The 121,896-nt window shown below is 37.8% G+C and overlaps 1 protein-coding gene across 2 annotated transcripts; it reads left to right on the plus strand.

The window, feature by feature from the left end:
• The first annotated feature begins 42,243 nt into the window (after positions 1-42,243).
• On the plus strand, positions 42,244-121,442 carry ARHGAP29 (Rho GTPase activating protein 29). 2 transcript variants are annotated; one of them, XM_030868713.3, is made up of 23 exons: positions 42,244-42,388; positions 59,357-59,593; positions 73,355-73,489; positions 83,045-83,141; positions 83,507-83,579; positions 85,726-85,774; positions 86,204-86,341; positions 87,238-87,302; positions 87,729-87,839; positions 87,944-88,024; positions 88,228-88,416; positions 89,152-89,289; positions 101,138-101,295; positions 101,839-101,978; positions 102,259-102,363; positions 104,811-104,909; positions 106,230-106,369; positions 106,658-106,846; positions 107,116-107,253; positions 111,377-111,609; positions 112,832-113,162; positions 113,295-113,403; positions 115,875-121,442. In XM_030868713.3, the coding sequence occupies exons 2-23, from the start codon at positions 59,389-59,391 to the stop codon at positions 116,756-116,758; spliced, it is 3,807 nt and encodes a 1,268-aa protein (XP_030724573.2). In that variant the 5' UTR covers positions 42,244-42,388; positions 59,357-59,388; the 3' UTR covers positions 116,759-121,442. The 2 variants fall into 2 exon arrangements, with proteins under 2 accessions (XP_030724573.2, XP_030724574.2); XM_030868714.2 differs by lacking the exon at positions 42,244-42,388 and adding an exon at positions 53,960-54,094.
• Positions 121,443-121,896: the final 454 nt, after the last annotated feature.

Genomic DNA, 121,896 nt, shown 5'->3' on the forward strand with positions numbered 1-121,896 from the left:
AAATTATAAATCCTTGTTTTAGAAAGTAAGTTTAAATGTGTATGCATATATACCTACATAAATATTTTGTAAATGCATGTGTTTGGACACGTGTGTGTATGGGTGTGTATATGTGTGCTATACAGTGCATGCGTACACTAATATACTATAAGACTCAAATTTTCTACTGTTTCTTGTCTCTCAGGGAGCAATATTATAGCTAACTCTATAGCTAATAATCATAACAGGGCACAGCTGTCAACTGTGGCAATATGATTAACCTTTGAAGGGAGTTGAAATGTTTCTATGTCACTGCAAGTCATTATTCAAAGTTGGGAAGTGATGCCTAGAAACCCAGGATTGATGGAGGATGTGACACAGGAGAATGGAAGGGAGGACATCAGCTTTCTCTACTTATCCTGCCATTATTCCATCTTTTAGGTAATTTGACAAATCCATCCCATCCTCCTGGTTACAACAGCTGGAGACTCGATTGCAGTTTACAGAAGAGTCGGGATAAGCTCTAGACTTTCTTTCTCTCCTTCCCAAAACAACTCTCCTTCCTGCTAGTGCCCTCCAAGTGTCTTTTATTCTTTATTTCCTTAACTCAAGGGCAAAACATTTCTTGTTTTTATTGGGATAAAATATAAATAACATGATGTTTATCATTGTAACCATTCGTAAGTATACAAATTCAGTGGCATTAAATTTCTGTACTTAATGGTGAAATGCATGCATCAACTGTGCTCATTGTGACCAATTTATGTGGCCCGTGGGAGAGGTTAGCAAGGGTATACATGCAAGAACTGTGGAAGCCTCCAACCTTCCAATCTTCCTCTATAGGTTTCTTAATGGTTTGTTAATTTTTCAATTCAAGAGATTTTTTACTGTGGGAAGGTTATCTATAGAAGACTATGCCAGGCTGGGGACTTCCCTGGTGGCACAGTGGTTAAGAATCCGCCTGCCAATGCAGGGAACACGGGTTCGAGCCCTGGTCTGGGAAGATCCCACATGCCATGGAGCAACTAAGCCCATGCGCCACAACTACTGAGCCTGCACTCTAGAGCCCGCGAGTCACAACTACTGAGCCCGTGTGCCACAACTAATGAAGCCCATGTGCCTAGAGACTGTGCTCGACAACATAAGAAGCCACCCCAACGAGAAGCCCAAGCACCGCAAAGAAGACTAGCCCCCACTCATCGGAACTAGAGAAAGCCCGTGCACAGCAACAAAGACCCAACACCGCCAAAAATAAATAAATAAAAATAGGGCTTCCCTGGTGGCGCAGTGGTTGAGAGTCCGCCTGCCGATGCAGGGGACACGGGTTCGTGCCCCGGTCCGGGAAGATCCCACATGCCGCGGAGCGGCTGGGCCCGTGAGCCATGGCCGCTGAGCCTGTGCGTCCGGAGCCTGTGCTCCGCAACGGGAGAAGCCACAACAGTGAGAGGCCCACGTACCGCAAAAAACAAAAAAACAAAAAACAGAAAAACAACTATGCCAGGCTGCCTGGGAAATACAACTTTGCAGACCATTTCCTGTCCTCCAAGAGCTCCTCATTTGCTGGAGAAAAAAGCCAAACCAAAAAACTAACCATCAAACAAAATACAATTAAAAACAAACAAACAAAAAAAGACCTCCAGAAAACAAGTGCTAAGAGTGAGAAGGAGAAGGAAAAATTAGGTCTAAGTAGGGATGATCAGGAGATGAACAGAATTCCTAAAGGAGGAGAAGGGTGATCTTGGTAGAACACAGTAAACAACAGTGCTTGGCATATGGTAAGTGCTCTTTTTGAATGAATAAATGAAATGTAAATATGTGTAATGAATAATGTGAATGAATAAATGAATGAGGTCCAAATCTGAGCCAAGGCTGGGAACTGTGAAAGTGTAAGGGAACTGTGATGAATGGTGTATAATAGCTGGATGTGGTCAAGATGTATGGTGGAAGGTGGTATCAAGAGGCTATGAGACAAAGTTAGAATCAGATTAGGGAAACCTTGGCCAATGCTCACGAAATTTCCATTAGAATAAATGGAAGGAAAGACCCTGAAGGAAAAACAATAGGTACAGTGAAAGTTCAAGTCAACAGTACCCTTTCATGTGCTCTCAGGACACTGGGGTGGGAATGAGGGTGGAAGTGGGGCCCAAGAATTAAGACAGAAATTTAGACCAGAGAAGAGATTCCATGAACACATCTATTGAGTGAGCCATAAACAGTGAAGCAAAGGCATGCATTTGACAAGCATGGACTAAAGGCCCACACAGGCCAACCCTGTGGCAACAGAGCTAAGCAAGACAGTCACTGTCTCCAAGGCCTCCATTCTACTTTTAAAGATAGGAAGGTAAATTAGCGATTTTGATAAGATCTGAAAGGTGCTGTAACAAGCTTATGTGTTAAAAGAAATGACGTAGAGTGGAAGGAGAGATTTGTACCACCCCTCGAGGTCAGGCAAACCTTTTAGACAGATGACATTTAACCCTAGTCTTTGAAGTATAATGTAGAAGCTCATGAGTCAGAGAAGAGGGCAGGGCTCTTCAGACAGAGGGTACAGCACAGACAAAAAGGGGCATGAAATTTCATGGCAAGCAAAGCATTGCTTCATACCATAAGCAGCTGCCCACTAATCTATGAAGAAATACTGAGACTGCTGGAGATTAACCATCTGGAGGACCCTCACAGCTGCTCTTTGAGAGCCATGGTGTTAACGGAAAAAAGGAAACCATGAGAAATACCGAACCTGGCCAAAACAATCAAAGAAGCTAGAAAGTAGGATACTATTGTCTGACACTCATACGAATGTAGCTGGATTAATTACAAGTTGCTCGTCACCTTGATTTCTTACAAAGGCACACTGTAATTCGTCTTCTTTGACTCTTTAACAAATATAAATTGATCAATATCACTACCATCTTATTCTCCTACACATCATAAGTTAGTATTTTTCCTAATGGTCACATCTGTGCATTTACCCAATAAGCCTGACTACAGTCCTTATCACTCCTCTTCCTCTGAAGCAGCCACAGGAGCTCTCCCAGGCAGCTGGCCTCGTGCTGTGGAGCTGCTAAGCATTTGCTCCTGTCTATTAACAGGTTGATCCAAAACCCATCTTTCCAGGCTGGCATGTCTACCGAGTAATTAAAGTGAGGCTTTTATATGGCTTAAAATATTTTAATATGACTGTGCCCTGAGCGTCCTCAGCAAAGGGTTTGGCTTAATAAATTTAATAACTAATTAAGACACCCTCAGGGCTTCCCTGGTGGCGCAGTGGTTGAGAGTCCGCCTGCCGATGCAGGGGACACGGGTTCGTGCCCCGGTCCGGGAAGATCCCACATGCTGTGGAGCGGCTGGGCCCGTGAGCCATGGCCACTGAGCCTGTGTGTCCGGAGCCTGTGCTCCGCAACGGGAGAGGCCACAACAGTGAGAGGCCCACGTACCGCAAAAAAAAAAAGACACCCTCAATTTCAGCCTCTATTAGGTTAACTTTTTAATGAGTTTCAGAATGTCTCTCAGGGTATTTCTTCCCTGGATGTGGTGAGAAACACATGCATGCGCACATACCAGGCATGGATTTTAGCCTTTGATGAATCTGGTACTAGCTGTGTAACTTTGGGAAGAATCACTGAACTTCTCTGGGCTGCTCTTTCCTTATCTATAGAGAAAAAAGTTTGGACAAGGTATTCAAAATCCCTTCCAATTCTTACCTTTTATTAAGGCAACAGTTGAATGGCTGTTCTCAGTACTTCCCCTTTAGGGAGGCAGAGGGTCCTAAACTGTACTATATACATATAGTGTGTGTGTGTGTGTGTGTGTGTGTGTTTGCACATGCACACTTAAATGAATAGCAAACATTCTGATGGCTTTGTGCAAGTCGTAGAATTAGGACTGGGTGTATTATCAGTGCACAGAAGGATACCTTGAAAGATTTTATTAACTGGCCGATGTACAAATAAAATTTGGAGACAATCTGGAGTTACCAAGATGTATTTATTTTTCTCAAACTACTTAACCCTTCCACTCCTGAGGGCTTGAATTGCTTTCCTTCCAGGAGCTGCTTCTTGGAGGAGGACCCATCAGCAATTGATGGAGAAGAAAAGCTCTAAGCAACCTGCCTCCCTCCAGTAGGGATCTGAGGCTAAAAGCAAATCACCAGCCTATCCTTTTCACTTCCTTTGGCCTATCACCATGTCAGGAAGATCATACTGTGGGATATTTACCTTGATGGGGTAAGGAGGAGACAATTTCAGAGAAAGGGGAAGGGGAAAATTAAAATATCAACTATTTCACTGCTACAATGGAATTATCATTTCTCCTAGGTTGGGGAGTATAATCCCTTATTTTTTCTTCTTCCATTCTAAGACAAAACACACACACACACACACACACACACACACACACAAGATAGAATCAAATACTGAATTTGATCCATCTAGTGCCTATAAAAATAATTGGTCCTTTAAAAAAATAATTAAATTGTTTAAAATCATAGTCAAAATGAGCATTTTCTTTCACTTGGAGCAGTAATTTAGGAGAGCATGATCTGAAGAAAAACAAGGTCTGAATTATCTCATTCAGTACAGCCAAATGTTGATTATCCAAATCCATGACAAATCTGCCTTTCAGTTTCATTGTGACATTATTCCTTCCCCCTGCATATTTAACTCATCTTTAAGAACGACAAGTTGGCTTGTTCTCCAATTTCTTCAGAGCTGGATCTTCCCAGAATGGCAACATTATTTTATTTAAAGTCCATTGAATTCCCAGAATTCTAGAAACATTCCTGTTCAAATGTTAGAATAAAAAGACATTCCAGAGCAAGAGGAAAAACTGCACTCTGCTCCAAAGCATGGAAAATTAAGAGTTGACTTTTGGGGAAAGTTTCTGCTGTGTCAAAACCTGTTGAAAGCATGTCTATTTTCATTTTTAGTATTCAAAAAGGCCTCAATAACAATTTGGGGGGTCATAGCTAAGACTCTTAAGACATAATTATTCATTAAAGTTAGCTGGCTCTTTACAGTGCTCAGGAGCAGGGTGACAAATATTACAAAAAAGAAATTGAAAAACATACAGGTGGACTATTTTTTCCCAATACACCAATATATCAGTAATAGGAACTACAATGACAGTGGAGAACTGGGACTCATGAATTTCTAATACCTATGTTATATGTTTTAAAATCTCTAAAATCAACACTACACATGAACAATTAGAGATTAATGTGATCATTTGCTGCCTTTATAAGATTGTCCCTATGAGATCATCTTCTTTACATTTCTAGAGTCTAACAAGATGCTCCCTTCCCTATACCCTCTGAAGAGACAAATGCAATCATTTAATATCCAGGATGGCTTCCAGAAATTTTTTAGGTTCAAAATCCTCCTGCTAGGTGTGTGGCTTTGCTTCTACCCAAATGCTCTAATTTAAAATAGAAGCTGACACAAAAGGGGAAATTGACAGTAACACAATTATAGTAGGGGACTTTAACACCACACTTCCATCAATGGACAGATCATACAAAATGAAAATAAATAAGGGAACACAAGCTTTAAATGATACATTAAGCAAGATGGACTTAATTGATATTTATAGGACATTCCATCCAAAAACAACAGAATACACTTTCTTCTCAAGTGCTCATGGAACATTCTGCAGGATACATCATATCCTGGGTCACAAATCAAGCCTTGGTAAATTTAAGAAAATTGAAATCATATCAAGTATCTTTTCTGACCACAACGCTATGAGACTAGATATCAATTACAGAAAAAAAATCTGTAAAAAATACAAGCACATGGAAGCTAAACAATACACTACTAAATAACCAAGAGATCAATGAAGAAATCAAAGAGGAAATAAAAAAATACTTAGAAACAAATGGCAATGAAAACACGACAAATCCAAACCTATGGGATGCAGCAAAAGCAGTTATAAGAGGGGAGTTTATAGCAATACAATCCTACCTCAAGAAACAAGAAACATCTCAAATAAACAATCTAACCTTATACCTAAAGCAACTAGAGAAAGAAGAACAAAAAACCTCCAAAGTTAGCAGAAGGAAAGAACTCATAAAGATCAGATCAGAAATAAATGAAAAAGAAATGAAGGAAACAATAGCAAAGATCAATAAAACTATAAACTGGTTCTTTGAGAAGATAAACAAAATTGATAAACCGTTAGCCAAACTCATCAAGAAAAAAATTCAAATCAACAGAATTAGAAATGAAAAAGGAAAAGTAACAACTGACAAGGCAGAAATACAAAGGATCATGAGAGATTACTACAAGCAACTATATGCCAATAAAATGGACAACCTGGAAGAAATGGACACATTCTTAGAAATGCACAACATGCCAAGACTGAACCAGGAAGAAATAGAAAATATGAACAGACCAATCACAAGCACTGAAATTGAAACTGTGATTAAAAATCTTCCAACAAACAAAAGCCCAGGACCAGATGGCTTCACAGGCAAATTCTATCAAACATTCAGAGAAGAGCTAACACTTACCCTTCACAAACTCTTCCAAAATATAGCACAAGGAGGAACATTCCCAAACTCATTCTACAAGGCCACCATCACCCTGATACCAAAACCAGACAAAGATGTCACAAAGAAAGAAGACTTCAGGCCAATATCACTGATGAACATAAATGCAAAAATGTTCAACAAAATACTAGCAAACAGAATCCAACAGCACATTAAACGGATCATACACCATGATCAAGTGGGGTTTATTCCAGGAATGCAAAGATTCTTCAATATATGCAAATCAATCAATGTGATAAACCATATTAACAAATTGAAGGAGAAAAACCATATGATCATCTCAATAGATGCAGAGAAAGCTTTTGACAAAATTCAACACCCATTTACAATAAAAACCATCCAGAAAGTAGGCATAGAGGGAACTTACCTCAACATAATAAAGGCCATATATGACAAACCCCCAGCCAACATCGTTCTCAATGGTGAAAAACTGAAACCATTTCCTCTAAGATCAGGAACAAGACAAGGTTGTCCACTCTCACCACTATTATTCAACATAGTTTTGGAAGTCCTAGCCACGGCAATCAGAGAAGAAAAAGAAATAAAAGGAATCCAAATCAGAAAAGAAGAAGTAAAGCTGTCACTGTATGTATATGACACGATACTATACATAGAGAATCCTCAAGAGGCTACCAGAAAACTACTAGAGCTAATCAATGAATTTGGTAAAGTAGCAGGATACTAAATTAATGCACAGAAATCTGTTGCATTCCTATACACTAATGATGAAAAATCTGAAAGAGAAATTAAGGAAACACTCCCATTTACCACTGCAACCAAAAGGATAAAATACCTAGGAATAAACCTATCTAAGGAGACAAAAGACCTGTTTGCAGAAAACTATAAGACACTGATGAAAGAAATTAAAAATAATACAAACAGATAGAGAGATATACCATGTTCTTGGAATCGAAGGATCAATATGTGAAAATGACTATACTACCCAAAGTAATCTACAGATTCAATGCAATCCCTATCAAACTACCAATGTCATTTTTCACAGAACTAGAACAAAAAATTTCACACTTTGTATGGAAACACAGAAGATCCCAAATAGCCAAAGCAATCTTGAGAAAGAAAAATGGAGCTGGAGGAATCAGGCTCCCAGACTTCACACTATACTACAAAGCTACAGTGATCAAGACAGTATGGTACTGGTACAAAACCAGAAATATAGATCAGTGGAACAGGATAGGAAGCCCAGAAATAAACCCACGCACATATGGTCACCCACCTTACTTTTTGATAAAGGAGGCAAGAATATACAATGGAGAAAAGACAGCCTCTTCAATAAGTGGTGCTGGGAAAACTGGACAGCTACATGTAAAAGAATGAAATTAGAACACTCCCTAACACCATACATAAAAATAAACTCAAAATGGATTAAAGACCTAAATGTAAGGCCAGAGACTATAAAACTCTCAGAGGAAAACATAGGCAGAACACTCTATGACATAAATCACAGCAAGATCCGTTCTGACCCACCTCTTAGAGAAATGGAAATAAAAACAAAAATAAACAAATGGGACCTAATGCAACTTCAAAGCTTTTGCACAGCCAAGCAAAACATAAACAAGATGAAAAGACAACCCTCAGAATGGGAGATAATATTTGCAAATGAAGCAACTGACAAAGGATTAATCTCCAAAATTTACAAGCAGCTCATGCAGCTCAATATCAAAAAAACAAACAACCCAATCCAAAAATGGGCAGAAGACCTAAATAGACATTTCTCCAAAGAAGATATACAGATTGCCAACAAACATATGAAAGGATGCTCAACATCGCTAATCATTAGAGAAATGCAAATCAAAACTACAATGAGGTATCACCTCACACCAGTCAGAATGGCCATCATCAAAAAATCTAGAAACAATAAATGCTGGAGAGGGTGTGGAGAAAAGGGAACCCTCTTGCACTGTTGGTGGGAATGTAAATTGATACAGCCACTATGGAGAACAGTATGGAGGTTCCTTAAAAAACTAAAAATAGAACTCCCATATGACCCAGCAATCCCATTACTGGTCATATACCCTGAGAAAACCATAATTCAAAAAGAGTCATGTACCGCAATGTTCATTGCAGCTCTATTTACAATAGCCAGGACATGGAAGCAACCTAAGTGTCCATCGACAGATGAATGGATAAAGAAGATGTGGCACATATATACAATGGAATATTACTCAGCCATAAAAAGAAATGAAATTGAGTTATTTGTATTGAGGTGGATGGACCTAGATTCTGTCATACAGAGTGAAGTAAGTCAGAAAGAGAAAAACAAATACCGTATGGTAACACGTATATATGGAACTAAAAAAAAACATGGTTCTGAAAAACCTAGGGGCAGGACAGGGATAAAGATGCAGATGTAGAGCATGGACTTGAGGACACAGGGAGGGGGAAGGGCAAGCTGGGATGAAATGAGAGAGTGGCATGGACATATGTACACTACCAAATGTAAAATAGATAGTTAGTGGGAAGCAGCTGCATAGCACAGGGAGATCAGCTTGGTGCTTTGTGACCACCTAGAGGGGTGGGATAGGGAGGGTGGGAGGGAGACGCAAGAGGGAGGGGATATGGGAATATATGTGTATGTATAGCTGATTCACTTTGTTAGAAAGCAGAAACTAACACACCATTGTAAAGCAGTTATACTCCAATAGAGATTTTTAAATAAATAAATAAATAAATAAATTTGATTAAGTACCAGGGTGCAGGGGGGAGGGGAATAGAAGCTGAAAATTCCAGGTCTTTGGAGTACCAGAGAACTCAAAACTCAATAATTGGATGAATGTTTAAAGCAGAATCAGGAAACAGGAGACTATCTGCCACTCTAACATTGCTTTTCTTTCTCATTGCCTTCTAACACTCCCTCTCTTGTGTGTTCCTCATCCGTTACCCTTTTCCTTCCCCTGCGTATAGCTTTTGCCAACTGGCACTCAGTGACCCTGTGGGACAGTAAACCAATTTGGGTGCCAAGAAGACCTCCAAACCCCAGCCTGTCCAGAACCTGGGGCAGAAAACGTCTTGCTCGTGCTTTGCCAGACTTGATTTATACACAGGCGCTGCTCTTTTGCTATGTAAAACACACCTGAAGTAAGCACACAGGAATTCTCCATCCAAGATTCACATTTTTGTTCTGTTACCTACCGAGGAGGAACTCCTGACCCTTCTTCAGCATATTAGGGCAACAAATTTGACTCCTCCACCACAGCCTATCACACAAATCATTGTCCCTATATGGCAGTGATGGGAAGGTAGAAACGGTGGTAAACATCCCAAAAACCAGTCAGATTTTTCCTTCCTTCTTGGTAGGATGTTTGTAAATGTAGTCATGGCAATAAACACAGAATAGCTGGCTGGAAAGGTTAAAAGCAACTTTAGAAATCCTCCTGACCAGCAGTTTCCAAACATAGCTCAAGCACATCAGAATCACTTGTGACACTTGTTAAAAGACTGGATTCTCAGACACTAAACCAAGAACTTCTAAATCACAGTCTCTAGGATTAGGGCCCTAGAACTTTATTTCAAGTAAGTATCTCATAGACAGTCAAGTTTCAGAACCACTGGCAGGCCAATCCACAGTTACTCATTTGTCCTACATGCTATTCTTTGGGGGAGTGAACAACAAATGAGAGTGAGCACGATGGCTTCTCAGAGAGGGTCGGGGTTCAAGGCAATGTTACTAAGATCCTTAAAAATTAACTGGGGATTTCTTTTACCTTCAGGTGACAATGTCAAGCCCTGGTGCCTGGGACATTTACACTCTAAACAGCCTGAGACTACAGCAAGCTAAAGCTATGCTCCAGTTGTTTTATTCAAATAACCTTTGCTCCTGGAGAATGGAGTTGAGTGGTGGGAGCATAGAGTTGGCATTGGATCGTCGGCCCATTCTGCCAGAAAGCCCCGATTCCCCAGGCCAGGTTAGTTGCCCTTCCTCTATGTTCCCTTGGGGACCTAATCCCTGCCCCTATCATGCAGCACTCGTCACAGTCTATTAAAACAATAGTTGTCTATTTACTTGTCTTTTTTCCCACTGTAAATTCCATCTAAGTTATCTGTTATCACTGTATTGCCAACATCCCAGCAGTAAGCACTCAGCTAGTATTTGCTGAATTAATGACTTTGTATTTTAGATAGTTCCAACTTGATTAGAATTTTCTCTACAGGACTCCAATACATTTATTTTGAAAAACAAGCTGTATGCCTCACAATTTAAAACACTTTCACCTGAGAACAGGGAAAAAGATTCACAGAGATTAGACCCACTTGTCAAATCCAGATGACCTGTTTTTGTAAATAAAGTCTTATTGAAACACAGACATGCCCATTCATTTACATTATCATTTATAGTTGCTTTCATGATGCAACAACAGAGCTGAGTAGTTGCAACAGAGACTATATGGCCCATAAAGCCCAAAATATTTACCATCTGACCCTTCACAGAAGGGTATGCCAACTTCTGCCCTAGAGTTGTATAGATCTGATTGTGTGACATTGGACACATTGCTTAATCTCTCTTGGTTTTCTCATCTGGGTACTGGGGATAATAATGACATTCTATCTTATAGGGTTCTTTTTCGGAATAAATGGGTTAATCCTTGTAAACCTGCATATAGTAGGTGTTCAGTAAATATTAGCTGTTATTTTTACAACTTTAAAAGACTTGCCTATATTCTTTCTTGTCCTTTTTCTGCTATTCCTCATCTGCTTTAAAAAGTTGTTTAATAAAAATAGAGCCAGAGCATCCTCTAGCTTTAATAGAGGCATTGCCATTTGAAAGAACTTTGGGTTCAACCACATTTTTAGTAATAAACTGCTCAGCTCCTGAGAACAAAGACTAAAAAATTTATTAATTCTATAAAAAAAATCTAAGGCAAAATCTTTGGGTATTTAATAAATATGTTTTGATATAAGAGGTTTGTTTTACATACCTTTCTATCATAACAAACAAAAATGGGGCTTGGCTTTTCACATGTTTATCCCCTGATTTGGGATCTGTCCAACATATTACTCCATCGTCTCTAAAACCAAACACCCACAGCACTCCTATTAAATTTCTTGAAAGTGTGGAGGCAGGGGTGGAGCACTACATATATAAAAGGATTTTTCTTTTTCTAGCAAGAAATGTCTGAATGATAAATAAAAGACCAAGCCAAGAATCCCCAAAGGCATCTGTTATTTAACTTGTAACCCTCATAGCTGGAAAGCCTGCTGACCACTCTTGTTAAAATAAATTGCATAAGTCCTTTAATCAGACAAATGTCCTGCAGAGTGGATTGTAGCTCTCGCAAAGGAGGACAGCTCTCTGACTCACCTAACATGTTATTTATTAGTTTCTCTTTCTGATCATGAAGCTTGAATGGAATTTCAGTTTTTCCTTTAGCATTCAAGATTTCCAAAGTCTTGGCATTGACCAAGACTCTGCCCTACAGGAGTTGAGAGCAGTCGGCCACTCCTACCTTGACTCCAGTCAGTAGTCATCTACCCATCTGAGGAGTCACCTGCTTGGGCACTGTGTCTAATTGCCCATAGCAACAGGAATTGTACAGTTTTTGTTAATGTACAAATCTGTGCTCTGAAAGTTGGACTGCAGTGTGGATTTGTATCTGGGATGCTCACGCATTGGATTAAAATCTATCTAGATTAAGAAATCTATTTTGGAATTTTCCCCTGAACTCCGAGGGATAAGCTCACTGCTTTGTGTCAGTCCTGGTAAGGACGTAGAAGCAGTCACTGAGAGGGAATTAGACATGCCCAAGATCTACTGGGGGCAAAGCCCATGAAGGATACAAGGGGCAAGAAAGCAGGAATAGACAGGAAGAGCCTTCAGACGGTGATGCAGGTCTAACATAGGTGAAAGGAGAAAAGAGGGGGGAGAATTGGGTAGGGGGAACCTCCAACTATAATACAACTCTGAGGAAGTTGCAGCCAGGCCAGTGGAGAGCTCCAGAGCTAAGACTGCTCATCAGAGGAGAGCAGAAACAGCCCAGCTCCAGTACCCCCTCATCTCAGTCATTGGCTGGGGAACTGTGGGCTCAGAGTGAACACTAGAGTGCATCCAAAGGCTGGAGGCTGCTCTACACTCCTTGCATCTGGTTCTCTTGAAGGGAGATCTGACAACCCACTTTCATGGTCACCACAGTCACCCCATGTGCCTCACAGACCCACTTCTTCACACAAGATCAAAGAGCAGCTCCTCTGTGGTTCCCATAGTCCTCTCTTCCTCAGGAAAAACTTAGAAAAGGAGGTTAGTGGGACAAACTATAGTCCCATATCTGCAGTTAGTCTTAGAGTCAAAACCGGTACTCATCCTTTCCTACTTCTACTATCCATTCTAAATCTCCCTCATCCTCAGCCTTCACTTTGGCAGGTACTGGTGGCTCTCCTGGTGGTTGAATTCAAACTCCCATCCTTGAAGGGTATTCATATTCTTTCTGCACCAGGGCTGCTGTATGTGACTGTTCATAGTTACAGTTGGGTAGCAGATTACCAAGAGGTGGCCAAGTAGATAATCTACATGTGTTCATCCCTGACCCCATCATATAAAAGCATCCCTATTTCTCTCACTGATCAGGGTCAATTATTCCTGATTTTACTTTTTGTCTGCTGGTCTCTGGATACAAATGTTCCAAAGTGCCAAGGTGGGAACTATACTTTGTAATTCAATGGGACTCCTTGCTCTGTCCCCTGGCTAGAGGGCACTTCCTTGGAGGACCAGTACTTTTAACCCTGCAGAGCCCAGAATTAGCAGGATAAGTCATTGGGAGTAACGGTAAGTGAGATTATGCCTGCTTCTACTCTTTGTATTTTTTGTAGAGGGGATATAGTCTCATGAGAGGCCTCTAAAAGCTATGTCCCAAAGAATGGCACTGCATCCATCCTGTACGGTATTGCCGCCAAATTGGCACTGCAGCTGGACCTTCAGGACGCCATTCTAATGCTCTAATGGGCAGTCACTACTGGCCATTGCCCAGGAATCTATTGTGGAAAGCAGTTTCTGAGGTGGCTCCTGATGGTCTCCACCCACGGTATTCATGCCCTTATATAATCCCCTTCTTTTGAGTGTGGGCAGAACCTAGTGACTTACTTTTAACAAACAGAACACAGTAAAAGTAATGGGATATCATTTCTAAGATTAGTTTCAAAAATGCTGACTTCCATCTTGCTTGCCTTCTCTTGTTCTCTTACTTGCTCATTCTTATAGAAGCCAGCTGCCGTGTTGTGATTTATCCCATAAAGAGGTCCACGCAGCAAGGAACTGAGGAAGTATTTTGGCTAACAGGCCCTAACCAGGACCCCAGGCCCTCTGTCTAACAGCCTGTGAGAACCTGAGTCCTGTGAACAAGCACATGAGTGAGCATGGTTGCAGATCCTTCCTCAGTTGAGCCTGGAGAGACCCCAGCTTGGCTGAAATATTGGTTGCAGCCTTGTGAGAGACCCTAAGCCAGAGGACCCAGCCAAGCCACACCCGATTTCTAACCCACAGAAACTGTGAGATATGTGTTGTTTTAAGCTGCTAAGTTTTAAGGTAATTTGTAATGTAGCAATAGATAACAAATATACATTCTTACCTTGGGCCATTTCTCCTTCTTCACAAAGTAGATATTCAGGTGTGCTGCTTGCAACTCTGCCTGTTGGGGAGATTTTCTTTCTTCATTCTCTTTCAAGTCCATCCCTGAGGGTGGCTGTAATGTAGCTGCTGTCCATTTCTGGCTTGCTCCTATAAGCAAAGTCAACTCATCCGTAATTCAAGCTCAAGCTTTTCCACTCTGGTTAAGCTAGTCATACAGGGATCCCCCTCCGTCTCTTAAGCCATAGGCAGGTGCAAGTTAAGGGAGAGATGCTGGTATAACTGTGGTGGGTGACATGGAACTCTGGACTATCTGCTCAGGAAGCTTACTTGTACCCTGTGTTGCTGCTTGACTTCAATCCTGGTTGTACAAGTTCCTTCTCTTCATGGACTACTGCTGCATCTGTCTGATTTTATGACTTGGTGGGCCCCAAATAACCCAACTTATAGATAGTTCTGGATACTTGGTGACCCAGGGTCAAGCATTCTGTCTACCAGGGCTCAGTAACACATCAAGAACTATTTTTCAAAAGGTGCATAATGTTTAGCTACAGATGGCACAACCATCTACATAACTCCAGGGGCCTGTATTGTGATTCTCCCACTGGGACTTACCATAAACCCCATTTTTCCACCACTGACAACTTGACCAGTATAGGTTTGTTGGAGCTTATGGCCCAAGCAGCCCAGCTGCTTGCATTGGACCTGCTGCAGAGCGCTTTTCTGCTTTGGGCTCCACTCACAGCTGGCAATCTTTTGTGACACTGATATATGACCTGGAACAATATTCCTAGGTGTAGAATATGTTGCTTCCAGAACCCAAAAGGCTTATCAGGCACAGTGCTTCCTTCTTTGTAGTAGAGAATGTAAGATGCAGTAATGTGTCTCTTACTTTGGAGGCATATTTCAGCACACTCTTGACCACTGGACCCCGAAAACTAAATCTTATTAGGTTTTATTTCTCACCCTCTGGTGAGCATGTATCTAAACAAGGTCTCCAGCATGCTAACTATCTCTTGTTTTTTTTTGCCTGATCAGAATGATGTTATCAAGGTAATCATGTTCTGAGAGAAGTCCAGCTCTCTTTTTCAGATCATATTATGACAAGCAGGGTAGTTAATAAAGCCCTGGAGCAAAACTGTAACATTGTTGTTCATCCCCTTGACTTTCTCTATCTCCAACTTCCATGTTTGTCAATCTCAGTTATACACTTGAGGACAAGAGAAATGACCCCATTTGGATCCATGGGCCCAGTGGACCCACCGTAAACTGGGCTTCAGCTGGGACTCTAATTACAGGCACCTACATATTATTTGTTTATTTTATGTCTCTGCTGTATTTCTTGCTGTTTATTCCAAAAAGAATATAAGCTCTTTGAGAGCCATGACTTTTCAGGCTTTAGTCTCTGCTCCACCTCCAGCACCTTCAACAGGCCTGACACACAGTAAGCAAGTGCTCAATAATTGCATAAATCTATTGTATTCTTATTTTAATATTATTTTAATTTGCATTGCTTTAATTATGAGTAAGATTATAGTTCTCATTCTGTAAACTGCCTTTTCTTCGTGATCATCATTATCATTAAAAAGATAATATTACTAGTAGTAATAATAATAATAAAGTTTGCTCCCTCTATTCCTGGCCACAAACAACTGCCAATTCAGAGCAGACAGAACGGCTGATCCAATCTCAAAAATTTGATTGCCTAAAGGTGAACTTGGTAGTGGTCTGGATTACTTAGAGATTGTGAGTATATCCTAGCCTCTTGTCTTCCTTTAGCATTCTGTTGTCAGCTGTACAGAGGCACTTATACTGCATTATAATTGCCTTTTTACTTGTCTATTACTTCTCCTATATTATATTCCTTAAAGGAATGAACTTTGTCCTTTCATCATATATAACATCATATATAACCAGGACTTAGCACAGTGCCTGACAAACAACAGGAATGAATAAGTTAATTAAAATGAATGTTCATGAATAAATGAATCAAGTCAGTCTGCCAAGGCTAAAGAGCTAGAAACAAATTTATTTTAGATAAAAACAGATTCCTTCTGAGCTTCACTCTAAAATGATGCTCCATATTCGAGCACCAACATGGTAAATGATTCCGTTGTCTAACTGGATCTTAGCTAAAACTGGACTCAACTCTGGGAGTTTTGAAAAGGAAGTTTTTCTGGACTTTCACCCCAGGACATTCATTGCTCTGTGGGATATGTGAAGAAATAGCTATGTTTTTAGAAATAAACATTGCCTCAAAATAGAAAAAAAGAAAAAACAATTATACTCTTTTGACAGACTTAAAAGTTATTGCAACAAAAGTTATCTTTTTACATATGTGGATATATGTGCACTTATATGTGTATGATACATGTATATGTGTGTACATGTATATATATACATGCATACATATGTAAAAAGCCATTACTAAAGTCTAGTTTGGTTTAGTAGGAAAATATGGAAAGACAAATAGAAGTTAATGGCTCAGACAAGACATGGAAGTAATCTAAATTGTCCATCAACACATAAATGGATAAAGATGTGGTACATATATACAATGGAGTACTACTCAGCCACAAAAAAGAATGAAATAATGCCATTTGTAGCAACATGCATGGACCTAGAGATTATCATATTAAGTGAAGTAAGTCAGAAAGAAAAAGACAAATACCATATGATATCACTTATGTGCGGAGTCTAAAATATGACACAAATGAACTTATCTACAAAACAGAAACAGACTCACAGACATAGAGAACAGACCTGTGGTTGCCAAGGGGGAGGAGGGTGGGGAGGGATGGATTGGGAGTTTGGGATTAGCAAATGCAAACTCTTATATATATGTACAACTGAATCACTTTGCTGTACACCAGAAACTAACACAACTTTGTAAATCAACTGTATTTCAATAAAAATTTTTTAAAAAGTTAATGGCTCAGAGATTTGTCTATATTTCTACTATAGAAGATAATCATTTGATAGTTTAAGCAGACCTACTTTAATTAAATGTGCAAGTATATTTATTTAGCAAACATTCACCTGATATTTACTGTATTTACGGAACATCTACTATATCTCAGGCACTATTCTAGGCACTTGCGATATATTAATGAAAGAGAGAGAGAGAGAGAGAGAGAGGGAAACCCCGTCCGTGTGGAAACATACAATAAACAGTAAAATTACATGGTATGTTAGATGGTGATAAGTGCTATGGAAAAAAAATTGAGCAAGATAAGGTTGTTCAGGGGTGCCAGTGTTTGTGTTGGTGGGGGGCTGGCAGGAGTGAGTGAAAGTGAAAGCTTGCAGAATTCAACGGGATGATCAGAGTAAACCCCATTAATAAGGTGAGATTTGACCAAAAACTTAAAGAACGGGAGGGAATTAGTAAAGTGGATATCTTTGAAATTAATGTATCAAATGTTGCCTGTAGGTCTTGCCACTTAATACAGATATTTTAATTAAACTAAGAGTTTCAATGATCATATTCAAAATGAATATCTGAACTGACAGACATAATTTAAAAATCAAAGTATTAAACAGAACTATAATTAGTGCAATTTACTAATCATTCTTTCTGTTTGTTGGAAGAGGCCCATGTTTAATTGAGGTAAATTATTTTTACACAGTGTAAAAATAATTAAAAGAGCTAGAGAGAGATGGACAAGGTACCAGAACAAATATTAGCACTGCCAGTATATCAGAAAAATGCAATTATTTCATCTAGCAGCTTGAGTATTCAGGCTCTTATTATATAGTGAAGACTGAGGTAGTTCAAAGGAATGCAATAATAATAAATCATTATTTGGGGGGCATTTGCTATTGGCCACACCCAGGGTTAATCCCTTTTCATGGATTATTTTTATAATTATTTCAACTAATACTCATTTTATGAACAAGAAAATCAGATCCTGGAAATGTTATGTAAGTTACCCAAGGTCACACAGTTAGCAGGTGGCCAGGTCAGGATATGACCCCAGATTTGTTTGACTTCAGAATCCACCATCTTACTCTTTATGCTGGACCACCTTTCTACTACATTTTACTATTACATTCATGTCTGTGATGGGAGATAAAATATAGGTGAGTTAAGGGCTTCCCTGGTGGCGCAGTGGTTGAGAGTCCGCCTGCCGATGCAGGGGACACGGGTTCGTGCCCCGGTCCGGGAAGATCCCACATGCCGCGGAGCGCCTGGGCCCGTGAACCATGGCCGCTGAGCCTGCGCGTCCGGAGCCTATGCTCCGCAACGGGGGAGGCCACAACAGTGAGAGGCCCGTGTACAGCAAAAAAAAAAAAAATGTTAAAAAAAAATATATAGGTGAGTTAAATCTTCACAAGAACAGAGCAGAAATGTACATAAGATTTGATAATCGTACTGTATTTTTACCTGGTCCCAGAATTTTAAAAAGGGTTACTCAAGGACATCATAGCCATAATCCACATTCAAGCACTGTGACACTACAGCCTTTGGAAATCAAGGCTGTAGAAATACATCTTAAGTGAGAACACACCAACAAGAACTTTCCAGATTTAGGATTATGAACACACCTGTTCAGGATCTAAGATAGTCCCATGATACTTCAGTTCCATACTTTAGCAGATCAGAGTATTCTGAGGCTCCATTGCAGAAAGCCAGAAAGAAAATGCTAAACAGGCAACTGGCCTATTTCTAAGCTATGGAAGTAATTTCAACTCAAGAGAGTGTTGCATAAACCAAAGATGAACAAAGCTCTGAGGAAGGCATGATAGTGTAATGAAAAGATTCCTGAACTGAAGATAGGCGATCTGAGTTCTTGTCCTGGCTCTACCATTAACTCATGTGACCTTGGGCAAGTCACATCACCTCTGAGTCTTGGTTTCCTCATACATTTGATGCCCAATGCTGTAAAGCTTAAAGAATGCCAGTGAGTGTACTTCCTCCAAGAGTTGATGATTGGTTGCCACAAATAATTTATTTGTATATGTGTCTCTGGAACCACAAAGTTTGATTCAAAAAGCTTAGAATGGGAAACTCCAGGGCAGGGATGCTATGAATACTAAGTGATAAGTTTTTATGAATTTAGGAACTAAATGGCCAACAGGTACTCCATTGACCCTGAAGAGTCCTCTTTAGAACTAGAGTTATTTAATGGGAATGAGTTGGTTCTCCCAGACTCTCTCTGTGTTCTACACCCTCAACCCCACCATGATGCAGATGAAAAGAAGCAAAGCCCACAGCACTGAGGGGCCCAGTCCATGAAATGGGGAGGAGAGAAGAATAGAGGGGAAACGAGAAGAGAGGCAAGGAGACATTGTTAGCTCTTAGGTGGGCACAGTAAGCGCAATATTCAGGAAGGGAGAGAGACTCAGAATCCTGTTAGAAGCTCTGATAATTCCTCAACATGGTTTGGAGGGGAGAGAATATAGACTCTGTTGAGAGCAGTTTCTGGAGTAGCATGGGCTTCAGGAGTTCCTAGTCTTTGTGTAGGCAGGAGGGATAAGCATGCGGCAGAAGGGGAGGAATGACAGTGACCAGTGTCCATTTAGTGCCTGGCATTTGAGCTTGGCTGACTTGCTTCCCTGGACATGTCAGTCAATTTGCCTATCAACCCCACTGCCCTGCTAGTTTGCCTTAGAAGGGCCAGCTCCTCCTCTCATTCCATTTGCCTGAACTCTGAATAGTTTTTGGTTTCTTTTAATCAAAAGCAATTTGACCAGAGACAATGAGCCTTGAGTCAAGCCTTGAGCCTTGAGCCTTGAGCCTTGAGTCACCATGAGCCTTGCCTGCTGGATCATAAAATAGGCCAGAAACAAGGACAATGATTCTCCCCAGTATCCCTACATCCACATTCCTGGTTCTGTGCCAAGTCTGTAACAGCTGCTAGAGTGGATAGAGAGGACCAGACTCTCCCCATGGATTTGAACTTTGGCTTTACAAATCAAAAGATAGCTCCTCACCTTCTTGGTTTTGGTATTCCTCATTACCTCTGGTAAAATAGCCCCTGGCCCTGGTGCACTTACTAAGGCAACCAGCCCCCCCACCCTTGAAGCAGTGGAATTCAGAGCGTCAGCAGCAGGTCTAAGGAAATAGTCACTGGAACTTAGGGAACAGGCAGCAATAGCAAGGAGAGGAGACCCTAACTATGTGGTGAAGGCACTGTTGTAGCTCCCAGTAACTGATGATGTGGACTTGGGTAAGAATATCCCATAGGGTCATGATCGGGGAATTCTAGGCAATGATTGATGGCTTGTTTCTTAGAATTTCTTCAGATCTGAGTGGCTGCCCCTATTTTCCACATTCCTTCCCAAGGCATGTCCCTGGAAAGGGTTTTCTGGAAAGGGATGGTCTGAGTCTGAGCTGCCCACGTTCAAGTATTAAGCCTTAACTTTTCAGGAGAAAACTGAACGTGGAGGGGTTAAAATATCCTATCCACACAGCTTCTGGAGCAGGGCCAGAGCCTGGAAGGAGGCAGGGCCCTCAAGAATGCCAGGTCATCCTTGCCAGGGCAGCTTATGGATACAGCTCATAGGGAAGCCAGACCAGGCCAGTAATGCCAAGGCAGGAGGGGAGAGCCAAGTAATGAACGAGAATATTATATGGTGGGCCAGGGGCCAGAGGGGAAGGTCAACCAAGATGCCAATGCCAGAGACGAACCTTAAACAAATGGGAGGCAGGAAGGACCAAATGGAAGTTGAGCAGGGAGGGGATAAGTCTGGGGAATGAAATAGGGTTTATTAAGATGAAACTGGAAAACTGCCACAGCCCTTTGGTGCACACTTAGTACACTCCCTTAATATCCTGAAGCAAGGCCTTGAAGTGTCAGTGTCTCACTGGACTTGCAGTGCAAGGGCCAGGGCATGCTGGAAACAGAGAAGAAGCCCTGAGCCAAAGTGACAGGAACTTACCAGAGTCAGGGGCAAAGGTAGGACAGAGGTGGCAACCCAGAGGAGAAGATGGCAATAAGAGACCAAGAAGGTATAGAAAATACCGCCCCTTTTCATAGATGTCAAAGTCAAAGGGACAACTAACATAGAGGAGCTAAGACCAGGAGTAAGATGGTCTGGAGGATTGTTGGGAAGGAGGAATGTGAGATGTAAAGTTAAATCTTTTAGGGAAGTCTCTCCAATAGAGGTGGAGAAGAGCGTGAGTGGCCCAGCCCCGGGAAATGGGGCAGGAAGGGTAATGCAGGGGAAGCAGATCCCAGCTTGATGGTGGGGTATAGCATGGGACTCCCCTGAGTAAACTCAAAAACCTAAGTGAAGCAAGTGCAAGGAGCTACAGAGGGGCATCCAGGGGCATTCAGGGAGTATCGTTGCCCAAAGACCCTGAAGTCCCTGGGTCTTATGTTTCAGTCAGTAAACCAAAGACCATTCCAGAACTCCACTGACTAGTCCAGCAAGGGCCATCGATGTTCTTCCCAAATGGAGCCTTCTCAGTCTTGAGATAGACGGGGTAGCTTTGGATGTCTGGGTACCAATTACAAATGGTGGAGATGAGATGAGGATTAGCATAGAACCTAACAAAGAAAGACTCTGAGAGGACCCAGCAAGAACTCCTGAGGCTCAGTGGGACTCATGCTAACACATGGGAGAAAGAAATCAAGGGCTGCTGAGGTGAGTTGGAAATTCTGATATGCTACTGCCAAGATTATGAAGAGGTATATTCTTTCTGGAGACAATTTGGCAATATGTAGAAAGATCCATAAAAATACGCCTACGCTTTGACCCAAAACTCCACTTCTAGGGATTTAATCTAAGGAAATAAGGATTGGTGTGGACTCAGCTTTACGTACAAGGAGGCTCACCATTGTGTTATTCATACTCAAGGAAAATCGGAAGCAATACAAACATTAAAAGGTAGAGAACTGACCTGGCAAAAGTAAGGAACTTCTGGAACATGAACTATTATGTAGTCACACTAAATCATGCTTTTGAAGAATCCTAAACGGCATGGGAAAATGCGTATATTATAAAATGCTAGTGGAAAAAAGCAAAAAACAAAACAAGCAAACAGAAGTAGAAAGTGACATACATAGAAAAATTTCAATTTTGCTAAAATATTTAAATATATCAACACAAAAAAGAAGACTGAAAGGAGGAGTACTAAGGCATTAATAATCACTATCTTGGGTAGTGATATTATAGATTATTTTAAAATTCTCACAAATTTTCTAAAATGAACTTGTGTTATTATATGCAGAAAGCATAAACATATTGTGTAACACCCAAGGGGAATTAGAGGATGGGGTGAAATTTATTACATTGAGGGGTTCTGCCTCCCTATGGGACCCTTCATAACTGTATCTCAAAACTACACATGTACATAGGGTCTGCAAGTCCTCTAACATCTTTTGACATTACCATTTCTGATGGCAGATAAGCCAGACACAAAATAACACAAATCTCTTACTTCTAAATTACTGAAACTTTAAATTCTATTGAGATGTAGTTATACTTGACCCACATGCCTAACACTGTAAAGACAAATGAGACCCCACCTTGTTGAAGCAAACACAAGAGTTTATTACTTCATTATTAAATGGTATCAGTGTTATCAAAATCCATGTGCCTTGATTTACAAGGCATGTCAGAGCTTTTGCAGCAAGAGAATTGGGAAAGGAGAAGCAGCAGAGCTGGGGGTAAGAAGGACTAGCCAAGCTAGAGTAATGAGCAGTCCAAGTGTCAATGTCTAACAGGAGACTGGATACTCAGGCTCACTGGGCTGCTATCCAAGAATTCTAATCTAATGGAATTCAGCAGTGGCAGTTGGTTGTTTCATGGCATGGTTTTTAACATTTCAAGAATAGAGACCCATTTACCTCAGTTAATGGTGGGGGAGACGGGGATAAGAAGATGGTGTGTAGGGAGGTAGAATATAAGAAAGTCAGGGAACACTCTTAACAGCTGCACAGCTGTGCTTCAGAGGCCAGACCATCATTTAAGAACTAGAAGCCACTTTAGAATACAATGCAGTTTGGGTTATCCTCTGCACCCCTGGGCATCTGCCAGCCTGACTCTAATGCTCTGCAAGTTTTACAATGATGCAGCTACTCTTGGTCTTTGTTTCTACGGCTCTTGCCACTTACTTCCAACTTCCTGTTTTCCTCCTTTTATCTCTTGATTTCTGCTCACTGATGGCATTTTCTACCTCATGGTTTCTGCTTTCTGTGTCTGTTTTTTCTGTGTGTCTTTTCAACTTCTGTCCATATTACCAACAGCAGGGGCTCTCCAAAGGCCTCTTATTTAAACTCTCCAACACAGAAGGTCCTATTGGTGCTGTTGCTTATCTTTTCCCTCATTGGGTAGAGCTCACTTGCCAGACTGCTTCATAGAACACTGATAGGCCTATGGATGGGCTGGCCTTGGATAAGACATCCAAATTTGGTTGAATCAGCTGAGGTCAGAATGCAGGAGCTGTGACTAGCCTTCCTCAAAAGGGGCAATGGGCATTTCAGGAATTGAGAGTATAAGAGATTTTCCCCCAATACAGAGAGTCCATCCAGTTTGAGGCAGACCCCAGCCAGAGGCTAGAGTAAGGCAGGGATTTGCCCTCAGAGAAATAAAAGCTGGTGATGTTGTCAGAATCATAGTCCCAGGAGAGAAACTGAGTCAGATACCAGTCAGATAAACGGGGTAAATATGGCAGAGAATGGGAAAAGACTACCACATAATGCACACCCCAGTGCCTATGACTCACCCCAGTTCTATCAGATTTCAAGCTTAGGGCAGGATGACTAACGGTGGTAGATTGGTAGAGGAATTCCCTAACACAGCCAGTCTTGGTCAGAATTAGCACAGAACTGAGCCATATTGAATCAGCATACTGGATGCCTTTTGTCTTCTGTAGAAATTCCACAGATGCTTTTGAATTATATAGGGAGAGAACTTTTCCTCTCTGAAGAGTTTGTTCTTTAACTAATAGTGGGTCATGAAATACTTCTTGAACTTTTGACTTGTGAACTCTGAAGTTAAATATTCAATACAGATTCCTCTGCTGCATCCTGAAAGGGCGTTACAGCATTAGCATTTTTTTTTTTTTTTTTTTTTTTGCGGTACGCGGGCCTCTCACTGTTGTGGCCTCTCCCGTTGCGGAGCACAGGCTCCGGACGCGCAGGCTCAGCGGCCATGGCTCACGGGCCCAGCCGCTCCGCGACTTGTGGGATCTTCCCGGACCGGGGCACGAACCCGTGTCCTCTGCATCGGCAGGCGGACTCTGAACCACTGCGCCACCAGGGAAGCCCAACATTCACATTTCTTTTTTTTTCTTTACATGCACAAGTTTCTTGTGGCTGCTGTAACAAATTACCACAAACTTAGATAGTTTAAAACAATAGAAACTTATTCTGTCACAGTTCTGGAAGCCAGGAGTCCAAATCAAAGCATTGGCGGGACCGTGCTCCCTCTGAAATCTCTAGAGAATAATCCTCTACCTCTTGCAGCATCTGATGATTGCCTGAAGTCATTGGTATTTCTTGGCTTACAGCTGCATTGCTCTAATTTCTACTTATCTTTATATGGCCACCTTCCCTCTGTGTAGGTCTCTGTGTCTCTATCTCATCTTATGAGGATTCCAGTCATCAGATTAGGATTATGGTCCACCCTAATCCAGTATGACCTCATCTTCATTAATTACTGGCTGCAAAGAACTTATTTCCAAATAAGGTCGCATTCTGAAGTTCCAAGCAGAAATGAATTTGGCCAGTGGCAGGGGGTGGCAGGGTGGGGATTATTCAACCCAGTATAACATGTTAAACATTTCCCAATCTTTGGTCAAATTAATAATGGAAAAAAAATCCTATGCTTTTTCTTAGTCCCCATTAGATGAGGTCTATTTGTTACTTGTATCTCTAAAATGGATATGGGATACAGAGATGACTGCGGTTAGGAAACCTTAAATCTATGACCAGCTGCCTAGCATCACTATAGATTCTCAAAGTGTCTGAGTAGAAGGGGACACTTGGTAAATGAACACTGCTTATGACTAAGTGGGACTTTGGCTTTAAACTCCCTTGGGGTCCCCCATTCCCAGAGATGTGAGCTGAACCACTGGACCTCTGACTTAAAGCCCTCAATAAAAGCGAGAAAATGTCTTCTTGTAGACCCAGAGTCAAGACTATAATTTTCCCTAGTGACAAGAGGTCAAAAAGGATTTACTCAAATGAAAAATGTCCCAAGGGAAAGAGAGAGTTGATCTCTCTACCTTGGGAAGCAGCAGACACAGAGGAAAAAGGCGTGGGCTTTGGAGTTAAGTTTGTCAGGAGTTCAGATCCTGGTTTCGCCACTTACGAGCTGAGTGACTTTGTTCAAACTAATTAGTCACTTAAGTCTCAGTTTCCTCATTAGAACAATGGAGATAGTAATATCTTCCTCACAGACCTATTGTGAGGAGTAAATGAGATAGACTATGCATGGGAAGTGCTAGCTACAATCATTACGAAGGCCTAGAACAATAGGCTTAAGCTGCTCATATTATATGTCCTGACTCCACACTGATTTCTACTGGAACTTCATAGAGCAAGAAGGCCCTCCCATGCAGGAGGCATCTGAAGACCCTTTGTCACCAGCTACAAGAGAGAAATGTTCTCCAAAAAGGCAAACCAAAGAGCACTCTCATATCAGCCAGAGGTTTTAACCTAGAGGTTGCAAACAGTCAACTCCAGGCCACATCCTGCTCCTTATGAGTTTTCCCTGGCCTGAACAAAATTTTTAAAAATTTGGAATTTGGGCTTCCCTGGTGGCGCAGTGGTTGAGAGTCTGCCTGCCGATGCAGGGGACACGGGTTCGTGCCCTGGTCCGGGAAGATCCCACATGCCGCGGAGCGGCTGGGCCCATGAGCCATGGCCGCTGAGCCTGCGCGTCTGGAGCCTGTGCTCCGCAACGGGAGAGGCCACAACAGTGAGAGGCCCGCATACCGCAAAAAACAAAAAAACAAAACAAAAAACTGGAATTTGTTGGCCACATTAAAAAAATCCAAAGATGTTCTTTAAAACCCAAATTTCTGGCTTGAAAAACCAAAAGACCAGGCAATAATATACCTAAATTTTCCTATAACTAGAGTGCCCGTATACTGTATTGTACAAATTGGCACACTTCTGAGAGTAAGAAGAGGCTCTATTAATAATTACGCCTGAACAACAGGCATTAACTGAATCTGCCTGAGGCAAATCAGAATATGTGGTTGGTTACCCTACCCGTGACCTCAGTGATCTGGAGCTAAGTAAGAGTGAATACCTCCTGCAGGGGATCTAGCTCTCTCAGTTTGCCCCTACTTCTAGGATTTTGAATTTTAAATCTGTATTTTAACTAATCTTTGTATATCACATGGAATAATTGGTCCTCCATCATTTGGAATTCAACATCTCTGAACTGGGCTTCTATCATCTTCCTTCTCTTAGAAGGAAAGAGTGTGGGGTGAGTCATCAATCAGTGCATATGCTGGACTTCATTCAGTGCTATCATGGTTTCTGATAGAATTTCCTATAGCATAGCAACGCCTATGTAATATCATTAACACTTTATCATCATCTGGTGTCTTATTAGTTAGTCTTTCTCTGAATCTAGAGAGCATTTATCATTGGGCGATGTCACATGTGTCGTAATAATCATTTGTAGACAATACAAGATTCTTGAAGTGCCTTCTGAATCATATAAGGATTGGTTTAAGGGGAATATAAACAAATTCTCTGAAAATTCTTAATTTTCAAGGAGTTCCCATCCAATGAATGGACTGTATTCCAAAAGTTTGCTTGTAAGTCTAGCATAAAGAATCAAAAGGCATATTCCTATAGGAACAATGTTGTTGCCTCCCCATCTCACACACATATACACACCCCAAATAAAATACTCTATATGTATTATAAAATAAATACACTATAGAATATCTAAAGATTAGTACTAGATCTTAATTGATCCCTGGGTATCAGTAGATGGAACTCTGTGTTTATATAAGGAAAAGTATCTTCTAAGTATTCTTTTTTTAAAAAACATTTATTCTTTAGGAATTCTGGACCAAGGCCAATGGTGTGAGAAGCAACTCACTAGGAGGTTTTGGGGACAGTCTCCTCTTCTGCCCATTTGCATGTGCAAAGTATTTATTCATGTAGTATTTATAGGATAGGTACAATTTGTATAATAAATATTGAATCTCTTTCCTACCTGGAATACTTGATGAATACAGAATATGTCATTTTTTGATTAAAGTGGATTGTTTTAAACTTACAGTGGATTATTTGAAACTTACAGCTCTAAACTTATTTAGAGCTGGTGGGGGTATTGGAAAGAGTCCTGCTTGAGGAGACAGTGACCTTGCTTTGAGTTCAATCTCTGATATTAGTTCATTGTGCAATTTTGGGTAAAGAACTTACCCTCATTAAGATACAGCTTTCTGGGCTTCCCTGGTGGCGCAGTGGTTGAGAGTCCACCTGCCGATGCAGGGGACGCGGGTTCGTGCCCCGGTCCGGGAAGATCCCACATGCTGTGGAGCGGCTGGGCCCGTGAGCCATGGCCACTGAGCTTGCGCGTCCGGAGCCTGTGCTCCGCGACGGGAGAGGTCACAACAGTGAGAGATCTGCATACTGCAAAAAGGAAGATAAAAATAAATAAAAAGATACAACTTTCTTATGAGAAATCTGAATAAAAATGATCACAATAACTCATATTTCACTGACTTATTTTGAAGATAAGTTGAGATAATGTAGCTTTGTACACTGTGAAATGCCATAGAACCAAAAATAATAGAAAAGTAAATTAACACTTATCAAGCTCTTATTATGAACCAAGCACTGTGATGAAATTATTACTGTTAACTAGCCGTTAATACTGCTTGCAGTGGCTTAAAATTGTACCCTTAAAATTGCCACTCTCAAATCTTCCTCTACTGGATACAAATGAAGAGACCAGGGCATCCCTTCCACTCTGAGTAGAAACCAATCAGCCTCCTCCCACTGAAAATACTCACAGAACACCAGGCTTGTAAACATCCTGCCTTCTGATTTTAATGATACTATTACAATGGATATGATGCTCCCTCCTGGCCTACACCCCAGAGTAGGAGTGATACTGACTTATTGCATCTCGTGAATATTATGAAGAAGAAATGGTCCACTTAAAGAGTTGGATTACGGCAACTTTCAGCCAGACTTGGACTTAATATTTCTATGGGGTAGAGGAAGGAAATTATCTTGGGTCCAACTAGAACCCATTAATGGTATTATTATTTGATTCCTAGAACTTAAGTGGTGTTGTCTTATATGTTTGTTATGGCTGCCATAACAAAGTACCACAAACTGGGTGGCTTAACAGAAATATATTTTCTCATAATTCTGCAAGCTAAAAGTCTGAGATCAAGGTGTTGGCATGGTTGGTTTCTTCTGAGGTGTCTCTCAGCTTATAGATGGCTGTCTTCTCTGTGTTTTTGCATGGTGTAGAACTGATCTCCCTGTATTTTATGTGGTCTGTGTGCGTCTGTGTTGTAATCTTCTCTTCTTACAAGGATACCCGTCATATAGGATTAGGGCCTACACTAATAGCTTCATTTTGACTTAAATACCTCTTTGAAGACCCTATCTCCAAATACAGTCACATTCTGAAGTACTGGGGTTAAGACTCCAACATATGAATTTTGAGGGGATAAAATTCAGCCTACAGCACTTTGTCTGATAAATCAGTGATCCACTTTGTTCTTAAGAAATTTTCCCAGTAATCACTATCTCCGTCATGTTTTCCTCTTCCCCATAGCCCTGCCCCATCCCCACTACCAAACCACCTACCACCTACAAAACTACAAAAAGCCCCTTCAGATTTCATTGCACTTCAAACATTGGTTCGAAAATACAACAATGCCATTGGCATTGGCAGCTCCATTTCACTGACTTGTTGGTATTCAAGAAAAGCTTGTGTAAATTAAATACCAGTTCTCTGTGAAACACGTTTAAAGAGTCCTTTTAGAATCCACTGTTCCTTGATCCACATCCTATGCTTCTAATTTTTTAGTCCCTAAGTAACTCCAAGGTTTATATCAAGACCTCTTGTCTACTGGTCTATTCATTTCCTTAGATTCTGGCTTCTTGGTAAGCTTGTTTTATCTTTCAATAACTTTTCCAGAATGAAACTCTTTTTTTTCCTCTTCGTTCTTAGTTATTACCCAGAAGGAAGATATTAGAAGTCAGCTTGATATTGTTCATTCTAACCATGAGGATTGTCTTCATCTATTCATAGGAAAGATCTAAAGCATTTCACCTTGCAACCCAGCTTGAGCTAACTCCGAAGCAAGGCAACTGACTGTCTTAATAGCTTGTTTGTCATTCCATCTGTTCTCCACCTTGCGTATACTAAGCTGATGGTTTCAGTGATATTACATAACAGGTATTTCATCAGCTTTTTGGTTAATAAGATATACGTTATGCTTGTGACCTCCGATAGTCTAATACCATGCAGCTCCCAGGAAAATTTAATTACACTGATGAACATCCTAAACTGAATATGTCATCAAGCACAGTAAGTATGTCAAATCCATCAGCAGCAAAGAATGTCAATCCATCAATGATTCTCAGTTACTATTTTTCAAGGTCTTTGACACAAGTTTACAGATATTTCGAGATGCCAATATTATAGGATTATTAAGTCACATAATACTCTTTTTCCTGTATTTTATTTCTTCTAATTTAAATCATACATTGTCAGCTACTGAGTTAATTGCAATATTCATTTAATTAATAATACTGAGTTTCAAAATAAAATCATTTAAATCCAGACATCTAAATGATTGAGTAATAATAGTTCTTCTGTTGCTATGGAATGTAATGTCTTCTTGAATGAACGTAAAAGGAGATGTCGCTGAAACAGGTTCATATAACTAAATATTTTCAGCTTTTACAAGCAGTCCCTTCCCAATCCACTGGCAAGCGTGCCACAGGCAGCCACCCCTATATAAATACGCAGTTAGAAAGATAAACACTCATTAAAGTCCCTAGTGGTTGCATTGTTTCTCAGGGTTCAGCAATATTTGCTCAGTGTGTAGATAAAGAAAGAGATTAGCAATGTTTCCATTGGGCTCTACTCCTTCCTGAAGCCAGCCAGCCTTCTCCCTAGGAGAGAGGCGGTAATCTGTGCCTGTGTTCCAGAATGCCTCAGGACAACTTTCTACTTCAAGAGCAAACCAAGCTCCTCATTGGCTCCATGCTAACCCACCCATTTTTTAAGGGCCATCATTTTTTTAGTAACTTAATAAGTCAGAACTCTGAAATAATAGGAGTAAATATGCAGAACAAATTCACATTTAAACATGTTAGTATAGCTTAAATATTTACACATAAATTAAGAACGATTCAGGTAGGGGCTTTGATCTCATTTCATAGACTTACGTACAATTTAAAAGCTTAATTTATTAGTTGGTATAGAAAGAGCCCTGGTCTTGGTTCCAGTCTACTTAGGCCAATGACTAACCGTGAGATCTCTGGGAAAACTGACCTGGACTTTTTCTTTTTTTTTTTAATAAAATAAAGGAGAATGTAGTAGAGGAGCTCTAACATCCCCTGACTCTGAAAGTTACAATATTCTTTTGGGGAAAACAGATTTCATATTCCCATCTCATAAAGGTTTTATATATATATATATATATATATATATATATATATATATTTTACAACTTTATTGGAGTCTAATTGCTTTACAATGGTGTGTCAGTTTCTGCTTTATAACAAAGTGAATCAGTTATACATATACATATGTTCCCATATCTCTTCCCTCTTGCGTCTCCCTCCCTCCCTCCTACCCTCCCTATCCCACCCCTCCAGGCGGTCACAAAGCACCGAGCTGATCTCCCTGTACTATGCGGCTGCTTCCCAATAGCTATCTACCTTACGTTTGGTAGTGTATATATGTCCATGCCTCTCTCTCGATTTGTCACAGCTTACCCTTCCCCCGCCCCATATCCTCAAGTCCATTCTCTAGTAGGTCTGTGTCTTTATTCCTGTCTTACCCCTAGGTTCTTCATGACATTTTTTTTTCTTAAATTCCATATATATGTGTTAGCATACGGTATTTGTCTTTCTCTTTCTGACTTACTTCACTCTTTATGACAGACTCTAAGTCTATCCACCTCATTACAAATAGCTCAATTTCGTTTCTTTTTATGGCTGAGTAATATTCCATTGTATCTATGTGCCACATCTTCTTTATCCATTCATCCGATGAGGGACACTTGTTTCCATCTCCGGGCTATTGTAAATAGAGCTGCAATGAACATTTTGGTACATGACTCTTTTTGAATTTTGGTTTTCTCAGGGTATATGCCCAGTAGTGGGATTGCTGGGTCATATGGTAGTTCTATTTGTAGTTTTTTAAGGAAACTCCATACTGTTCTCCACAGTGGTTGCATCACTTTACATTCCCACCAGCAGTGCAAGAGGGTTCCCTTTTCTCCACACCCTCTCCAGCATTTATTGTTTCTAGATTTTTTGATGATGGCCATTCTGACTGGTGTGAGATGATATCTCATTGTAGTTTTGATTTGCATTTCTCTAATGATTAATGATGTTGAGCATTCTTTCATGTGTTTGTTGGCAGTCTGTATATCTTCTTTGGAGAAATGTCTATTTAGGTCTTCTGCCCATTTTTGGATTCAGTTGTTTGGTTTTTTGTTATTGAGCTGCATGAGCTGCTTGTAAATTTGGGAGATGAATCCTTTGTCAGTTGCTTCATTTGCAAATATTATCTCCCATTCTGAGGGTTGTCTTTTGGTCTTGTTTATGGTTTCCTTTGCTGTGCAAAAGCTTTGAAGTTTCATTAGGTCCCATTTGTTTATTTTTGTTTTTATTTCCATTTCTCTAGGAGGTGGGTCAGAAAGGATCTTGCTGTGATTTATGTCATAGAGTGTTCTGCCTATGTTTTCCTCTAAGAGTTTGATAGTTTGTGGCCTTACATTTCAGTCTTTAATCCATTTTGAGCTTATTTTTGTGTATGCTGTTAGGCAGTGTTCTAATCTCATACTTTTACATGTAGCTGTCCAGTTTTCCCAGCACCACTTATTGAAGAGGCTGTCCTTTCTCCACTGTACATTCCTGCCTCCTTTATCAAAGATAAGGTGACCATATGTGCGTGGGTTTATCTCTGGGTTTTCTATCCTGTTCCATTGATCTATATTTCTGTTTTTGTGTCAGTACCCTACTGTCTTGATTACTGTAGCTTTGTTGTATAGTCTGAAGTCAGGGAGCCTGATTCCTCCAGCTCCATTTTTCATTCTCAAGATTGCTTTGGCTATTCGGGGTCTTCTGTGTTTCCATACAAATTGTGAAAGTTTTTGCTCTAGTTCTGTGAAAAATGCCAGTGGTAGCTTGATAGGGATTGCATTGAAACTGTACATTGCTTTGGGTAGTGGAGTCATTTTCACAATGTTGATTCTTCCAATCCAAGAACATGGTATATCTCCCCATCTATTTGTATCATCTTTAATTTCTTTCATCAGTGTCTTATAATTTTCTGCATAGAGGTCTTTTGTCTCCTTAGGTAGGTTTATGCCTAGATATTTTATTCTTTTGTTGCAATAGTAAATGGGAGTGTGTTCTTGATTTCACTTTCAGATTTTTCATCATTAGTGTATAGGAATGCCAGAGATTTCTGTGCATTAATTTTGTATCCTGCTACTTTACCAAATTCATTGATTAGTAGTTTTCTGGTAGCCTCTTTAGGATTCTCTATGTATAGTATCATGTCATTTGCAAACAGTGACAACTTTACTTCTCCTTTTCCGATCTGGATTCCTTTTATTTCTTTTTCTTCTCTGATTGCTGTGGCTAAAACTTCCAAAACTATGTTGAATAAGAGTGGTGAGAGTGGGCAACCTTGTCTTGCTCCTGATCTTAGTGGAAATGCTTTCAGTTTTTCACCATTGAGGACGATGTTGGCTGTGGGTTTGTCATATATGGCCTTTATTATGTTGAGGAAAGTTCCCTCTACGCCTACTTTCTGCAGGGTTTTTATCATAAATGGGTGTTGAATTTTGTCAAAGGCTTTCTCTGCATCTATTGAGATGACCATATGGTTTTTCTCCTTCAATTTTTTAATATGGTGTATCACGTTGATTGATTTGCGTATATTGAAGAATCCTTGCATTCCTGGGATAAACCCCACTTGATCATGGTGTATGATCCTTTTAATGTGCTGTTGGATTCTGTTTGCTAGTATTTTGTTGAGGATTTTTGCATCTACGTTCATCAGTGATATTGGCCTGTAGTTTTCTTTCTTTGTGACATCCTTGTCTGGTTTTGGTATCAAGGTGATGGTGGCCTCGTAGAAGGAATTTGGGAGTGCTCCTCCCTCTCCTATATTTTGGAAGAGTTTGAGAAGGATAGGTGTTAGCTCTTCTATAAATGTTTGATAGAATTCGCCTGTGAAGCCATCTGGTCCTGGGCTTTTGTTTGTTGGAAGATTTTTAATCACAGTTTCAATTTCAGTGCTTGTGATTGGTCGTTCATATTTTCTATTTCTTCCTGATTCAGTCTCAGCCGGTTGTGCATTTCTAAGAATGTGTCCATTTCTTCCAGGTTGTCCATTTTATTGGCATAGAGTTGCTTGTAGTAATCTCTCATGATCCTTTGTATTTCTGCAGTGTCAGTTGTTACTTCTCCTTTTTCATTTCTAATTCTATTGATTTGAGTCTTCTCCCTTTTTTTCTTGATGAGTCTGGCTAATGGTTTATCAATTTTGTTTATCTTCTCAAAGGACCAGCTTTTAGTTTTATTGGTCTTTGCTATCGTTTCCTTCATTTCTTTTTCATTTACTTCTGATCTGATCTTTATAATTTCTTTCCTTCCGCTAACTTTGGGGTTTTTTTGTTCTTCTTTCTCCAGTTGCTTTAGGTGCAAGGTTAGGTTGTTTATTTGAGATGTTTCCTGTTTCTTAAGTTAGGATTTTATTGCTATAAACTTCCCTCTTTGAGCTGCTTTTGCTGCATCCCATAGATTTTGGTTCATCATGTCTCCATTGTCATTTGTTTCTAGGTATTTTTTTAATTTTCTCTTTCATTTCTTCAGTGATCACTTCGTTATTAAGTAGTGTATTGTTTAGCCTCCATGTGTTTGTATTTTTTACAGATCTTTTCCTGTAATTGATATCTAGTCTCATAGTGTTGTGGTCGGAAAAGATACTTGATACAATTTCAATTTTCTTAAATTTACCAAGGCTTGATTTGTGACCCAAGATATGATCTATCCTGGAGAATGTTTCATGAGCACTTGAGAAAAATGTGTATTGTGTTGTTTTTGGATGGAATATCCTATAAATATCCATTAAGTCCATCTTGTTTAATGTATCATTTAAAGCTTGTGTCTCCTTATTTATTTTCATTTTGGATGATCTGTCCATGGGTGAAAGTGGGATGTTAACGTCCTCTACTATGAATGTGTTACTGTCGATTTCCCCTCTTATGGCTGTTAGTATTTGCCTTATTTATTGAGGTGCTCCTATGTTGGGTGCATAAATATTTACAATTGTTATATCTTCTTCTTGGATAGATCCCTTGATCATTATATAGTGTCCTTCTTTGTCTCTTCTAATAGTCTTTATTTTAAAGTCTATTTTGTCTGATATCAGAATTGCTACTCCATCTTTCTTTCGGTTTCCACTTGCATGAAATATCTTTTTCCATCCCCTCACTTTCAGTCTGTTTGTGTCTCTAGGTCTGAAGTGGGTCTCTTGTAGACAGCAAATATATGGGTCTTGTTTTTGTATCCATTCAGCCAATCTGTGTCTTTTGGTGGGAGCATTAATCCATTTACATTTAAGGTAATTATCGATATGTATGTTCCTATTCCCATTTTCTTAATTGTTTTGGGTTCTTTATTGTAGGTCTTTTCCTTCTCTTGTGTTTCTTGCCTAGAGAAGTTCCTTTAGCATTTGTTGTAAAGCTGGTTTGGTGGTGCTGAACTCTCTCAGCTTTTGCTTGTCTGTAAAGGTTTTAATTTCTCCATCAAATATGAATGAGATCCTTGCTGGGTAGAGTAATCTTGGTTGCAGGTTTTTCTCCTTCATCACTTTCAATATGTCCTGCCAGTCCCTTCTGGCTTGCAGAGTTTCTGCTGAAAGATCAGCTGTTAACCTTATGGGGATTCCCTTGTGTGTTATTTGTTGTTTTTCCCTTGCTGCTTTCAATATGTTTTCTTTGTATTTAATTTTTGACAGTTTGATTAATATGTGTCTTGGCGTATTTCTCCTTGGATTTATCCTGTATGGGACTCTCTGTGCTTCCTGGACTTGATTAACTATTTCCTTTCCCATATTAGGGAAGTTTTCAACTATAATCTCTTCAAATATTTTCTCAGTCCCTTTTTCTCTTCTTCTTCTGGAGCCCCTATAATTCGAATGTTGGTGCATTTGATGTTGTCCCAGAGGTCTCTGAGACTGTCCTCAGTTCTTTTCATTCTTTTTTCTTTATTCTGCTCTGCAGTAGTTATTTCCACTATTTTATCTTCCAGGTCACTTATCCGTTCTTCTGCCTCAGTTATTCTGGTATTGATCCCATCTAGAGTATTTTTCATTTCATTTATTGTGCTGTTCATCATTGTTTGTTTCATCTTTAGTTCTTCTAGGTCCTTGTTAAATGTTTCTTGCATTTTGTCTATTCTATTTCTAAGATTTTGGATCATCTTTACTATCATTATTCTGAATTCTTTTTCAGGTAGACTGCCTATTTCCTCTTCATTTGTTAGGTCTGGTGGGTTTTTATCTTGCTCCTTCATCTGCGGTGTGTTTTTCTGTCTTCCCTTTTTGCTTATCTTACTGTGTTTGGGGTCTCCTTTTTGCAGGCTGCAGGTTTGTAGTTCCCATTGTTTTTGGTGTCTGTCTCCAGTGGCTGAGATTGGTTCAGTGAGTTGTGTAGGCTTCCTGGTGGAGGGGACTAGTGCCTGTGTTCTGGTGGATGAGGCTGGATCTTGTCTTTCTGGTGGGCAGGTCCACGTCTGGTGGTGTGTTTTGGGGTGTCTGTGGACTTATTATGATTTTAGGCAGCCTCTCTGCTAATGGGTGGGGTTGTGTTCCTGTCTTGCTAGTTGTTTGGCATAGGATGTCCAGCACTGTAGCTTGCTGGTCATTGAGTGAAGCTGGGTGCTGGTGTTGAGATGGAGATCTCTGGGAGATTTTTGCCGTTTGATATTATGTGGAGCTGGGAGGTCTCTTGTGGACCAGTGTCCTGAAGTTGGCTCTCCCTCCTCAGAGGCACAGCACTGACTCCTGGCTGGAGCACCAAGAGCTTTCATCCACACGGCTCAGAATAAAAGGGAGAAAAAGTAGAAAGAAAGAATTAGTAGATGTAGAAAGAGAGAAAGAAAGAAAGAAGGGAGGGAGGGAGGAAGGAAGGAAGGAGGGAAGGAAGAAAAAAAGGAGATAAAGTAAAATAAAATAAAGTAAGATAAAATATAATAAAGTTATTAAAATAAAAAAATAATTATTAAGAGAAAAAAAAGAAAAAAAATTAAAAAAACAAAAATAAAACGGATGGATAGAACCCTAGGACAAATGGTGGAAGCAAAGCTATACAGACAAAATCTCACACAGAAGCATACACTTACACACTCACAAAAAGAGGAAAAGGGGAAAAAATCATAAATCTTGCTCTCAAAGTCCACCTCCTCAATTTGGGATGATTTGTTGTCTAAAAGAGGGAAGGAAGGAAAGAAACAAAGAAAGAAGATAAAGTAAAATACAGTTATTAACATAAAAAATTATTAAGAAAAAGACTTAAAAAAAATGGACGGTTAGAACCCTAGGACAAATGGTGGAAGCAAAGCTATACAGACAAAATCTCACACAGAAGCATACACATACACACTCACAAAAAGAGGAAAGGGGGAAAAATAATAAATCTTGCTCTCAAAGTCCACTTCCTTAATTTGGGATGATTGGTTGTCTATTCAAGTATTCCACAGATGCAGGGTACATCAAGTTGATTGTGGAGCTTTAATCCGCTGCTTCTGAGGCTGCTGGGAGAGATTTCCCTTTCTCTTCTTTGTTCTCACAGCTCACAGGGGCTCAGCTTTGGATTTGGCCCCGCCCATCCGTGTAGGTCGCCGGAAGGCGTCTGTTCTTCGCTCAGACAGGACGGGGTTAAAGGAGCCGCTGATTCAGGGACTCTGGCTCACTCAGGCTGGGGGGAGGGAGGGGCACGGAGTGCAGGGCGGGCTTGTGGCGGCAGAGGCCAGTGTGACGTTGCACCAGCCTGAGGCGCGCCGTGCGTTCTCCCGGAGGGGTTGACCCTGGATCCCGGGACCCTGGCAGTGGCGGGCTGCACAGGATCCCCGGAAGGGGGTTGTGGAGAATGACCTGTGCTCGCACACAGGCTTCTTGGTGGCGGCAGCAGCAGCGTTAGCGTCTCATGCCCGTCTCTGGGGTCCGCGCTTTTAGCCGCGGCTTGTACCCGTCTCTGGAGCTCCTTTAAGCAGTGCTCTTAATCCCCTCTCCTCACGCACCAGGAAACAAAGAGGGAAGAAAAAGTCTCTTGCCTCTTCGGCAGGTCCATACTTTTCCCCGGACTCCCTCCCGGCTAGCCATGAAGCACTAAACCCCTAAAGGCTGTGTGCACGCCGCCAACCCCAGTCCTCTACCTGGGATCCGACCGAAGCCCGAGCTTCAGCTCCCAGCCCCGCCCTCCCCTGCTGGTGAGCAGACAAGCCTCTCGGGCTGGTGACTGCCGGTCGGCCCTGATCCTCTGTGCGGGAATCTCTCTGCTTTGCCCTCTGCACCCCTGTGGCTGCGCTCTCCACCGTAGCTCCGAAGCTTTCCCCCTCCGCCACCCGCAGTCTCCGCCCGCGAAGGGGCTTCCTAATGTGTGGAAACCTTTCCTCCTTCACAGCTCCCTCCCACTGATGCAGGTCCCGTCCCTATTCTTTTGTCTCTGTTTATTCTTTTTTCTTTTGCCCTACCCAGGTACGTGGGGGGTTTCTTGCCTTTTGGGAGGTCTGAGGTTTTCTGCCAGCGTTCAGTAGGTGTTCTGTAGCAGTTGTTCCATGTGTAGATGTATTTCTGGTGTATCTGTGGGGAGGAAGGTGATCTTCGCGTCTTACTCTTCCGCCATCTTCTCGGAAGTCTCCTCATAAAAGTTTTTGTGAGGGTCAGTTGACATGATGTAATCCAAAGCACAAGGTCATCCACTGAATAGAATATGTAGGTGAGGAGTAGCTGTATTTGCTTATTTATCTAGTCAGTATCTGGTGGAATAGATGAAAGAAAACAATAGCAGAAAATGTTCACCCCTTCACTTTAAAGAAGGAAGGAAATAATTTAAGATTCTAGAGTTATTTATGGTTCTTTCAGATAAAGACTAGGTGAAGTAATTAAACTTGGCATGTGTTAGTATGTCAGTTATAAGCAGCTAATGTAAAATTTTTGTCAAACAAAGCAATATGTTTCTCTTATCTGATTAAAACTTTCAAAATGTTAAACTAATCTTTTTGAAAGATAAATCTAGTAGTTGGGCTGTACTGTTATTTTCTTTAAACTATTTTATTTATTGATTAATTCCAAATACTTTTCCAGGAGCTGGGGATACAATGGTGAAAAAAACAGGCAGAGTTCCTCTCATCATGCCACTGACATTTCCACACTAGTGAGAGGAAATGAAAAATATACAAATAAATTAACAACTATACCAAGTCAGTAGAGGGGTACATGTTATGACACTTTATGGTATTTAAAGCAGGGTAAGTGATAAGTTTGCCCAACTCAATAAAAGTGCAGAAACCCTGTGGGACATCCAGATGGACCTAAAGGACTGGTGACTTCTGGCTTCTAGGCTGTAGAAACTTAAAAACTACAGTGTGATTAACTATGAGGCTTTAGTTTTCATCCATGTACGTGGAGTAGTTTTTGCTGTTATCTTCCTAAGTATGGGAATCCGGGCTCCCAGAATCAAAGCCCAGGCTTGCTTTAGTGCTTGCAAGATGAGTCCTTGAACAAATAAAATTAACTATTGTAGTAAAAAAAATAAAGCAGGGTAAGGAAGATAGGAGTATCAACGAGAGGAATGCTCTTTTCTACAGAGTGGTCAGGGAACATGTCAATGACATGGAACATTTGAGCGGAGACTGGAAGGGATCAAAGAGCAAGTCACATATATGGGGCAGGGGAGCCCCTTCCAGGCAGAGGGAACAGCAGAGGCAAGAGGGACCTTGGGGTATCAGGGGAACAGCGAAAAGGCCAGAGAGGCAGAGGAAGAATAAGAGTGAGTCCCCACTATCTTTTTCTAAGAAAAGTATGGTCAAATTTATCTTCATTTTAAGATCGATTTTCATAAAATCCAAAAGATACTCTTTAGTGAACTTCTTTTGTTCTGTGCCTCAGTTTTTAATTCGTAAAATAGGGATGATAGTATTTCATAGGGTTGTTGTGAGGACTAAATGACTTACTAAATATAAAGAATAATTAAGACAGTGTCTAGCACAGAGTAAACCAGGGAGGGCTACTTATTATTACTATCATCATAATCATCATCTCTTTATTCACAACAATATCAGTAATTCAATTTTTAGGCCAATAGTATAATTTGGCACCAATCATTAATTATCTGGAGAGCTTCCTTACACGTGTTAGGACATTAGGTAGAGTCATGGTATGTGGTGACTCAAGCACAGAGGTTTATGTCATCAAATGTCTTATAGAGAGCTTAAAATAACAAGCAAATAGGGGCTTAAAATTTAATACCTTAAGCTAGACATAAAATGAGTATGATATCATATCCATATACTCACTTGAGTTTTTCTTTATTTTTTTCAGTCAGTCTTACTCAGTTCCCACTCCTCAAGACAACACAGAATTCTTGGATGTTTGTAACATCTTTCACATTCATTTCCAGCATGTGGTCTGAATTGATTCCTTGTTTCTCAATTACAACCATCACAGAATCAAGATTAATAACCTGCTTGGTGAGTTTCGTCCACTTTGGAATCTGGAGCCTTTGTACTCACTGTGGCCCATCAGGCTCTCCGTGGTTCTTTCTGAGTGCTCCAGCAGTGAGGGGCAAAGACAGTCTCAGTGACTGGGAACATGCCTGCTTCCATTATCTCTTTTCCTCTCCCAGGCATTTAGCCATGGTTGAAGAGAGTCTGAACGTGGATTGAAAGGTCACTAATATAACCCCTGTGCTTAGAACAATGCCTGGCACAATGGAGGTACTCAATAAATATTGTCTGGTGGATGATGTGCTCTCCTAAACAGACTGTCACTGAAGCGTGACTATCAGGAAGAGCACCTGTCCATTGTACTCTCCTTTGGGGCTGGGCTCCCACCTCCATCACTCACGTGGAACATCTGCCTTCATTATCAGCCCCTTTGCCTCTGGGCACAGGGTACCTGGGACCGTCTTTGCTTTAGACATGTGGTTTTTGTGGCCATTGCACTTGATTTCATTAGTTACAACAAATTGAATAGAGCTTACGGTAAAAAAAGAAAATGCATCCTAGAAGGATTTTTATTCCTGGACACACTGGTCAGTCCCTAAACATTCCTCTAGAAAATACTTAGTAGGGACGCTTTGTGTACTGGACACAGACTTAGGTAACATAACACTGTAGACCTCCACAATCTAATTAGTATAAATAAACATTGGTATTAGTATAAAGTAAAAGACTGCATGAAAGTCAAAAGTGCCATAAGAATAAGGTTCCATGTACCATATAATATTAAATGGGATGACTAATTTTCAGTGAGAACAGAAGGCTTCAGAGCAGAGGTTGTATTCTCTCTATCACAGAAAGAATGAAGAACATTTCAATAGACAAAGTAGTTATGTGTTATTAATAAATACTATAATTATAAAATAGCTATACTAAACATCTGTCATGAATGTTTCATTATTGATCCAGCATCCAATTATGCCTCTGATTTTTGTTTTTTGTCTCTGATTCCTCATTCTCCAAAGACGTGACCCTGAGCCACTTTAACCAAGAAACATTTATAGGTAAAAAACAAGTTGGCTTATAAGGGTAAATGCTGTGACAGTTTATAGGATTTGGTGGAGGTATTTATTTCTTCTTTTCTTTACCAAACACATGAGCCACCTGTCCCAGATAACAGACTTTTTTTCCTTTTTAAAAATTTTTATTGAATTATAGTTCGTTTACAGCAGATAACAGATTTTTAATGTTCATTCTCAGTTAATTGTATTTATTTTATTGCAAAAATGAGTTACCATTTTCCTCTGAGAATGGTTTTTAATATATTTCTCCCAACTAATGAAGAGGAGTGGAGAATATGGCAGATGTTTGATGTATTTTGAAAAAGGTTTAAGGGGAGGAAGAGATTGAGGAACTTTTCCAAATTCCCTTCCCATAATTTTACCTATTTACTCAGCTAATATTTACAGAGTGCCTGCTATGTCTCAGCATAGATGACAGGAAGGGTGTTCTTGGTAGAGTTAAGTGTTACTACTATGTACTCTATTCAATAGAAACGCTGTACGTTTTTCATTATGACGTGTGATCCAAATCTAGATAAATGCTTTAATTTTTGTTGTTCATTTTCCCTATAACGTTGGTGAGTCCCATCAGTAAAGGAGCATTTAATGGTAAGAACTAAGTAGCATGATTAGGGGGACATGCATTCGACTAGTATTTATTGAGCAACTCCCCCGAGCCTGGTACTGTACATAATAGTTGACGTTTTGGGTAATTTAGTTTTCTGAAAATGACAATCAGTCAAAGACAGAAAAGAGTGTGGCAGTTTTAAAGTTAAGGACAAAATGTATTTTTGTTCCTAAAGGGAGAAGGAGGGTGTGGGCAGGGGTAGGACTAAACAAGTTGGGGACCAAATTCCTGACTGGAAGGAATTCAAAATGTCCACCTGAGAAACGTCCGCTTAAACAACAAGGACCTGCTCACTACTGGAGGGTGCAAAAGGTGACTTATCCCTAAGGTTCCTCCGCCTGTCCTGCCGCAAGCCGCACGGGGAGGCTAACACGTCCTACAAGGCTCCGTACAGTTTGCGGGCTGAAGCGAAGCTGACAGCCTGCGCCGGGCGCTCGAGAGCCAGTGGCCGGCCCCACCTGCCGCAGGAGCCCGTCCCCGCCTCCCGGGCGCGCGGGCCAATGGGCTGGGCCCCAGGAGGCGGGTCGCGGCCGGGCGGGAGGTGCGAGGCCGTGGGCGGGGCTGCCGGGGCTGCAGTGGTCTTGGCTGTAGCTGCAGGGGAGGCGGCGGCGGTTTGGCCGGGCGTCCGCGGGCCGTGGGGGATGGGAGCGGCGAGCTCCAGCCCTCGGCGGCGGCGGCGGAGGCGGCGGCGGCGGCCGTGAATGTCGGGCGGGCATCCGCGTCCGGGACGCGGGATGGAGCGCCGCGGTGAGTGGAGGGTGGCGGCGCTCGCTGCGGCCGCGGCTGGGGGCTGGGGTCACACGCGGCGGCCACCCACGAGTCGCCGTCCAAGGTCCGGGCGGCCCAGGCGGCGGCAAGGGAGTGGAAGCAACTTAGGGCTGCGCTGGTGGCTGGCGGCGGCTGGTCGGGCCGGTGTCCCCGGGACTCCTGGTCCTCCGGGAGGGGTCCGACTGGACGAGGGGCGCGGAGGGCGCGGCAGGAGCGGAGGAGCGGGGAGGGCAAGAGCGGGCGTTGCAAGGACCGTCGGACCCCGCTGTCCCCAGTTAGGCGACGCCGCCCGGCCGCTGGGGAGAGGCTCTCGAGGCGGACTTTACTCCTTTTCCAAGTCCCAGCTGAGCGTCTGTAGCCCTTCTCCCTTTTCTAACCACATGCCCTCATCTGCCTTTAAGCGGAGTTCGGGCGGGGGCTCCTTTACTCCTCCCCGCCCCACTTTTGATTTCCTTAACCGGGTCTTCACATTTGTCTTCTTTACTTGGGATTTTTCGGAAGTTTGGTGCCCTTTCTGAAATTTTAGTCTGACAAATACAAAGGCTGAGATAAAATAACAAACACCTCGTGTTCCCTGTCTACCTTTTATCATACTTCGCCTCACCTAGGCCCGGCTGTTTATTTCTTTATTTTTGTTGGGGGGTCGGGAATGAAAAGTAGAAAAACACTCCCCTTTCTACCCAAGTGCCCTACTCTGGTGCATCTCTGTCTGTCTTCACACTCCTCCCTCCCTCTCCCACCACCGCGACCCTCTCTCTCACACCCCTGTAGCCGTCCTACACACACACACACACACACACACGCACGCACGCACGCACGCGCTAACCCAGCCTGGTCCTAGGGCAAGCCCTGTGCTTTGCGAAATAGAAGTTGACAGGCGGGGGGATTGCAGCTACTAAGAGGAGAGGACAGCGTATCCCTGTGAGTTTGTTTCCCAGGCTGTCCCAGGACTCCTGTTCCAAACCTCAGCTCGAGGGACGGACTTCCTTTGGCCAGAACAAAGTAGCCAGGGACTCTCCTTGTCTTTGAGCCCCTCTGACATTTCCAGGGTCTATCTCGCTTTTTCATCACCACTCCTCTTTAGAAACGAGGGGGAGGTTTGTTTACCAACTACCCCCACTGGTGGTATTTTGGTTTTTTGTTTTGTTTGATCTTCGACATCCTCTATCTATCTCTAACGGTGGATCTTTTAGGAGCTGTTAGGAGGGGAAAGTTCCAAGACGACGGTGGAGCCAAAATAACCAAAGAACTTCTTGTTGCACATTTACCTTTTCCTTTTCTCTTCTTTTTTGACAATTAGTTTTGCCCCTTTGTTCGGTTTGAGGGAGGGGAGTTTCCTGTTCAAGAAAAAGAATTCATAATTATTAATATGAAAGTGAATATTTAGAAGAGTCGAGAAATTACAAATCAAATTATGAGTCTTGGAGATTTAAATCCCTTTCTTCAGAGATTTCTATAGGCAGTTGCCAAGAATGCATACTTAGAAATGCTTCCTGATTGTAGGAACTGTGCAAGTGAGGAACCTGGACACTAAAGCTTCATTAGTTTTATGGTAAATAGCTTTAGTCTCCTGATTCTGAGAAAAGTTTTAGAGTGATTTTGAAGGGAAGTAAGATAGACCTGGGTTGAAAATGTTTCAGTCCCCAGATTGGCAGGAGATAAAACTTTGGCTGAGATGAAGAAAGCACTGTTCTGCAAATCTATGGTGGCTGGTCATTCCTGCTCTGCCCACCTCCCTAAAATAGAACATCCACCTAAATTATCAGCACCTTCACTTCCCAGCTGTAAAAGCCCTTGACCTAGGAATGTGTGCTTCTACAACCACTGCTGTTGGTCCCAGTGGTTAGTACTGCATTGAACAAAGCTCATGCCCAGAAGGTACCCTGGAAAGATTTTCATTCCTGTACCATTGGTGATGCATTCAGCATTCGCTCAGAAAATTTAGTGTGATCCCACTCTGTGTTAGACAAGGTCCTGTGGAACCTTTCAGTCTATTGGGTAGAAGTAGACAATTCCAAATAAATAGGGCCCAAGGCATAGTATCTTGGGTTACCTGAGAAAAGTATGTTGAATGTCCTATGGGAAAGTTAAAGGGATGATTTATTTTCACTGGAGGGAATGAAAAGGCTTCTTGGAAGAAGTGATGTTTTGTGTGATATTGAAGTTAATTAAGAGAATGATTTTAATAAGCACAGAAGGCAGAAGGATCCTTCGGGGCAGAATTGCTGGTTATCTCTAATACATACAAGGATATCACTGATCAGCTTCCATGATTCTGCTTTGAAGGCTATTTTGTTTGTTTTTAATTTCCCACCTCATCTCCAGTATGATGATGAGCCACAACACAGAAAGACACATTCATGTGTAAACAAACAAGGAGGTTTAAAAGGAAGGTTAGGAACACGTTTCGATATGGTGAGGATTTTTGTGGAGGGTTTGCAGTTTCTTCCTTGCCTTTATCATTACTCTGATAAGCAAAAGAGCCATTTGATGATATTGCCTCCCTAGGATAAGGGTTTTTTCTTTTTCTTAAAAAATGTTCCAGTATTTGTCACTGAGAAAGTTTTCAAATACCGTAGTCTTCCTTTCTAAGGAAGAAAATGGAAAATATTTTGAAAAATATTAAGGGAGAGAGGAAGTTGAATTTCAGGGATTATTCAAACAGAACCTTCTACAATTTTACTTTTAATTTACTTATCTGATATTCATTGAGCACTAAAAAATGATAACAGCTTTTTATACACTATGAGTGAGTTTTGACAATTGTATACACTCATGTAATGCCCGTAATCAAGATACAGAACATTTCCATTACTCCAAAAAGTAATGCTCATTTGGAACTCCCCCCACCTCCCATACTACAACCCCGTCATCAGGCAACGATTTGTGCTTTTTGTTACTAAAGATTAGGTTCATCTTTTCTAGAATTTCATGTAAAAGGAATCATACAGCATATATTCTTTTGTGCCTGACTTTCATTTGGCATAATGTTTTTGAGATTCACCCATGGGTTTTTGCTACGTCATAGATATTTATTGTTAAGTAGCATTTCATTGTAAGGCTATATCACAATTTGTTTAACCATTTATCTGTTGATGGACATTTGGGTTTTTTCCAGTTTTTGACTATAATGCTACGTACATTTGTGTACAAGTTTTTGGATGACTGTATTTTTCATTTTGGGAGGGTATATAAAAGAGGAGAATTCCTGGGTTGTATGGTAAATGTATGTTCAACTGTATAAGGAACTGCCAGGCTATTTTCCAAAGTGGTGTTTACTGTGTATAGCAGCAGTGTGTGGGAGTTTTAGTTGCTCTAAATCCTTCCTACACCAAAGTTGGTATTTCAGTCTAGCTAAAATTGAGAATTCCAGTAGATATTTAGTGATATCTCATTGTGGCTTAAATTTGTGTTTCCCTGATACTAATGATGTTGAGCACTATTTCATGTGCTTATTGCCCAGTTGTGTATCTTCTTTTTTGAAGTGTCTGTTCAGATCTTTTACTTATTAATTTATCGTGTTATTCACTCTATCATTGCGTTGTAGGAGTTCTTGATGTAATTTGAATACAAGTCCTTTGTCAGATATTTTCTCCCAGTTTGTGGGCTTAACAGTTGTCTTTCAAAAAGCAGAAGCTTTAAATTTTGATGAAGTCCAGTTTACCAGTTTTTTTTTTTTTATGGTTCTTGATTTTTGTGTCTGAGAAATTGTTCCCTGGATTTTCTCCCAAGTTTTCTTTTAGAATGGGGATCTTCAAACATATTCTTAAAGGACCAGATCATAAATATTTTAGGCTTACTGGCTACAGCACCTCAACCACTCAACTCTGCTGTTGTAGGGCAAAAACAGTTATTGACAGTACATAAACAGTTGGGCGTGGCTGTGTCCCCCCATAACTTTTTATAAAAACAAGCAGCTGCCTCCTCCAACTCCAGTATTTAAAAGACTGATAGTTTTAGGTTATATGTTTAGGTCTATGACACATGTTGAATTAATTTTAGGGCATGCTCTGAAGTAAGGATCAAGGATCATTTTTTTTCTCATATGGTTATCAAGTTATTTCAGCACCATTTATTGAAAAGACCATCTTTCCCCCTATTACTTTAGCAGCTTTTGAAAATCAACTGATTATATTTGTGGGTCTGTTTCTAGACTCTATTCTATTCTGTTGATCTATGTCTATCTCTATACCAATATCACACTGTCTTGACAACTGTAGCTCTATAGTAAATCTTAAAATCAGGCATTGTGAATCTTCCAAGTTTGTTCTTTTTTCAAAAATTTTTTGGCTGTTCACATTTTTTACATATTTATATACATTTTAGACTCAGCCTATCAATTTCCATAAAAAAGCCAGGAGGGATTTTGTTTGAGATTGCTCGAACCTATAGGTCAATTTAAGAGAGATTAAAGTCTTAACAGTATTGAGTCTTCCAATCCATGAACATGGCATACTTATTGATTTATCCAGTTCTTTAATTTCTTGCCATTAGTGTTTTGTAGTTTTAAATTTAGGATCTTGCACATGTTTTGTCTAATTTATTCCTAAAAATATCTTGTTTTTTGATGTTATTATAAATGGTATTAATTTCTAAAATGTCACTGTCCAATTGTTTGTTGCTAGTATGTAGACGTAAAATTGATTATGGTATATTGACCTTGTAATCTGTGGCCTTGCTATATTCATTTATTAGTTGTAGTACCTTATTTATAGGTTCCTTAGGATTTTTGAGGTACACAAACGTGTCAACTTGTAATAAAGTGTTTCACTTCCTCCTTTTCAATCTGAGTGTATTTTATTTCTTGTTCTATTGTACTGGCTAAGACCTTCAGTAACAATATTGATCCTGATCTTAAGGGGAAAACATAGTATTTCATTACTGACTATGATGTTAGCTGTAGATTTTTGTAGCTGTCTCTTATCAGGTTGAAGAAATTCTTTTCTCTTCCTACTTTGGTGACTGCTTTAATCATGAAAGGTTGAAGAATTTTGTCAGATGCTTTTTCTGCATCTGTTAAGATGATCATGTGGTTTTTCTCTATTGAATATTAAACTAAGCTTGATTCTTGGGACAGACTTTCTTGGTTCTAATGTATTATTCTTTTTTATATATTGTTGGGTTTGACCTGCTAATACTGTGTTAGGAAATTTGATCTGTAGCTTTCTTGTAATATCTTTGTCAGCTTTTGGTATCAGAGTAATGTTGACCTCATAAAATGAGTTGGGAAGTTTTCCTGCCTCCTCTATTTTCTGAGAGTTTTTGTAGGACTATTTTATGTGGTTCAATAGATTTCATTAGCGAGGCCATCTGGGTCTGCAGTTTTCTTTGTGAGATATTTTAAATTATGAATCCAATTTCTTTAATACATATAAGGGTATCCAGATTTTCTATTTCTTGTGTTAGATTTGGTTATTTGTGTCTTTTAAGACATTTTTACATTTTATCTGTGTTGTTGAATTTTTTGGCAAAATTGTTTATAACATTCTTTCGTTTCCCTTTTAATATCTGTAGGGTCTGTACTGATGTTCCTTATTTCATTCATGATATTAGTAATTTGTGTTTTCTCTCTTTTTGATCAGTTCAGCAAGCTATTTATCTATTTAATTGATATTTTAAAAAAAACAACTTTTAGTTGATTTTTTCTGTTATCTGTCTTCTATATCATTGATTTCTACTCTTACCATTATTTCCTTCCTTTTACTTACTTCCTGTTCAATTTGCTCTTTGCTTTCTAGCTTCTTAAAGTGGAAGCTTAAATCATTGATTTTAGGCCCTCCTTTGTTTCTTTTTTTTTTTTTTTTTTTGGTTGCATTGGGTCTTTGTTGCTGCACATGGGCTTTCTCTAGTTGCAGTGAGCGGGGGCTACTCTTTGTTGCGGTGTGAGGACTTGTCATTGTGGTAGCTCCTCTTGTTGCAGAGCACAGGCTCTAGGCATGCAGGCTCAGCAGTCGTGGATCAGGGGCTTAGTTGCTCCACGGCATGTGGGATCTTCCTGGATCAGGGCTTGAACCCGTGACCCCTGCATTGGCAGGTGGAATCTTAACCACTGCGCCACCAGGGAAGTATCCCTCCTTTCTTTTTAATAAAGCATCTAAACCTGAATATTTCTCTAACCACTGCTTTTACTGTGTAACTTACCCATTTTGAAATATCGTGTTTTCTTTTTTATTCAGTTTAAAATATTTTCAAATTTGTCTTGTGAAAATTTAACCCATGGATTAGTTAAAAATATATTTTATAATTTCCAAATATTTGGGGATTTCCCAATTATCCTACTGTTATTTATTCCAAATTTAACTTTGTTTGGGTCAGAACATACACTGTATGATTTCAGTTCTCTTAAACTTATTGGGACTTATTGTATGGTCCTACATATGGTCTATCTTAGTGAATATTTTATGTGTATTTGAAAAGACTGTGTATTCTGTTGTTGGGTAGAATTTTCTATAAATGTATATCAGGTCAAATTGGTTGATAGTATTATTTAAAATTTCTATATCCTTACAGATTTTCTCTTATTCTTTTTTTTTCTTGTTACACATTTTTCTTTGATCCACTTTTTTAAAAATTTAATTTTTAAAACAGCAGGTTCTTACTAGTTATCTATTTTATACATATTAGTTATATATGTCAATCCCAATCTCCCAATTCATCCCTCGCCAGCTCCCCCACCCCCGCTTTCCCCCCTTGGTGTCCATACGTTTGTTCTCTTATTTGTTCTATCAGTTAATGAAAGAGGATTGTTGAAATCTTAACTATCATTGAGATTTGTCTGTCTTTCCTCACATTTCTGTCAGGTTTTTCCTTGTATATTCTGAAGCTCTATTTTTAGGTGCATACACTTTTAAGATAATGTCTTTATGATGAATTGACTCTTTTATCATGAAATGGTACTCTTTATCCTTAGTAAAACGGGTTGTCTCATATAATAGAGCTACTTCTGCTTTCTTATGATTAGTATTTGCATGGCATATCTTTTTCTGTGGTTTTACTTTCAACCTATCTGTGTCTTTATATTTCAAGTCTGTTTCTTACAGGCAGTTATGTAGTTGAGTCTTAAGTTTTTATACAATTTGACAATCTCTGCTTTTTTATAGGGGTGTTTAGAGTATTTATATCTAATGTAATTATTGATATGATTGGGTTTAAGCCTATAATCTTGTTGTTTGTCTTTAATTTTTCTCATCTGTTCTTTGTTTCTTTTTTTTTTTTGTCCTGCCTTTTTTTTGGATTAATTTTTTAAAATTCCATTTATGTCCACTGTTGGCTTATTAACTGTACCTCTGAAGATTTTAATATACATTTTTAACTTATTATAATATACCTCCAATAATATTATGCTATTTCACATATAATGTAAGAACCTTACTTTGATTTCCCTCCTCCCTTAATTTTTGCTATTGTGATACTTTTTGCTATCCAGCATATGTTGTAAATGCCACACACATTGTTATTACTTTTGTTTTAAATATCAAGTTTTTTTTTTAAGAAATTTACAAAATGATGCTTGTTTTGAAGATTTGTTGGGGTGAGTCTAGAATACTATTTTAGTAGGGCTGGGTTAGATGTACTACTAACACATGTCCTTCTGGGATCTCTCCTTGAGTATTCAATAGGTCTCTCTACTCTGGCTGATGAACACTCAGAGGTCTCCCAGACCTGCGAAAGCCCTGGGAATTGTTCAGCTACAGGTCCCTGGAAATTCTTTGTCTATCCTTGTGGGGATTCACCCTATACATATATAGCTTTGTATTCAGCAAGAAAATTAAAGAGTTGCCTATGCAAATTTCTGGAGCTCTTCTTCTGCCTACCTTCTTCCTATCTGGTACTCTGTCCTACAGATTCCAGCTGTCCCAGTCTCCCTGCACTATGATCCCTTTCTCCTCAACCTAGCAAGAGTACCACACTCTGTTTGGCTTCCTTCTTGCATGCCATGGTCTAGAGTGTGTCTCCAGGCAGAAAGTTGGGGTGACTGTAGGGATCACCTCATTTGTTTGTGATCCCATCTCTCCAGGATCACAGTCCTGTGCTGTTTGTAGTCTAATGTCTGAAAACAGTATAGTGGAAGGGCAAGTCTGATCTCATTTATTCCTGCACTTGATGTATTTGAAATTTTAAGACTTTTTTTTTTTAAATCTGGAGATTTTCTTTTCATCGTTTTCCTTGCAATTTGTTTGTTTAAGGAACTGTTGTTTGCTCTATAAAACGACCCACAGTCTAGATTTTACTGAGTGCATCCTGTGATGTAATTTAATATATTCCCTTGTCTTCTATATTGCTTATAAAGTGGTAATTGGGTCTAGAGCAAAGTTTCTCGACCTTGACACTATTGGCCATTTGGGGATGGGTAATTCTTTCTTAGGGGTAGAGGTAGGAGGGCTCAGGCGTGCTCTCTTGTGCAGGTAGGATGTTTGGCAGCATCCCTGGCTCTATTCACTAGATGTCAGTACAACTCCTTTCCAGTTGTGACAATCAAAGATGTCACCAGACATTGTAAAATGTTTTTAGAACCATATTCTGTTATGAAAAGTAGGCTACCTGAACTACAGAATCAACTTCAGGAATATGAAGATCCTTACCCGGCAAAAATAGCAATACTACCTATGTTCACACTGAATAGAACACATGAAAAAGATTTTAACAATATGCAAGTTGAGGCTTCATAGAATGACAGAAGAGCAATATCACAGAGGATGTGATTTCTGTTTTAGAAGGGAAAAATACTAGAGACAATAATAACGAAAAATGGTAAAAACACAATTTTAAGATGTTGTACTTCTACAATAGATATACAGATGGTTTTAATTTTTTTTAACCCTTTATAATTTAATTATAAACCAAGAATTTTGGAGTTGCAAAAAGGTATTGTTTCAATAGTGTACTTTTCATACTTGAAACTTACTTGTGTGACATAAAATTTCTTTAAACAAAATGCAAGTTAGGGGGAATTAATAAAACAACCCTTTTAATTTAAAAGTGAACTACCATTTTTGCTAATGTTTCCAAATATTGTATTCCTCCTTACTAAGGAAAAAGAGTAGAAAAGATGACAGATAATTAATCTATTTTTTTAAAAGCTATAAGAGGAGGACTGGGATTGAGAGACTTCTCAAAATTTTCCTCAGATAACCGTACTTATAATTTAATGGTCTAATATTCGTTGACGATTCACTCTGTGTTGGTTCTATGCAGAATAATTGGTTGTTTTGAGATGGTTTAGAGGTAGATCTGGTGGGAAGGGTCTTGAGATTAACCCAGAGCAGATCCAAGGGGCAGACTTTCCTCCCTTGAGTTCCCTGAGGGTTACCCTGCCTCTACCTTCCATGGCCTTCAGAATCCTTTCCTCTCTCCCCCATTGGTGTCCTTCAGTTTAGTCATCAGTGGCTTCCATGGTGAGTGTCCATGGTGCATCATTCTCCTCCATTAGGATTTGAAGGAACATTTGGTTGTTAGGTGTCCCCAGCATTTTTAGTGCTTGTGATCTGGCACAGTTATGTTTAAAGTTTTAAAAAATTAAGCAAAGATAAAAGAAATTACAATAAATAGAAATTAAGATAGCTCTACTATCTGCAAAATGATAGTAGAGCCCAGGTAATCAAGGAGCCTGAGGTTCTCATATTTATCCTTTCCAAGTAACAACCTAGGGCCCTAATTGGGTTTATTTGTCCAGAATTGTTTGGGTGTGAAAGGTGTCCGTCTCCCCTTTTTCTGTCCATGGGTAGTCTCCCTATTTCTCTCTCTCTCTATGATTTCTGTCTCTTTTCCTTATTCTGTCTGCATCTTATTTTCTCTTTCTCTGCCTCCATTTGTCTCTGCATCTTTCTTGGTCTTCTTTCTCTCTTCTCCACAATTGTTTCTCACCTTCTCACATCTCTCACGGCTTTTTCCTCTCCTTCCCTCCCATGTGCTCCTTTCTGTCTCTGTCACACCACCACTTCTACCTCACATACCCTTTCTCCCCATGAGGATCTTGTGTGAGACATTGTTCAACTTTAATAAGGAAAACAATTCTCTTTATTAAGGAAATGGTGATAATGGAGTAAGAAAGTAAAAAATAATTAATATACAGGTATTTAAAAATAGATATAAAGGGGTGTTTGAGATTGAGTGACTGCCTTATATTTCTTCCCCAAATCTTCCTTATGATTTAATAAGGGTTGGGATGCTCCAGCCCCCTTTTGCCCTGGGACCCCTGACCTCTCAGTTTGTTTCAGTTCAGGGCATCATCATTTTCCATGGTGAGAGTCCATGGTGCATTGTTCTTTCTATGTGTGGTTAGAAGGAGAGTTTGGTTTTGAGGTTTCCTTAGTGCCTGTGGCATGTCCTTGGTACTGTTGTGTTTGGGGTTTCAAGGGGTAAATTTATGTAAGCTGAGTCGGACAATTCCAGTGTGGAGCTAAAATATCCAAGACGCTGAGCATTTTCATATTTATCTTTTCCAAGTAGCACCTGAAGGGCCAAATTTGCTCTGTTTCCCCAGCGTTGTTTTTAGTATAAGGGTTCAAAGATATGAGAGATGTTCCTCTTCTCTTTGCCAATGAGTGTTTTCTCCCTATCTCACTACTTCACTTGTTGGCTCTCTCATGCTCACTTCCGTTTTGTCCCTGTAAGTAGGCAGTCTCTCCTTTCTCTTTTATTTCTCAATATTTTCTCTTTCTGCCTCCACCTGTCTCTGCCTTCCTTGGTTTTGCCCCTCTCTCTCCCTATGTCTGCAGCCCCGCTTTCGTCCTACTTCTCCTCACACTCTCCCGTGTCTTTTTCTGCTTTCTCCCACATGCGATAATATTTTTCTCTGCCTCCACCACTGCCGCCAGCCACCCTGCCCATGTGCCCTCTGTTTCTCCATCAGTTCTTTCTGAATGTTCCAGAACTGAGATAACTAATGACGAGGCTTGTTCTCATGAGTAGAATGATGTAGAAGCTTTCAGCCCCTGCTGCTTTCTTTAATTATTCCATCTTTCTCAGACATATTTCTCATTCTGAGCGAGTTTGAGAGTGCAGTTGAAGTAATATAGGTCTAAGTGGAAAATATGACCCTGTACAGAGGGCAGAGTAGTTGGCTGGTTTTGAGGAAGTTTATTCTTCCGGAAAGGAGCCAGGCCTGTGTTACACTTTACCTGTGTGGGGTCTTGTTTTTGTTTTCTTGAGTTGGAGAGAGAGGAACGAGGTGGTCAAAAGAAGTACCTCATAAAAAATGTAGATTGCTCATCCAAGAAGTTCCGATTTGCCAGATGAAGTCATCAGGTGACCTGTTCCTAAGGTTCCTCCGCCTGTCCTGCCGCAAGCCGCACGGGGCGGCTGACACGTCCTGCAAGGCTCGGGACAGTTTGCGGGCCGAGGCGAAGCTGACAGCCTGCGCTGGGCGCGCGAGAGCCAGTGGCCGGCCCCACCTGCCGCAGGCGCCCGTCCCCGCCCCCCGGGCGCGCGGGCCAATGGGCTGGGCCCCAGGGGGCGGGCCGCGGCCGGGCGGGAGGTGCGAGGCCGTGGGCGGGGCGGCCGGGGCTGGCGTGGTAGTGGCTGTAGCTGCAGGGGCGGCGGCGGTGGCGGCGGCTCGGCCGGGCGTCCGCGGGCCTTGGGGGATGGGAGCGGCGAGCTCCAGCCCTCGGCGGCGGCGGCGGCGGCGGCCGTGGCCGTGAGTGTCGGGCGGGCGTCCGCGTCCGGGACGCGGGATGGAGCGCCGCGGTGAGTGGAGGATGGCGGCGCTTGCTGCTGCTGCGGCGGCGGCGGCAGGGGCCTGCGGTCACCCGCGAGTTGCCGTCTGGGGTCCGGGCGGCCCAGGCGGCGGCCCGGAGTGGAGGCGACTGAGGGCTGCGCTGGGGGCCGGCGGCGGCGGGCCGGGCCGGTGTCCCCGAGACTCCTGGTCCTCCGGGAGGGGTCCGACCGGACGTGGGGCGCGGCGGGCGCGGCAGGAGCGGAGGAGCGGGGAGAGCGCGAGCTGTGGCCCTGAGCAGATGATGAAGATAATAAAAGCAAACACATAGCACGTCCCACGTTCGGCGTACAGTTTTCTAAGAGCGCTACACGTTTTAACTTCACGAGAGTTCCACGATTATTTAAGTTTTCACACGGGGGAAACCTGCCGGAACACACAGACTCGTAATTGGCATAGTGTGATTTAAAGTTGGACAGTTTTGCTCCAGAATCTGTGCTCCCTACCGCTACAGAGTCCGATCGGATCCTGTCCCACCCCCCTGCCCTGACAGCAGCCCTCAATTCATCTGGGTCTCTGTCCCGAGATATCTTAGGATTTCCGTGGTGCATTGTTCTCGTCCCTGTCTTTTGAGCTGAGGGAGGGGTGTTTCGTTCCGAGGCCTCTTGAGCCTCAATGTTTTTTCGCCAATTCCGTTGTGGGCGTGTTTGGGGCTTGACTTTTTTTTTTTTTTTTTTGACGGGTAAGCCCAAGTCTGAGACGTTTCAAGCTGGAGCGCTAGTGGTTCACGAGACTTGTGTCTCCATATTCATCTTTTTTGACTCTCTTCCTCAATAAAGAATTGGCCTGATACCTCTTCGGAGAGGAGGACTGTTAGTTGCTAAAGGCGGGAGCTGAGCGCCCCTTCCCCTTTCTCCAGGTGTCTCCGAGACGGTATCTCTTGTCCATCGCTATCAGTGCCTGCAGCCCTTTTTGGTTGCTCCATGTTCCCATTCTGTATTTAAATTCTGGGATGGGGAACGTGGTCTTTGGCATTGGGTAGTTTTGGAGAGCCCTGCCTGTCAGGAATGCTGGACATTCTGGAGGTGTGGGAGGTTGGGCAGCTTCATCTTCTTTAAACGTGCTGAATTCTAACTGCCCAGGAATGAAGTGTATGTGCGTTGCACGCCTTTCTTTAGAAATTAGTTATTTGCATATTATTGATAAAACTTTTTAACATGCCCCATTCTGTTTTTGTGAAACGTGCATTTAAAAAACATAATGAAAGACCTTCAGAATGAATTTTCCTGATTTTTAAAAAGCATCTCTAGGTATCAATAGATTATTACCAATCAGAAATTTGTTGAAATAGCAGATTTCAGAAATATATGGTGGTTTTTCCTGAGATAGAAATAGTAAGATAGGGAACTATTAAGTACAGATATTTGGGTTTGTTTTACTCTTCAATTAGGCAGCCATGTGCCTAAAATGAAAATACTTCTGTAAGGATACATTTGGGGAGGAGGAACATGGGGCAAGAACATTTGATTAACACAGGCTCCTGAAGTCTTGGAAAAGCCACATTCCAGGGTACCAGAAGTTAGTGTTCACATTTCTAATACACATATTACTTAGAATTTAGAATATATAGAGAAAGTAGTTTGGCACAGTGATTTTCTCTTTGCTACAAAGTTCTTTGCGAAGTGGATAAAATGCTTTTTTTTTGTTGGTGGTTTGGAGTTGGAAGAGATGCAGAGAATTAGGAGAGTTTCACAAATATTTTGCTCAACAGTCTGTTTGCACAGTTCAAACTTCACTTGGAAGCCATTTAGTAGGCTTCCATGAAGTCAGTTAAGTTTCTGGAATTGTTTCCAGTCCTATATTTCTTGCTCACAATTTACAGATATACTGTAGTGAAGTCACATTTTGTTCATTACTTACGTATGTTAACAGTCTCCCACAGTAAAGCACGCTAGTGATAATGGCTAACAGTTATTGAGTCTTCATGAAGAACCAAGCGTTGTGCTAAGTGCTTCCCATATTATTATCTCATTTAATTAAATTTCCAGTTGCAATCTGTTAGTAACTACATTTTATGTTACCACCAACTAGAGGATGTTCATTTTGGGACATGAGAAAGTAATGTGGATGATCTCGGAAAGTGTATAACCTCCAAACTTTCTCATTATCATAGTTCAATTTTGTGAAAGCTTGGATTAACTTTAAGTTAACATTTTTTTCAACTGTAATGTTTCCTTCAGTTTGAAATATGAAAAGTAGTAAAGTATATGTAATAAAAGTAGTACATTGCTCACCGTAATCTCGACTAGAGGTAGAGTATGACCTCTTTTAGTTCCTCTCTTCCCCATCGTTTTTGTTCGTTTACAGACATTCTTAGTCTTGACTAAATGTATTCAAGCATTTCTGAAACACTTTTTACAACTTTGGGCTACTAATTTGACAGTTAAAATAATTTTTTTTTACTGAAATAAGTGAATTGAAGTGAATATCACAATCGAAGCTTGTGATATATGCTTTAAAATTTATAACCATCTTTTTACCAGTGACAATGACCAATTTTCTAATTTACTAAACTAAAAGCCATCAAAATTAATCAGAGTGACTTTATTAAGTAAGCTGCAAAAGTGATGAATTAAGCTAATAGTCTTCTCAATTAGCGATTTGTAAAAGAGCTGCCCAAACAAGGCACTTGAGTGTTTTGTTTGTTTTTGTTGGAGGGGAGACTTAGGACAATTTGGGGAGCACTATTATTATAGCTAAGTTCATTTTAGAAGTTATTTACACATTTAAGGATTAATGTTAGATAGGTTTGAAACTAGATTAAATGTAGAAATTGCACTTCCAGAAGTAATTTGAGATTAATAAGAATACTGAATAAAGGAATTTTAAAAGCCATTGAAGAAGTGTCAGGACACCTTATTTAATAATCAGAAGTAGAGAAACAATAATAGAAATCAACCTTTGATTTCAATTTTATGTACTCTTGCCGTTACTCAACTTCATATGCTTGGTTTTTTGGTAAGATACTATTTTAGAGACAGATTTTTAAAAACCGATTCTATTTTCCGTTCAAAACACTGCAACAATCCAAAGTTAAACATTTTTATTTCTGTAAAAATTAGTTGAAACTTTATAAACTTTTAAAGTTTATAAATTCATTATAAACTACTTATTTATTATTATTCATTATTAGTTCTGCAAATTCATCACTCATTCTGTGGACAGTTTTGAGTTGTTTATCCCTCATATGCGAAGCACTGTGCTTTAAGCAGAGAACGCTTGGTTAGCAAACATTGGTCATGATTTTGAGATTATAGTCTGGATAAGGAGACACGAATCACCTATGAGAACTTCGATAAGTGCAGTGATGAAAAGTATAAGATGGTGCAAAGCATATAACAGGAGATTCTGTTCTAGTTTGGTGGTGGTGGTGGTGGTTATGGGAGCAGGGGAGGTCCAGGAAGGTTTCTTTGAGGAAGTGATCTTTGAGCTGAGATCAGAATGAGTAAACAAAGAGGAAGGAGTAGTCCAGGCAAATGGAGCTGCATATAGACAGGACCCTGAATCCAACAGTTGGTGTTTCTCAAGTTGTAGGGACAGAACCCATTATAATTCTGAGACCAATTTGGTGGGTTGCAATTGGCTTTTTAAAAAATGAAATGGGATAGGAAAGAAAACATCTGAGTACATCACCTGGCTCCTTAGCCAGAATCTGTTTTATGTTTACGCATTCCTACACACACACCACACACAAACATAACATACTTAATGTGTATACTGGCTCCACTGTGGGTCACGGTAAACAAATACTGTTGGAAAAATGAGAAAGAGGTGTGTGTGGCAGGAGTGTTAAGTGTTGAGTAGGAATTGTGACTCCAGAGGACGTTGCAGAGGTAAGTAGGAGCCAGATTTCATGCTGAGCCTTGTAGTGCACGATAGCATCTCACTTGTCTTTTGGAAGAGTTTTGAGCAGAGAAATGACGTGATGAGATTCATGTTTTGAAAATGTACTCACTACATTTGGAATGAGACAAGAATGGATGTGGAGAGATCATTAGGAAATTAGTAACAGCAGCTAGACTACTCCTTCCTCTTTGTTTACTCATTCTGATCTCAGCTCAAACATTTGAAAAATGTTTTAATAATGCTTGAGCTAATTTAATTCCTCCAGTCATTTCCTTTTTGATTTCAAACAAAATTAGGACTTTTAATTACAGAAAGGTAAAAGGTAAGGATGAAGCAGAAACAAACTAAGATTTTCTTGAGTTCCAACTATGTGCCAGGTTTAGGCGTTTTAACATATGAAGTCTTTAAACTTTGAGTTCCCTTTTAATCTTCATATAGCCTGTAAGCAAATTGTACAGGTCACACATTTAGGAAGTATTCAGTAACGATTCAATTCTCAATCTTTCTCATAACAAATCTTGTATTATACCACCCTGAAATTACCAAAAATATTGCTCCAGTAATCATACATTTATTTGTTCAACCAATCCAGGTGTGTCAGATTAGTGGACATCTTTAGAATTTGTTTTCAGCAGAGAAATGTTCTTGATGAAAGGTGATAATCCGGAATATATGTGTGTGTGTGTGTGTATGTGTGTATGAGTATGCATTATTGAGAACATACTGTACTTGAATTTCTTTTATGTGTTGGATACTTCTATACCATTGTCTCTTTTAATGCTTACAATAATCTCATGAGGTAGGTATCGTCAGGATGTTATTTCCATTTTATAAATGAGTTTACCAAAGTGAGGAGATTAACAGCTTGTCAGGTCACGCATAGTAAGTGATGGAGGGGGATTTTGAAAACAGGTCTTTCTTTTTTCAAAGCTCATATTTCACCTTTATTTTTGAAGGTGATGTCATGGAGGGAGAATATTTTCTTCCACTAATTGACATTTCAGAATAACTTTTACAGTTTAAAAAATTCTGTACCTTAGGAGTTAAGAGGAAGTTTATTAAGAGCATGGGTTTTGGTGACAAGGCAGATGTGGGTTTAAGTACCAGTTCATTTATCAGCTGAGAGCTTAAACAAATTATTTAACCTCCAAACCTCAGGTTCCTAACTTGTGAAATGAAGAGAATAGTAGCTTGCGTATCATAGAGTTGTCAAGGTTATTGGCACTTAATAAATGGAAGTTGCTTTATCAGTAATACAGGGTTTGTTGTTGTTGTTATTGTTTTAAATAGAATATTGAGGCAGGCTTTGGGCTATTTGTGAAAATCTAGTATAATGTCCCCTGATTAATGTAGTATTTGTGTTTCTCTCTTTTTCTCACCCCCTTAAGGAGTTCCGTTTTTTTGACTGTTATATGAAAGGATGATTGCTCACAAACAGAAAAAGACAAAGAAAAAACGTGTCTTGTCAACAGGCCAGCTCTCTACTGATGTTACAACTTCTGAAATGGGGCTCAAGTCCATAAATTCCAACTCCATTTTGGATCCTGATTACATCAAGGAGTTGGTGAATGATATCAGGAAGTTCTCCCATGTGTTACTATATTTGAAAGAAGCTATTCTTTCAGGTTCGTCAACTCTTTTCTCTTAGCATTCTTACTGAATAGTTTGTAAAATTTAATTGCCAGCCTAGCTACAGATAAGTGTATACACAGTAGTAGCAACAGGGTATTCTGCTTTAGTTATTCTGTTTTTTATTTTTTGCCAAATGTTTGATGTTTACAGTGTAAAGTATTTTATAATCAGATACAGTGCAATACATAGTAGAAACTTTGGTAAGTGAGGGAACAGGAATCCAAAAAAAAAAATTCATTCTTTGGTTCTTAAAAGTTGGACCCATTTGACATGGGAGATTTTTAGATAATTGGAATTTTAGCCTTCTTGTTAATGGTAACACAGTGCATTGATTGGTCTTTAATAAGCAGACTGATGTTTTTAATTTACATTGTTGACACTTCTGCCTGGATTCAGTTTTCTATATTGTTCCTAAAAGAATCTAAAATCACTGATTTGAGTGAATTTTTTCCTCAAAAATCAAACTTAATTCTGTTTTGCTATTCTCTTCCTCAATTAAGAGATAATCACAGACTTTATTCTCTGTCTAGTTAGAAATGGTTAATGGAGCATGAGACTTGATTCTCCTGAAGTAAAGAGCTCTATGTATTTGTACTCCCTGACTTGATCTTAGTACTTAAGTCTTTCAACTTTCCGTGCCTCTTTTATATCTAATTTTGATGGCAATGGTAATTAACAATCATACAGTTCCTATTCTTTTGTAATAAGTAGCAGTTCAGTCCATATTCATAAAGGTATGTCTGGATGTAGAAAAATGAAGATTCCTAGTGTTACTTATATGAGACCTTCTGAGACTTCATATACATTTATAAGATTTCCATAAATATTTTCTGTGTTTATAAATTAGATATTCATTTTCTGACATGCGTTCTGAAAAACAGAAACTGCAACCATGTCTTCTGTTTGTCCTAAATGCTGCTTTTAGGAGTTTATTTCTAACCTAATTATAATTTTCAAGTTGAAATGCCCAAAATACCTGGACTTGAATTGTAGCCTCAAAATTTTAGTATTTGAATTTTCCTTAAAATGACAATCACATAAGTCATTCTTTTGACACTATATGTATGTTTTTAGAAAAGAATTTACCTACACTTCTGTTCATTTTAATAGCTTGAGTTTGAAGTCTAATTATGGATAATTAAATGGTAATAAAGTTATCTTGTTAACGTGGTAAGATATTCTAAATACATTAAGCATTATACTGGTAACAGATTCATTACTAAAATGACACATCTGCCATTTATTTAAAGAAGCATAGCTTTGTAATAAAGACTTGTTTTTAACTGAGTTACTTGTTTTAAATTTGTTTTTTAATTCACATACAGTAAAATTTACTCTTTTTGTTGTAGCTGGGTTAATTTTGAATTTGAAATTTAAAATGATGTGTTAATTAACAAATCATTTACTTCACTTTAGGGTAAAATCTGATTTTATTTAATGTATCAATAAAAATAGGTTTTCATTAATATAAATAAGATTTTTAGTTAGGATATCTGTTTGTTTTTATTTGTTTTCCATAGGAGATTTATATCATTTGAAATCCTCATCTCGCATATTTATCCCTTGTTTCACAGATTTAAAATGATGGTAATTTAAAGCAAGTTGGACCCACTCCTTATCTCCACAATATTTTTATGAGTTTTAATTTGTGAGTAAACAGTTCATAGGTTAGGAAGAAAGAGGACTGAAAGCTGATCCTAAGTGAAAAGAAAAGAGAAAATTGGTAATAAGTATAAGACAGCAAAAGGAGATTACCTTTTGAGGTAAAAGGGTGTGTGTGGAAATATATATTTTAGGAGTGTGTCTGTACTTGTCTCCGTGTTTTATTTAATTTATTATTTGTTTTTAGACCTTTTATTTTATATTGGAGTATAGCCAATTAACAATGTTGTGATAGTTCCAGGTGCACAGCAATGTGACTCAAGGAAATATATTTTTTACAGAAATGTAATATTAAAAATCCGAAAGGATGTTATTCTTTTAATAAGAAAACCAGTACTTCATAATTTAAGACTTGATTATATTGCTAATAATAAAAAAGCTTGCCGTTTATGATTGGTAAATTAATTTAAAAATGTGAAAACCATCTTTTGGGTAACCAACTCTCATTAGTAGGCAGTGGCCAGAGTATTTTCATTAATTTATCTTTGGATTGATTTTAATGCTTGGTTCTTCAGTCAGAGTTAAAAGGATTTATGTATGCCATCTCAGAATAAATCTTGGATTTAGCAAGAATTTGTTTTCTCTGTCTTTGCATCATTGTTATCAAAATCTAGAAATATATTCTTTAGTTTATTTGAATTGATAGAACCTTTTTTGTTTGTTGTTTTCCTTAAGGGAGTGTGTGAAACATATAAATTAACCTCATTATAGATGGCAAGAAATGCTACATAATAATATGCTTCTTTAATTTTGCTCATGATTTTCAGCTTGTTAGAGTATCATACTATTTATTTATTTAATAGAATTATTACAACAATCACATGAGATCTTCAGGAAAACAGGTAAAAAGTTTAAATTCTGCAACTATTTAAGGTGGTGTTATTATATATGTTACTGGACGTAGACATAGGCCATGCTTTTGTCTCTGGGTATTGAGAAATATCCCTGGACTTCTGCTGTTCTTTAGTACCAGCATAGTTGTAAACTGTGGCCACTGTTTTTATTTTGGAGTGAGGGATCCTTGTCAATATTGTATCAGCGGCCTTGCCCGTATTTTGTCTTTTGCCTCCTTAAAAGAAGGAAGCCAAATTTTTGGTATTGTTTGTTACTTTTCAATTCATGTCAGTTGGCTGTTAAAAAGCTAAAAAGTTAACTTTTAAGAATATAGACTGTGGGTATACTAATCACCTTTTGATGTTATCTGAATACCATTTTCTCTATGTACTTTACCTGTCATGAGGCAATGGTGTGTAAAATCACTTGACTACTGCTTCAAGTGTTAAATCATGTTGTTGAGACTAGGCTTAGGTTAATAGCTTTGTGATAGGTTTATAGCCACATTTCCCTTTCCTAAACTAGTTACAGAGATGACATATAATTGTATATGGTGCTTCACATTTTACAGAGTACTTTTACATACAAACGGTATTTAATCATGCAGTCCCCACAAAGGCAGGTACTTTTAGACCTGTTTCACAGATGAGTTGTATGTATAATTTAGATTATGTGATTTCATCAACCTCTTATTGCTGATAAATAGTGGTTTCATTTGGAACCCAGAGGTCATGAATGCAGAATGGTGTGTTCTTTTCTTGCTATCTCAGCTGCTTCACGTGGCAGGTACTATAAAAACACTGCTCAGTTTCCATTATTTCATTAACCAATTCTGTTTTCCGTGGGGTTTATCTCTACCTGCACTATCCAATATGGTAGCCTCTAGACATATGGCTATTTAAATTTAATTAAAATTTAAAATGCAGCTCAGTTGCAGTACCATGTTTCAAGTGCTTATTTGCCACCTCTGGTTAGTGGCTACCATTTTGGATGGTGAAGTTATAAAAATTACCATCATTAACAGAGATTTCTATCAGACAGTGATGGTATAGACATTTGGCATTTATCAATCTCAAGAATATTGAGATGAATTTTTGAGCTATAAGTATTTTTGATTTGTATAGCATGAAAAGGAAACCTAGAAAAAGTTGTTATTGGAGCAAATTAAAGAAAATTTTACCTAGAAATAGGAATTCTTGGAATCTCCCTCAAATTGCCTTTGGAATGTTAGCTTTCATGCCATTCTTTGATTTGAACTAGCAGATCACTTTCCAAGCATTTTATACAAGTTGGTGAGATTGGTAGTAAGGAATGGCAGAAAGAGCTCAGGAAAGAGAATCACACAATCTAGGTTCTAGGCCTAGTTCTGCTATCAACTAGTTTTGGAATATGGCTTAAGTCATTTAATAATTTGTTAAGAATGAGGCACTTACACCAGATGCTATTGATTTTATAATTCTGTGATCCAAAAATTGATTAGAGTTGGAAATTCTACGTTGTTCGGAATATTGACAATTCAAGGCTGAAGAAAACAGCTAACTATTTGTTTTCAAACTATGTAATGCATTTTAGAGGACATTCGCCTCCCACCAGTCTGTAGGATTTTTTTTTTTTTTTTTTATTCGGCACGCGGGCCTCTCACCGCTGTGGCCTCTCCCGCCGTGGAGCACAGGCTCCAGACGCGCAGGCCCAGTGGCCATAGCCCACGGGCCCAGCCGCTCCATGGCACGTGGGATCTTCCCGGACCGGGGCACGAACACACGTCCCCTGCATCGGCAGGCGGACCCTCAACTACTGCGCCACCAGGGAAGCCCTGTAGGATTTTTTAATGTGAGTTTTATGATAAGTTTCTTAAGTGTGGGTTTATGAAATTTTCCCAAGTGAGAACGTGAAGCTCGTATTGCAGTAGGTGTTGATGAACTGATTAGAGAAAATTAGTGTCTGCCAAAGAACTCTTTGCCCCCAACAGAGTTAAGATATGTATGCACTGTCTCTACTGTTTTTTTTTCTTTTAATTAATTAATTATTTTGGCTGCATTGGGTCTTCGTTGCTGCACACCGGCTTTCTCTAGTTGGGGCGAGTGGGGCCTGCTCCTCATTGCGGTGCGTGAGCTTCTCATTGCAGTGGCTTCTCTTGTTGCAGAGCACAGGCTCTAGGTGCGCGGGCTTCAGTAGTTGTGGCTCGTGGGCTCTAGAGCGCAGGCTCAGTAATTGTGGCACACCAGCTTAGTTGCTCCGTGGCATGTGGGATCTTCCCGGACCAGGGCCCGAACCTGTGCCCCCAGGCAGATTCTTAACCACTGTGCCACCAAGGAATTCCTCTACTGTGTTTATATACAAAAAGTGGAGAGCTTAATGAGGGAGATCAGAGGACTATGAACATGCTTACTTAGATAGGGTAAGTGATAGTTTGTTGATTCTCTGTCTACTACTTATTTCCAGGAGGAGGTTACCCTGTAGTCTTATATAAGTAGCAGGTGTGGAATTTGAAGTTTTAGATCTCCATCTTGTGTCATTAAGGTGCATTATGAATAATTACAGGGCAAAATTTTCATCTTATGTTAAAATGCTGAGGGCACGCAATTATGCATATGTCCTTTGTATTTAAATATAACACTGCAGATTAATGTATGTGCAGTCTAAGTACCAGATCAGGTTTATGGTTGCCCCTCTGAGGAATAATGTGTTCTGAATTCCAAAGAACACATTCATAAATGTTCTTCTAGTTTATACAGTAATCTTAAACTCTCTCTTTGTGACATACCTTCCCATTCCCAGGTGGAACACCGTGCGTGGAAGTTCAAAATCTGGGAATTTGAAAAGTGCAAGGCTTTTAATTCAGCTAGAAAGAGTAGTGCAAATTGCTTAATTTGTCTGGTACTCAATGCTTGGCAGTGTCCATTGCCGTTATAACATATATTTGAAGAAAAATTGGCAGTTAGTCTAATACTTCTTGTAGCTTTTTGATTATGTAACACTGTTTTTTAAATGGATTTTAATAAAAGTTTACTGTTGTGACAGTGGTGGCTTGTTTTTCTGTTCTGTTTTTTAAATAGGCTAGAAAGGAAGATTAAACTTTATCATCAGTTTTAGATAAACTAGTTCTCTCATTATTAAAAATGATTTCTAATTTGAGTGTATCACTTTTAATTTGTAAAAATGTAACTGATCTCTTAAGTGATAGCTTTTGATGAATTCTGGGTCCTAAATTTGACAGAACTATAGTCAGAAGTGGTATATTAACTTTCTAAAGCAAATTTTATTGAAAGAAGGAATTATGTAAAAATTTTAATGGCATTAAATATTATGTTCTGTTGTGAGAGGGAAGTTCTGTATACATTTTCAAAGTCTTAATTGAAATCCTGTCTTGTGGATTACCCCAGTTTTTTTCCAGAGTAAATGAATATACAGGAGGATGTGTAAATTTATTTAGGCAAATTCCAGTGAGTATTAATTTTACCATTGTTGACTATTACTTAACTTTCACCCTCTATAGTGTGCAAGATATTTTGTGAAATATTGGAAACATTAAGTTGCTAGTCTCAGATATGTCCTCCTGCTATGTTTTTTTAGAAGTAAACCTCTCTAGAAGTGATTTCCAATGGTTACCGTTTAGGAAAAGCTAATATGAATGTTAGTAGTTTATGGCTTAGTGCCTAGAAGGTACAAAATGAATCGTTGAGGAATGAAGTATGAAATCCAGGTAGCTCATTTATTACACATGTGCCAGCTCTTAGGAGATAGCTTTCCTCTTCTGCACTTACCTAGAATGGCTTACATAATGTTACCATTTACAGTAGTTAACTGGTATATTTGATTGGAAGTTAAAGCCTGTTAAATCACAGATTGCAGAGTATACCTGTCATTAAGCTATAACTTCTTTAACCATGTTAAAGTTCTAGAGCCAGAACCCTGAGGTGGAATCCTCATTCTGCCACTGTTTGTATATAGCCCTGGGCCAATTACTTATATTCTCTGCCTCAGTTTCACGTCTGCTAAAAGGAGATAATAGTACCTACATTATTGAGTTGTGAAAATTAAATAAGTTCATAATTCATTTATATAAAGCTCATAGAATAAGTGTTTTAAAATGTCAGCTATTATTATTTTTACAATCCCCAAGTGGCTGGATAACGAAAGCTGCACTTTAGGCTTCATTTTATCCTGTAAATTCAGGAGTCACTACAGAAAAAAAGTAGTGAGTTTCCTAGTGATAAGTTCTGAAACTTTTTCCTTCCTTCTTGTTTTCATTGCTTTCCCAGAGGGATTAAGCTGAATTAACAAGACTGATTTTAAAAATTATTGTCAGTTTTTTTAAAATCAAGGAAAAACACCGTAGTTTTTTCATTTATTTACATAAGCATTTCCATGAAGTGTTTGCAATATAAACACTGTGGTATTGTGTTAATGCATGAGAACCAAAAAGTGGAACTGGCTAATCTGTTCTCACTTGATAAGCTGAATGAAGCAGAAAATAAATGGCACAAATGAATGAAACAATAAATTAAAATTCAGATTACCATATAGGGATGGTAGATAAACAAGCAAACATTGGGATACAGGAGTTTTACTCTTCTATATAGCTGGTGTTAAGACTGGTTGAACATTATAATATTTGCATATATAATACCTTTGTGGTATAAATTGAATTACTACATTTACAACGTGACTACTATAAAACTTAAAAATTACCTGGTAATTATATGACTAAATTAAGTACTATAACTTGATAGGTATAGAAATATTTTTGTAAATTATACTCTTAATTATGATTTTATTTCTAAGTAATTTACTAATTTAGACTTTACATATAAAATTAAATTGAAATTTAACTTTAATGTCTCTTTTTCATTAACCAAAATATTGTGGGACCATACTGTAATTTGTTACTGAGTGTAATTCTGTGTGAGACAACTCTGTTTTCAAAGGTATTTAGTTTGAATGGTTTACAGATTTAATAGTAATAATAGCTTACATATATTAAGACTGTAAAGCAGTTTCATTTCTGTTAATTTATTTGATATTCACAACAACTGTTTTACTGATGATGAATCTGAGGTCAGAGAAACTGAGAGTTTTGTTTATGGTCATTTCAAGCAAGTGGCAGATCAAACATTGGAATTCAGGTTTCTTGCTTTAAATCTATTGTTTTCTACCACACCAATCAGCTACTTACCTTTCTTCTGTATTAGGGAAGAAAAATTACTCTCTCTTTTGCTTTGTTCATTGCTGCTGCTGTTGATGTGGGGATATTTAGTGTTGGTGAAGGAGCTGCCTAAATTTAAAGCTTTCTGAAAAAAAAAGTTCATGAGGCTTTTGCTTCATAAAAATAATTTGAGGTAGCTTTATTCTACCATAAGAAAATAGAACATTGGAACATTTTTACCACTCGTAAAGCGTAATTAAGGGCTTGCTATTTTATAAAGTCCCAGCTGAAGTATTATCAGAATATACTGATGTCCTAGTAGTTGACTCATCTACTCAAATACATAGGAGAATTTATGAATCTTTGTAATTAACGCTTGTTAAATTTAGCCATCTTGTTCATTTCTGTTGACTTATAGGCTTCAGAGATGTGTTGAATCACAGGAAATTAGACTTATTTATAGGGTAATTTGAGATACTTCTGAAATTTCTTACTAAATAACTCAGTTATTGTTTTCTAGTATTTTGCTTTGAAACAACTTCAGTATCTGTTTATAAGGGCTTCCTTGTAGGAAAAAAAGAATTTCAAATTGGTAAAACATTTATGTTGACAATTATTGGAATGTTCTACAGTGATTTTAAAGAAAAATTATAGCAGCAATCCTCAGGACCCGTTATGCTGTTAAAAATTATTGAGAACCCAGAAAAGTTTTTGTTTTTGTGGGCTGTATCTGTTACTATTTACTGTGTTAGAAATTAAAACTAGGAACATTGAAAAACGTATAATAATATGTTTTTAAAACGTACAAAAACACTATAATAATTTTGAAATATGTTTATTCCACATAGTTAATTTCCTTGCCTCTGAGAAGACCAGAATTTACTAACTTGGTTTATTTAGGCATTTAAACCATTAGTATTTTGTAATTCTTGCTTAATATCCAACCCTGATTTTGAATATTGATGTTGTTGGCACACAAAAATCAAGCTCTTTTGTCTTGAGACCTCAAAATAAGACAAAGTATTTTTACTTAGTATTTCCTCAGTATGTTAGTATCTGTAGATTTTATTGTGAAACATCAGTAGGGGATAGAAATGACTGGCTTTCCTTTCTCTCTCTCTCGTTTTTTTTTTTTTGACCACACTGTGCGGGATCTTAGTTCCCTGACCAGGGATTGAACTTGGCTCCCTGCAGTGAAAGCGCAGAGTCCTAACCACTGGACCACCAGAGAATTTCCACCTTTCTCTTTTTTAAGGCAAACATAGATTAGGCTTCAGAAAGAGTATAGCACAACTCGTTATGACATTAGATTCAGCCTTGGTTTTGACAAGTAGGCAGAACTATTACCATAAAATAGCTTTATTTAGTTATATATATATATATATATATATATATATATATATATACTATATATATAAAACAAAGGATAGACTTTGCAATGCAAAACTGGGAAAAATACATTTATATTATTTTTTATAGGTATTCAAATTGTATTATTGTCCCAGAAGTTTCTTTCATTTTGAAGCTACTTGATTCTATTTCAGACCTAGTCTATGTTGTTAACCTATTTCTACTTCTGTATAAACTAAAAACAATAGCTGCCAACATTTCTGGAGGGCTTACTGTGTTCCAGTCACTATTCCAAGTGCTTTATGTGTTTTAACTCATTTAGTCCAACAACCCTATGAAGTAGCTACCAATAGCTTCTTTTTTTTTTATAAATGAGGCACAGAGAGGTAAGTAACTTGCCCAAGGTTTATCAGCCATGGAGTTGGAATTCAAATTCAGGCAATGTTTCTAGAAACTACGCTTTTAACCAACCACTAAGCTGTATTGCCTCAGCTAAGTAAACCGACCAAACTAATATCCACAGTGATAAAACAGACAAAATAGATAGTGATCATTTAATTAAGATAATTCTTGAAATTACATGCTTACATTTTCCTTAGGAATTAAAAAATTATAAATGAATTTTTAAATTATAAAAGTAATATATGTTTATGGGAAAAATTCCAACAGTACATAAAATTTCTAAAATCTTTTGTCCATTTCTATTTCATTTATTAGACTATTTTTAGAACAGTTTTAGATTTGCAGTAACATTGAGAAAATAGTACAGAGTTCCCATATACTCCTACACCCAGTTTCCTCTGTTTGTTAACATCTTACATTAGTATGGTACATCTGTTAGAGTTAATGAACCAATATTTGATAATAATGATATATTATTATTAATTAAAGCCCATAGTTTATTCAGATTTCCATAAATTGTTTCTAATGTCCTTTTTCCCTTCCAGAATTGTATCATTACATTTAATTGTCGTGTGTCTTTAAGCTCTCCTTAGTTATGACAGTTTCTCAAACTTTCCTTATTTTTGATGACCTTGACAGTTTTAAGGAGTACTGGTCAGGTATTCTGTAGGATGTGCCTTTTTTTTTTTTTTTGGCTGCCTTGGGTTTTCGTTGTTGCGCGCGGCCTTTAGTTGTGGCGAGCAGGGGCTACTCTTCGTCGTGGTGCAGTGGCTTCTCTTGTTGCAGAGCGCGGGCTCAGTAGTTGTGGTGCCCGGACTTAGTTGCTCCACGGCATGTGACCGCAGCATGTGAGATCTTCCCAGACCAGGGCTTGAACCCATGTCCCCTGCATTGGCAGGTGGATTCTTAACCACTGCGCCACCAGGGAAGTCCCGGATGCGCCTTGATTAGAATTTGTCTGATGTTTTTCTCATGATTAGACTGGTGTTATGGGATACTGAGAAGAAGCTAACAGATGTAAAGTGACATATTTCTTATGTCATTATCAAGAGTACATGATTTATCACTGTTAATGGTGACCTTGATCACCTGTCATAAGAAGTAGTTGTCAAGTTTGTTTAGTTTAATCTTTTTGTCCCCCTTTCCATGTTGTACTCTTTGGAAGGAAGTCACTGTGCACATGCTTCACCTCCTTGAGGACAAAATATCTATATAAATTATTAGGAATTCTTTTATACAAGAGAGTTGTCTCTTTCCTTCCATTTATTAATTTATTCAGACGTTTATTTGTATCAATATGTACTCATGGATATTTACTTTATACTTTGAGTTATAATCCAGTGCCACTTTTTAAATTTATTGCTCAAATTTTTCCACCTTTGGCCATTGGGAGGTCTTTCAGTTGGTTCCTGTGCACCCTTGGCATACCCTCTTCAGTGTGAGGGTTTTTTTTTTTAAGCTCTTACTTTCTGGCATTACAAGATGCTCCTAACTCATCTTGTGTATTTTCTGACACAGTCCTAGAACCAGCCATTTCTCTAAGGAGCCCTGGTTCCTTTTATTGGAGAATGGTATTAGAAGCCAAGATCAGGGTGCTAGGTATGTTTGTTGCTACTGGGGCATCATTTCTTTTAGGCCCTTTCACCTGATGAAGAAAAGAAATATATGTATGTGTACTAACCTGTATATATACACACATCTATAAATATTTCTAGCCACCTATATCTATGATAAACTAAATACGAATTCTTACAGAAGTATCCAACTCTAATCTATCACCACATGGATCATTATAGCCTCCTCTCCCTGCTTATTTGTAAGTTTCCATTCCAACAGTGAGATTCCTGGCTCCCACCATCCACCATCCAGTTACCTAGTTATTCACTTCCAGGATACATGTATAGCAATATCAACATTTTTAACCTGAATCTTCATTGAAAACACTTTCTCAACTAGAGTACAGTGCTTATGTGCATTTCCTTTGCCTTTAATCTTATAGACTCCAGTCACTTCCAAAGCTGCTTAAGCCAGCACCTAATCGCCTGTGTTTCTTTTTCTATTATTAAAGTTTTTGGATGAATGAGTTGGATTTTTTCCTGAAGGCACTCTATTCTCTCTCCTTCCATCACTACTTGAACTATTCTTTCTTTACCCCTTCCTGGGATACTCTTTGCCCTAATATACCCAGCTCCCCACCTTGCACTCACCTTGCCTGCTTCTCTTATACTACTTATTTCTCTCTCTTGATAATGCTGTTAATGAATGGAATATTTGATAGATGATAGAATTACTTGTTTTTGTTTTTTATCCTATAGACAGTTTTTCTAGTGATTACCTTTTAACATTTCTGGAAAAAATTGCATAATTATAAAACATTTGTTTTTTAATTTAAATCAGCATCTTACTCTTTTTTTTTGATATTGGGGGTAGGAGTTTTATTAATTAATTAATTTATTTATTTTGCTGTGTTGGGTCTTCATTTCTGCGCGAGGGCTTTCTCTAGCTGCGGCAAGCGGGGGCCACCCTTCATCGCAGTGTGCGGGCCCCTCACTATCGCGGCCTCTCGTTGCAGAGCACAGGCTCCAGACGCGCAGGCTCAGCAGTAGTGGCCCACGGGCCTAGTTGCTCCGCGGCATGTGGGATCCCCCCAGACCAGGGCTCGAACCCACGTCCCCTGCACTAGCAGGCGGACTCTCAACCACTGAGCCACCAGGGAAGCCCTAAAACACTCTTTTAAGAAATGTTTTTGATTGTTTTTTAAGCTCTTTCAATAGGGAGACAGTATTAAGAGCTTAGCTTCTAGAATTATACTCTCTGGGTTCAAATTCTGACTTGGTAAACTTAGGTTTGCCTCAGCTTTCTCATCTGTATGATGGAGATTTAAAAAATCATCTACTTAATAGAAATGATGTGAAAATTAAATGAGATAATAGGTTTTAAGTGCTTTTAACAGTGCCTGGTACATAGGAAGCACTTAATAAATGTGCCATTGTTAAACACTAGTGCTATGTGTAAGGTTATAGAAGTGAACATTACATCAGAGTATTGTATTTCAGGTGGTTGTCTTTTCAAACTTTTGAGGATTACTTCAGGGTTTTTTAAAAAATTATTTATTTCTTTGTTTTTGGCTGTGTTGGGTCTTTGTTGCGGCACGTGGGCTCTTCATTGTGGCGTGTGGGCTCTTCATTGCAGCGTGTGGGCTTCTCTCTAGTTGTGGCACGCGGGCTCAGTAGTTGTGGCATGCGGGCTCAGTAGTTGTGGCGTGTGGGCTTAGTTGCCCCACGGCATGTGGGTATCTTAGTTCCCCGACCAGGAGTTGAACTCACGTCCCCTGCGTTGGGAGGCGGACTCTTTACCACTGGACCACTGGGGAAGTCCCTACTTCAGGGGTTTTACAGGTTAAGATGACTATACTTTCTGGTTTGCCTGGGATGGTGATCCAGGGATATGCCTGTTTGCTGGCATGATTATGAGTAGTACCCACCTTTTCTCTTGCTAGGGTATTTTGGTTTGGAAGATAAATTATATGGTCACCTTATTTCCAGGGGTTATAAAACATTGTCTGTGTCCCTCTGACCAGGGCTGCTGTAAAATGGGTAGAGCAGACTAGGGCTAGGCAGGTAGGGACTGGGAAAGAAGCACACCTAAGAGAGCAGTACTGCTCTGTTTCAGCTGCTTGTGGCCAAGGTGGATGTGGGCCTGGTATAACCAGATTTTGATTTTTCAAGAGTAGGCATAAATCTGGAGCTTTTGTAATGATCCCCCAATTTTTCATCATTGGCAATTATTTCAATTTTTCTAAAAAGTACAGAATTTCATTGAACCATATAAAGATCTATGCATTTTATTGTATGTAAATTATATCACAGTTTTAAAGATGTGCAGGTCAGGTGGTGGTCCTTATATATATGCCTGTGAGTTGCTCATTTCTAATATCTTAATGCAAAGAATCAATTCTTACATAGAAACTTAACATGTAAGTGCTATTTAATATTAGTTAATATTCAGGCATTATAGGGCTTTAACTCTGTTACCATATATATTAAAAAGTATATTATAGTAAAAACTGTAAGACAGGAAAAACTTGTAAAGTTGCCCCAAGGGAAATCTGGAGAGCACATTTAGACTGAGAAAACTGAAAAAGGTAGTGCTAAGTTGACCATGACTGTGAGTGACTTTGAAATCTTTAATGAATTAAAATGATTATGGATTTTTGAAGGCTAAATAAATTGCATATAATTGCAGTAGTGAAAATAAAAGTGAACATACAGTAGGCAAAAGTTGTGGAGCCGCTGCTTCTACCTGAAATGTGCTTCAAAATGGTTGATTTAACAAATTAAAAAATTTTTTTTTTCTTAAGACTGTTTTAAAGAAGTCATTCATATACGTCTGGACGAACTTCTTCGTGTTTTAAAGTCTGTAATGAATAAACATCAGAACCTCAATTCTGTTGACCTTCAAAATGCTGCAGAAATGCTTGCTGCAAAAGTGAAAGGTAAGAAAGATAATATTAGCAGTGGGTTGGCATGGGCAAAAAGGATCCAGGTGATACATTTTCGTTTATAATGGTTATAGAACCATCTCTCTTGGCATCTATATGATGTGTATCAGTAGGAGTTATATACACTTTGGTATTTAAATATCCCCACTGAATCACACCTAAAATTCTCTTTCTTTTAAAAATTAAAACTTTATTTGGCAGGAAACACTCTAAAAATGCTAACTGAAATGAACTGAACAACTGTGGTTTACAATTTTTGAGTTTTTGAAAGAATATATGCTCTTTTGAAGTAGGTTATTAGGGTACAAAAAGTCTTTGTTATCTGAGGACAGTTGGTGCTGGAAAATGGCCATTTGTAGTTATTCCACTTAAAGGAGGGAGACAAATGGAGAAAAAGAAGACTTAATTGGGACCTTATTTTCAAATGTGGAAAAATGAAACTAAAATTGGAAAATAAGTTTATCATATATGTGTATGTATATGTGTATATATATATGTGTGTGTATATATATTACATGTGCTAAAAGAAGTAAGAATTGGGACATTATCCTTTGAAGAAATGATTTGCCACCAAAAATTGTTAGAATCTGTTATCCTAGGCTGCATTATATAAAGATTGAGGGTGAAGATTATATAAAGATTGAGAAGAATGTGACTGGAACTAGGAAGTTCAGTTAGGAGATTGTTAGAAATAATGGGCTAGATGAGGGTTAATAGTCTGATTTAAGGCAGAAGCTGGGGTGTGGTAGTCGTGGAATGTGCTTGTCACAGGAGAGGGGATGGCTGTTGAAGAAACATAGGACAGGTTGAATGTTAGGGATTAAGTTGAAGTTTGGAGTTGAGCACGTGGACTTGAGTGTTGTTGGTCTGTGGGTGGTGATGCAAGAGGATGACACCAACTCAGAGTGTACAAACTAAGTAGAGGACTGAGTATGAGATCCCAGGGACAGAGGGAAGATAGAGGAACCTGAAAAACACTAAAGAAGTAGGGAGATGATCTGGAGAAAGATGTTATGGAATTTTAGAAGTGTCATATTCTAGGAAGTGATTGTCAGTGTTAAATGTCAATCTGATAGGTAATATGAATTAAAATGTTTAACAAAAGTGAGTCACCATGGGTTGAGTAAGGAAACAAAAGGCTTCTTTGGGCAAAGGGATTACCTGTCCTGAGTCTCAAAGGTCAGGTGGGCATTAATGGGGTTAGAGTGGGGATTGGCACTGTGATAAAGGGTGCTTGTGTGAGAATTCTGGATGTGAAGAACAGGATGTGATTAATGAACATACTCACATGTAGAGAGGGTAAAGGGCAAGTGTCAAGGGGATGAGGCAGGAAGAGAAAATAAAAACCTTGTCAATAAAATATAGTCCATATACTTAAGAACTGCCTTCCCTACTTTTTATGTAGATTAATCATGTTTGCATGGTTCTCTTTTTTCTGTATTTCAAGCACTGAAAAAAATGTAGATGGCTTCAAAATGGATAGCTTCTGTTGTGCCTCTTAAAAATGCTTAGTAACCAAATTTGTTTTAAAATAGATTGTTTGTAAGTGCAATTTAACTTAAGTTAGGGAAATTTGTGTCTGTAGATAGTAAAATTTCCATGCTTGGAAATAGCACCACAGTTCATTCAATTGTTGTCAGTAGCTATTGTGTGCAGTCAGGATGTCCTGGGGAAGGAGTGTGTCTGTTGATGTCCACATTCCAGAAACAGACTTGAAGAAAGTGGCCTCTCAGCTGCCTTATAGATCTTTTTTTCTTTGAGGTAAAGCAATCTTTTGAGTATTATTTCCCTCTAAGACTGTCTTTACTCTTGGAATTATTGTTACGATTTTACTTTTTTGTTGGATGAAATTTTAAAACTTACTTTGTTGTTGGGGAACTTACTCTGTTTCAGTAGGACTCCATGATGCTAGAAAACTTTAAAAATTGTGTTTTCTTTGGTGTAAGTTTAAGTTTTTAAATAAACCACCCCCCATCTTATTGTTGAGGCCATGTAAAAATATCATTGATAACCCAAATGAAAAATATTCAGTAACGTGGAAAATTGATGTCAAATTGGAGCTTATTTAATTCTTTCATTGAATGGTAATTTTGTTTTCAAACCCTGGAAAGGCAAGGGGGAGGTAGAAATCATTTTTGAATGTCTATCTTGTGGCAATCTGAATGTTTTGGATACGCTGTCTACTTTCATGTTTTCAAAAAACTTACAAAGGTACATTTTTACTTCTATATTAAAGAGGAAAACTTAAAAACTATTGTATATTATGATCAGAAAGCTGTCAGGAATGTGATCATTTTGTCTTAACTTCCTAATTACATTTAAAAAACAGTGGTAACCTGACTTGCTTTGGAGATCTTGCAACTGTCAGATGCATTTTGCAAACATACCAAACCATTAAAAAATAACATATACAGAGTGATAACTTTAGATCAGGGAGGTATAATCTTATTTGTGCTGCTGCAGGTTTGAATGCATGAAATCTATCCACTTCCTATGCATAATAAGAATAAGTGCGTTGGAATAAACTTGGAATCTTTTAACATCTCTTATTTTTTATTTTAAATGTAGAATTTACCTTTTAATAACTTTAAAAGAAGAATCCTTAGCTTTTCCCCATTCATTCTAATAGTGATTTGTATTTCCTGTGTCTCCTCTTGTTTCCAAGCAGGAAGTTCAGTCTTACAAAATATTTGCAATATGGTAAGAGAGATACAGCTTATTTGTGAAGTAGATGAAGGCATCGTAGCTCTCAGTAATTTATTGTGTACTTAGTATTTGTGTTTTCATCATTTAGAAGTATTCTGGTAAATCTTATTTGTAATATAATTTAAAAGGACCATTTTTAAGGTTTTTCATGATTTGTATTTTGCCCTATATTTAAAATTTGGAAACAAAAAAGAAAAATAAGCTTTAATTATGCATCCAAAATTGTAGATGCCTCATGTTTTCTTTCTGTTTTGAAGCTTTTTTAATAGGCAATTCATTCACGTGATTCATAGTGCAAACGGTGTAAAAGAGTATTCAAACAGTGAAGTGTCTTTCTACTTCAGACCTTAGCCACCATTCCTTTCCCTAGATAAGCAACAGCTATTACTAGTTTTTTGTGTATCTTTCCAGAGACATTATACACATATAGAAGCAAACACAATATGTTCTCTCCTTTACACAAAGGGTAGCATTCTGTTCCTTCCTCATTGTTCTGAGTTATCTGTATATAAAAAGTTGTCTTCTTTTGTTGTTATTTGTTTTGTTTTTTCAAAGCTGCATGATAATCCATTATACTGATGTACTATAATTAATTTAACCAGTTCACGACTAATAGATGTTTGGATTGTTTCCAGTTTTTTTTGGTTACAAACAGTGCTTCAATGAATAGCCCTGTATATTCCTAGGTGGGTAGTTACTGGAACAGAGCGCATGTGCATTTATATTTTGTATATTGCTAAACGCCCTCTGTAGAGGTTCTGTCCTTCTGATAGCCGTGCTGAAGAAGCTGATTTCCTACCCCTTTGCCAGCAAAGCTGGTTACCAAACTTTGTTATCCAATCTGATAGTAAAAACTGGTATCTCAGTATAGATTTGATTTGCATTTGCCTCATTTTGAGTACAGTTGAGTATCTTTTAATATGTTGCAGTCATTTGCATATCCTTTTATGTGACTTGACTGTTTATTTTTTTCTTGATAGTTGGTCTTTTTTTAGTATTGATTTATAGAAACTTCATATAAGTGAAATTAGCCCTTAATTTTTGATATAAGTTGCAGATTTTCTTTAGTTTGTTTTTTTATCTTTTGATTTGCTTATGGTATTTTGTTTTATTTTGCATTTCTATCTCAATCTTCTATGTGCCTTTTTTTTTTGCGGTACGCGGGCCTCTCACTGTTGTGGCCTCTCCCGTTGCGGAGCACAGGCTCCGGACGCACAGGCTCAGCGGCCATGGCTCACGGGCCCAGCCGCTCCACGGCGCGTGGGATCTTCCTGGACCGGGGCACGAACCTGTGTCCCCTGCATCGGCAGGCGGACTCTCAACCACTGTGCCACCAGGGAAGCCCTTTTGTGCCTTTTGTATGCTTTCTGAGTATTAGGGAAGGATTTCCCTGCTTGGAGATTATAGTAGCATTCTCCACTGTTTTTTCTTTTAATGTTTTCATGGTGTTATTTATTAAATTTAAATCTTTGATACATTCTAGAGTATCTATGTTTCTAGCTAATTTATTGAATAATTCATATTTTCCCCATCGGTTTGAGATGCCATCTTTATTATAAACACACTAAATTGTCACATATATTTATTTCTGGACCTTATTCTGTCCCCTTGATTTGTTTAGTTATGTGCCAGTACCATACTGTCTTCATTGTGGTTTTATAGTATGTTTTAGTGTCTGGTTGGGGTAGCTTCTCTTTCCATTACTCTTTTTGTTCAGGTTTTTATTTTTCCATCAAGATTTTTGAATTGGCTTGTCTAGTTCCAAAAAATACCTATTGGTATTTTGAGGGTGATTTGAGTTAAATATGTAAATTTATAAATTAATTTATAGTTAAGTTTATGAATGTATAAATTATAGTTAATTTATAATTAAATTTATAAATAAAATTAAGGAGAATTTATATACTTAGCATTTTTATCTGAGAATATGGTATGCATTTAAGTTCTTCAGGTTGTCTTTTTTTGTTTCTCAGAAGCAATGTGAAGTTTTCAGTTTATAAATCTTGTAGCTTTTGTTTTGTTTCTCTCCCTAAGGAATTTTCCCTGTGCAAATGGTGAAAATTTTCTTCCATTATATCTTTTAATTCGGTGGTTTTCAAACTTTGGCTTTTGATTTATGACATCGAGTTAGTGAATTGTAACCAGCATTTTAAAATATGAAAGAGAATAGAAAAGAAAAATCAGAGTGTAACACTCATTGTATAAGACTTAAGGATATTTCAGAAACTTTGTAGGTGTTATGTAACTGATAACTATTATGTGTATATGGTATACTTGGTCATGATGTGATATGTATTTCTTACCGAAGGTTGTGGTAAAACTGTTTGAAAGTTGCTGTTCTAATAGGTTATATGTATGAAAGCTATTCATGTGTTTTCTTAAAGAGATACTAAATGTGTCTTAGTGCTCATTGTTGTGACTTAATAGGGAACCCAAGGGAGACAATTATTTAAACTTTAAGCAAAATCTTGATTTGATTTCGAAGGTCAGCTAGTAGAGGGGAGAGAGTGGAGACAGAGAGGCCACTTAGCAGGTTGGTAAATAGTCCAAACTAGAAGTAAAATATGGCCTTTGAACTAAGTGTCAATGGGAATGGAAAGAAAGAAAAAAAAGTTAGAGGCATTTTGGAAGCAAAACTAATGAGCTAAGGAATGTACGGAAGAGAGTAGGCTTGAGGGGCAGAGTAGATAGGAAGAGATGAGAGTTCAGTTTAGTACATGTTCAGATTGCAGTGCTGGTGGGTAAAGATTGGGAAATAGGGGGAGGAATGTATCAAACAGACCATCGAAAATATGGGTCTGGAGCTCAGAGGGTAAAACTAGACAGGTAGTTTAAGGATTCATTCCGTTAAAGGTATTGAAAGTGGATGAGATTCTCTGGGGGTAATGTATAGAGAAGAAGGCCAAGATGAGAACTGCCGGCTGAGTGGAAACAACTGTATGAAGCACAGATCAGATGTAGAATATGGGGGTGCTCATGTTTACTAAATACCAAGCACTGTACCCTAGGTGTTTTACATTTGTTTTCTCAGTTGTTCCTTTCAGTAACACGCCATTTTACATATGGGGAAATTGAAGTTAAGTGATGTATCCAGAGTAACACAGGAAGTGGTAAGGGTCAGATTTAAACTCAGGTTTGAAACTCTGAAGGCTTGCATTTTCTAGTTGCTATAATGTATTGCTTCTAAGCAAAATGCTTCAAGATAGAAGGAAATGGTTAATATTTGTATTAATAATAGCTGACATAATATATTGAGGATGTACTTACTGTATGCCAGATGCTGTTAAGCTCTTTACATGGATTACCCATTAATCTTCACAGCAAATTATTATTATATCGACTCCCATTTTGCAGATAAGAAAGCTGGGACATAGAGTGATTTGTCCAAGGTTGCATATGTATGAAGTGGTAGTGAAGTAGGATGAAAACTTAGAAGGAAAAAGACTTCCAAGTTTGACTAAAACAGTTGGAGGTTATTGTTGACAGTGTTGTTCAGTGGTATTGAGTGAAAATAACTAACATTTATTGAGCATTTTCTATGTAACAAGCTCTGTTCTAAGTTCATAAATCTTCACAGTGTTTCTAAAAATACATATTATTATCCCCATTTTATAAATGAGGAAACTGAAGAACAGAGCAGTTAAGTTACTTAACCTCGTTAAGAGGCAGATTTAGGATTTAACCTAGGCAGACTGGCTTTGGAACCCATCCTTTTAACCAGGGGTGCACAAACTACTACCAGTGGGCCAAATCTGGCCTGCTGCCTGTTTCTGTAAATAAAGTTTTATCGGAAACAACTACTCTTATTTGTTTATGTTTGGCTACTTTATACAGAGTTGAATAGTTGCAACAGATTGTGTAGCCTGAAAAGTCTAAAATACTCACTATCTAGCCCTTTACAGAAAATGTTTTCCAACCCCTGCTAACCATCAAACTGGATGAAAAGCCAAATCCTGGTGAATTGTCATTATCTATTTATAAAGTTTTAGTAGTAAAGAAATGCTGAATTAGATAGGATGGTAGCTTTAAGAAGAAATATGATAAATTTAATTTTTTTCCTGTAGAAAAGATTTGGGTATGTTGTTAGTAGCACAAGAAAAAATGTCCGTTAGTAGGAGATAGTGAAGTTATGAGGGAGGAGTAATGGTGGTAAGGGTTTTGGAGAATGCGGGAGAGAATGGGAAGATTTATTATTGGAAAGGAGCCAAAGACTTTTCTTTGAAACACTGGACAGGAGCAAAAAAATGAAAGGATATTAGAAGTATAGAGCTGTTAGAGCTGTTTTGAAGTAGAGGCAAGAGCCGTAATAGGAATTTTCATTAGATGGCTGTAACCTCATTTGAGTAGGGATGAAGATAATGATTGAAGATGGTTCAAATAATTGTCTTTTTACTACTTAGAATTATTTCACTACTTACAGTTATCTCACAGTCATGTTTAGTGCTTTGAAAAATACATTTATAGGAAAAGAAGAATAATTATAGAATTTTGCAAAGTGTTATAAAGTATTTTTTTTTTAAAGTCTAACAGGTTAAAGTTGGGAAATAGGAGTAGGCTTTACATTTTTGCTGGTATTACATTATAAATTACATTTAAAGTCTACTTTCAAGTGCAGTTTTAAAAACAGCATTATTGAGGTATAATTGACTTATATTTAAGGTATAATTGACTTATATTTAAATTAAGGGTACAATTTGATCAATTTTGATATGCATACTCTTGTGAAACCATCACAATCCAGGTAATGCATGTCCCTTTGTCATCCCTCCCTTCTGTGCCTCTCTGCCACCACCTTCACCAATATTTATATGTTGTGTTTTCATTTTCATTGTATTCAAAATACTTTCTAATTTCCCTTTTTCTTCTTTGATCCATGGTTTATTGAGAAGTGTGTTAGTTTCCTAATATTTGAGGATTCTTCCAGAGATTTTTATAATTTAATTCCATCTAGTCACAGAACATACTTTACCTGACTTGAATCCTTTTAAACCCATTGAGACTTGTTTTATGGCCCATAATATGGTCCATCTTGGTAAATATTCAGTGTGTGTTTGAAAAGAACATGTATTTTGCTGTCATTGGGTAGAGTGTTCTTTAAATGCCGGTCTCGTCAAGGTGGCTGATAGTATTGTTGAAGGCTTTCACATCCTTTACTGATTTTCTGTCTACATGTTCTGTCAATTATTGAGAGAGGGTTTTTGAAATCTCTGGCTGTAGTTGTGAATTTGTCATTTCAGTTCTATTAGTTTTCGCTTCATGCATTTTGAAGTTGTTTGTTAGGTGCATAAATGTATAAGATTGTGTCCTCTTGATGAATTGAATCCATCATTATAAGATGACCTTCTTTATCTCTGGTAGTTTCCTTTGCTTAGAAATCTTTGTGTGTTATTAGGCAGTAGGCTTGGGGCAGTTGTAGAGCTCACCATGTTTGTTTCTTGTCTGTTAGGATTTTTGTTCTGTGTGGCCTGATAGCTAATGTCATGAAAACTGCTGTTTCGTATATTTTGTACAGATTTCTTTTAGTTGTTTCAGATATATAAGCCTGTTTTTCCATCTTGACCAGAGCAGAAATCAAAAAATATTTTTAAAATTATTTATGGCGGTTCTTAAGTTTTTCTTCTTGTTTGTATCAGGGATATTTAGAAGAATCTGATTAAAGGTGTGGACTTTACCCCCTCATATCTACAAAGGCGTGTAAAATCTTGGTTGTAATTTCATGAGGCTTCCAGGCTTAAGGTTTAATTCATCCCTGCTTAGGAATCCTGGCTTTCCAGGAAACATTTTCAACCCTAGTTGCACATTAGAATCACCTGGGAGAGCTTTTGAACAAATATATGTGCTTCACCAGGCCTCTGAAATCTGAATCTTTGGTGGTGGGACTCACACTTTGTTTCTAAAGCTGCATAAGCAATTCTGATGTGCAGACAAGCTTAAGAACAACTATGTTTTAAAACAAAGGATAGCTTCCTCTCCACTTGGTTTCTCTCCTTCCAGTTATTGGCAAGGATCCTAGGGAGGGTGGGTTACAGGGAGCCGGTTGCTCCTTAAACTCAATCTGAGTAGAATGAGTTACTTTAAAAAATTTACCTATTCAACCCTCAGATTTTGTCTCTGTAGATTGTATCTGGGCTTTTAACAAAGGTGCATACAGATGAAGTTATGATAAGAAACCTTTTTCAGTTATGTTTCATAATTTTAACAAAATGCAAAATGTTAGACTGTCCCTGTGATAAACAAAAGACAGCTATGTATCAATTAAAATGGACCTCAGAGCCCAAGACCCTATAAGAAATAAGGATATAAATAAATAGGAATTTAAAAATTTTAAAGCTTTGTGTGTTTTTAATTGGTATGCTTTGTATATAGGTTTTATGCTATGTCAAATGTATATGTGATTTCAAATATTGGTAATTTGTAGTGGAAAATGTACTTCATATTGACTTAAGTGACTTAAACAGTGCATTTAGCTGTTTTTAAAAAATGCTGTGAAGCAATAAGCAAGAGAAAAAAATACGGAGCACTCTTAATGAGAGAAGGCTGGTGTAACATGGACTGCGTGACTCAAGATCAATTGATTTCACATTGAGTCACTTTTTAGATGTGTCAAATTATGTAATGTGTGGAGCAGTCAGGTTGGAATGCTGGCTACTTTTATGCAAGGTGATTCTTTTGTATGATTTCTTTAATGAACATCGTATTTATTTTGTGTATTAGGCTTTTCAGTTTCTGAATCTTCTAATGCTTCTAGTAGTAATGATGGATTTTTAAGAGATTAAATGACTTTGTATAAAAGTAGTTTAAAGTATTTTCTCCTCATTTATTATAACCAACTTTTCCTTAAAGCTGTGAACTTCACAGAAGTAAATGAAGAAAACAAAAATGATCTCTTCAGAGAAGTGTTTTCTTCCATTGAAACCTTGGCCTTTACCTTTGGAAATATGTAAGTAGAGGACTGTCATTTAAAGAAATTAGGGCCTAGATGTCTCATTGAGAGTATGTCACAATAATTTAGTACATACATGCAAAGTAAAGTATTAACTAGCATGAAATATTATCACAACTTCAGAAAAGCTACATTCTGTGTTGCTTTACTGGTGTATTTGGAGGTGTTTATAGCTGTTTAGAAGCAACATCCATTTGCAAGTGACTATGTGGTTTATGTGGATAGATTCCTAGCAGTTTATTTCTAAGGTTCTTACTTTTAAAAAATTTAACCTAGATGACATGTTGAATGTAAAGCTTGTGACAGAGCAATGTCATGACTTGTTTATTTCCATTTCTTTTTTTTTAAATTCCCCTGGATAGCCTGACAAACTTCCTCATGGGAGATGTAGGCAATGATTCATTATTGCGACTGCCTGTTTCCCGGGAAAGTAAGGTAGGCCAAGTTTGTATGAAAGCAAAGATTTTAATGTTTTTAACTTAATATTTTAATAATATCCTAATCTTAATCTCAGCATTAGTCTTTGATAGTTGTTTAGTTTAACAAAAAAAAAAACAGCTCAGTTCATTTTAAATATGATAAATTATGGTCAGTTTCTGGACCAAAAATTTAATTGTACTTTTGAAGTGGAACCATCATTTAAAAAAAAACATAGCTGGTAATTTTATAGTGTCTTATGTAATGAACCTATATGTCTATGGTCCAAAATTTTAGTAAGTAATTCATAGCTGTTTTTCCTTCCTGACATTGTCGCAGATTTTAAGACTGGTAGAAAAATGATGCAAGAAGTAAAGAGGGTGTTAATCTTTTCACACATCCTACAGTTTGTTTGTTACCATGAAACACTTACTAACAGAACTGAAGGTCTGAATTCTCCCTGAGAGCATCCTTATAAGTATGTTAGAGAATTGGGGTTCTGATTCCTAACTGGAAGAAAAATTGCTATGAAATAAAATAGCATTAGGAATGTATGTAGAATATTGCTTTAAAGATTTATACTAATTGTAGTAGTAATATTTTCATTTGACTAAAATTTTTTCACCAAATGCAAGATATTTAAACAAACTGCATTAGGGACATACGTTGATCATTTCCTGTTAAGGATTTCCAAAAAGGATTGGAATCCAAAAGGATTTCAACAAATATTTGGAAATGTACCAAGTACCTGTTATTATATCAAAATAATATAAAAACTACAGATCTTTCTTAAATAATACAAAATATGAATGACTATTTAAGACATTTGTTATATGTACTGTAGTACTTAGAAAACAATTGTGACTACTTCTGAAGTCATCCATTTGGTGACTGAAGGACTAAAGGAGGATAGTGTAGAAACCATATAAGAATGATGAAGAATTTTAAGATCTTTAAATATTTTGCTGTTATTTATGATTTTTCCTCAATTTCATATTTTCAAGCTTGCTGCTAATTTAGAAGGTGTAATAAAACATTATATCAGTGTAAAAGGGGTCTGAACAATTTAAATTTTAGGTGTAAATCGTATCTCCTATTCGTGTACTTCTGTTGTGCACATGTATACTAATTCTTAATAGGATAATACTTTTTCCTTTTTGCAGTTTTTAATTTACCCTAGAAATTGAAATCTAAAAATCCATGATGATATACTACTAATAAAATTACTTTGTTCAATGAAGAGTTTTGAAAAATATCTTTTAAAATAATAGTTGCCATTTATTTAATAGTGCTTAATAGATAACCATGCACTGTGCTAAACCTATATCATCTTAATCCTTAAAATAGTCTTATGAAGTAATGTTCTTATCCTCATTTTATAGAAGGGCAAACCAAAGTTAAATGAGTATAAATACATAGCTCAGTGTTACACAGCTACTGAGTGATAGAGCTTGACTTCAAACCCAGGTTTTACTTGATTCCTGTTGCATTGAATTCCTTCATACTCCGTATTGCCCAACTAAATATAAACTCTCACAATTTCGGTAGGTAACCTTTTCCTGCACTGTCCAATAAGGTAGCCACTTGTCACATGTAATTCATTAAATTAAATTTTTAATTCTCATTTAAGTTAGCCACTTTTCAAATGCTCATATAGCTACATGTAGCTATTAGCTACCTTACTGCACAGTGCAGATATAGAACATTTCCATCATCATAGAAAGTTCTGCACTAAGCTGTCCAGTGGACCTTCAGAGACAGCTTATCATATAATGAAATGGTAAAAGATGGCTGAAAGAGAGAGGTCTTTGTCTTCTATTTAAATAGCAGTCTATTTAGATTGCTTCTATAACTTGCTGACTAATATTTTTGAGATCTGCAGAATTTAAAGTTTTGAATGGATTCATTAATGTTAACTAATGCTGTTAGTAAACAATGAGGTTATTCATTCTTGGACCTTGAGAACTGCTGTTGTAAAAAGCTGTATAATTCTTATTAAATGTTCTGGCATTTAAACAGATTTCTCAGGCCCTTTGAGTTCTAAATGCTTGAAATTCTTTAGTAGGAATTATGTCAGAGTAACAAATGAGAGTGAAAAAATTTTGAAGCAAAGTTCTGTTATCTTCTGCTCTAATCTTAAATTTGTTTTCTTCCGTGTTTTAAGTCTTTTGAAAATGTTTCTGTGGAATCAGTGGACTCATCCAGTGAAAAAGGTAATGCTTGAGGTACTTAAAACTTCAGTCAAACTTTTTACAGTTACTTTTGATAAATGTTTTGGATTACTTAATCTCTCCTTGCTTAGTAACCTAAAGTATTCATTTCAGACATAAAATGAATGATGTGTGAAGTTTTACATATAAAACTTAAGGAAAAAAACCTGCTAGAGTAGATAGATAATGGATGATAGAGACTGATCAAGAATTATATAGGGCTTGTAACTTGATGAATAATAGAAATACATATTTATTAAAAAATATAATTTAAAACTATTTTCAGTTTAAACTGTGACCCTTTAATTATGAATTTGTCACATATTTTTTAACCAGTTTTCATTGAAGAACATCTTAGTATATGAATGCTTCTTTGTTTAGAGTTATGAGCTCATATTTAATGTATACTTACCTTGATATTTTTATTTTCAGGAAGTTTTTCTCCTATAGAATTAGACAGCATGCTGTTAAAGAACACTAACTCTATAGAATTGGCTTTGTCATATGCTAAAACATGGTTAAAATATACCAAGAACATAGTTTCATGGGTTGAAAAGAAGCTGAGCTTGGGTGAGTTGCCCTTTAGGGCATCTGATTAACTTTGGAACGTAAGAACTGAATTGTTTGTGATTCATGTTCTACAGACTATAAATAATATGATTCCAAATTAGTAGCTCTTTCATTGTAGTGCATAAAATCATTGCCCATTTTTCTCTTCTTAAAATAGGAAAGACTCTTCTTACAGTAAATATACTTATTGAACATTGATGTGGACCAACCACTAGATCTGGGGGCACCAAGACAGATAGTATACTGTCTTTGCCTTTAAAGAAGTCATACTCTAGTGGGTGAAAAGAAATGCAATCAGATAATATGGTTAAAGGAGACAAAAACAACAGTAGCTGTCGGATCAGAAGGCAGTGGAAACATATAAGGAACATCTTAATAGCTAATATTTTCCCAGTGTTTTACAGTTGACAAAATGCTTTCAACATCCATTATCTCATGTAATCCTTACCAAAACCCTGGGAAGTAGGCAAGACAAGATTATTATCCCCATTTTACAGTGGAGGCAAATGAGATGGGTTTTGCCTAAGGTCAGCAGATTTGCCTAAGATCATATAGTATAGGGTATGTATAGAATTTACCCAAAGCCTATGCTCTTTCCACTACATTATTTGCTTTTAATAGGGAATGCCCATCAGATTCACCTGAATAGCCTTAGAAATAGATAATACACAGGCCTAGGTCCCATTCCCCAAGAGAAGTGAGATCTAATCAAGTGCGTTTTGAAAGTTTCCCAGTTGATTTTGATGAGTACTACCAATTAAGAATCATAACTTCATATCATGTTGCAGATTAGTATTTGTGATCACTTTTTAATTGGGGGATTACAAATAATTTTAGAGTATGGGGGGGGAAAATAAGTTGAATTTACCTTCTGATGCCTTCTTTGACCTTTTCAGAATTGGAGTCCACTAGAAATATTGTCAAGTTGGCAGAGGCAACTAGAACTAACATTGGACTACAGGTAAGTGGTCAGTGAACTACTAGGGTCCTCTGCCAAGAGATTACTCAGATGAGCGCCTTGCAAAATCAGATTAAATTTTGTACTTAACATAGGAAAGAGCTTACATGCTAAATAACCTTTTTACTGACAAAATAAAATCTTTTTAAACTTATAAGGATACCCATTATGAAGAAACTAGGAAATCCACAGTTTTATATGAATGTTGATTAACTTGTTAGCTACTAATTTTGCTAACGAGGTTTAGAATAACTTCGTTAATTTTCTTCAGTATTTTTCTCATATGGTCATATTTATGAATAGTCATTTTTCTGAAAAAAATCTAAGCTTAAAAATTTCTCTTTTTGAAGAAGTTTGGTGGGGGTGGGGGGGATCTAGAACTCTAGTACATTTCTATTGGAAAATTTACTTTTCAATTTTAAATTCTAGGAGTTTATGCCACTGCAGTCTTTATTTACCAATGCTCTTCTTAATGATATAGAGAGCAGTCACCTTTTACAACAAACAATTGCAGCTCTCCAAGCCAACAAATTTGTGCAGGTAAAAATTTATAAATACAGTGTACTTAAAAAAAAAAAAACAGCAGTATACCTTTAGAAAACAGCTTTTTTCTCTCTTTCTTTTTTTAAAAATACCCTTGCCAGCCTCTACTTGGGAGGAAAAATGAAATGGAAAAACAAAGGAAAGAAATAAAAGAACTTTGGAAACAGGAACAAAATAAAATGGTTAGTATTATAGTAGAGTGTCATCTATTTGTGAACATCTAAAAATCATCTGCAGTCTATAAGCATCTACCCTGGGAAGATGCATATCTTACTCTATAGTTTATCTAAAATTCAGTCTTAACTATCTTGCTGAATATGCTAAAGAAACCTGTACATTAGGATTTTTCATATTCTTTATTTAATACTCTTTTTTTTCTGTGTAGCTTGAAACAGAGACTGCTCTTAAAAAGGCAAAATTGTTGTGCATGCAACGTCAAGATGAATATGAAAAAGCAAAATCTTCCATGTTTCGTGCAGAAGAGGAGCATCTGTGCTCAAGTGGTGGATTAGTAAAAAATCTCAACAGGCAACTAGAAAAAAAGCGAAGACTGGAAGAAGAGGCTCTTCAAAAAGTAATCATCTTTTTTATTATTTGTTATTATTGAATTAGCACTAATCTGCTAAGGCTTTGGTTCTCAAACTTTAACCTGCATCAGGACCACCTGGAAGGCTTGTTAAAACAGACTGCTGGGCCCCATCCCCAGAGTTTCTGATTCAGCAGGTCTAGGGTTGGCCCCAGACAACCTGCATTTCTAAGTGCCCATGTGCTGCTGCTGCCGGGGATCCACAGTCTGAGAACCACTATGCTAAGAGATTTTTGCTTATCTTTTGAATTTTGGGGGTTGTTTGTGAAAGATATATCTTAATATTTTTTACTTGATTGTTCAGAAAGTTCACCATTTAGGCAACTGTGTGTATATGCGTACTTATTCTAATACCTGGTAGCAAGACTAGGCTGAAGCTTTGTGTTATTTATGAAATATAATTGATAAATTCTGTAAGAAGATGTATAGAAAATGGTAAATATAAATAGAAGAGGCTATTAAATAGAAGTGGATGTTGATTTTATAGACAGTGTACTAATTGTAAATCATACTTGACTATTGATAAAAGACAAGTGTCCTTGAATTGCTGACCAAAACAGAATATTTCTTTTTAGAAATATTCTACTTAAACTATAGAATATTTCAGAACTTTCATGCATAAGCCTTTTCAATTATTTAAATCAAGCCGTACTAGAGTAAGCATTTGTTTTAAAATATAGATTCAGTGAACCAGTGTCACTTTTTTCTCTGATACTCCTGAAGGTAGAAGAAGCAAATGAACTCTACAAAGTTTGTGTGACAAATGTTGAAGAAAGACGAAATGATCTAGAAAATACCAAAAGAGAAATTTTAACACAACTCCGGAAACTCGTTTTCCAGTGTGATCTTACCCTTAAAGCTGTAAGTAATGTCTTCAGTATTTTAAAGAGGAAAAAATAATCTATATATCTGAAGAAGGGAGAGGAATGCTTGATGAGTTGATTCTTATGGGATTTAATTTCTGAGATTAATGGAAAGTTTAGACTTTAAAAGTCGACTCTCAGTTTTTAATACTGGTATGTGGTTTGAGTTTCATTTTTTTTATCTGGCTCTCCACTCCATGGATTGATGATTTGTTCTGTTAAAACTGAAGTCTGAGAGTTTGAAATTGCCTCTATGCCCCTGTCTTTCTTGGCTTGGTTGACAAAATGGATTTAATCCCTGGAACTTCTATAAGCAGTATGAGATCTTTCTTCAAAATTTGAGTAAACTAATAAATATTGAAATTGAACCCAATGGTTTATTTGAAGACAAAGCATCCTGTTCTCAAGTGTTTTCATTTGCCTCTTTACCATGGTTTTTATTAAAAAAAAGTATGTGCAAAATACAGTCAGCCCTCTGTATCCACGGGTTCTACATCAGTGGATTCAAGCAACCATGGATTGAGAATATTCAGGGGGAACAATTTTCCTGGAACTTCCAAACAGCAAAACTTGAATTTGTCCTGCGCTGGTAACTATTTACATAGCATTTACATTGTATTTACAGCTATTTACATAGCATTTACATTGCATTATTATAAATAACCTAGAGATGACTTAAAGTATACAGGAGTTTGTGCATAATATATATGCAAATACTATGCTATTTGATATAAGGGACTTGCACATCCGTGGATTTTGGTATTCATGGGTGGTCCTGGAAACAATTCCCCTCAGATACTGAGGAATGACTGTACCTTTTCTCGGTGTACATTTCACGAGTTTTAACACGTATATAAATTTGTGTAACCACTGCTGTCACAGTCAGGATTCAGAACAATTCCATCACTCCAAAAAAATTTCCTCATGCTGACCCTTTGTAGTCAAACTCTCCACCCATCCCTTATCCCTGGCAAGTATTGATCTGTTCTCCATCTCTGTAGTTTGGTGTTTTCCACAATGTCATATAAATGCAATTATAGTATGTATCTTTTGGAGATTGGCTTCTTTACTCAGCATAATGCTTTTGAGATTCATCAATGTTATGCATGTATCAGTAGTTCATTTCGTTTTATTGCTGAGTTGTAGTCCACTATATGAATGTACCACAGTGTTTATCCATTCACCTGTTGGACAATTGCATTGTTTCCAGTTTGGGGTGATTAGGAATAGAGCTACTATGAATACTTATTTACAGTTTTTTGTGTGACTATAAGTTTTCACATTTCTGGGGTGAATTCCTAGGAGTGAGATTAATGGGCGGTATGGTAAATGTCTGTTTAACTTTATAAGAAATTGCCAAACTGTTTTCCAGAGTAGCCATAACATTTTTCATTCTAACCAGCAATCTATGAGAGTTCCAGTTGTTCTGCATCCTTGACAACACTTGTCTGTTGTTGTTTTTATATTTTGCTGTTCTTAGGTAGTGGTTTTAGTTTGTGTTTTTTAGAATGACTTATGATATTGAGCGTCTTTTAAGGGGCTTGTTTGCAATCTGTGTTTTGCCTTTTCTTTTGGATTGAGTTGTTTGTTTTCTTATTGTTGAGCTGGCATATATTGTCTTCCAGTCTGAAGCATATCTTTATTCTTTCAGTAGTGTCTTTCAGGGAGCAGAAAGTTTTAAGAAATTAAGTCTAACTTAATTTCTTCCTTTATGGGTCATGCTTTTGGTATTATATCTAAGAGTGCTTCACCTAACCCAAGATCGCAAACACTTCTATGTTTTCTACTAAAACTTTTATAGTTTGACATTGAGAAATGATCCATTTTAAGTTAATGTTTTTAGAAGGTGTGAAGTATAGGTTGAAATTCATTTTTTGCATATGGGTGTTGTATTAAAATTATACCCACAGGACTTTAATTTATAGAGGTGACTGAATGTTGACATGGAGAGGTCAATGTCATTGAAAAATGAATTACTTAGATTTCCTGAGAGAAGGGAACACACTATGCCACAAAGGGCCATAAAGGTACCAGGTTTGGTGAAGCAGAAGCAGGAGTGAGGGGAGAGTTGAGTATAAAGCCTTTATTGGGGTTTCTGGGGAAAGGCAAGGTAGGACAGGATAAGCAATAAAGAATTGGCTCGTTTATGTAATTTCAGTGGGCTTTAGGGAATAGGGATGGTGTGTAATTGCTTGGTACCTGGCCCTGGGATGAGTTAGGGTAAGGGGAAATATTGGCTTGGTGTGTGAGAGTTAGATAGAGATGGTTGGAGTTGCATATGAAAGACATGCATGTTCCCCGGCTAAGAATTGGCTAGCATTGGGAGGAGCAATCTCTCCCCAGCCAGCAAGCTTTTTAAGATATTAAAACATCATAAAATACAGAAAATTTTAAAAAAAAACATGATTAATACAGATGTCCACTTGTTCCAATACTGTTTGTTGAAGACACTGTGCCATCGCCATTGAATTGCCTTTGCATCTTTCTCAAAAATCAATTGACCATGTTTTTGTAGTTCAATTTCTAGTTTCTGTATTTTGTTCCATGGATATATATATATGTGTCTATTGTTTTGTCAAAACACTACTGGGTTGATTACTGGTGTTGTCTAGCAAGTCTTAAAATCAGGTACTTTGAGTCTTCCAACTTAATTCTTTTCAGAATCATTTTGAGTGTTTCAGATCCTTTGACTTTCATAAAAATGTTAGAATCAGCTTGTCTGTATCTACAAAAAAATCTTGCCAACATTTTTATTGGAATTGTGTTAAATCTTAATCAGATTAGGGAGAATTGACTATATACATAGCATCTTAACTATGAGTTTCCAAGCCATGAACACAGTATGTGTCTCCCATTTATTTAGGTAAATGATAGTTTTAATCAGCATTTTGTAGTTTTTAACATGTAAGTCTTTCCCATGTTATGTTAGATTTAAGCTTATGTATGTAAGTGTTTATTTGGGGGTCTGTTGTGAATGTGATTGATATAAATAAATACATGATTTATGTGTACATGTGTATATGTATCTATGCATGCATACATACACACACTTATTTAATTTCAAATTCACTTATTCATTGTTAGTGTTGAGAAATACAAATGATTTTTGTATGTTGATTTTGTATCTTGCAACCTTGCTATAAACTCACTTATTAGTTCTAGGAATGTTTTTTGCAGAATCATTGGGGTTTTCTACATAAAAAATCACATTGTCTGCAAAGAGGGACAGTTTTCTTTCTTTCTTTCAAACTATTCCTTTTTTTCTTTTTTCTTATTGCACTGGCTGGGACTTACAGTTCATTGTTGAATAGGAGTGTGAGAAAAGACATCTTTGCCTTATTCTTGATCTTAGGAAGAAAACAGTCTCTCACCATTAAACATGATGATAGCTGTAAGTTTTTTTAAAGATACCTTTTATCGGGCTTCCCTGGTGGCGCAGTGGTTGAGAGTCCGCCTGCCGATGCAGGGGACACGGGTTCATGCCCCGGTCCGGGAAGATCCCACATACCACGGAGCGGCTGGGCCCGTGAGCCATGGCCGCTGAGCCTGCACATCCGGAGCCTGTGCTCCACAGCGGGAGAGGCCGCAACAGTGAGAGGCCCGTGTACCGCAAAAAAAAAAAAAAGATACCTTTTATCATGTTAAAGAATTTCCCCTTTTTCTAGTTTGCTGAGAATTTTATCATGAAGATCTTGGATCTTATCAAATGAGGGTTTTTTTGCATCATTTGACTGATGTGATAATATAATTTTTCTTCAGTCTCTTAATATGATGGATTACATTTGATATTTGAGTGTTCATCTAGCCTTGCGTTCTTGGGATAAGCTGCTCTTGGTTATGATGCATTGTTCCTTTTCTATATTGCTGGATTCAATTTGCTAATATTTTGTTGAGTATTTTTTTTCTTCTCTGTTAATGAAAGATACTGGTATTATGTTTTTGTTTAGTTTTTTTCTTATACTGCCTTTGTCTGGTTTTGGAGTCAGGGTAATTTTGGCCTCATAAAATAAGTTGGGAAATGCTCCTTCCTATTCTATTTTCTGGAAGAGATTGTGTAGAATTGGTGTTATTTCTTTAAATGTTTGGTGGCATTCCCTGGTGAAAGCATCTGGGCTTGGAGTTTTCATTTTTGGAAGATCTTTCACTATGTATTCAGTTTCTTTTGATATAAGCCTATTTGAGTTAGTTATTTTTTTTTAGGTGAATTTTGGTATTTTGTGGAATTAGGTCCCTCCCTTTCATCTAAGTTGTTGTATTTATGTGCGTAGAGTTGTTCATAACTCTTATCCTTTCAGTGCCTCAGTGGGCTGTAGTGATATCCTTTCTTTCATTCCTGACTGGTAATTTGTGCCTTCTCCTTCACTTCCTCTCTCTGGTTAGTCTGGCTACAGGTTTATAAATTTCATTGAACTTTTCTGAGAAACAGCTTTAGATTTCATTGGTTTTTCTCTAGTTGTCTTTTTAAATTTTTATTTCTGCTTTTTATTGTTTCTGTTTGCTTTGTGTTTATTTTGCTATTCTTTTTAGTTTCTTAAAGGTAGAAGCTTAGGTTTCATCAAGATCTCTGCCTGTTTAATACAAATATTTAATGATTTAAATTTCCCTCTAAGCACTACTTATCTACATCCCACAAATTTTGAATTTGTACTTCCCATTTTTATACAGTTCAAAATATTTTCTAATTTCCCTTGAAACTTCATATTTTACCTGTGGATATTGTAGAAGCTTGTTATTTAATTTCTAATTATTTGAGGATTTTCTGGATATCTTTCTGATATTGATTTCTAGTTTAATTCTGTTATGGTGAAAGAAATACTTTGTATGATTTTAATTCTCTTAAATTTGTTATGGTTTGCTTTATGACCCAGGATATGGTCTATCTTGGTGCTTGTTCCATGTGTGTGCACTTGAAAGAATGTGTGTTCTGTTGTTGGCTGGAGTATTCTGTAAATGTCAATTAGTTCCTTTTGGTTTATGGTGTTATTTATTTCTTCTATATCGTTGATGATTTACTTTTTATTTATGTCAATTATTGAGAAAGGAGTTTCAAAGTTTTCAATCTACTGTACATTTTTAATTCTATCAGTTTTTGCTTTATATATTTTGAATCTCTCAGTTGCTTATATATTAATGATTGTTATATATTCTCGGTGAATTGATCCTTTTATCTTTATGAAATGTCTCTTTTTATCCTGGTAATTTTCCTTGCCTTTTAGTCTACATTATTTAATATTGATAGAAGTATTTAAGTTTTCTTTTTATTATTTTTAGTATGGTATATCTTTTTCCATTTGTTTACTTTTAATCACTATATTTTAAATGAAGTTCTTATATAGCATATTTTCAATGTTGATTTTTAAAAAATCTATTTTGATGATCTCTATCTTTTAAGTGAAATGTTTAGACCATTTATGTTTAATGTAAATATATGTTAAGATTTAGGCCTACTATTTTTTATTTGTTTAATATTTGTACCTTATGTTTCCCTTCATCTGTTTCCCTTTTGCTGCCTAATTTTGTATAAATTGATAGTTTTTTAGAATTACATTTTAATTCATCTATTTATCTATTAAAGATTTAATCTGTTTTATTTATATACTAGAATTATATTTTAATTTATCTAAAAGGATTATCTAAATTTTATCTCATATACATTTTAATTTATCTATTGGATCTTTGATTATATCTGTTTGTATAGTGTTTTTTGTTTAAATGGTTGCACTATATATATATATATATATATATATACCTATATATATGTGTGTATATATATATATGAACTTTTCAGTCTACTTAGAACTAATATTTTACCAAGTTCAAGTGGAATGTAAAAACTATACCACCATATAAGTTCCTTTACTCATTTTGGGTTGTGCTTGATATATGTATATTACATCTATGCACACTGAAAACCTCACCAGACAATCTTATAATTTTTGTTATCAAAAGTCTCATATTTTAGAGAAGAAAAATAGTCTTTACATTTACCCAGGTATTTACCATTTTTGTTATTATTCTTTCACGCCAAAGTTCCATCTTCTCTGTGGTATTATTTCTCTTTTGTCTAAAGAACTTCCTTTGCCATTTCTTTTATAGTTGGTCTTCTGGTGATGAATGCTCTTGGTTGTCTTTCATCTGAGAATGTCTTTACTTCTTCTTCATTCCAGAAGGATATTTTCACTGGTTATAGAATTCGGTTTTTTTCTTTCAACACTTTAAAAATGTTATTCTACTGCCTTCTGGCATCCATAGTTTCTAATGAGAAATCTATAGTCATTTGAATCAGCGTTCCGCTATGTGGCATGCATTGTTTTTTGTTTTGCTTTGGTTTGGTTTTTTGGCTGCTTGCAAAAATTTTTCTTTATCTTTGGGTTTCAGCAGTTTGATTACAATGTATTTGGGTGTGGATTTTGTTGGGTTTCTCCTATTTGGGGTTCCCTGAACTTCTCGAATCTGCAAGTTTGACTTTTGCAATATTTGGGAAGTTTTTGACTATTTTTTCTTCAAATATTTTTTTGTAACACACTCCCCTCTTCCTCTAAGACTCTAAAGACTCAAATGTCAGACGTTTTGTTATTATCCCACAGGAATGTGGGACCTATTTTTCCCCCAGTCTTTTTTTTCTCTTGTTCTACTGATCTAGCTTCAAGTTCACTGACTCTTTCCTTTGTTATCTCCATTTTTTATAACGTCAATCCAGTAAATTTTTTGTTTTGGATATTATATTTTTCAGTAGTAAAATTTCCTCTTGTTTCTTTTTTATATCTTCCAATTCTCTGCTGAGACTTCAGTCTTTCCACGTTTTAATATTGTTGGCCCTTCTTGAAATCGTTATAATATCTGCTTTAGTCTTTATCTGATAATTCAAGTAGCTGAGTCATCTCAGGGTTGGTATCTGTTTATTATCTTTTCTCTTGTGAGTCACTGAGATTTTCCTGGTTCTTTGTGTGACAAGTAGTTTTGGACGATATCCTAGACATTTGCAATATTACCTTATATGACTCTGGGTTTTCTTTATAACCTATATTGAATGTTGATTCTTAAAAAGTTTTGCAGGCATTTGATCTAGCTAGGTTCACTCTTCAACTCCTAAGGGCTCCCTTCTATGTTTTCTGGCTGGGAAACTGTAGTCAACCTAGTCTGCTGCTTTAAGAGCCAAGTAGGGGAAGGATAAAGAGAAAGAAAAAACAGGAATTTCAGACCCCTCACTCTTCAGACCACAGTTCATCTACTTATAGAGAATTCCCCTCTGCTTATAGAGAAGAGTTTTTAGATGTCTATTCTGCTGCTACTGCCATCACTGCCACTGCCACAGGACTCCATCTTAGGGCTTGGGTCTTGCTTGGGGGCTGGGGCAGAAGAGAAAACAAACATACAAAAGAAACCAAAGGATTTCCCCCACTCTTTTAGTCAAACATTTATTTGAGTAGGAGCTGTGTACTAGCTGGGAAACACAGTAGCAGAAAAAAAATAACAGGAAGCATACCACTAATTGGTATGCTTTGGTACTACATACCTTGATTTGTAGTTTATTTCCACAGTCTACCTGCTACCATTTACTTTTCAGAGCCCTCAGATAGCTAATCCATGCATTCTGTCAAGGGTTCTTAGGAAAATTCATTGAGAGACTGGGAAGTGAGCTTATTCCATCTGAATCAGAAGTCTTCCTTAAAATGTTTTTGGGTGTTTAAAATTGTATTTCATTTATTTATCAAATTCTGATTAATTAATATGTGGTTAATTTACAGAATCAATTTTAGTAAAATTATTTAAAAGAATTACAAAATCCCAGGATCCAAAATTCCCACGTAAATTATTTAAGCCAATCTTTTACCTTTAACAAGTCCTTTTCACCTCAAACAATAGCTAAGATTATGTGCTTGCCAGTGCCTTAAGCTCTTTGCCTTCATTATCTCATTTAATTTTCACAGAGTACTACTAGGTAAAAACAGTTGTTTTAAGCTCCATTTTACTGATGAGGAAACTGAAGCTTAGAAACCCTTTCTTCTCAAAATGTATTCCTTGGACCAGTCACATTGTCATTCCTTTGGGAGCCTGTGAGGAATGCAGAATCTTGGGTTTCAGCCTAGACTTTTGGTATCAGAATCTGCATTTTGAACAAGATTCCCTATAATATGTATTTGTACATTAACTTTTTTGGAAACACAGGTTTAGAGAAGTTATAAATAACTTGATATCAAGGTCACCCAGCATGTAAGTTGTAAAGCTAAGATAGACCCTGGCTGAATAACTTCAGAGCCTGTGCTCCTGAATACTATGCTGTCTTGCTGAATGATTACTTAGCCTGGATTTGAACAGCTCCAAAATTAATATGATGTTTATATTGAGCTAAAAAAGATCTGTTTTCTTGTGGACCTTTTCAAGTTGTACTGTACTGATATAATCCCTCTTCCATAAGATAGTACTTTAAATATTTAAAGGTAGTTATTACCTTCTCTCCCTGGATGTTTTTTTCCAGGCAAAACACCCCCAAATCTGATTACTTTTCTTCATGTGACATGGTTTTGAGTTCTCTCATGAGCTTAATCTTGTTTGTCTACCTCCCTTTTAAAAAGTGATGCTATTTGGTGATCCAACAATTATGATTTCTTTTAATTTGATGTGATATAAACAAGAAGTTACCTAATTTTGTATATAACATCTGTATTTATTAATGCCTACTATTTATTTAAAAGAAATGTAAGACCTGCCCTCAAGGAGTTTAGCATTTATTTAGGGGGAGAGAATTAATACATCTGAAAAATTGGAGAGCAGTACATATCAGTGTATGAAGTAGACTTTGAGGTTAAAGTTCCCCAAACTTGAACAAATCCCCAAACTCCTGAAAATCACTACAGCATGTAATGTATCGAGACAGTTTATAGAAAATTTCTCTATATATATTTGTGAGCAGAATTTCTTACTAGCTGGAGTTCTTTTGAACCAGTTTAATCAGTTTTACTTATTCCATATGGCATTATTCACATGAAGATCCAAGCAGATACCAAATCCAACATTGAGTTCTTGAATATTGGTGTTTTTTCCCAGGTAAGAGCCATAATTGTCTCAGATTTCTTTATGTTTTCTTCTCCATCAAAGCAGGAGAATTGGGGGATTTTGGTGACTTATTTTGCAACACCATCTCTCAAATTGTTTTTAAAAGAATTTTATTTTCACTCTAGGATATGTTATTGTGCATATCATTGCAGAGAAAACAAAATTATTTGAGATGTAAAGTTGCTAGACACAGTTATATTCACTCACTGTCTTAAGAAAGATACACAAATCAGTTTCATGTCCCAGCAAAATTGTAAGTCATATCATGAACAACAAGAATTACTCCTGAATATTCAAAATTGTCTTGAATTATGAAGTATTGAAGGGTATGGGATGTAGATCATAATTACATTACTAAGTGAGAGGAAGGAGAAATTACCAAGTCAGTCACTAAAGACCTAATCAAATCAATGGGCTTTGAAGAATGGGAAACATTAGCACAAAAGTTTTGCCTTTTGTTTTAAAGAGTATTCAAGAAAAAATTATCTTTTTAAAAATATAGGATAGAAAATTATATTGAACAAAAATTAATTTTTAGATTATTGCTAATCTATATGGGAGAATCTGTTCCCATTGATTTGATATTATGGCATATTCAGTTTCAACAGCTGTCAGAGAAATGTGTGCTAATCTATGTGCCCATGGAATAGCTAAAAATTAGATGTAGGTGACAAAAGCTGGGCATAGAGTTGGAAGTCCTATGTGCTTGAGTTAGCAGTACCAGGAAATGTGCAGAATTTCAGTATGACCTTGACTGATAACACATTCTACTACTATTCATTTGGTCATTTCGCCTTTATGAAGCACTTAGGACACTGTGCTACACATTGGGGGCCTAGAAGAAAAGGACCAAGTCCCTGACTCAGGAAGGGATTGGGGGACAAAAAGATCTTAGAGTCATGATGGTTTTTGAGGTACCCATGAGCCACCCCAGTTAAGATGCCCAGCAAGTCCTGTAGGGTCTACCCCATGGGGACCTCAATCTTTAACACTTCTGTTAGGTGAGGGAGAAGGCTGAATCATTTAGGGAAAAGAGATTTTAAGATTGGGCTTCCAGTATATATTATTGCTTAAGTCTTTATTATTAATAAGTACCCAGAGACGAACATTCAGCCGATGAGCGATTATGCCAGTATATTCATTTGGCTTTTTAAATTATTGGTGTTTCTAACTAGATTCATAGAGCTTATTAAAAAGTATTAAAAATGAACATACAGTTAGTTACCTTTACTCAAGAAAGTAAGTTCAGTTTACCATTAACTGGAGAATTCCCTGATTGTAGCTAATTGCTGGACTTAAACTTTACCATCCACAGTTTGAATTTCCTATGTTCCTTGAAAGAGGGCACAAACAAGCTATTCATTTATGTGCACTTTTCAAATACTATTTATGCTGACTCTTAGTTATCTTTGGAGAATGCCTGTCTATCTTGGAAAGGACTTAGAGGCTAATCAGAAGTTCAACATATCATCTGGTATAATCAAGAGAGATGAAAGAGGAAACATGGCAGTCTTTGAAATAACATTAAGCCAATTGAAATTTGGCATTCATTCACATTTCCCACACAGGAGCCGGAGTGGCATTTAGAAAAATAAATCAGATCATGTTATAGCTCTTAACACCCTTTTAAAACCTTCCACTGGCTTCCTTCAGTTGTACTTAAATCCAGACCCCTTACCTTGGTTTAGATTACATCTTCCCCTTCTGGCTTCATCTCAAACTGAAATGCCACACTGACCTTTCATCTGTTTCTTGAGCATGACAAGTTCTTTCTTACTCACTTTTGCCCTAGGATCTTTGCACTGCCTCTTCCGTTCGTCTGGATTGGTCTTCTCCCTGAAACTTCACACTGGCTCTTTCTTATATCAGGTCTCAGTTCAGATGTTACCTCTTCAGAGAGTCCTTCACCAAACTGTCACGTCCAAAGTACCTTTTTGCAAGCATATACCTGGTCATATTCCATCACCTGACAATATATCGTATTTGTAGCAGTTTTCAGTACCAGAAATTATCTTATTTACTTAGTTTGTCCTCTCTCCAACACCACCCTCAGGAAAATGCAGACTCTTATGAGGGCTGGGATCTCATCTGTTTGTTTGCTGTAGTATACCCAAAGCCTGGGTTTCTGTGAACATGAGAGTAGTTAATTCGTGTACAGCTCTCAGAATGGATCTGGCATATTGTAAGCACGCTCCAGCTGCTATTGTTGTTGTTACTATAAGTGGCAGTAGTGACAGTGTATTTAGGCATTTGTAGAAACTCAGTGGAATACTGTATTTTGAAGAGACTCGGGATAGTACCTAATTATAAAAACTGAGCGCTGTAGGACACATTATGAGTATAAAGCATTTCTATTTGTAAAGGATTGAAGAAGTGAAAGTCAAAATAACAGTGTTCTGATTGGAATATTTTTCCCCATGTTTTTCAGTTTAGACAGTTGTGGTCAGACCATCAGTACAGAGCTGGGGATCCTCAAAAACATATCTGTCTCCTAAAATTGTGAACCATTAGGGACACAGGGTTGTGCTTTTAAACGTTTCAGATTAAAGCCAGTTTTGCCAGAAATGATTGCTCTTAGGTATTGGATTAAAACTACTTTCTTTTTTTATTTTTCTGATTTAGACCTGGTACTGAGTCAGGCAACATAGTGTGCTCTCGAGGAGATTCACTGTTGAGCTCTTCACTGTGTGACCTTTTTCTTGGTGCTGTCACTTGAAATAAATGTGTATTTATGCAGCATTCTCTATAACATGAGTTACGTTGCCTTTTGTTTCTATCTGTTCCCACAGGTAACGGTTAACCTCTTCCAGATGCAACACCTGCAGGCTGCCTCCCTCGCGAACAATTTACAGTCTCTCTGTGATGGTGCCAAACTCTATGACCCAGGCCAGGAGTACAGTGAGTTTGTCAGGGCCACGAATTCAGCTGAGGAAGAAAAAGTTGATGGGTGAGAATTAATGTTAGGTGAAATTATTTCAAGGCATAAAACCTTTACTGCTAAGTTTCCTATCTGGTGTCAGGTGATGTTTTTTTCTAACACTGGTAGAATTGACTTTAAAACCTTCTGAATTTTTAAAATATTATTTAAGAGGCGACTCACTTAAGAGTAAAGTTTTCCATTTTAACACAGAGCTCGGTTCTTTGAGATTTAGAAATCCTTTGAGAATGGCAAATCATGGTCATATCAATTTCGAATGTCCACAAACTTAACAACCTACATTTTCCACACAGGTTATACCAGAAGAGTTTAACCATGATATGAATAATGGACTGTACTTTTGCTTTTTTTTTCTGTGTTTCAGCTATAATAAATACAAATGATTAATAAGTTTTATTCACCTCTCTTTTAAGAAGTTCAACAGTATAATATGGTTTGTTCCTAATATTTCATTAATTTAATTACTCTGTTCATTAAATTAACAGATTTTCCTGAAAATAGAATAAAGTAGTCATGCTTCTGAATGATGAGTTTTATTTGGGTTTTTCTTAGGAATGTAAATAAACAGTTAACAAATACCCCTCACACTCCTGGATATGGACCTTCCGACTCTTTAGAAGATGTTGTGCGCCTTCCTGACAACTCTAATAAGATTGAAGAGGACAGATGCTCTAACAGTGCAGACATATCAGGTAGTGTTTCACATTAAAGAGAGCACTAATATATGAAAGATCAAATTGTTTAAATGGGATCATTAAATGAATTGCAGCTCTGGAATTTAAAAATCAGGCCTTGAATTGTAACCTTATGAGGTTTTATTCACAGTTGTGAGCACTGTGCTTGTCTTACAGTCAGTTGCTTAACACTGTTAAAGAAGTTTGACTTGTCTCATTTTAAATAATGTCAGTGTTTTGAAACACTTATGAAATTTGTCTGTAGCCAAGTTTGACTTTAAATATTCTTTTCTTAAAGGTCCTTCTTTTATAAGGTCATGGACATTTGGGATGTTTAGTGATTCTGAGAGCACTGGAGGAAGCAGTGAATCTAGATCTCTGGATTCTGAATCTATAAGTCCAGGTACATAAGTATTTAAGTCTAGAGTGAAAATTCAATGACAGATTAAAATTTTCCTTTAGGGGGATATTTTTAACTACTTTCTTTTCCTTTTTTTTAAATTGACGTATGATTGATTTACAATATTGTGTTAGTTTTAAGTATACAGCAAAGTGATTAGGTTATACATATATTTATGTATATATATACTTTTTTGATTCCTTTCCATTATAGTTTAGTACAAAATACTGAATATAGTTCCCTGTGCTATACAGTAAATCCTTGTTGTTTATAACTATCTTATTTTTATAATAAACTGTCTCATAGAGAGGGGTTTGTACATATATGTGTACAGTTTAAATAAAAATAATAGAACAAACCCTTATATATTCAACACCTAGCCTAAGAAATAAAACATTATTAGTATATTAGAAGGCCTCTATGTATACCTCCTTGATAACCTTGCTCTATCACCCCCCAGATGAGCCATCATCCTGAATTTTGTTAATCTTTCCCTGGCTATTTTAAATGTTTTAGTACTTATATCTAGTTGAGCTTTGCCCACTTTGGAATAGTATGCAGATGAAATCATACTATTCTTTTGTGACTTCTTTCATGCATCTTTTTTTTGATCATACTGATATGAGAAGCTGTCTTTATTTTATACTGTATGCTGTATAGTATTCCGTTTTATGAACGTAAATGTGATTATCTGTCTTTTGGATTGTTTTGTAGTTAATCACTATAATGAACTGTACAGTTAACAACAGTTCTTGTGCCTGTGATAATTTCATTTTTTATAAATGTGCTTTAAGGTACTTTGATAGTCTCATGCTCCTTAGAGAGGCAGAATAGATGTTTTGAACTCTCCCTTAGTGGCTTCAAAGAGAATAACTTGCCAGAGGTAATACAGCTAGCAAGAGAAGAAGGTGTCACTTGAACCCTTGAGAGTATTACTTTCGATGTTCTTTCTCCTCCGCTTTTCTGCCAGAGACTTCTCCCAGTCTTGTTCTTCCTGGCTAAGTGTCTTTCTCCTACGATCTTGGCACTGCGGAAGATAAGTTAGGATTTAACCTACCTCAGAGTCCAAGGCTTTTTTTTTTTGCGTGGTGTTCTACATATTACAGAAATTTTATTCATGTAAATAAAGCCCTTGAATTTAAAGTTAGAAATGACTTCCATGCCGTACTGGGGTTTATAGGCAGATTGTCAGCAACTACTTTGAGTCCTACTTTAAAATTATTGCTGTTCAGGGACACTCTGGAGATGCAGTCCTAAACATTTAACTGAATATTTGTAATTAGCTTTGTAAAAACAGAGTGGTTCTAGCTATCCCCAGAAATTAAGAGACAGTCTAGAGCCAGCTCTAAATTATTTGGAATCCTGTAAGACTTCATGTGGTAAAGACAGAAATTTGGAAACTGGTCGCATGATAAATGGGTGAAGACTGAGGGATGCATAGCCTGGGAAAGAGGAAACCTGGGGACGTGACAGCTGTTCTCAGACATTGAAGTGTAAAAGGGTGAGAGTCAGCCTGCTTCTTTGCTCCTTTAGGGAGACATGTGACCAAGAGCTGGGATTTATAGGTGGCAGGTTTCTGCTCAGCAATACAAGGAAGTCATTTTACAGTTAGAATAGTTCGAAAATCAGCATGTGGTCTCATGATTTCTTAGTCATTGGAGGACACATTCAAAACAAAAACTAGATGACCGCCTTTTAAGCATAGTTTGAAGGCAGGGGGAATCTTTTGGGAGAGATGTGGTTTAAATAATTTGTAAAGCCCTTTCTAACTCTTAAGACTGTTAAGGGCTTGAGTTAAGTGTAACCTTCCACTTAGACACAGCCCTGTGTGTAATATCAGCAGGGAGCAAATAAACCTCATTTCATTACCTGGTCAGGCTGCTTCCACCCATGCTTTGAGACACATGGCAGAGTCCTTGGCTGACAGCTTATATCCCATGCTCTGCTCCCTGCCAGGATCATTGGTCCTGGTTCCTGGTCTTCTGTCTTACTGGCAACATAAATGTGATGGTACTGTTGTATTGCTATATTTGTAGATTTTTGTTTATTTTAGAAAGCTTTAGGTTACATTGTAAGTATTTCTTTATCATTTAATTCAACAAGCATTTAATGACAACTTTACCATTGTGCCAGCTATTCTGTCAGACATTAGATATAAGACTTGAATAGAAAATACTCCCTGTCCTTGAGTTTATAATCTCTAGCACTTACTATCAGAAGTTGACAATAAGGTTCATTGGAATGTGTGATCCTCAATTTTAAATTTATTTGGAAAAGTCAGATTTGGCTCATTCCTCTTTTGTTCCCAAGAGTATCAGAATCCCCTGTGTCCAAAGTCTGTGAATGGAAGCAAATGTTTACATTGTAGCTAATATAATAGTATGACTTGCGTTATTCAAAAAATGTTGTCACTGCCCATTTCTTAAATTCTACAATGAATTTTCTTTTAGGAGACTTTCACCGAAAACTTCCACGAACTCCATCCAGTGGAACCATGTCTTCTGCAGATGATCTGGATGAAAGAGAGCCACCTTCCCCTTCAGAAGCTGGTATTACACTCACCTGAATCAAGTTTCCATTAAACCAGTTGAATCAGTAGCATTGCATGATATTAGGGAAAAAATAGTATGATTTAAAGAATTCCTTTACTGTGTATTTAAAAAAAAGGCATTATGGTGACTTAAATATATCCCAACAAATTATGTACAAGTATGGGTTGATAATGTATTAATCAAATGCTACAAGTAAAAATATAAGAATAAACAGCAAAACCACTGGAGCCAAAATGTATTAGCATGTTGATAAAATAGGCTAGATATTTTGGTCTTTCATAAATCTAATAGTGACGTAATTGTTCAGAGTGTTGCAATACATGAGAGACATTCTAGTCATGAGAATTTCTATATGAGAAAAGCCTCTTCAAAAGAAATAGTGTAAGAAGCTAGGCGGGAAAAGTAAATACATGTACTTCTTGAGGGCAGGGAAAGTTGTGGATGCTGAAGGGTATAAAAGAGAAGTCACGTTAATGGCTTCATTTGAGACCTCCAGATACCTGTTCTGGTATCATTTTCTTAAATAGTATAAGAACATCTGACCTCTGGTAGGATTTTTTTTTTTGGCTGCATTGGGTCTTTGTTGCTGCGTGTGGGCTTTCTCTAGTTGCGGCGAGCGGGGTCCACTCCTTGTTGCGGTGCGCAGGCTTCTCACTGCGGTGGCCTCTCTTGCTGCAGAGCATGGGCTCTAGGTGCGTGGGCTTCAGTAGTTGTGGCTTGCAGGCTCTAGAGCGCAGGCTCAGCAGCTGTGGCTCACGGGCTCAGCCGCTCCGCGGCATGTGGGATCCTCCCGGACCAGGGCTCGAACCTGTGTCCCGTGCATTGTCAGGCGGACTCTCAACCACTGCACCACCAGGGAAGGAAGCCCTCTGGTAGGATATTGATAGATAACTAGCTAGTATTACTTACAATTTTGTAATGAATTGAGAATAGCTTTATCTTTAATGCAAATAATGCTGACACACTAACCTCATATAGCTAGTTTTATTCCAAGCTTTCAAAGGGTCATTTTCTAAGAATGTAATGCCACCTGTGTAATAAAGGACATGTTAATAACTGTAAATTCGCTGATTCTGGAAACATTATGCCATGCTATTTTAGAAGTATCTTATTGGTCTGATGGTGATTTTTTACTCGTAGCTTAAATGTTTGATATATGTGTGCCTTGTAAGAGATCTATAAGTTGGATGCTTATTTTGTTATTATAGTAAGAGCTTTTTGTAATCTTATTTAAAGATTTTTTTAAATGTAGTATCATACGGTATAATTTTTCTGTAGTCTTACAATTCTTACATACTATTCTACTTCTGTTACAAGGACCCAATTCCCTCGGAACATTTAAGAAAACTTTGATGTCAAAGGCAGCTCTCACTCACAAGTTTCGCAAACTGAGATCCCCCACAAAGTGCAGGGACTGTGAAGGCATTGTGGTATTCCAGGGTGTTGAATGCGAAGAGGTAAGGTCATTCTGGAATTACATTAGCCCTTTTATGCTTTTTGCTTTGAGCAATGCTTTTTGTTATTCATTTTACCGATTAGGATCTTTTGCAAATGTATTTTTAATAAATTGAACCACGGTGTATTTCTGTAATTTTATATTTCATTTTGCTAGTAAATGTATTTCAAACACCACAAGTAATACCTTTTAAACTCATTTTTGTTCTGTTACCACTCTACCTGTAGTTTGTCCAGTTGTGAATAGTTTTAAGGTGAGTTAACCATTTTAGACTTTCATTTTCTTGTAGTGTCTCCTTGTTTGTCACCGAAAGTGTTTGGAAAATTTAGTCATCATCTGTGGTCATCAGAAACTTCTGGGGAAAATACACTTATTTGGAGCAGAATTCACACAAGTTGCAAAAAAGGAACCAGATGGCATCCCTTTTGTACTCAAAATATGTGCCTCAGAGATTGAAAATAGAGCCTTGTGTCTACAGGTACATTATAACTTTTAAAATTAAAAATTTTTAAATGTAAATGTGATTTGTTCTAATGATAAGGAGACACTAAAGGAGAACAGTGCTCTCAGTTTTTACTAAATAACTGAATTTATTCAGATTTATTTGGAAAATATTACCTCATTTGGTCCTAGTTTTTTCCTAAAATATTTAGAATTGAAGTAGACATTAAGTATATTTAGAGGTCTGCATTTAATCATTTGTACTGAAGCAGAATTTTGCAAAATTTTTTCTCTTTTCTTCTCAAGGGAATTTATCGTGTATGTGGAAACAAAATAAAAACTGAAAAACTGTGTCAAGCATTGGAAAATGGAATGCACTTGGTAGACATTTCAGAATTTAGTTCACATGACATCTGTGATGTCTTGAAATTATACCTTCGACAGGTAAAGTTTTTAGCCTTGAAATTTACCATTAAATAGAGCAAAAATATAATTTGCGGTTTGCTGATGTTTGCCACACATATTTTTTTCATTGACATAGACCATGTTAATATCTTTCCAATTATTAATGTACAGATCAAAGAGTGTATAAAATATATGTACAATTTAAAGACCCATAATAGTAAAAACTCATTTTCCATCACCTAGCTTAAGGAAATAAAATATCACTATACCTTATAGAAGGCCCCTGTTTGCCCCTCCCCAGTTGTAGCCCACAGCTCTACCCAGTGGTCTTTCCTAACCATGTTAATACCTCCCTCTCTTTTCTTAATAGTTTTAATACCTGTTGTGTATTCCTAAACAATATATCATTAAGTTCTAGAAAACTGAGTAGAAAGCATAAATCTGGCTGTTTAAGAAAAGTCCACCATTCACACTGTTATGTGAAGAATTCAGCCAATAGAACAGTGTGTGGGTCATAGTTTGGCTTTACTTTCATAGATATTTTAAAATAACTATCGTGGGAGGTTACTAGTCAAGGTGTGAATGCATTCAGGGAACATGAAGTTCACCTTAGTTGGGGGGCAGGGCTATCCTATAAACGAGGTACTGTAAATTCAGCAGGAATGTGGTCGGGAGTGGACTTGCTCTATATTTTCTCTTTCTTTGCTCACTCTTGTACCTGCATGCTATAGGAGTAGGTCTGAAGAAAACGCTTCTGTGGGTGAAGTAAGTGGCCATAGTGGCTCAGGCAGCAGTTCCTGGAAGGGTTACAGGAACAACCAGCACATTGTTATGATAAGCCAAGTACAAAAGATCTGGGACAAGCCCAGCTGCATTCTGTCCTTGGGTGAAGCTCTCTGTCCTTGGGTGAAAGTGAAGAGACAGTTACGGAGAGCATAGTGACGATGGTCCTCATTGTGTCCATCTCAGGAGCTTTGTTCTTCATCTGGGTCCTTTTTAATATGGTGAAGAGCTGTCATCCTGGGATCTCTCTTCTCTACCCAATTCTGTGAGGGAACACCTGTCTTCTGTGTCATGTCTTCCTGTTTTTTATTTATTGTCCTGTTTTGGTTATGCCCATCTTTGAGCAAGGTGGAATAAGAGTAAATATTTGAAACTGTTTGATCTGTAAATGTATTTATTCTGCTTTCTTGAATGGGGATACTGTGAAAGTTTATAGTATTGTAGGCTGAAAATTATTTTTCTTCAGAAATTTGAAGGTGTTTTTTTATTCTCTTTGAAGCCTGAAATCCTTCTCATTCCTGATTCTTTTTATGTGGCCTATTGTTTTCTCTCTGAAAGCTTGTAGAATCTTCTTTTTCTCTCCATTATCCTAAAATTTCACAGTGTATGCCTTGATGTGGGTGTATTTTCATCCATGGTTTCAGGCACTCCACAAGCTCTGTCATTCTGCTTACTTGTCCTTTAGTTCTTGGAACTTTAATTTTCTTGCTCATTCCTCCTCCTATTTTCTCTCTATTTTCTTTCTAGAACTTATATTTAGATACTTAACAACCACAGTGGTTCTCTAGTTTCCTTCCCTTTTCCCTAATTTCATTTGTTTTTGTTTTCTTTTAACACCTTCTAAGAAACTTCCTCAGCTTTTTCTTCCATTCCTACTGTAAACTATTTTATTTCTGAGATCGTCTTTTAATTTCCAAGAATTCTGGTTTTCTGTGCCTTTTATAGCATTCTTTTTTAAATTGAATGCAGCATCTCTTCTACCTGAACTCTTCGTAGCTTTTTTTAAAGAGGATTCTTACCTCTGCTTAGCTTCTAGCCCCATCCAATAGAAATATAATGTGAGCCCTATATATAATATTAAATTATCTAGTAGCCACATAAAAAGAAACAGGTGAAGTTAATTTTAATATTTTATTCAACATATTGAAAATATTATCTGAACATCTAATCAGTGTTCTTAAATTATTAATGAAGCATTTACCTTTTCGGCCCTGACTCTGGGAAGTATGGCATATACTTTTCATCTAGAGCACACGTCAGTTTGGAGCAGCCACCTTGCCACTGCTCAGTAGCCATATGTGGATAGTGGCCACGATATTGACAGCACAGTTGTAGACCTTCAAGTTGGTTTTTTTCCTACTTATTTTGACTCTTTTCCATAGTTGTCTCCTTAAAATTAAAGCTTTGGGAACTGAAATCTATCCAGAAGCTCTTGAATACATGAAGGCTTTGAAGATTTTGAGCCTTACTGTAGTGTTATCTAGGAGAGCTGTTTGGGAAGTACCTGAGGTCTGTATCTCTAGTTCTCTGCTCTTGGGCTGGTCTGATACCCCAGAGAAAGGTCTTTCCCTGCCTACAGGTATGGTTCCAGAACTCTGGGAGCCATGTTAGGTAGAAGCTCCAGGATCTCTGCATTCAGCAGGCACACAGTCATTAAATCCTTATTTTAAGATAGTTGCCCACCTGTTCCTTGTGCTTGGCATTGCCCGTCCAGAGACCCTCTGTTTCACACTGCCCAGAGAAGAAATCCCCAGACTTCTGAGGTTGCTCAGGAGCATGGAGTGGAGACAAGGGTCTAGAAATCTAATGCTGTTCAGATAGCTCACCCTTCCCCGAGATCAGAGGACCTAGTCTGACAATCCCTGAGTCTCCTTAGGATCCGCTAAATCATGTTGGTTCTCAGTTTGGAATTTCAGCTTTCTCAGGAGTGCTACGTCAGCACTTGTTCACCTCCTCTTCAGCCTGTGAAATGTTACTTTTGTCCCCATTCCTGTTCTTCCAGTCCTGTAGGCTTAACTGTATTTCAGTGGGGTGGTAGGAGGGAAAGAAATTAGGTACAAATGTTGGATGTGCCACATTAGCCCAGGAAACTATTGATATCTCTTCAATCACATTTTATAGGATTCTCAACTGAGAAGTGGAAACAGTGTCTTTGAATGACTTTTAATCTCATAATGAATCATCCTTTATTTCTTTTATTCAGTGGAGGAGAGGAAATAAATGGGGTCCAATACTATCAGCTCTCATTTTATCCTAGGAATACTATGGGACCAAAGCTTTAGTGTGGGAAGCCATGCTCAATTCTTACAGTGTTAAGAGAGTAGCCTTTATTTACTCATTACCATGTGGTAAATCTGAAGCTCCAAGAGTGACCAAGATGGTAGAGGTAGAAATTAATCTCAAGGCTTCCCCTCTCTGGGAACAGAAGGGGAAACTGGAGAAGTGGTGCCTACCTCACCACAGATGTTGTAGGACATCAGCTAGCCAGAGAGATGCTGTATTTTCCATTGCTGAGCAGTGGAATCATTGAAATCAGTTATGCCAGTAGACAGATCAAGGTGGTATGCCCATTGACAGTTTGAGAGAGGAACTTTTTTTGACCTACTTATGGCAATTCAAGTTGTATTTAAAAATTGGATGACAAAATGTTGACAGTTTCTTTCTCGTAAGTCATATCGTCTTTTGCTAATCTTCAGTCTGGCCCGAGTAAAACACAAGCACCCTATAGCTTTTTGTTCTCTCTCTCCCCCATACCAACAGAAAATAAGCTTTTTCTAATTAATTTGACTTATATTGTATATTATCCTGGGTTTGTTTTAATAAAATAGTTGAAGATCATGCTAACTTTGGGGCAGTCATGAATGTGATTGGTATAGCATATCTATCAGAGTTTTAAAATCATATCATGTGGCTTTAGGTTTAGAGTTTTACTGATTACCAGTTAAGTCATTTTTAATATAGATATAATGTATGGTGATATCGGATTTACTTTATAGATCACATCTAGCAAACATATGTACATTTCTTTTTTTTCTTGTTCTTGGGTGTAATTTTTTTTCTTCTAGTTGTATTGAGATATAATTGACATACAGCACTGTATAAGTTTAAGGTGTGCAGCACAACGATTTGACTTACATACATCATGAAATGATTATCACAGTAAGTTTAGTGAACATCCATCATCTCATACAGATACAAAATTAAAGAAATAGAAAAATATTTTTCCTCGTGATGAGACATGTACATTTCTAAATGTGATTGACCTTAAGTCTTGTTACTCTAAAAAGAACATGCTAAACCACTCAGTAGCTATTCAGTAGGTTATTAACAGGGAAAAAATGGGCAGAATGATATTTCTAATGTAATTTTATTTCTTTAGCTACCAGAACCATTTATTTTATTCCGATTGTACAAGGAATTTATAGACCTTGCAATAGAGATCCAACATGTAAATGAAGAACAAGAGATGAAAAAGGATAATCCTGAGGACAAAAAATGTCCAAGTACGTGCATAGAAATAAACCGAATTCTTCTAAAAAGCAAGGATCTTCTAAGACAATTGCCAGCATCAAATTTTAACAGCCTTCATTACCTCATAGTTCATCTTAAGCGGTAAGAATTTGAATAAGACAGACATTGATTAGTGGGTGGATAATTGATCAGTTTTTCGGGTTTTATGGGTTTTTTAAAAATTGTGGTAAAATACACATAACATATAAATTTACCATTTTAGCCATTTTTAAGTGTACAGTTCAGTAGTATTAAGTACATTCACACTCTTGTGGTATTGTTTTTACATTGAATGTTTCATTTCTAATATGTGTTAGGGAAAGAGAGACATTGAATATGTGTTCGTGCAGCCAACATCTTTCCCTCAGATGCCACTTATATGCCAGGCTCTGGCTGGGGAAATTAGGATGCAAATATAAGGTTTCTGTCATCTGTTGTGCTTGTCAGCTTGAGGGGCAGACCCGCACACAAGTGCAGCGCAGCGTCATTCTTGTTCTGACGGAACTTTGCTCAACATGCAGTGGAAGATGGGGGAGAGGGGGTCATGAATCAGAGAAGGTAACCCTGAGCCAGACTTGAAGAACTGAGTAATGGTTTGGTGACAGAGAATGTACAAAAGAGCATTCCAGGCAGAGGGTAATAGACACAGAGACACAAGAGATCATTTTGCTTTTGAGGACATTTAAGTAATTTGGTTAGGCCAGGATATAGCAAGCGTAGCACAAAGTGAGCTGGAGGAGTCCTGGTAAAGTCATACATACCTGGCAGATGAGTCGACTGTCTTCTTTCTGTACTCACTAAAGAATTTTTAGCCGGGAATTTAACATGCTCAGGTTTGCCTGTTAGATCTTTATGGCAGCAATATGGAGAATAGATTGGAGGGGAGGTATTTATTTACTTCAGTTCGGATCTCTTTGAATAGCCAGAGAAATAAAAGGTGATGAGAGCTTGAGGTAAGGTCTGAGCAGTGGGATTGGCAATAAAGCAGAGAGATCTTTAGGCTCAACTAGGCTTGGAGACTAGCAGTGAGATAGAAAGTTTCCAGCATATGGACTTGGGAGGATGTAATATATATTTACTAAGGTGGGAGCAGCTTTTAGGGGTGTGTTTTAATTTCTGCTGGTAAAACTGTACTGGTTCCTTCTACTTACTTATATTTAATCCTAATACTGTGAAACCCAACTTGGTGTGTGGTCAGTATTTAAGCAAATAAATAGATCCTTTCCCTAGACTTCTGCAGCCCATTTTTTCCTCCACCCTTCCCAGCCCATAGTAAACGACTGTCAAGGAAATCTAATACAGCCTTTTGTGTTCTGCATCACAGAGTCGTAGATCATGCAGAAGAAAACAAAATGAACTCCAGAAACTTGGGGGTGATATTTGGACCAAGTCTCATTAGGCCAAGACCCACAGCTGCTCCTATCACCATCTCCTCTCTTGCTGACTATTCAAATCAAGCGAGGTTGGTGGAGTTCCTCATTACCTACTCACAGAAGATCTTCGATGGGTCCCTACAGCCACAAGATATAGCTGTGTGTAGTGCAGGTGGTGGTGCACCTCAGGTTGACCAAGGCTATCTTCCGAAGCCTCTGTTATCACCAGAAGAAAGAGATCCAGAACATTCTACGAAGTCACTGTTTTTCTCTTCAAAGGAAGTGAGTTTTGCTCTTATGGAATTGTGTTGGAACTTTGTAATGTTCACGTTATTAATAAGTTAAGAATCTTTGAACTGTTTATTTTGAGGTGTGTTTTGCTTCTTCAAGTTTAAAAATTTTCTTCATCAACAGGATATCCATACTGCAGATAGTGAAAGCAAAAGTTTTGAATCCACTGCATCATTTGAGGAATCAGAACGGAAGCAAAATGCATTCGAAAAATGTGATGCATGTCTCATTGGTGAGTGGCCATGTAAAATGCATATTTGCTGACTTAAAACTGTCCCAATAAACCATGATTAAAAGCCAAGGTGAGTGGCGTTAAGAGAAGTCAGAGAAAGAAGCTTCGTTAGTAAATGCATCTTTGCCGGCCATTAAGAAAGTTGCCTTCATTCTTTGCAATAACCCTTCTTATAAAAAGACTTGGAGTTCGAAGGTGTGTTTTGTGTTCTGAAAACTTTTTTTATTTTTATTTTTGCCATTAATTAAAGTCAAGGCAGAATCTGGTAAGCAGTATGATGATTCGTTAGCATCTTCTATTACTATAGATCATTGTACTGATCTCATTACTCATAAGGTGTCAACTAGACTCCTAAAATTCAAAAAATTAGACTCAAAAAACCTCTAAAATTTTTTTCAAATGCCTTTTCCTGTTGCCTGCCTGTAACACATTAAGCACACTTACGTGTATATCTTTTTAATTTCCTTGACTGTAATCATCTTATTCACTGTATGGTAATTTTAGTTTCAGTGATAGCTACCAAGCTATTCATTTGTGGAAAGGCTTCCACTTGTTACTATAATTCTGTACATCACTAGAGCTAACTTGCAGTTTTTTTAAGTGCAGCCATATATTTTAAATTTGAGTGTAATGAAGTATTAGTGGTCACAGCCTGACAGGTCTAAAAAGTAAGGGAGCTAACATTCACTAAGTACCTGCCTGCTCTGTGCTAAGCACTGTGCTTCTTGTTTGATTCCATTTATCAACAATTCTGTGCTATAAATAGGTAGTAATAGCCCCGTTCAACCCATAGCCTAATAGTCTGAGAGACGTTAAATAATGTCAGAGGTCATGCCCCTAATAAATTGTTCAGTATTTGGACCTATGTCTGTGATTATTTCACTATTCCATGAGCTAGGGCTCCCAATTAGGAATAGTAATAAAAATAAATGTCATTTTTCAAGGGCTAACTGTATACCAGATAAATAAGCACTTTTCATGGTTAGATCTTTTAGGCCACATATAATCATAGATAAAATTATGATTCCTTTTGACAGATGAAGACACTGAGGGGCAGTGAGATTGCCTTGCCTAGTGCAGAAGGGGTAGAGCTGAGTTAAACCTGGCAGGTGGGGTTCAGAGTCTGCACTCTTACCCATTACACTCAAGTTTTTTCCCTTAGAACTTAAGAATGCACTTTGGGGCTTCCCTGGTGGCACAGTGGTTGAGAATCTGCCTGCTAATGCAGGGGACACGGGTTCGAGCCCTGGTCTGGGAAGATCCCACATGCCGCGGAGCAACTAGGCCCGTGAGCCACAACTACTGAGCCTGCGCGTCTGGAGCCTGTGCTCCACAAAAACAGAGGCCGCGATAGTGAGAGGTCCACCCACCGCAATGAAGAGTGGCCCCCACTTGCCACAACTAGAGAAAGCCCTCACACAGAAACAAAGACCCAACACAACAAAAATAAATTAATTAATAAACTCCTACCCCCAACATCTTCTTTAAAAAAAAAGAATGCACTTTGGTGCCTACAGCCTGACCACAGTGTGTCAGGTCCCTTAGGGTGTTTTATACACGTGGGGAAGCACCTGGGAAATCAGAACAAGAGAGCACTGTCCTGGAAGCCCAGAGAAGAGAGGTCCACAGTCTCAGGTAAGGAGAAAGGTCAGATGAGGTAAGGACTGTCAAGTCATTCTGATGGGTTGCTGTTTGCAGACCGCTGCCCAAAAGAGGAGCATGAGCAGAAGGCCAGAACTTACCAGAAATGGGACTATTTTAGGGGAGATGCTACAAAAAAGGATAGGGTCTGAAGGAGTTCAGGGTCCCAGTTTGAGAAAACATGGGTCCAGACTTGATAGGAAAGAGAAGAAAGTACGTCTGGGAGTAAACAGCAAATAAAGAGAATGGCATTTTTTACTTAAAATAAAACTATTCAACCTTAATCAGACAGGATGAATATGATAGTCCATTTATTAGTTGATAAGATGAGGGCATCTAAGGCATTTAATATGATATGCTCTCACTGTGGGTTGAATGTAACTGAAAAGCAGATTGAGTTGGCAAAAGCCTTAGGATTCAGGGCATACTTACATTTGGTTGGCATGTACATTGGTGTAACTTTTCTGAGGGTAACACACCAATATCTGCCTGTTGAAATCGTGACGACCCTTTCAGCCAGCAAATACTTGTTCATACACAGCACATAAGAGAAGCTACATCAGCAAGTGTGGTTTTTTTTTCACTAACCTGCAGTGAATTTTGTAGCTGTTTATTATATTGATTTAAATAAATATGGAATTCTAACATTTTAATTCAAAGTGTACCTTTAATATTTTATGAGTATTTTACTCCTCTGCCTAGAGAATAACTTGGAAAAAATACATGAAGACCCTTGTTTTGAGAGGGTGTTCATCTATAACTCGTTTGGACTCTCTTGTTAACTGCGTGCCATAAAGTTTGATTTTTAAATGAATCTTTTCCTTTTTCAGACAACAAAGTGCGTTTGCTTGTAGACCAAGAGCTTGAATCAGCATCACAAAAGATGGAAGATGTTTGTAAAACCTCCAAGCTGCCTACTCTGAAGTCCGATAGGGAAATAAATGGTGTCGAGAGGCATACTCCAAGGACCAAGATTAGACCTGTAAGTTTGCCTGTAGACAGACTACTACTTCTTGCAAGCTCTCCTAATGAGAGAACTGGCAGAAATATGGGGAATGTAAATTCAAACAAGTTTTGCAAGAATCCTACCTTTGAAGGAGTTAATAGAAAAGACACCCCAACTATTGTTTGTTCCAAATTTGATTGCTTTGATCAGCAACCTCTACAGAAAACTCGGGAGAAACAGTATGAACAAAATGACCTGACTGCAAAGACTGCAGTGATTGTGCCCAGTGCATTCCAGGAAAGAGAAGTGTCAGTGAGCATCAGGAGTGGTGGGGACCACCCAGTCAGCACCACCAGTAAGCCATACACAGAACCCATCAGGTCAGCCAGACAGGTGTCAGAGAGACGGTCTTCTGACTCCTGCCCTCCTGCTCCTGTCAGAGCACCCAGAACACTGCAGCCCCAGCACTGGACCACGTTTTATAAACCACCTGCTCCTGCTGCTAGTGGGAGAGGGGATGAGGAGAAATCTGTGACATCCTCCGCAGCTGTGCCCCCTTGCACAACTCACGCTCCCCAGGAGCACGTGCTGAAATCAGTTCCAGGTTCTGAAAATGCATCAGCTGGTCCCGTGCAGCCGGTTAGCAAGCCTAAAGAGAAGGCTGAAGAGCGTGACTTACCTGGTGTACATCCAGCATGTCAGAGACCGAGGCTGAAACGAATGCAGCAGTTTGAAGACCTTGAAGATGAAATCCCACAGTTTGTGTAGGGTTGTCAGAATTCAGTTTTTCTTTTTTTGTTTTGTTGTTTTGTGGTGTTGTATTTGTTTTCTGGAAGAAATTTTTGACAGGGCCTCTCTTGTATAGGATTGCCAAATCATGGATTTTGTTTTTTGTCATTGTGTTGTGTTATCCTGTGTTGGTTGTATTGAATGACAGAATGTTTTGATAGGGCCCCATCTGTGCCTCACTGGAATTATATGTATTTTTGAAGTTGTGAATAAATAGATAGACTCATGTTTTTTAAAGTTCAGTTGATTCCCCATAATATGGTCCATTTAAGTGCATCCCTAATATATGATATAGCTCTCAACTAATAGGTGCAATTGAGGAAATCAGCTTTATTTTTTTGACGTGAAACTACATGCTTATTTATAAAAGGAATGTTTCTGAGTGCAAGTGCCTGAAAGATCTTTGTTTGGTATGATTGTTTTTTCACACAATTTTATAGTGTATCTTTGACCATTTGTGCTTTTATGGTATGTGTGTAACCTTGTATTTTTCAATTGGCGAGTCACTTAACTTTTTCATATTTGCGTAATGGCCCAAAGGCTTGCAAATCTGTATTTAATTGCATTTTAATTAATTGCCAGATTTTACACGTGAGAGGCAGTTGAATTGTACAAAGAAAATGCACTTAAACATGTTTCCAAATTGTATAGTTCAGTCATGTCTTATTTGGTTTTAGCTATTATACATTTAGTAATTTTCACTTCTCGGCTTTGTTCTGCATAAACTTTTGTTGTTCAACAGCTCTGAACCTTTTGGTATTTTATATAATAGTCCAAAACAGTGTTTTAAAATTCAGTGCCTTTCCTTTTAATATTGTCTGGGATTTTCTTTAAAAAAAAACCCTTTCTTTTGTATGAAGTGTTTTCACTTATGAATAATTTTATGTACTTTTTCTACCTGAGTTTATAACCATTGACAATGTATGTTTCATCTGAATCATACAAAGATTTATTTAAGTTGATTCTAAGTATAATTCAATAAGCCTCATTGTTTGGAATTTGAGAGGAGGTATAGATGATTGGATATATTTCATTTATAAAATTCCCAGTTTTTGGAACTAGTATAGTTCTGTTATTTTCTTGGTTTTGTCATTTTGCGTAAAATAGGATATAAAAGGGACAAAAAAATAAAATAGCCTCTTTTTATATGTGTGAATTATATTTGTAACAAATGCTTTTGTATGACCATGTTATACTTGATAAAAAATATATACATTAACCTGTTAAATTATTTCAAGTTCTTGTGGTTTCTCTGAAATTGTTGCCTCTTAGGGTGTGAGACTTTAAGGTTTATTAACCATTGGCTTAGTGGTCAGCACTTGGGGCTCATATGTCCCTTGACTACAACATGGAATTCATTTTATGGGAAGTTGTTCTATAGTTCTATATGACATTAAGGACTAGGAAGAAAGAATAACCCAAATCTTTTTGTACTGGAGCCTTGTTTTTAGTCCTCATTGTAAAAAATATAAAAGAATTGTATTGGTATGAAAACCTAAAAAGAAAATAAGAGCCAACATTGATTGAGCCCCTTCTGCGTGCCATGAACTCTGCTAAGTTCCACATAAATTATTTCAAGTTTACAGCATCCTATAATGGGTAGGTAAGTACTTTATTATTCTTGTGTTATGGATAAGGAAACTGACGCTTAGTTAAATAATATGCTCTAGGTTCCACAGGTGTAACAGTTGGAGTCAAAAACACAGGGCTGCCAGATTCTGATGGTTGACCATAATGTTTCTTTGGGTTTTAAGTAAAAATAAAAGACATATTTTTCATTTTCACCAAGAACTTTATTCAACATGTATTCACTGTTTTGTTCCACTACCTTCTTCCATTTTTTAGGCAACTTCATAATTACATCTTCCCAAAACTTTTTATCTTTTGAGCAAAGAACTGTTCCAGGTGTCTTTTACAGTCTTCCAGGGAATTGAAATGTTTTTCCATTAAGAGAATTTTGTAAAGACCAAAATAAATGGAAATCCAAAGGTGCAGTGTCTGGTGAATAAGGCAGATGAATCAGAACTTCCCAGCCAAGCTATAACAGTTTTTGCCTGGTCATCATAGAAACATGCAGTCTTATGTTATCCTGATGAAAGATAATGTGTTTTCTGTTGCCTAATTCCAGATGCTTTTCGTCGAGTGCTGCTTTCAGTTGGTCTAACTGGGAGCAGTACCTGTTGGAATTAATCATTTGCTTTTCCAGAAGGAGCTCATGATAGAGGACTCCCTTCCAATCCCACCATATACACAACATCACCTTCTTTGGATGAAGACCGGCCTTTGGTGTGGTTGGTGGTGGTTCATTTCACTTGCCCCACGATCTCTTCCATTCCACACTGTTGTACAGTATCCACTTTTCATCTCCCGTCACAATTTGTTTTAAAAATTGAATGTTTTCATTATGTTGCAGTAGAGAATCCCATGCAGAAATATGGTCAAGAAGGTTTTTTCACTTATGTGGAAATAGAAAAAGGGAACACTTCCAAACTAAGTCCATCTACTCATGATACCACAATCTGACGAGGACATCACAATACATAGAAAAGGAACTTGCAATATCGAAAAAGGATAATGTATCACTACCAAGTGAGGTTAACTCTCCATGTATGCAAATATAGTTTAACATTTGAAAAATCAACATAATTTTCCACCTTAATTTTTTTAAAGGGAGAAAAATATGTATCTCACATGCAAATTGAAGAAAGGATTTGATGAATTTCAAAATTTACTATACAAATTCACAGCAAACTATGAATAGAACTTGCCTAAACTGATAGAAATACAGTCTATAGCAGATATATTTAATGGTAAAATATTGAAAGTTTTACCCCTGAGATAGAATACCTGGCTCAGAGTTGTTTGATGTTTTTCAGCTATAAAAAGGAGTGTGAGCAAAGAGCTGGAATTTTCTGGAAATGGGAATTTTTTAGGAGAGATGCAGCAAAAAGGGACAGGGTTTGAAGGAGCTCAGGATACTAGTTTGAGAAAACATGGACCATGGGTCCAGACTTGATTAAAAAGAGAAGAAAGTCAAGTCTGGGAGTAAACAGTAAAATGGGGAGAATGGCAATTTTTACTGAAAATAAAACTATTCAAACTTAATCAGACAGGATGAATGTTATAGTCCATGTATTATTTGATCAGATTAAGAAGGACATCGAAGGCATTTAATATGATGTGCTCTCACTGTGGTGTGGGTTTAGTGTATCTGAAAGGCAGATTAAGTGAGTTGACAAAAGCCTTGGGATTCAGGGCATGTGCATTTGGTTGGTGTGTAAATTGGTGTAACTTTTCTGAGGTTAATTACCAATGTCTGCCCTATTGAAATTATGACAACTCTTTGACACAATTTCACTTTCAATTTCACTTCTGTGAATTTGTCTTGTGGAAATTCTTGCTGAAATTTTTATAAATGGAACTTCATAGAAGCAAAGTTTTTTCAAAAAACAGTATATTTTGTAGTCATTTGTTACATTAATTTAAATACACACACACATATATAATTTTACGATTTCATTCAAAGTGTACCTTTAATCTTTTAATGTAACTTTAGGGATAGGGATTCCTATAGAGTAGGGAGCAGTTTTTGTCTACTAAGCAGAAAGAAATATTCACTAATTCCTATGTAACCTTTAAGCTGAGAATAACTTGTTTTTAAAAATTATATAATTTCTCTATTGTCCTGGGAATGAATCCATCTGTCAACCCATGCTTTTTTATCAAGTGCCACCCGAGTTTGATTTTGATATATAAAGTGACAACTCTTCCTTTTCTTTTCTTGTCAGATGACAGTGTATACCTACTCAGAGACCAAGAGCTCAAAACATCATTCCTGCCTTAAAATGAAGAAGTCTGAAAAATCCCTAACCAGCTTCCTCTAAAATCTGACTAGACCTGTCACGCTGCCTGTAGACAGACTTCTTACAAGTCCTCCCAATGAGAGAGAGGCAGAAACAGGAAATGTAAATTAAGACAAGGTTTGCAAGTGTTCTTCTATAGAATATGGAATATCACCATCTTGCCCATCATGGTGAAACTAACCAAGGGGAGTTAAGTAATTCAGTTGGCTGGATATGAACCTAGGCTGGTGGACTTCTAAGCCTGTGGTGATTCTGCTATCTCATGATATTGAGTACATTATAAGAAATGTTGATCAGGACTTCCCTGGTGGCACAGGAGAATCTGCCTGCCAATGCAGGGGACACGGGTTCGATCCCTGGTCCAGGAAGATCCCACATGCCGTGGAGCAACTAAGCCCATGTGCCATGACTGCTGAGCCTGTGCTCTAGAGCCCTCGAGCCACTACTACTGAGCCCGTATGCAACAACTACTGAAGCCTGCGCACCTAGAGCCCGTGCTCCGCAACAAGAGAAGCCACCGCAATGAGAAGCCCGCGCACAGCAACGAAGAGTAGCCCCTGCTCGCTGCAACTAGAGAAAGCCCTCTTGCAGCAACGAAGACCCGACACAGCCAAAAATAAAATATAAATTAAAAATAAAAGAAATGTTGATCATAATAAAACAGCTAGGTGTACTGAGAATTTATTAGGTCAGGTACTGTTCTAAGCACTTTGCATTTCTCTCTCAAAAAACTGTAGTGAGTTCTCTATTACACATCTATGAACTCAGTCACACTTGGCTACTAATTAAATGCCCTTCAAGTTTGGTCTGTAAAAAATTAACTGACATTTCCTTTTTTCCAAAAAACATCAGGTTTCTGGCCTTGAAACAAGATATTCTTTAAAAAAAAAAAAATCAGTAAATATCTAGATCTCTCTCAGCTTCAAATTCTTGAACTACTTTCAGGGTGCTGAGAACATTGCAGCCCAAACATGCAATGACGTTCTATTAGTCTCCTGAGTGACTTTTAAGCAGTACGAACATCAACATATTTCGTTTTTGAAACATAAACACAACATGCTGATTTTCAAGTTGTAAAGTTCCATTGGTTTTTCTTTTTTTTTTGCTCCTGTAAAATGATCTCTTTTAATCTACCTTCAAAAAGTACAGTTGTCAAGCGGATAGATACAATCAGTAAGAAACAGTTTCATTTTCTTGAGTGCAACGAAGTGCTTATTTATAGAACTAAGTTTCTGACTACAGTGGTTAAAAAAA

Source organism: Globicephala melas, chromosome 1 (assembly GCF_963455315.2).
Source record: "Globicephala melas chromosome 1, mGloMel1.2, whole genome shotgun sequence".
Taxonomy (NCBI): Eukaryota; Metazoa; Chordata; class Mammalia; order Artiodactyla; family Delphinidae; genus Globicephala; species Globicephala melas.

What these genes read in the sequence shown, in the direction of transcription:
- ARHGAP29 (XM_030868713.3), top strand. Translation starts at nt 59,389, where the DNA reads ATGATTGCTCACAAACAGAAAAAGACAAAGAAAAAACGTGTCTTGTCA. An exon ending in GGACTCATCCAGTGAAAAAG is followed by an intron (nt 85,775 to 86,203) that starts GTAATGCTTGAG and finishes TTTTATTTTCAG; the next exon opens with GAAGTTTTTCTCCTATAGAA. An exon ending in GAGGAAGAAAAAGTTGATGG is followed by an intron (nt 101,296 to 101,838) that starts GTGAGAATTAAT and finishes GGTTTTTCTTAG; the next exon opens with GAATGTAAATAAACAGTTAA.